General features: G+C 48.1%; 48 protein-coding genes across 48 annotated transcripts; 20 read left to right on the top strand and 28 right to left on the bottom strand.

Moving 5' to 3' along the window:
* Positions 1-9,490: 9,490 nt before the first annotated feature.
* On the bottom strand, positions 9,491-10,014 carry BT62DRAFT_1060589 (uncharacterized protein). The gene has a single exon (XM_043178605.1). It carries the CDS (start codon positions 10,005-10,007, stop codon positions 9,735-9,737), a length of 273 nt encoding a protein of 90 aa, XP_043040985.1. The 5' UTR covers positions 10,008-10,014; the 3' UTR covers positions 9,491-9,734.
* A 664-nt stretch (positions 10,015-10,678) lies between these two features.
* On the bottom strand, positions 10,679-12,528 carry BT62DRAFT_777365 (uncharacterized protein). Its single transcript, XM_043182249.1, has 6 exons — positions 12,054-12,528; positions 11,872-12,002; positions 11,664-11,813; positions 11,537-11,609; positions 11,080-11,489; positions 10,679-11,020 (listed from the first exon to the last, which is right to left on the bottom strand). Exons 1-6 carry the CDS (start codon positions 12,502-12,504, stop codon positions 10,820-10,822), a joined length of 1,416 nt encoding a protein of 471 aa, XP_043040984.1. The 5' UTR covers positions 12,505-12,528; the 3' UTR covers positions 10,679-10,819.
* Positions 12,529-12,573: 45 nt separating this feature from the next.
* On the top strand, positions 12,574-16,724 carry BT62DRAFT_777143 (ARM repeat-containing protein). The gene is made up of 14 exons (XM_043182247.1): positions 12,574-12,693; positions 12,743-12,815; positions 12,874-13,195; positions 13,245-13,600; positions 13,651-13,961; positions 14,015-14,092; positions 14,145-14,827; positions 14,881-14,946; positions 15,000-15,212; positions 15,260-15,364; positions 15,415-15,536; positions 15,598-15,677; positions 15,728-15,887; positions 15,937-16,724. Exons 1-14 carry the CDS (start codon positions 12,690-12,692, stop codon positions 16,406-16,408), a joined length of 3,045 nt encoding a protein of 1,014 aa, XP_043040983.1. The 5' UTR covers positions 12,574-12,689; the 3' UTR covers positions 16,409-16,724.
* BT62DRAFT_891534 (uncharacterized protein) lies at positions 16,634-17,758 on the top strand (the record flags this gene model as incomplete). Its single annotated transcript, XM_043183074.1, has 6 exons — positions 16,634-16,832; positions 16,887-17,049; positions 17,107-17,140; positions 17,198-17,353; positions 17,401-17,552; positions 17,611-17,758. The coding sequence occupies 6 exons, from the start codon at positions 16,634-16,636 to the stop codon at positions 17,756-17,758; spliced, it is 852 nt and encodes a 283-aa protein (XP_043040982.1).
* Positions 17,759-19,326: 1,568 nt separating this feature from the next.
* On the bottom strand, positions 19,327-20,848 carry BT62DRAFT_777315 (uncharacterized protein). The gene is made up of 2 exons (XM_043182248.1): positions 19,770-20,848; positions 19,327-19,721 (listed from the first exon to the last, which is right to left on the bottom strand). Exon 1 carries the CDS (start codon positions 20,827-20,829, stop codon positions 19,789-19,791), a length of 1,041 nt encoding a protein of 346 aa, XP_043040981.1. The 5' UTR covers positions 20,830-20,848; the 3' UTR covers positions 19,327-19,721; positions 19,770-19,788.
* A 342-nt stretch (positions 20,849-21,190) lies between these two features.
* Positions 21,191-25,313, bottom strand: BT62DRAFT_1074874 (uncharacterized protein). The gene is made up of 11 exons (XM_043179059.1): positions 25,125-25,313; positions 24,843-25,065; positions 24,587-24,791; positions 24,196-24,536; positions 24,012-24,137; positions 23,890-23,965; positions 23,586-23,836; positions 23,351-23,531; positions 21,644-23,297; positions 21,444-21,590; positions 21,191-21,388 (listed from the first exon to the last, which is right to left on the bottom strand). Exons 1-11 carry the CDS (start codon positions 25,248-25,250, stop codon positions 21,287-21,289), a joined length of 3,432 nt encoding a protein of 1,143 aa, XP_043040980.1. The 5' UTR covers positions 25,251-25,313; the 3' UTR covers positions 21,191-21,286.
* A 378-nt stretch (positions 25,314-25,691) lies between these two features.
* BT62DRAFT_930491 (Clavaminate synthase-like protein) lies at positions 25,692-27,349 on the top strand. Its single transcript, XM_043185940.1, is given in 12 exon segments — positions 25,692-25,828; positions 25,889-25,935; positions 25,984-26,059; positions 26,111-26,307; positions 26,365-26,489; positions 26,545-26,683; positions 26,738-26,795; positions 26,850-26,950; positions 27,014-27,025; positions 27,045-27,047; positions 27,085-27,154; positions 27,200-27,349. The coding sequence occupies 11 exon segments, from the start codon at positions 25,915-25,917 to the stop codon at positions 27,226-27,228; spliced, it is 831 nt and encodes a 276-aa protein (XP_043040979.1). The 5' UTR covers positions 25,692-25,828; positions 25,889-25,914; the 3' UTR covers positions 27,229-27,349.
* A 1,433-nt stretch (positions 27,350-28,782) lies between these two features.
* On the bottom strand, positions 28,783-32,852 carry BT62DRAFT_776682 (uncharacterized protein). The gene is made up of 18 exons (XM_043182246.1): positions 32,426-32,852; positions 32,308-32,361; positions 32,172-32,257; positions 32,034-32,123; positions 31,824-31,982; positions 31,712-31,765; positions 31,380-31,457; positions 31,310-31,325; positions 31,172-31,254; positions 31,076-31,112; positions 30,908-31,026; positions 30,623-30,850; positions 30,326-30,568; positions 29,626-30,276; positions 29,386-29,569; positions 29,232-29,331; positions 28,923-29,178; positions 28,783-28,865 (listed from the first exon to the last, which is right to left on the bottom strand). Exons 1-17 carry the CDS (start codon positions 32,658-32,660, stop codon positions 29,073-29,075), a joined length of 2,523 nt encoding a protein of 840 aa, XP_043040978.1. The 5' UTR covers positions 32,661-32,852; the 3' UTR covers positions 28,783-28,865; positions 28,923-29,072.
* An 18-nt stretch (positions 32,853-32,870) lies between these two features.
* Positions 32,871-34,479, bottom strand: BT62DRAFT_930487 (uncharacterized protein). Its single transcript, XM_043185939.1, has 6 exons — positions 34,258-34,479; positions 34,145-34,208; positions 34,017-34,093; positions 33,246-33,970; positions 33,136-33,188; positions 32,871-33,080 (listed from the first exon to the last, which is right to left on the bottom strand). Exons 1-6 carry the CDS (start codon positions 34,317-34,319, stop codon positions 33,015-33,017), a joined length of 1,047 nt encoding a protein of 348 aa, XP_043040977.1. The 5' UTR covers positions 34,320-34,479; the 3' UTR covers positions 32,871-33,014.
* Positions 34,480-35,430: 951 nt separating this feature from the next.
* BT62DRAFT_776434 (uncharacterized protein) lies at positions 35,431-37,074 on the bottom strand. The gene is made up of 5 exons (XM_043182245.1): positions 36,765-37,074; positions 36,637-36,713; positions 35,755-36,587; positions 35,654-35,706; positions 35,431-35,605 (listed from the first exon to the last, which is right to left on the bottom strand). Exons 1-5 carry the CDS (start codon positions 36,957-36,959, stop codon positions 35,534-35,536), a joined length of 1,230 nt encoding a protein of 409 aa, XP_043040976.1. The 5' UTR covers positions 36,960-37,074; the 3' UTR covers positions 35,431-35,533.
* A 1,150-nt stretch (positions 37,075-38,224) lies between these two features.
* Positions 38,225-40,307, bottom strand: BT62DRAFT_918778 (carboxyl transferase; the record flags this gene model as incomplete). Its single annotated transcript, XM_043184106.1, has 11 exons — positions 38,225-38,414; positions 38,465-38,526; positions 38,583-38,612; positions 38,662-38,678; positions 38,728-38,814; positions 38,866-38,913; positions 38,962-39,106; positions 39,150-39,623; positions 39,667-39,755; positions 39,796-40,049; positions 40,093-40,307. The coding sequence occupies 11 exons, from the start codon at positions 40,305-40,307 to the stop codon at positions 38,225-38,227; spliced, it is 1,611 nt and encodes a 536-aa protein (XP_043040975.1).
* An 81-nt stretch (positions 40,308-40,388) lies between these two features.
* BT62DRAFT_980042 (ArfGap-domain-containing protein) lies at positions 40,389-41,627 on the bottom strand (the record flags this gene model as incomplete). The annotated part of the gene is made up of 5 exons (XM_043189484.1): positions 40,389-41,072; positions 41,128-41,256; positions 41,303-41,360; positions 41,406-41,468; positions 41,515-41,627. The coding sequence occupies 5 exons, from the start codon at positions 41,625-41,627 to the stop codon at positions 40,389-40,391; spliced, it is 1,047 nt and encodes a 348-aa protein (XP_043040974.1).
* A 2,995-nt stretch (positions 41,628-44,622) lies between these two features.
* Positions 44,623-48,735, bottom strand: BT62DRAFT_966404 (uncharacterized protein). The gene is made up of 3 exons (XM_043188818.1): positions 48,679-48,735; positions 48,317-48,622; positions 44,623-48,263 (listed from the first exon to the last, which is right to left on the bottom strand). Exons 2-3 carry the CDS (start codon positions 48,588-48,590, stop codon positions 44,917-44,919), a joined length of 3,621 nt encoding a protein of 1,206 aa, XP_043040973.1. The 5' UTR covers positions 48,591-48,622; positions 48,679-48,735; the 3' UTR covers positions 44,623-44,916.
* Positions 48,736-48,796: 61 nt separating this feature from the next.
* BT62DRAFT_966400 (acyl-CoA N-acyltransferase) lies at positions 48,797-50,020 on the top strand. Its single transcript, XM_043188817.1, has 5 exons — positions 48,797-48,994; positions 49,052-49,309; positions 49,367-49,654; positions 49,709-49,727; positions 49,788-50,020. Exons 2-5 carry the CDS (start codon positions 49,179-49,181, stop codon positions 49,869-49,871), a joined length of 522 nt encoding a protein of 173 aa, XP_043040972.1. The 5' UTR covers positions 48,797-48,994; positions 49,052-49,178; the 3' UTR covers positions 49,872-50,020.
* BT62DRAFT_993175 (uncharacterized protein) lies at positions 49,851-52,497 on the bottom strand. The gene is made up of 5 exons (XM_043190386.1): positions 52,463-52,497; positions 51,019-52,405; positions 50,789-50,961; positions 50,398-50,718; positions 49,851-50,334 (listed from the first exon to the last, which is right to left on the bottom strand). Exons 2-5 carry the CDS (start codon positions 52,127-52,129, stop codon positions 50,131-50,133), a joined length of 1,809 nt encoding a protein of 602 aa, XP_043040971.1. The 5' UTR covers positions 52,130-52,405; positions 52,463-52,497; the 3' UTR covers positions 49,851-50,130.
* Positions 52,498-52,657: 160 nt separating this feature from the next.
* BT62DRAFT_947477 (uncharacterized protein) lies at positions 52,658-53,648 on the bottom strand. Its single transcript, XM_043188028.1, has 4 exons — positions 53,622-53,648; positions 53,350-53,568; positions 52,995-53,136; positions 52,658-52,884 (listed from the first exon to the last, which is right to left on the bottom strand). The coding sequence occupies exons 2-4, from the start codon at positions 53,493-53,495 to the stop codon at positions 52,825-52,827; spliced, it is 348 nt and encodes a 115-aa protein (XP_043040970.1). The 5' UTR covers positions 53,496-53,568; positions 53,622-53,648; the 3' UTR covers positions 52,658-52,824.
* A 446-nt stretch (positions 53,649-54,094) lies between these two features.
* On the top strand, positions 54,095-56,201 carry BT62DRAFT_1074863 (uncharacterized protein). Its single transcript, XM_043179058.1, has 3 exons — positions 54,095-54,291; positions 54,344-54,414; positions 54,488-56,201. The coding sequence occupies exons 1-3, from the start codon at positions 54,112-54,114 to the stop codon at positions 55,932-55,934; spliced, it is 1,698 nt and encodes a 565-aa protein (XP_043040969.1). The 5' UTR covers positions 54,095-54,111; the 3' UTR covers positions 55,935-56,201.
* A 303-nt stretch (positions 56,202-56,504) lies between these two features.
* BT62DRAFT_775847 (uncharacterized protein) lies at positions 56,505-57,499 on the bottom strand. Its single transcript, XM_043182243.1, has 2 exons — positions 57,212-57,499; positions 56,505-57,147 (listed from the first exon to the last, which is right to left on the bottom strand). The coding sequence occupies exons 1-2, from the start codon at positions 57,298-57,300 to the stop codon at positions 56,604-56,606; spliced, it is 633 nt and encodes a 210-aa protein (XP_043040968.1). The 5' UTR covers positions 57,301-57,499; the 3' UTR covers positions 56,505-56,603.
* Positions 57,500-57,966: 467 nt separating this feature from the next.
* On the bottom strand, positions 57,967-59,174 carry BT62DRAFT_930477 (NADH-quinone oxidoreductase). The gene is made up of 6 exons (XM_043185938.1): positions 58,812-59,174; positions 58,624-58,761; positions 58,474-58,566; positions 58,347-58,418; positions 58,182-58,292; positions 57,967-58,129 (listed from the first exon to the last, which is right to left on the bottom strand). Exons 1-6 carry the CDS (start codon positions 59,125-59,127, stop codon positions 58,110-58,112), a joined length of 750 nt encoding a protein of 249 aa, XP_043040967.1. The 5' UTR covers positions 59,128-59,174; the 3' UTR covers positions 57,967-58,109.
* On the top strand, positions 59,089-59,795 carry BT62DRAFT_966387 (Prefoldin beta-like protein; the record flags this gene model as incomplete). Its single annotated transcript, XM_043188816.1, has 4 exons — positions 59,089-59,302; positions 59,356-59,446; positions 59,502-59,634; positions 59,691-59,795. The coding sequence occupies exons 1-4, from the start codon at positions 59,254-59,256 to the stop codon at positions 59,793-59,795; spliced, it is 378 nt and encodes a 125-aa protein (XP_043040966.1). The 5' UTR covers positions 59,089-59,253.
* Positions 59,796-60,204: 409 nt separating this feature from the next.
* Positions 60,205-60,915, top strand: BT62DRAFT_775693 (uncharacterized protein). The gene has a single exon (XM_043182242.1). It carries the CDS (start codon positions 60,310-60,312, stop codon positions 60,697-60,699), a length of 390 nt encoding a protein of 129 aa, XP_043040965.1. The 5' UTR covers positions 60,205-60,309; the 3' UTR covers positions 60,700-60,915.
* On the top strand, positions 60,733-61,012 carry BT62DRAFT_947466 (uncharacterized protein; the record flags this gene model as incomplete). The annotated part of the gene is made up of 2 exons (XM_043188027.1): positions 60,733-60,910; positions 60,966-61,012. Coding segments are annotated over 2 exons (197 nt in total), but the record flags the coding sequence as incomplete, so codon positions are not given.
* Positions 61,013-64,131: 3,119 nt separating this feature from the next.
* BT62DRAFT_930474 (uncharacterized protein) lies at positions 64,132-69,043 on the bottom strand. Its single transcript, XM_043185937.1, has 8 exons — positions 68,529-69,043; positions 68,443-68,475; positions 68,307-68,390; positions 68,059-68,256; positions 67,813-68,004; positions 66,351-67,761; positions 66,103-66,297; positions 64,132-66,043 (listed from the first exon to the last, which is right to left on the bottom strand). Exons 1-8 carry the CDS (start codon positions 68,577-68,579, stop codon positions 64,344-64,346), a joined length of 3,864 nt encoding a protein of 1,287 aa, XP_043040963.1. The 5' UTR covers positions 68,580-69,043; the 3' UTR covers positions 64,132-64,343.
* Positions 69,044-69,121: 78 nt separating this feature from the next.
* Positions 69,122-70,803, top strand: BT62DRAFT_966382 (retinal short-chain dehydrogenase/reductase; the record flags this gene model as incomplete). The annotated part of the gene is made up of 11 exons (XM_043188815.1): positions 69,122-69,282; positions 69,336-69,446; positions 69,493-69,594; positions 69,648-69,743; positions 69,799-69,875; positions 69,924-70,009; positions 70,059-70,143; positions 70,201-70,246; positions 70,297-70,366; positions 70,414-70,669; positions 70,720-70,803. Exons 1-11 carry the CDS (start codon positions 69,195-69,197, stop codon positions 70,801-70,803), a joined length of 1,101 nt encoding a protein of 366 aa, XP_043040962.1. The 5' UTR covers positions 69,122-69,194.
* Positions 70,804-74,126: 3,323 nt separating this feature from the next.
* On the bottom strand, positions 74,127-75,782 carry BT62DRAFT_986316 (uncharacterized protein; the record flags this gene model as incomplete). The annotated part of the gene is made up of 3 exons (XM_043189996.1): positions 74,127-75,242; positions 75,296-75,393; positions 75,446-75,782. 3 exons carry the CDS (start codon positions 75,780-75,782, stop codon positions 74,319-74,321), a joined length of 1,359 nt encoding a protein of 452 aa, XP_043040961.1. The 3' UTR covers positions 74,127-74,318.
* A 1,104-nt stretch (positions 75,783-76,886) lies between these two features.
* On the bottom strand, positions 76,887-78,476 carry BT62DRAFT_930472 (uncharacterized protein). Its single transcript, XM_043185936.1, has 3 exons — positions 77,936-78,476; positions 77,635-77,883; positions 76,887-77,584 (listed from the first exon to the last, which is right to left on the bottom strand). The coding sequence occupies exons 1-3, from the start codon at positions 78,458-78,460 to the stop codon at positions 77,192-77,194; spliced, it is 1,167 nt and encodes a 388-aa protein (XP_043040960.1). The 5' UTR covers positions 78,461-78,476; the 3' UTR covers positions 76,887-77,191.
* A 93-nt stretch (positions 78,477-78,569) lies between these two features.
* BT62DRAFT_930471 (uncharacterized protein) lies at positions 78,570-79,613 on the top strand. The gene has a single exon (XM_043185935.1). It carries the CDS (start codon positions 78,971-78,973, stop codon positions 79,436-79,438), a length of 468 nt encoding a protein of 155 aa, XP_043040959.1. The 5' UTR covers positions 78,570-78,970; the 3' UTR covers positions 79,439-79,613.
* Positions 79,614-79,759: 146 nt separating this feature from the next.
* On the bottom strand, positions 79,760-82,335 carry BT62DRAFT_1004194 (NAD(P)-binding protein; the record flags this gene model as incomplete). Its single annotated transcript, XM_043177014.1, has 6 exons — positions 79,760-79,934; positions 79,993-80,261; positions 80,318-80,563; positions 80,618-81,093; positions 81,310-81,401; positions 81,452-82,335. The coding sequence occupies 6 exons, from the start codon at positions 82,333-82,335 to the stop codon at positions 79,760-79,762; spliced, it is 2,142 nt and encodes a 713-aa protein (XP_043040958.1).
* A 442-nt stretch (positions 82,336-82,777) lies between these two features.
* BT62DRAFT_930469 (glycoside hydrolase) lies at positions 82,778-85,558 on the top strand. Its single transcript, XM_043185934.1, has 10 exons — positions 82,778-83,116; positions 83,166-83,281; positions 83,335-83,656; positions 83,709-84,151; positions 84,199-84,511; positions 84,566-84,638; positions 84,695-84,764; positions 84,815-84,976; positions 85,030-85,278; positions 85,331-85,558. The coding sequence occupies exons 1-10, from the start codon at positions 82,864-82,866 to the stop codon at positions 85,373-85,375; spliced, it is 2,046 nt and encodes a 681-aa protein (XP_043040957.1). The 5' UTR covers positions 82,778-82,863; the 3' UTR covers positions 85,376-85,558.
* A 163-nt stretch (positions 85,559-85,721) lies between these two features.
* Positions 85,722-88,192, top strand: BT62DRAFT_930467 (uncharacterized protein). Its single transcript, XM_043185933.1, has 18 exons — positions 85,722-85,932; positions 85,987-85,998; positions 86,049-86,168; positions 86,226-86,237; positions 86,298-86,604; positions 86,658-86,739; positions 86,793-86,939; positions 86,992-87,054; positions 87,108-87,154; positions 87,206-87,256; positions 87,312-87,323; positions 87,379-87,403; positions 87,455-87,468; positions 87,520-87,600; positions 87,655-87,735; positions 87,789-87,853; positions 87,925-87,982; positions 88,036-88,192. The coding sequence occupies exons 1-18, from the start codon at positions 85,835-85,837 to the stop codon at positions 88,060-88,062; spliced, it is 1,302 nt and encodes a 433-aa protein (XP_043040956.1). The 5' UTR covers positions 85,722-85,834; the 3' UTR covers positions 88,063-88,192.
* Positions 88,193-89,147: 955 nt separating this feature from the next.
* BT62DRAFT_966372 (glycoside hydrolase family 79 protein) lies at positions 89,148-91,814 on the top strand. Its single transcript, XM_043188814.1, has 8 exons — positions 89,148-89,614; positions 89,666-89,844; positions 89,897-90,121; positions 90,173-90,366; positions 90,415-90,730; positions 90,785-90,794; positions 90,850-91,150; positions 91,203-91,814. Exons 1-8 carry the CDS (start codon positions 89,311-89,313, stop codon positions 91,648-91,650), a joined length of 1,977 nt encoding a protein of 658 aa, XP_043040955.1. The 5' UTR covers positions 89,148-89,310; the 3' UTR covers positions 91,651-91,814.
* Position 91,815: 1 nt separating this feature from the next.
* BT62DRAFT_1004189 (uncharacterized protein) lies at positions 91,816-92,178 on the bottom strand (the record flags this gene model as incomplete). The annotated part of the gene is made up of 1 exon (XM_043177013.1): positions 91,816-92,178. The coding sequence occupies one exon, from the start codon at positions 92,176-92,178 to the stop codon at positions 91,816-91,818; it is 363 nt and encodes a 120-aa protein (XP_043040954.1).
* Positions 92,179-92,512: 334 nt separating this feature from the next.
* On the bottom strand, positions 92,513-94,499 carry BT62DRAFT_1004188 (uncharacterized protein; the record flags this gene model as incomplete). Its single annotated transcript, XM_043177012.1, has 5 exons — positions 92,513-92,648; positions 92,698-93,530; positions 93,674-93,690; positions 93,750-94,291; positions 94,348-94,499. The coding sequence occupies 5 exons, from the start codon at positions 94,497-94,499 to the stop codon at positions 92,513-92,515; spliced, it is 1,680 nt and encodes a 559-aa protein (XP_043040953.1).
* A 205-nt stretch (positions 94,500-94,704) lies between these two features.
* BT62DRAFT_1074847 (uncharacterized protein) lies at positions 94,705-95,579 on the bottom strand. Its single transcript, XM_043179057.1, has 2 exons — positions 95,455-95,579; positions 94,705-95,395 (listed from the first exon to the last, which is right to left on the bottom strand). Exons 1-2 carry the CDS (start codon positions 95,502-95,504, stop codon positions 94,828-94,830), a joined length of 618 nt encoding a protein of 205 aa, XP_043040952.1. The 5' UTR covers positions 95,505-95,579; the 3' UTR covers positions 94,705-94,827.
* A 185-nt stretch (positions 95,580-95,764) lies between these two features.
* Positions 95,765-97,536, top strand: BT62DRAFT_930462 (uncharacterized protein). The gene has a single exon (XM_043185932.1). The coding sequence runs from the start codon at positions 95,879-95,881 to the stop codon at positions 97,343-97,345; it is 1,467 nt and encodes a 488-aa protein (XP_043040951.1). The 5' UTR covers positions 95,765-95,878; the 3' UTR covers positions 97,346-97,536.
* Positions 97,537-97,803: 267 nt separating this feature from the next.
* On the top strand, positions 97,804-99,426 carry BT62DRAFT_1004185 (glycoside hydrolase family 17 protein; the record flags this gene model as incomplete). Its single annotated transcript, XM_043177011.1, has 10 exons — positions 97,804-97,860; positions 97,915-98,190; positions 98,239-98,304; positions 98,361-98,533; positions 98,584-98,636; positions 98,686-98,825; positions 98,876-99,025; positions 99,085-99,210; positions 99,261-99,331; positions 99,381-99,426. 10 exons carry the CDS (start codon positions 97,804-97,806, stop codon positions 99,424-99,426), a joined length of 1,158 nt encoding a protein of 385 aa, XP_043040950.1.
* A 136-nt stretch (positions 99,427-99,562) lies between these two features.
* Positions 99,563-102,154, top strand: BT62DRAFT_775120 (uncharacterized protein). The gene is made up of 4 exons (XM_043182241.1): positions 99,563-100,027; positions 100,080-100,521; positions 100,573-100,928; positions 100,978-102,154. Exons 1-4 carry the CDS (start codon positions 99,698-99,700, stop codon positions 101,944-101,946), a joined length of 2,097 nt encoding a protein of 698 aa, XP_043040949.1. The 5' UTR covers positions 99,563-99,697; the 3' UTR covers positions 101,947-102,154.
* BT62DRAFT_947443 (uncharacterized protein) lies at positions 101,822-103,686 on the bottom strand (the record flags this gene model as incomplete). The annotated part of the gene is made up of 5 exons (XM_043188026.1): positions 101,822-102,192; positions 102,250-102,432; positions 102,490-102,916; positions 102,966-103,427; positions 103,481-103,686. Coding segments are annotated over 5 exons (1,349 nt in total), but the record flags the coding sequence as incomplete, so codon positions are not given.
* Positions 103,687-103,936: 250 nt separating this feature from the next.
* Positions 103,937-107,839, bottom strand: BT62DRAFT_993159 (Zn-dependent exopeptidase). The gene is made up of 14 exons (XM_043190385.1): positions 107,545-107,839; positions 107,064-107,493; positions 106,981-107,010; positions 106,732-106,818; positions 106,323-106,683; positions 106,177-106,269; positions 106,021-106,128; positions 105,941-105,969; positions 105,504-105,878; positions 105,334-105,453; positions 105,167-105,276; positions 104,992-105,115; positions 104,599-104,932; positions 103,937-104,550 (listed from the first exon to the last, which is right to left on the bottom strand). The coding sequence occupies exons 1-14, from the start codon at positions 107,814-107,816 to the stop codon at positions 104,333-104,335; spliced, it is 2,691 nt and encodes an 896-aa protein (XP_043040947.1). The 5' UTR covers positions 107,817-107,839; the 3' UTR covers positions 103,937-104,332.
* A 309-nt stretch (positions 107,840-108,148) lies between these two features.
* On the bottom strand, positions 108,149-109,740 carry BT62DRAFT_930457 (3-isopropylmalate dehydrogenase). The gene is made up of 5 exons (XM_043185931.1): positions 109,643-109,740; positions 109,556-109,590; positions 109,323-109,499; positions 108,729-109,269; positions 108,149-108,676 (listed from the first exon to the last, which is right to left on the bottom strand). Exons 1-5 carry the CDS (start codon positions 109,654-109,656, stop codon positions 108,301-108,303), a joined length of 1,143 nt encoding a protein of 380 aa, XP_043040946.1. The 5' UTR covers positions 109,657-109,740; the 3' UTR covers positions 108,149-108,300.
* A 93-nt stretch (positions 109,741-109,833) lies between these two features.
* BT62DRAFT_1004181 (actin-related protein ARPC3) lies at positions 109,834-110,534 on the top strand (the record flags this gene model as incomplete). Its single annotated transcript, XM_043177010.1, has 4 exons — positions 109,834-109,839; positions 109,891-109,990; positions 110,050-110,337; positions 110,386-110,534. The coding sequence occupies 4 exons, from the start codon at positions 109,834-109,836 to the stop codon at positions 110,532-110,534; spliced, it is 543 nt and encodes a 180-aa protein (XP_043040945.1).
* BT62DRAFT_993157 (uncharacterized protein) lies at positions 110,495-112,152 on the bottom strand. Its single transcript, XM_043190384.1, has 4 exons — positions 111,909-112,152; positions 111,715-111,860; positions 111,146-111,663; positions 110,495-111,095 (listed from the first exon to the last, which is right to left on the bottom strand). The coding sequence occupies exons 1-4, from the start codon at positions 112,126-112,128 to the stop codon at positions 110,594-110,596; spliced, it is 1,386 nt and encodes a 461-aa protein (XP_043040944.1). The 5' UTR covers positions 112,129-112,152; the 3' UTR covers positions 110,495-110,593.
* Positions 112,153-112,211: 59 nt separating this feature from the next.
* On the top strand, positions 112,212-115,373 carry BT62DRAFT_930453 (uncharacterized protein). The gene is made up of 20 exons (XM_043185930.1): positions 112,212-112,329; positions 112,392-112,537; positions 112,591-112,678; positions 112,731-112,884; positions 112,935-112,969; positions 113,019-113,081; positions 113,128-113,262; positions 113,317-113,415; positions 113,471-113,481; positions 113,536-113,734; positions 113,785-113,812; positions 113,867-113,930; positions 113,985-114,100; positions 114,149-114,175; positions 114,229-114,252; positions 114,309-114,378; positions 114,433-114,566; positions 114,616-114,658; positions 114,722-114,952; positions 115,004-115,373. The coding sequence occupies exons 1-20, from the start codon at positions 112,260-112,262 to the stop codon at positions 115,106-115,108; spliced, it is 1,842 nt and encodes a 613-aa protein (XP_043040943.1). The 5' UTR covers positions 112,212-112,259; the 3' UTR covers positions 115,109-115,373.
* A 490-nt stretch (positions 115,374-115,863) lies between these two features.
* Positions 115,864-116,028, top strand: BT62DRAFT_842516 (uncharacterized protein; the record flags this gene model as incomplete). The annotated part of the gene is made up of 1 exon (XM_043182446.1): positions 115,864-116,028. A coding segment is annotated over one exon (165 nt), but the record flags the coding sequence as incomplete, so codon positions are not given.
* A 390-nt stretch (positions 116,029-116,418) lies between these two features.
* BT62DRAFT_891790 (Psf2-domain-containing protein) lies at positions 116,419-117,184 on the bottom strand (the record flags this gene model as incomplete). Its single annotated transcript, XM_043183082.1, has 5 exons — positions 116,419-116,523; positions 116,582-116,699; positions 116,745-116,841; positions 116,895-117,009; positions 117,065-117,184. 5 exons carry the CDS (start codon positions 117,182-117,184, stop codon positions 116,419-116,421), a joined length of 555 nt encoding a protein of 184 aa, XP_043040941.1.
* A 273-nt stretch (positions 117,185-117,457) lies between these two features.
* Positions 117,458-120,000, top strand: BT62DRAFT_833456 (uncharacterized protein; the record flags this gene model as incomplete). Its single annotated transcript, XM_043182416.1, has 5 exons — positions 117,458-119,003; positions 119,057-119,229; positions 119,278-119,524; positions 119,575-119,660; positions 119,713-120,000. Coding segments are annotated over 5 exons (2,340 nt in total), but the record flags the coding sequence as incomplete, so codon positions are not given.
* Positions 120,001-120,290: 290 nt separating this feature from the next.
* BT62DRAFT_980019 (glycoside hydrolase family 16 protein) lies at positions 120,291-122,853 on the bottom strand (the record flags this gene model as incomplete). The annotated part of the gene is made up of 13 exons (XM_043189483.1): positions 120,291-120,384; positions 120,442-120,506; positions 120,565-120,669; positions 120,726-120,836; positions 120,895-120,906; positions 121,025-121,207; positions 121,260-121,541; positions 121,594-121,748; positions 121,870-121,978; positions 122,026-122,208; positions 122,258-122,339; positions 122,390-122,586; positions 122,761-122,853. 13 exons carry the CDS (start codon positions 122,851-122,853, stop codon positions 120,291-120,293), a joined length of 1,671 nt encoding a protein of 556 aa, XP_043040939.1.
* A 1,214-nt stretch (positions 122,854-124,067) lies between these two features.
* BT62DRAFT_774457 (uncharacterized protein) lies at positions 124,068-124,660 on the bottom strand. The gene is made up of 3 exons (XM_043182240.1): positions 124,431-124,660; positions 124,320-124,378; positions 124,068-124,262 (listed from the first exon to the last, which is right to left on the bottom strand). The coding sequence occupies exons 1-3, from the start codon at positions 124,575-124,577 to the stop codon at positions 124,166-124,168; spliced, it is 303 nt and encodes a 100-aa protein (XP_043040938.1). The 5' UTR covers positions 124,578-124,660; the 3' UTR covers positions 124,068-124,165.
* Between the last annotated feature and the right edge of the window lie 219 nt (positions 124,661-124,879).

The following is a 124,879-nucleotide window of genomic DNA, read 5'->3' as shown; positions in this document are numbered from 1 at the left end:
TCTGTAGTCTCTGAATGACTTCCGTGGTGACCTCCCCCATCCTGGTCTGGTGTATCCATCCATTTAGTGCGGCTTTAGCCGTTCCTTCGTCTACGGCTTCCTTGACAGCCCGCCAGATCCATTTGGTCTCGAATGGTTTGAGCTAGGCCTTGGGGCTCTCTGCCCTTGTTCGGCCCGTAGGCATTTGAGTTTCTTTTTTCGACTCTTTTGGGTATGTGTTACTAATCATGGGTATATTCGAATGCGTATTTGGTACTACAGAAATATTATGAGTCTGTACAACGGTCGAGTCCCGCACACCGTGAAGTCCTTTAGCCGATCCAGTGGAGTCGCTCACTGGTCGGCTCCCCCTTTTACCTCTTCGATCTTCGTCTCTTTTCTGAGCTCCTCGTCTTCCTTCTGTAGTTTGGCGATCTGCGCTCTAATGTCTTCACGGGTTCGTTTCTTCTTTGGGCAGTCCTTAGCCATGTGGCCCTTCAGCCCGCAGTTAAAACACTTCCCTTCCTTCTTCATTCGGTCAATGTCCATAGGTTTGCCGGTTCCAGTGTAAGTCGTTCCTGTTCCCGTCTTCTGGCTTCCATAGCTAGGCGTTTGAGTTGATCCCGATGATTTCCTGGCAGTTTGCCCTGGTTTGTTCGGAGTTGGTGGAGCTGGTTTCTTGGAGTATTCCTGCAGTACTGATGCCTCTGCTTTCTGCCTTTGTCGCTCCTTGTACATCTCGATGATCCTCTCTTTCCATTCGTCGTAGCCGACGGGCATTAGTATTTTAACACCCATGGCTGAGATCATTGTGAGGTACGAGGAGGGGACCCCTCGTTTGAGCACCTCTACTATTCTTCCATCGTTTGCTGTGTCTTCCCATATTCCCGCAAGCTTGGCGAGCCTTTCTAGCTCGTCAAAGTAGTCCATTGCCACCTTATCTCCCATCTTGTATTCTTTGATCTTTTGTTTGTGTACCTCCTGTACCGCGGGATCAATGAATTTTTTGTTTAGCATCCGTTTGAATACCAGCCACGAGGGATATCGGTAGTGTTCCCTGGTAGTGGACCGGAAATTCGGAGAGATTAAAATCCACCAGATCTTGGCTTTGTCCTCTAGGTAGGACGTGGCGAACGCGACCTTGTTCATATCGGTCCTGATATACCCGATGTATACTTCGAAGTATTGCTCGCAATCGACTAGGAAGCAGTCAATGTCGTCCGAAACCCCCTTGAAGGGGCGGGGTTTTCGGAGGAGATCAGGGTGACACTGTAGGACGTTGGCGTTATGGGGCAACGCACCCATCAGGTTGGGCCATCCGTCGAATGGCGGTTGTCTCCACTCTGCTGGTGGTCCCAGGAATGAGTGTAATGATTGGTCATCAGTGACTGGGCTCCCTTTTGGGTTTTCGATGCGGACGATGACCCCATCTCGCACCGTAAACCCAAGGCGGACAGCCTCGGGATCATCTTGAATGGGTTCCTTTCCACTTGATTCTGCTTGATCTGGGGGTGGTTGCCCCCCGAGAAGTTGGCTTCCTTTGCCGGTCCAGGGATTTTGCATCTTGGTAGTTGGGAATGCCGGACGACTCCTTGTCTGGAGAAGCCAAGAAGCTGTGCTTCGGATTGAAGGGCTCTCGTCAGCCTGTCTTCGGATTGAAGGGGCGACGTAGACGGCCCGCCTTGGTGGGACGGGGGGGGTACGTGGCATTGGGGTCGATAGCTTCAGCTTGTTTCGATATGGGGGTATCGGCATGAGCGGATCTTCTGGATGCCGCTGGCCATATTCTCTCCATGCGTATTCGGTCATGGCATACTGTAAGATTTTTTCTTTTTCAGTTTTTTCTGCATACCGATACTCCAGTCCCATGGACGTCGCTTGCCAGCACTTGTCCTGCCATAAAAAGTCCCTTCCCTGCTCATATAGCTCCTGGTACTCCCTGTTTCTTGCTCTTTCCAGTTCCTCTCTCAAGGCTTCTTTGTCTGTTTCTTCCCCTGCCCGCTCAAAGTGCTATTCCCCCATGTATGGTCCCTCACTGTCCCCGTCGCTGTCCTCATCGCCCTCTTCTCTGCTGTCCCCTTCCTCGAGGAGGGAACTGACGGGCGGGTCGTAAATGGACGGCACGGCTGGTCGAAGGGTCATTGGGGACCCTTGCGCCGTTCTGGGTGCTGGGTCCTGCCTCCCCGTGGCTTCCGGCTGGGCTGGTCTGACGTATGGAGGGATTTCTAAGCCGGCTGTAGCGCGTTCCTCCTCGTGCTCTCGTCTCCTCCAGTTTTCAGCTATAGAGGCTGAAGTGTCATTGGAACTCGGGGTTGAGGAACTGTCGAGCGACCTGGCTACCCAGGAATCGCTGGAGAGCCCTGTCAGAGACATGGGCATTGTCGGGTACTCAGAGCCCATAGGCTCCAAGGATGGAGTCGGCGTCTGAGGAGATAGTGTCGGTTCGTGCTAGATAGTCGGGGGTTGGGGGCCGAGGGCCTCCTGTCCGCCCTCGCTTGATGGCCTCGTCCCAGCTGACGATGCTGGTGGGGCTGGTTCAGGGGTCTTCTTCTGAATCAGACTCCCTGAAAGGGGACTCGGAGTCGGTTCGTAGCCTGTAGCGGCTAGGTGAGGCTGACCCCAGCTGCTTGGCTTCTTCTCTCCTTCTCTGCGCCCTTCCTTGTCGGTCATACTCTGCGGCCTCATACCGCTCTCGGGCCTCTTCTCATACGTAATCAGCGAGCTCTTCTTAGGTTCGCCTAATCTCTTCCTGTCAGGCTTGGTTCTGCTGCTGCTGCTGTACTGCCTCATTGTAGTCAAAGAGGACCGTGAGGTCCCAATCTGGGAATACACGGTGAATAATTCTGTCTTGGGCTGCCCTCTCTCGCTCGCTGGCCATCCCAACCTCGGGCTCGCTGCCCATATGGAGATGTCGATAGGGGTCCCCGGCTGTGGAGATGGCAATCTCGACATTCACGTAGTCGGGGTGGATGGTCCTTCCATATGGGTCCTTGACCCCCATCCTACTGACGGACTGGCTAGAACCAGAGTTGGGCTCGGTGGGGGTCGCAAGGGGGTTCTGGGGGGAGTTGGGACTTTGGCGGGATCTTGTAGCCATCCGAGTGGCATCAAGGGAGTCCCGAGCACGGTCTCTAATCCCTGGGGAAATTGGGGAGGGGGAATGTTCGGGGGGGGCTGCTGCAGCGATACTGTTGGAGATCTCTGTGGGCTCCAGAGCGATGTTCATCATCCACGGGTTCCTGAATCCTGTGAGAGCAGAGTGGCAGTCTCTGCTGTTTCATCGAGGGGGGTACTGGGGTCCTTCTTCTTCATGAAGGCTCCTCATATCCAAGTCGTTATTCCGGGTTTCTGATAGGGGTCGCCCTTGCGGGAAGAAGAACGTTCTGGCAGAAGGGGGGATGTCATAGAATGGGAGGTTGGGGGTTACATTTCGTAGAATTTGTTGTACCTGCTGGAAGGCTTGGTAGTGTCTGACTATCCAAGCTGTTACTGATTGTCGTCCGCGGCAAAGGGTGATGATGGCTAGAAGACCGAGTAATGTTCCGATGATAGAAGCTATTAACTCGAAAAAGTCGTGGTTCAGGTCTGCAGTTGTTGCTGGTGGCATTTGGTTTCTCAGCACAATTGGGCTTGAGAAAGGGAAGGTAGAAGCTTCGAGCTAATTATTAAGCCCAAGCATCATGTGAGCGGATACACGTGATAAACAGGCGTTCCTTCACACTTCGAGGAATCACCGGAGTTCACTAATATGTATACCTGGACGATGTGACTCAAGGTCAGATGTAGACTCGAGGTAGAATGGTGTGTATAAACTTTAGCTCGAAGCTGGGGTTCTCCAGCAAGAGCACTACCCTTTAAATACTGTGCTACCATTCCTAATTATATCACTACCTATTATGTGTGTCTGTATCCATGGTGCCCGTTGTCCTTGAGCATCATTACTGTACATAAAAGGGCGATTGTGTGTCTCTGATGAGTGGGCGGGTCATTGTAACTAGGCCTTTCCATGGTCTTGTGCCTTCTGACTAAGCATAAATAGGAGAAACAAAAGAAGAAAAAAGGAAAAATCATAACATGTGGCTTGATATGGTTTTCAATCACCTTACAGATTGGCATTTTCTATCTTCTGCCACTGCTATTCCTTGTTTATTTCTATAATGCATTTCTTCCATGCATTATATTTCTTCAGCATGTTGACTCCAATATCTGAGATCATCTTGATGTAAAAAGGGGATGCTTTTCATTTAAGCATCTTAACCATTCTTTCATTGTCAGTGATATCATCTTGAATCCTAGCAAGTTTGCTGAGTTGTTCCAGCTCATCAAAGTACTTGCTGATGATCTTGTCCTCCATTCACAGCTTTTTCATCTTGTTCTTGTGTACTTCTTAGATAGCTGAGTCAATGGATTTATCATAAAGCATTTGTTTGAACACTGACTAGGATGGCAGTTAATGATGCTGTCTGGTGGTTGAGTAGAAGTTGAGGGAGATCAGGGTTCACCAGACCTTGGCCTTGTCCTTGAGGTACAATGTAGCAAAGACAATCCAATAAATGTTGAAGGTGAGGTAGACAGAGTATATTTCAAAGTATTGCTCATAATCAATATTATCTGATGCACCTTTAAAGAGGCAGGGTTTCTGGAGTAGATCAGGTCAGCAATTAATGATGGCAGTATCCTGAGATAATACTCCTATCAGGTTTGAGTACTGATCAAACAGTGGTCATTTTCATTCAGCTGATAGACTAGAAAATGAATGAAGTGAATTATTATTGGCAATTGGGCTCTCTGTTGGTCCAGCTTCCTTTTGTATGATAATTTCATTTTGCATAGTGAATCTGAGCTTGATAGCTTCCAGATCATCTCTTTCTAGAGTCTTTCTGCTGATATCAGCTTCATCTGGTAGCAGTTGACCACTAAGGAGTTGGCTTCCCTTACCAGTCTAGAGGTTTTAGAATTCAGTAGGCTGGCTGGTTGGCTGTGGTTGTGACTGGGCAAGCTAATTAGCAGAGCTTTGAATAGATGACATTGAGTATATATATCAGATACTGGTGGTTTGGATAAATGGTGCTATATATATGGCTCATCTTGGAGTGACTGATAGAGTCCATAGTATTAGTTGAATCTTGTACTTAGACTCATATGCTGAGAGTTTCTCCAATAAGTCTTTGAGATATGTCTCATTATAGATGAAAATTGCTTGTTCAGTTGCAGCATACCATAAAATGTCAATTTTTTCAATGTCAGATGTGACTTTATACAGTTGACTATCTCACAATGCATATGATCAAGAGACACCAAAACCATATGCATTTATAGATTTATGCAGAACCAAAATAGCATATGATGTGACATATAACTTATATGACAATATTGTCATTGCCCCAAAATGCTGTCAGTGGCTTTTGGGTCAGCTTTTCATGCATCTCCTTGAATAATGCTCCTCTCAACTTTTTCAGCTGTGATACTAATCCACCCTAGTCACCTTGTGAAACACAAAATGCCTCCAGCTTTCAAATAAGCTCAAATCCTTCTCTTGTAGTTATTAAGGTCTATTCTTCCTCATCCTCCTCTTTCTTCTCTTTCTTCTCATCATCATCAATGACAGTTATTTCTCCATTTTTTACTGCAATATTATACTTGACAGCAGCAACAATCTTCTCATCTGTTGGCATTGCCTCAAGATCTTCAATATACTCTTCTGCAATAGGGCTAATCATCTCTTCAATAGTTGAAATAAGACCAAACATGCAATTTCATTGTTTTAATTTGACAAGGTGGTCTTTTAACATTATTTCTGCTGTCTGGAGCTGTTGAATGAGAGCAATTTGGGTGGAAGGTGTGTTTATTTTTAACTATGACAAAGGAGCCAACTGATTGACTGTCTTCAGTGCTTTACCAACATCATTCTCTGCATTCATAACAGCTATAAGAGCAGGACACCAGTCAGCATCAGCATATTGGTTTCCAAGCAGATCCTGCAATGTCTGTTCAATCCCTGAAAGCATGTATTTGTCTGTTGAGGCAAAGTCATAAACAAGGTTTCATGCAGACTTGAGAAGTAAGGCATCTTGGAAATCATTAGATAGTGTGATGGACTGTGACTCAAGTGCATTGTCAGACATTATACCAGTGTGTTTCCAGCAGTTTGCTATTGTTTCACTGCTAACATTTGCCCAAGCATCACAAGCAATAGTCATAGCTTCAAGGAGATCAAGCTTAAAGATCTCAGACTCTCCAAGATCATTGAGATCAAGTGCACAGATACATATAGCATTCTGATAATATGTCTTGAAGCAGCAGATAATACCAGCATCTAGTGGCTGGATATATGGAGTCATGTTGGGCTCAAAGAACTCCAGCTTTGTGTTATGGAGTATATAAGTGATGGAATGCTCTCAAAAGTTGTCTAAAGTCAGCAGAACCTATCATATCTCTCTTTTTATCTTTAAATCAAACATCTTCACTCACTCTGTAAATATTTTGCTTGTCATCCAGGCCTTCTTGTTATTCCAATAATAGAATCTCATTGCTGTTGGACTTTTTTTTTTGAAACACTGCAGTTGCTTCAACTTTCCAATGAAAACAACTGGCACCTGCTCACTTCTATCTGCATTCACAGTAAAACATATGGTGATGCAGACTTGTTCTGTTTCTGTCCACTCATAGGACCAGATGCCAAGGTATGATCTGGGATAGCAAAGATGACAAGATCAGATCCATTAATATTCCATCTATTCTGCATTATATATTTCACTATAATGCTGTGAAGGCACACACATTCTTTTTCCACTGCCATCATATCCACTGAGCCTGCTTCTTCATGCTGCTGAACCTCCTGAATCTTTTATGCCTTGCAGAATGACCTCAACCATCTCTCTCCTTTCAAACACTGATTCTTTAGAATATTCATCAGATTTTCAATCCAATTTCACTTTTCTATCAGCATTGCACTGGTCACAGTTTCATCTTGAAGCTGTATATTCTAATACCAGGATGCAACAGCACACTCCACATCAGATTGAGTGACAATATGAGACTTTTTAGATGATAGTGCATTAGAGTTCTTATTTGCATGCTGTTTGATTTTTGTACAAGATGCCAGTTTCTATAAAAGAGTTGGTTGGATAAAGAGAAGTACACCTTCCTTTCAGTTTGCAAAATGTGCCACAATGTCAGCATGTCAATGGGAAGGATGGTTATCAACATATTTGAATACTATAAGCCAATCTCCTGTTGTGAGGTGTGAGTGAGAGATTTGCTTTGGAGGCTGAGCTGATGATGTGTATATTAGAACTTTTTCCTCCTGTTTTGTATGCTCATATAGATTTCCAGGTTTAGCATGTGGTTTTCATATTGGTTCAGGAGGCATGTTTATAGAGATATAGGCTGTGTTGCTTTACAATAATTTTTTTTGTATTTGTCATAGTCTATACAAACAAATTATGTTCTTTATTGTTCTAATATATGCATAATATTATATTGGCTTACTACAATTTTGGATCTGGCAATGCATATTTCTAACTAAAAATATATGCATTATGTGATATGCATTTCTAGCCTATTTTTCTGCTCTCCAACTGTGTTCCAGTCCAATCTGTATGCAAAGTCAGAATTATGCATTTTGACATCATGCATTGTGAGATAGTGAACTGTACTCTCATTCTAAGAGCATCATCAATCAGCTGATGTCTCTCCATAAAGTGGCTACCTCCTTCTGATATAGCCTTAGATATTCTTTCTTCTGTTTGTACTGTATTTCTTCTTTAAGTATCTCTCTGTCTATTGACTCTGTGCATTGTTTTCAGTCTCTTCATTTAAGTGGTATTTCCACCTCCTTGTCCTTATTTTCCTCATCTGTCTTGCCTCCTTCATCCTCCTTATTATTCTTAACAAGATAGCTGTTGGGCTGGTTGTAGATTGACAGATTGTAAGGTTTGATCATTGTGGATGAACTGCTCTTCATTTCAGATACTGGGTTTGGTGATGTTGAGACTGATCCTAAGAGAAGACTGTGACTGAGATCAATTAGATCTGACTCCAGTGTCTCTGCATATCTCTTGTTCCTCCAGTTCATGGTGACACTGGCAGAAGTTTTGATAAAAGTATAGATTGAGAAAGAGTCCTGTGACCCTTCCACCAAGAAATTGTCAAAGGCTGTGGTCACTAATGTAGACATTGGGAGGAACCTAAAGTCTGTAGGTGTCAAGAATGGATTTGGCTTCTGAGAGAATGATATCTCACTCAGAGGTATTAGTATTTCTGAGAAGAGAGGGGTAGCCATTTCACTATGCTGCTTTGCTGGTGGTGATAACTTCAGCAGATTTTGTCTATAAGTCTGATGCTGCTGTGCTGGGCTCCTGGAATAAGAAATCTGAGGTTTCTATTCTGAGCTCATATCACTCTGAAGAAGCAGATCCTCAGGTGGCAGCCTTGAGCTCACACTGGTGTTTTTAGTATTCTGCATTATACTGGTTAGCTTTATGTTCTTCTTGCTGGCAGGTGTGTTCTGCTTCTACATCTTCAGACTATGGAGTCTGTTCAAAACTTCTGTTCTCTGGACACCTGTAGAGTCCTTTCGGCCAGACATTCTTGTTGCTGGACCTAAAGCCTGAGAGCTCTTCACTTCCATAATCAGTGTGAATAGAGGAGGTGGAGCTCTCTTCCAGGGTCATATAGAGAGAGCTGTATTCAGAGTCTAGAGCCATTCAAGAGGCATCAAAAGAGTCTCAGACACAGTTGCCAATTCTGTGCTCAGGTGAGACAGTGAAAGGGTCAGAGGATGGCTTGGTATCAAAGAAGTCCTCAGGGAGATTCTTGTCCTCATAGTCTGAGACCAGAGAGAGGTTCATTGGCTGCATCTATGAGTTTCTAAACCCAGTGTGCTGAGTGTTGCCATTTCTGCTGTCTGATTAGTGAGATCCTAGAGGGTATCAGTGTCCTTCTTTCTCCACATAAACTCACAAACCTGTGCCACCAGATTAGGCTTTAGGTATGGGTCTAAACATAGGCTGAAAGAAAGCTTGGACAGAGGCTGGAATGTCATGGAAAATGACATTTTATAGAATCTGTTGTATTTGTTTGAAAGTGTGGTAGTGCTGGACTATCCAGGCAGTTACTGATTGTTGTTCTCAACAAAGTTGAGTGATGGCTAGGAGCCCTAAGAGAGTTCTGATGATTGAGGCTAAAAGCCTAAATAAGTCATCTGTGAGATCAGAGGTTGATGTGTTTGATAGTGGCATTCAGTTTTCTTCATGTGTGTTGTGTGTAAGAAAAGAAAAGTTAGAAGCTTTGAGCTAATTGTTAAGCTCAAGTTGCATATGATCTAAACACATGACAAACTGATGCTGTATTGAGTTCATACAGTCATGTCAGAGTTCACTATATGTGTCTGTTGATCTAATGCTTCAAGGCCAAGGACAGTTGGCTCAAGATGAAGTGATAGAAGAATAAACTTTAGCTCAAAGCTAGGGATATACAGTGAGAGCTATACTACTTATATACTGTTTGAGTTCAAGTTAAATATATCTCTACTAATTGTGCATTTCTATGCTATAGTGCTCCTTGTCTTTGAGCATTGTTACTATCTACAAAAGAGTATTGTCTGTCATTGAGAGTGAGGGGGTCTGCATCAGAGGACAATGGCAGACTTGGCCTATTATGGTGACTAAGCCTGTCTCACTGTCCTAAGTGCCTGGTCTAAGTGCCCTGACTAAGCATAAATAGGGGTCAGAATAGAAAAGAAAAGGGAAAAATCATAACAATTGCTTCACCCTGGGTTCAGACATGATTTTATGGAATGCCAAAAAGCAGCAAACAGTTGCTACATCATCATGTGAAGCAGAGTATGTCACAGCATGTGAATGAATGAAGGTGGCTATTTGGATCAGAGCACTATTGTCAGGACTCAGTTTTGAACAAAAGGACTCAACTCCTCTATTATATGACAACAATAGTGCCATCAATCTCTCAGAGGACCCATCCTTGCATACCCAGGTGAAGCACATCAACATAAAGTACCATTTCATTCAAGAATGAGTCAAAAGCAAAGAAGTCACCCTATCCTATATTAACACAAAGAACAATGTTGCTGATTGCTTTACAAAAGCTTTAGAACTGATGGCATTCATCCATCTTCAAAGTTTCATGGGGCTTCAATGAAGGAGGAGTGTTGGCACCTGGTTATTGTTCTCGGCAAGCACCAAGGACTCTCCTTTGTTCTCTCACTATTTAAGTAGCACAGCCTCTTATCCCAACTCTTTCCTCAGTCCGTTAACGCACCGACGTGTCGAGACTGAGTTATCTGTTCTTTAGATCCGGATTCTAACACGCACTCTTTTTCTTGTGACAAGAACGCTCATTATAACCGTTAAGAGGTATGACCGACATGCTGGACGTGTCGGAGGATATACGTATCTGGCTGTTTCCGCGGTCGGATTTGACTAGGATGTCCTGATTCTTGATTCTGAATCGGTATAGATTTAGTTGCAGTGACTACCTCTGAGGAGGCTGACCGTCTTTGGATAGAGGAAAGTGGAATGGAATGGAATGGTGGCATCTTTACGATTGCAATCGAAGTGAAAAAGAGATCCAGGTGAAGAATATAAAAAATGGAGAGGATGTCACATCTTCCCAGATAACACTTCTTTACTCTCGAACGCCACGAATATTGCTGATGCTGATCTCAAGTGATCTGAGCCCGTCACGAGAAGTCGTCAAAGAACTCTAGGAAAGCCATTACGAGTAAACACTCAGGGAAAAGAGGATCTATCGAGATCGAAGAAAGAGTATAAGCAGTACACAAAAATAATAGGAATGCAACAAGTACTCGGGCAGAATGTCAGTCAATTTCCATTGGACCTTCCCCGCCTCGATCCATATCGCCATCATCATTTCTGTCTCCGTCGGAGTCAGACTCGCGGTTATCATCGAGAGTAATACCCTCCTTCTTCAACCGCTGCATTTCCTGTAGTTCATCCCGTTGAACAATCTTAGTTTCTAGGTCATAAGTCAATTTCTTCAGGGCATCTTCGAACCGTTTCTATCATTGGCAGCATGTCAGAAACAAGAGCGCAAAAAAAAAATCCAGCAAATACAGACCCTAATGAGCGGATTGGAAGAGCTTGCAATCTCGTTACCCTTTTTCGCCACCGCCGCTTCCAAATCACGAATTTCTTCGTTCAACAACTTCCTTGCTTGGGCCTCCTCATCATCTTCATCATCTTCATCTTCCTCGCTTTCATCGTCCTCGTCGTCCTCATCCTCATCACCATCACCTTGCTGTTCGTCACCGAGGGCCAAGTCGAGCTCCGCCGCCAACTCTTCATCAATGTCCCCGTCAGGTTCTTCCTCTTCCTCCTCATCGCCTTCGGCCTCGTATTCTCCGATATCTCCTCCGGGTGTGGCGGCGTCACCAATATCAGATATAGCGGGTGTCGCAGCGTCGATTGCTTCTTCTCGTTCAATGAATTCTGAGTCCGACAAGTCAGGATTGACATTTTCAAGTACCTCTAATGAAAAAATTAGTATAAAAATTTATCACGCAAGTGTCACCCACCGTATTTGACTTCTGTTGCCAGCGTGTCTTCCTCAAGAAGCCTTTCGACTGCTTGCTCCACGCTCTCAATGGTCTATCATGACATTAGTTCGAAGACATTCGACAGGTCGGGCACAAAATAAATCACCCTTCTATTTATCCTTTTGCGAAATCTTCGTTTCCGGACATGATGCAGTGGTGGGGTGATACCATGCGGCCAAATGAACTCTTCAATATTGAAGCTCTTCTGGTTCATGGCGGCATCATCGTTCTCGACGCGATTTTCAACAACAAGCATCTGCCAGAGGCTTATCAATCATCTATGGACCTCCGGAAAACGAAAAATTAGGACCGACTTGACATATGTCCGCAACTTTGAACATTTGTTTGTTATCCAGCGTTTTCTGGGACTCAATAATACAGGGCAGATCCACGAGTTTCGAGGAATACGTTGAATTACCAATACGAAATACGGCACGGCGAGAGTCTTCGTGTACGAGTCAAGGCAAAAATACAACGGCAGGTATAATTCGCGCACCTTTGAACTTGAACCAGACATCATTAGGTATCTCCCGAGCAGCGACCATCTTCCTTAACTTCTCACAATCCTCTCCCGCTGGCATACGCAGAATGAACTGCTCTTCGAATGCGAGTTCTTCGTCATCCGAATCCAGTTCTCGGTCGTACTGGCCCAGAAATGACATTCCTGGAGCTTGTGCTGCCGCTTTCTCACTCAGTTTAAGTTTTAGTTTCGGAGGTGGCTTGTTCTTTATTCCTGTAGATCGTGTCGTCCGCTCGTTAGCAGCGTCCATTGCAGCCCGGGCAGCAGCACTTGTTGTTCGAAGACGAGAAGAATGTCTTTCTCCAGCACCGGTCGGTGAAGGTTTTGCAGATAAATCTGATACACCACTAAATCCATTGACTTTGGATGGTCCGGCTTGAGATGGTGGAGCCTCAGCGTCGTCGACGACAATGATGTCTTCGTCCATGATGAGCAAGGAGTTGTGGTGGTCTCAAAATAGCTGTGTTTGGCCCGAGCCTCTTGCCAAGCAGCACTCCTTACACAGCCACTGTCGGGGAACCGTTCGACGCGTCTCAAATCACGCAGCTCCCTCTCCTTTATTCCACATTTCCCCATGAACCCTACCCTGTCAGCGTAAGCGTCTGACTACCTATGGGTACGCTTTGCCTTGCTACAGTAGAAATGTCTTCTGATTCGTCATGCAGAATCGGCTATTGCCAAACAACTCATTGACAAAATCTACGAGAAGCGGAAGGCGGCTGCCCTTGACCTTGAGAAGTGAGGGTCCCCTTTGGCATTGGCGAGGAATTTCATTGACTGTGGTGATGATGTGAAGACAGATTCGAGAATGTCACCAGCAAGGGGACGAACGGCGTATTACCCAGATAATCGACCAACTCGTCGAAATGTTCAACAATCCGGCCAACCCTTTACATATGCGTAACGGCGGCTTAATAGGGCTGGCCGGCACTGCTATTGCATTAAGTGTTGATGTCGCACCGTACATGGATAAGTTCGTGCACCCCTTATTGGATTGTTTCGTCGACCCCGAAAACAGGATACGCTACTTTTCAGCAGAGTGTCTATACAACATAGCGAAGGTGTCGAAGGGAGAGGTTCTGGTGTATTTCAATGAGATATTCGATGCCTTGAGCAAGGTGTGTATTCTTCCTCCTTGCTTTGCGCTATGACTAACCTTGTGTATAGCTCGCAGCTGATTCGGAGTTGTCGGTAAAGAACGGCGCTGAGCTTTTGGATCGTCTTCTGAAAGACATTGTTGCCGAATCAGCCTCTGTCTATATTCCTCAGTATCCTGAAACCGAAAAGGTCCGCGATCAAGTTCAAGGCGTTTTGGTAACACATCCTGACGGCACTCTTGGAAATGATGGTGAAGGACCCAGGAAGGCCTTCTCTCTTGCACACTTCATTCCGCTACTTCGCGAGCGTATTTATGTCGTCAGTCCTTTCACAAGAAGTTACCTAGTGTCCTGGATCACCGTTTTAGACTCGGTCCCGGAACTCGAGCTGATTTCATATCTTCCAGAATTTCTAGACGGGCTTCTGTACGTGCTTCCGATTCAAATGCCAAATGAACCTCATCAACTTTGCATAGCAAGTACCTCTCCGACCCCATCGAAGACGTACGCGTAGCGACCGAAACCCTACTTGCGGAATTTCTTCGCGAGATACGCGATATAAGTGTGGTTCGGAAGCAAATAACAGAGTCTCCCCTTCAACAGTCGAAATACAGCGAGAAATCTGATTCTAGGCGATCAGATAACGCAAGTGAAAAAATTCTTGATACTCCGATTGAGGATGCAGAGCGTGCAGCATTTATTATTGATCAAGATGAACGTTCTTCCTATGATCCCGACCATCTCAGAGATGATCTCACATCTGATATTGACTTTCGGGATGCCGGTGGTCAGTGATCCGCACCATGTCTCACCGCCTTGGTATATTAACTCCCGTGGCAGTCTGGATTCCTGGACAAGGAGTCAGAATAGACTATTTGGCGATTGTAGAAATACTGATCCAGCAGTTGGATGGAGAACGTAAGTTTTATAATAATGTCATTTTTGTTACGTCTTCATGAAATCGGCGCAGATGACGAAATCCAACAGTCCACCGCTCTGCGATGGTTGGCAGAATTTTTGACCTTCGCTTCGGATGTCATGCTTCCTTTTACTCCTCGTCTCATTCCCGCAATACTACCCAACCTCGCTCACCACGTCAGCATGATTCAATCAGTGGCCATCCGCGCCAATAAGCTTCTCTTGAACGTCATCCAGAACCTCCCTTCCCCATCTGAAGCATCGCCGCGTGACAAAGTCGCACCCGCCAGAAATCGTGCTTCTCCTACACCAGCTACGTCGGCCTCAAATTCGCGGCAGTCCACGACGGGAAAAGATTCCACCAGAGAAGCCTCATCACCCGAATCTGCAGCAGAAACGACTACAGCACCTGCTAATGCCGGCACGGGACTTAGTGGACTTTCCCGAAGTCGGGGGAGTGGCGTGGACACGACTTTGACGCCGCGACCCGCCCCCGTTGTTGATATACAGACGAATACAGGATCTAGTCGATCACATTCACCTATATCTCTTAAAAGTCAAACGACTGGACCAAACACTAGCGTTCCTCCGGAGACAATCCAGGAAGAGCCAGACCCTTTCGATTACCAAGCTAACGTGAACGAATTAACGATTCAGTTCCTAAGCGAGTTTGAAGAGACACGAGTGGCAGCTCTTAAGTGGCTCATCATGCTGCATCAGAAAGCTCCCAAAAAGGCAAGCTCACAGCTTCTGTTATCCAAGTTGTATAATAACCATCTTCTGTCTAGATTCTAGCTATGGACGATGGCACGTTTCCGGCATTACTTAAGACACTGTCGGATAGTTCGGAAGAGGTTGGTTCCATCTGTGGATGCACTTTGTTGTCGACTAATCCGTAGTGGGCTAGGTTATCAAGCATGACTTGCAACTTCTGGCTCAAATCTCGTCAAGCTCAGAAGAGACTTATTTCAAGGCTTTCATGATGAATTTGCTAGAGCTTTTCAGCACCGACCGCAGACTACTAGAAACGCGAGGCAGTCTCATCATCAGACAGTTGTGTCTGAACCTCAACACTGAAAGAATATATCGAACGTTCGCCGAGATCCTCGAAAAAGAAGATGTACGTGGACCCGAAAGCTTGCTTCTCATTTTCTAAACCCCTCACAGGATCTTGAGTTCGCCAGTGGGATGGTTCAGAAGTTGAATATCATCCTTATTACATCACCAGAGCTAGCTGACTTCAGAAAACGTCTCAAGAGTCTTGAAACACGTGTAAGCCATTGATTTAATTCACCTTCAGACGTCATTGACAAACCCATCAGCAAGATGGGCAGGCGCTATTCACTACCCTATATCGGTCTTGGTGTCATAACGCAGTCGCTGTCTTTTCCCTATGTTTGCTAGCACAAGCATATGAACATGCGTCAAATCTTCTCTACATCTTGTACGTCAATTGACTTCCACATGAAGATGTCAGTTTGAGTGACGCCTGGCCTCTCCACAAGTGCCGACCTAGAAATCACTGTGCCAATGCTAGTACAGATTGACAAGCTAGTGCAGCTCATCGAGTCACCTGTTTTTACGTGTGAGCAACCCATTTTCATGTCGCAGTTACGTCCTGAGCAGATCTTTTAGATATTCGCCTCCAACTGCTAGAACCTGAGCGATATCCCCATCTTTTCAAGTGCCTCTACGGCCTCCTCATGCTGTTACCGCAGAGCTCCGCCTTTGTGTCCTTGAGAAACCGATTGAATGCTGTTAACTCGGCTGGATTCCTTCATATTGCTCCGAAATCGTGAGTCGTTCAATCGATTCGCAGGCTTCACTAAATCTTCATAATTTAGGACTGTTGGGACAATATCTACCCGGTCCAAGATTGGTCGCGATGAGATAAAATGGCAGGAACTCGTGCAGCACTTCCGTTTGGTGCAGGCCAAACATGAGAAGGCGCGACGCCAGGCATTGGGCACAGATACCACGTCATTCTCTGAATATGCTGACCTTGAAAGACCGCTTGATTCAGGAGAACGAACCGTTCGTAACGCAGGGGTAAGGCCACCCATACGGAGAAAAGTGACTGGTGATATGTCGATTCACGCCAATGCACCTTCGGTACCTGTACCGGGTTCAAATACGCCATTCTCACCTCGAAACGGTGCATTGTCCCCTTTGAATCCACGGGCAAGGGGGAACAGTGGGATGTTGGCTAGTGCGCTTTCACCAACCGGTGGTCTCCCAACTGCGGCGGCGGCGTTGGCGCAGCAAGCCCAGAAACAGAGGCGGACGAGCAGCTTGAATCGGAACGCCAGGTCGTAGTCTCAATCACCGAGGGCTGTTTAATTCTTACCGTCATTGTTTTGACTTGGCTATCCGTTTCTTTGCTATCATATACACCGGATTAGTATACACATATTCCCTTTAATGCACCTGTACACGGCAAGTTATGTATGACGCAATATTGGCCAAGATTGCTTTCCGTGCAAGCAAGGACAAAGCGATTCTCGTCTTGATCTGTTACTTTTCACTGCTACTTTTCCCCTAATGGCCGTTACGAACGAATTGACGCCTCTTGATCCTGCCTACGTATCTGGATTGCTTTCTCGACATCCGTTCGTGAAGATATCCGGCGTAATAAATGTTAGGGATTTGGGCTTGTATCCCTCAGTGACACTTCCAACCCACATCACAAGACCAGGCTTCATCTTTCGCTCAGCCGAGCTCTCTGGTATCACTGAAGAAGGTTTGCTGGATTCGATGATGCCCTGTATCCCTGATCTTGACCGAGAATATCTAGGCAAAGAACAAGTCAAGAAATTGGGTATCACAAAGGTATACGACCTACGATCAGATACCGAGATGGCGAAATACAACACACCGTTGCCAGAGATAGAGGGTGTCGATGTAATTAGAACCCCGGTATTTAAGCTGGAAGACTACAGCCCTGAGGTGATGGCCAAGTACGTACGTGTTGGGGATATCGCCAATCGTGATGCAATGGCTTATCTTGCGTTTAGGCGCTATCAGCTATACGCTAGGGGAGATATAGCGGTACGCAATGACTTCAACTGTCGCATGGTCCAAGGAGCTGACTGGGACATCCTACAGGCATTTATGGAGCTTTATTCCCAGATACTGGACAATGGCGGTCCCGCGTTTAGCACCATCCTTCGCCATGTTCGTGACAGACCAAACGAAGGACTAGTATTTAACTGTACTGCTGGGAAAGACAGGACTGGTGTTGTTGCGGCGATACTTTTGAAGGTTGGTCTAGCTTTGCTGGTACTGATGAGAACTGACCCGGATTCTAGCTTGCGGGGGTCGACGATGATAGTATAGCAGACGACTATGCTTTATCTCGTGTCGGGCGGGAACCTGCCCGTGCGATGATATTACAACGCCTTTCCAAGGAACCTCTCTTTGCTTCCAATAACCAGGCTGCGTTAAACATGCTGACTTGTCGGTATGTCTCTGGCAGACACATTACGATCATCGGGTGAATAACATGGATTTTTTTTCAGCCGGGAGACGATGCTCGCCTTTCTTGCACACCTTGCAGACGCATATAACGGAGTAGAAGAATACGTGAAAACCTATCTAGGCCTTACCAGTGAAGACATCGTTATAATACGCAACAACCTTCTTACACCTAATTCTTCCCGTACGTAGATGTGGATATAACACTAGAAGTGGTAATCTTTGTATTACTTCCGGGTCGGCGGCATTTCATAATCGATAATGAACGGAACATAGAATCTACTATCTGAGCAGAACCTGAAAATTCAGCTACTTTTTCCCATGTCATCGAATTCGAAGCACAACTAAACAGACACCGCAACCAGTAACCACCATAACGCCTGTAGGGCCCAGTCCTTCCCTGCGTTCTCGAGCAAAACTGTACGACCTTCATCCAGTGCTTGCGCCCTCTTCAAGATAATTTCAAGATCTCTCAAAGGCGTCACGGTTTCTCATATATGCGCTGTCTTCGGCGATGGCGTTGTGGACAAGTGCGGTTTGCCTGTCGCTGCCTCTTTTTCTACGGATTGAATGGATATGTCGACCTTACCTTTATCTCCATCCTCTACCAATCGCTCGAGCGCCTTGGGTGGTAGTGGAAGCCCATAATGCGAACGAGGAGATGGCTGCAAACGATGCACAGCGAGAAAGGATCATCCTACCTAATACACGGTCTGCTTCTCAATCTGTCGCATATCTACCTTCGCGATGGAAAATCTCTGTCATCGACCGTACATTTCTTGATCAACTTTCTGCACCCACAAGCGATTCTCGCTCCCTTAAGTGGCCGCCTCTCATCACTCAAATTCCAGAACCTTTTGATGACCCAACCCGGTTTCTGTTTCCCGCTCGAATATCTGAACAGGAGTACAAAGCACGTTCATAGTACAGATTATCCAGCTATCCAAAGAGCTTAACAGGACCGTCGTACTTCCAGAAGTGGGAAAAGGTCGCATAGGCGTTTGTGACCCACTGGAATTTGACACATACTACGACATCGAGAAGCTCAAACTTGCTGATGCTGATGTGATTAGTTTGGAAGACTTCCAGCGAGGGAGCTCCCGTCAAAGTACACATATTTTCACTCTGGCATGGAAAGTCAACCCCAACATGACATCGACTCCGATAGTCATCGATAAAATCAATGTATATCTTACTCAAAACGACATCTCATCTCTCCCCGAATGTTTTGCAACACATTTCAGCACTCGGACTTCCGGGGGGTTCGACGCTGTATACCTTAATCCTTCGAAACTCAGACAGCCTATCTTCAAGGAGCTCCTTTGCATTATTCAAGCTTACCAGTGAGACCCCGACGTTCTTGTCGTAAACTACGGTCTTCGCTACCCCATATTCCCCTCTTCAAGCACTCTGCAGCTCGCTTACTCGCCGCTTCTGCCCTCGCTCGCATCAAGGCTTGCCTCGCCAGAAAAATACGTCATGGTCCATTGGCGTATGGAGTCTGTCCCACACGATGCACTCCACTCAGTTGATATTCGTAAAGTCTGGTTTGCCAGTGATTACCCTATTCCCTACGAGGACCTCGTTTAGCAGCCATCCGCAAGTCAAGCACTTTTAAGGACTTCGACAATCGGCATAGTGAGGCTGTTGACATTTTACTCGGGGCATTTAACGTCGCTAGCGACTTGCAAGGGTTTGAAATCGTGGAGTTGGCGGAGACATTAGAGGGTAATGACTCAGACTATCTGATATCAGATAGCGACGTCTTGAGGATCCTGGACAAATTGGTGGGAATCAAAGCGACTTTTCTTTTTGAGTGCGGCTCAGGGATGTGGTCGGAGGTGGGTGGAAATATCTTGACAGGTGGATTGCACTTCTGACTTAGTTCATTTACGCTGCAGATTACTGAGGGAAGGATCGGCGAATTCGATGAGTTAGAGATCACCATAGGCTTAGGAATATTGTTGATTATTTCGGGTAATCTAGGCTCTTGTCGATTCATTGTTTTGAGATGAATAGCAGAGCTTACATGGATATCTTCTGCAGTGTCAGGAAGATAGACTTTCACATGATAACACACTCAAGTCCTGGCTTGCACAAACGGACTTCTAATCGCGCGCGCAGAACTTCATCATCGGCTATGTAAGACGTTCCACTAGATGTTAATCAACAAAAGGTGAAGAGTAAGAATGTGACTGCTTACCAAAACTGCAGGGTTTGACCTATAGTACTATCCTCCAGTGAGGCGACTGCCTGCTTCGTCTGCTGGCATGAGCGAAAGTATTGGTTGAGATCAGCTCCGCTGGGGACTTTATCCTCAAAGATATCATTTTTTTCGGCGGTGATTCTTCATCTACTACGTCCTGGGCAGGCTGATCTTGGATGATTAACCTCGAATCCACCCATGTTGGCGGACTGCTCTCCATCAAAGATAGCCCGACGCACCATGAGCCCCGTCGAGGACTACCGGGCTTATATTGGGGCATCACAAAAAATGATAGCAGCCATAAATGCGCTTGGGCAATGAATTCCACTTCCACTTCCTTTCCTACACGCATGCGTTTCTGAAACCGGCTTATCTCAATCTCTGCGGCAAATGCACCCTCCGTGGCATTGGTATCCACAACGCGTACATTGTCACTACCCGTCGTGCCGAGGAGCATTTCGTCCATTCCTGAGATGGGTTTGAGCTCGCATCGAAGCTGCCGGAAAAGATTCTGGTCTGAACTGACGAGACACGCTAGACGGATCTCGGATATCGTCGAGAGTGTCGGTGGCACTGAGTAGCGTAGAAGAGCTGAAAGGATCTCTTCACTCTTCTCTTCCGTCTGCCGTGGCTTGTTTATGATCGCCCAATATAAGGGCGTGTGGTCTTCACAGAACCTTTCCTGCAGGATGGAAGACAGGGACATGGAATAAGAAGCACAAGTTTGGGCACAACTGGAGAGGATTTCGTTGCATACTCCAGATAAACTTGTTGGCCGAACAAGGTCTTGTACGAGAGATATTATAGTGGACTTGATTTCTCTAGAGGAGCGAGCAGAGAACCAACCGAACGGAAAACTGTATGACTGGGCAGCCAGGCCCCCATGGAAGACCCGTTGGGTGGTAGGAGACCGACCTGAAGATGGGCCGGAAATTGTATTTACAGCTTGGTTCTTCGAATCGACGTTTGTCTGGGCATTCCCACTCGTACTAGCATCGTACGAAGGAGGCGCATCTTCCGGGGTGAGGTCGCACGGGAGGGAACATTTGTCAATCATGGCAAGTAGCAAGCTAAAGGAAGGAAACCACAAGAAACTACCAACTGTTACTCAGCGTTTTATCTTTCTTCAAAGTTGCGCAAGTAGATCATAGGCTATGTTGACACAGCGTCAGGCTATCTTTCAGTTTCAGCCTCTACTTTAGTTCGAGATACCAGTAGAAATTTACGTATGCGATAGCTCTGCTAGAGTATCAGTGTATTAATCATATTCTGTGAGTTTCTTGGGGGACTTTGTCACGTAATAATACCAACCCTTCGCTGCTTGCGGGCCTACTGCCTGGACTACCTGCTTAAGATTGCCACATCTTAATCATCGGCTAGATAACTCGTACCTTTTCAACATGCAAAACAAGCATTGGGGAAGGATTAACATAAAGCACTACGTACAACGAAACTAAACCCAGCCTGACCTTCCAACAACAATGTCTACAGAGACCACCAGACTTAAACAGAGCCTAAGAATGATTCATATACACACCATCAGCCAAGTCCGAATCATCCAGATCGGAGGATTCGATGACACGACTTCGAGCCTCTACAAAAGCGTTCACAGATACCTAATCATATCATTCATCAGCTTCACATATCTTACATTAATGCCAAATCCGTTACCATTCGCTCGTAACCAACATAGATCCCGAACCTGTCAATTCTCTCCTGCGGCGACAAGTCCAAGAACTGCTCTACCGTGATTTGGCACAGAATGACATATGCAGCAAACCGGTTCATGCCAGAAACAGCTGCCAAACTTTCCTCTTCCTGTGGCCTAATCAGCTGCACGCCAAGAAATAAGAAGCGATATCTGTACGAACTTCTGGTACTTCGCCATCGAGCCAGCTCCGATCCCCCCATACCATCCCCTGTGATACATCTTCGGTCTCGGCAACATCACCGAAATATCTCACAAGCATAGCGGCATCTTCTACGGTATCGGCGAATGCCATTCGAACTCGACAAGCGGGGCTCTTCTTGTCACAAGCTTCGGCAAGGTCAACGTCACGCCTAAAGCGTCCTATTGCCTTGAGATTCGGAGGTGTGTACGCATTCAACGGCACAGGTGCAGATGCTTTGTACGAAGCAGACATTGGGTACGCTTCGAAGATGACGAGTAAGTTCGTATACCGCCAGGACTGCTCAGAAACTGTCGACAGAACGGCTTCACGTTGAGAACTTAGAGAGATTAGACTTGCGAAGACGATTGCAGTGTTAGGGTCGAGGATGAGGTCGACGTTGGAAAGGTGGTCGCGTTCCACAAGTCCAACGGCACACAAGTTCGAGCGAAGAGTTCGGATCAAAACTTGCTTTTGCAGGGTTCCCATGGATGCCATATAGAGATGTGCACTGGATGGAGCACCGCGGGTCGGTAGACGTAGAGTGTTTTTGTCAAAGATTTCAGGAGGTGCTGTTCGAGGTGCTTCGGGAATGGCACTTTCGACTTGAACATCAGGGGCACAAGGGTGAGCAGTTGCAGATGGAAACTCGGTAGAATTGGTGCATTTGGCGCGTAGCTTAAGGAAGTCGGTTATACCAAGAGGATGAGTTGCAATCTCGGGGATGAATATGGCATCGTTTGTAATGGGAGTAGAGTCAGCAAGAGAACGAGGAAGAAGGTCAGGGGCAGGCTGGGTAGATAAAGCAGGCGCAATACTATTAGTGACAGTATATTCGTTAGCGTCCGTGCCTATAATATCAGGTTCATAAAGACAAATCATCCGAGGTGGCGCGCTATGAGGCTCCATAGAGGTTTCTCTCCGGGTAATGTGTTGCGACAAGGCCTCGTTTGATTCAAAGGATAAGGGCTGGAAAGGCCCTTGTTGAGACTGAGAGTCCTCCCTGATACCGGTAGAGAATTGCGACATCGGATAGGCGTCTTCATCAAATAGCTGCTGCTGAAAGAAATGGTCTCCTTGTTCGAGCTGATACGAGGAAGTGCTAGTCATAGCGACATCAAACATGTCGTGGGGTTGAGAAAAGCGAAATGGATTTGAGATGTCATCGTTAGGAAGGATAATTGGAGGAGGATTTGCTGGAGAAGAATTTTCGACAGATAAGTGTTTGTGAGAAAAGGCGGCGATGCCTGAATCATCAATGTTGTGGTGGTTGTCGATTCTTGCCCTCTTCGCAGGCCTTTGAGATAAAGGTTGATTCTCCTTGTCACTGTTACTATCGTCTTCGTCGTTGTCTTCGACAGATTTGAGCCCAGAAAGCCGAATTCGCTCGACTCGAGACAACATGATTTCTGAGTCATCCTCGGAAAGCGGTCCATTATCTTCATCGAGCAAGAAGTGCTTTGTATCCGATACCACAGGAGAAGAGTCCAACATAAGCGCCGCGTCCAGAAGAGACTGCACCTGAGTTTTGATATGATCTTTAGGAAGGGCGTTCCTCAAGTCGTCACCATCGATGAGCGTTGTCGACCCGGTAATATCCATATGTGTAGGAAGGCTTCCTTTGATCGTAAATGGCCTGATGGGATATCAGGTCAGTGGTTGAGGTGGGTAGCAGCTTGGAACACTCACGTCCAAGGGAGAGCTAAGCCCAGAGATTGTATTCCTTTGGCCTTTTTCAAAAACTGGTGTGTAGATATCGCCTGATCGTTGTGTGCCCTGGCCATCTTCGGTGGACAGACATATTCAAGTAGTTTCTTTGGTAGGAAAAGTGCACCCGGTAGATGCTCATTAGGCGGCAGTAGATCAGGAACTATGCAGACCGATCGTTGGAAAGTCGAAGGGACAACGAAACCCATCAACATACCCTTCATGAGTAAGCTAGCCTCTTCGGTGAGCGTTTCATTGAGTATGACGTCTTTAGGATTTTCCACATTCACGCTCTCATATATCCGGTCGATCTCGTCATCCAACATGTCCATGCTTTGAACAGCACTATCCAGGAGAGAGGCTGGTTGACCCGACATTGACGATGCAGGCTCCGGCGACAAGTGTTGCTCTTCGGGCTCCCTTCCTGCTGCCGTCAACGAGATAAACGGCAGAAGAAACGACGCTAATCTGTCGTCACAAATTATGCTTACGTGAAAATCATGTACGGTGAAAGATCGTACGATTTGCCTTTTCCAATGGGCGAGACTTGTTCTCTAGAGCCATAGATCCTTCTGTTGCGCGGTATGGGTGGCACATCTTTTGAGATGGTCAAATGATTCCAGTTACACGAAAAGAGTCTTACCCATACGAATCAGCCTGAGGGGTGACATTTCAGTATCGGGGGACGACACGTTGAAGAGTTGATCAATTTTATCTTCTTGGCTCGATGACGGCGTTGAAGCCGATGGAGACGAAGTGATATACGTTTCTGCCACGAAAACGTCTCATGAGTACTGAGTGGACCTAGAGGTGATAATGCAATTTACGCCATCCATCTACAACGACCATGTTGGCTTTGAACAGTTCCACGTCATCGTCTTCTGCTTCGACTACGGGTGGCAGCTTTGCAGGAAGATCACACATCTTCTGGAGGTCAGACGGAAAGAAATTAGTATTGGCTGAACGACCGGCACCCATTCTAGCTGATCTAGGAAACATAGGGACAGGGACCTCTTCACGAACGCGAAGGGGAGGGGAATCTTCCCGGATGGAAGGATCAAGATACTTGTTCTTGTACTCCGGCCCTGGACGAGATAAAGCAGCAGTAGATTTGAGAAAGGCGGATACTGCCCGATGTTCTTCGGTTTGGAGGCGACAATTGAGATCCCTGGATGCTTTCATGTTAAATTACAGGAAAATTGAAGGAGAAGGACATACAGGACTTCTGCTGGTGATATATTCGGGTCGTTGAAAGCTTCAAGCGGGACAACTTTGATAGACTGCGACTTCAAATACGTTCTGTGACTTTGGGGCACCGATTTGAAAGATTCACTCGAACCAGAATACGGGGTGGCTCGTCTCGACCTGCGACTGAGCTTTGGAGATAAGGGTTCGTGAACTACGGAGTCCTCCTTATCATAGGCTAAAAATGTCAGTTGGTAAAAACAAGGACGCGACGGGTGAGGTAACGTACCGCCGAACTCGTATGAGACACTCTCAGTCTTCGATAGTCCGGGGTTGATCTTCATCACGCTCTTCAGATACTGCAGCACCTCAGGAAGAACTTGAATTTTCTCTTGATAAGGTTCGAGGTCGTCTAACCGATACCGCAGCCTCAAGCTCAAGAAGGGATCTGTGGGCAATCGTATCGCGTCTTTATCATGCAGTGGCACCTCCGCGAGAGCTTGGGAAAGTAACTGGAAAGTCGAAGGTCAGTTCTATGTCATTGAAACAACACAATAACACCGTCTTGTACCTCGGAGACAGCGTCCTCAGTAAATTGAATATAGTCGGTCGTTAGATGAGTGACAGCATATTCATAAAGAATATTCCTGATATGTTCTCGAAGAGCCCACCCCTCTTCGTCACCATTGACATCCATGGTGACGGTACAGAGCTCACTTGGGTAGATGTGCGTCGGCGTGTCGGCGTGCGAGACGGGAAGAAGCCGACCCGAGCCGACGGCAATCCCGGCTGTGTGGACACCACAGTAGTAACTTTACCGTCGCCAACGATCAAACAAGTCTATCCAAAAGAAAAAGATCGCTTTCTCGCAGATTTGTCTAATGTTCTGTGGTTCTCTGGCCGACTGCTGACTGAAGATCCTCCACTCTGTCCTTGTCTTGGATTGGTCTCAGAATTTCAACTTAGTTCCAGTCGAGACTTAAGCTTGAGATGTTAGCCTTTACACTGACCCTGCCCGAGGACCTACTATCAAATTATATACATCATACCCAGAAGATACCGGTAATGTTCTCCCAGGCTTCAGCACGTGGTCTGTTTTAGTTATCTGTTACGGCCTATCTGGTATCTCTCTGTCTAACTTGGACCAGAATGTCCTCCGTTGTTAACTACGACCACGAAAGTGGCATTCCTGTCGTGGACTTTGGTCCGTTCCGAGATGGGACTCGGAAACAAGAGGTCGCTGATGCCATCCTAAGGTCCTTCAAGGAGCTGGGGGTACGTGTTGCCACGCTGCTATGTTTATCACCAACTATGATGAAAAGTTTGTATATTTAGTCAATCATGGTATACCCCAAGAGAAGATGGACGGTATCATTGGTTGGGTATGCCGGTATCATATCTTACCATCCAACTTCTAAGACTTCGAGTAGGCCAAAACGTTTTTTGCGCTTCCCATGGAAACAAAGATGTTGGCTCCACATCCTCCTATTGGTACTCATCATCGTGGTATGCTTTCACACATTCATTTCATAGCATAGATGAGCTAATAACGCTCAGGGTACTCGCCACCCGGCCTCGAGAAGGTCATCCAACAGGAGTTTGATCCAGACAAGATTGTTCAAAGCCGAAAGAAGGCTCCGGATGCAAAAGAAAGTTTCGAATCTGGCAAAGAGAACGACAAAGTCATGCCGAACATCTGGTTGCCTGATGGGATTCTACCAGGTTTCAAGGAGGCATGCTTGGATTATTTCTGGGTACGGTATTACTGTCATATCTCTTCGATGTTTGAACTTGATGAATGTTATTCATAGACTTGTTACAAAGTGGAGTTGAATATCTTCAGGGCTCTCGCTCTCGGCTTTCGCATCGACGAGGAATATTTTACAGAGTATCACTCTGCTGCTGACAATCAACTTCGTCTGTTGCATTATTTCAGGTATGATTTACGTACTTCGTTGCTCCTTCTTGTCATCTTGGAGACCGCATTCCAGCGTCCCTGTCAAGGATGTCGAAGAAGGGTTGGCTCCCCGTATCGGAGCGCATTCAGATTTCTGTAGCATGACTATGTTACTTCAAGATCATGCCGGGGGTCTCGAAGTTGAAGATCCTCATAATCCGGGCGAGTTTAAAGTATCTTCGTACTGGTCTTCATTTTGGCGTCGTTGGATGATTGTATTGACATAGACCGCGACACCTATTCCCGGTTCTCTCGTGATTAACGCGGGAGACTTTTTGATGCGGTGTATGTCACGGATACTTTTTTTTTTACCTCCTACAGCCCTTATTCATTGAATAGGGTCCAACGACACCATTAGAAGCACCATTCACCGCGTTCGTGCGCCGAAGCACATGTATGGCACTGACTGCATGACCACGGAGCGATACTCTGTTCCCTACGTGAGTCGTCGCTTCCGAGCCAATTTGGCCGCTTGACATCTTACCTCTTTATACAATATTTAGTTCTGCAGTGCAGTACGTTCCTTTTCTCAAGCATCAATAGAATTGATTTACTTGAATTCTGCTGTCATCAGAATCTCTCCGCAGTCGTCGACAGCGTTCCCGGAACATGGTCTGAGACCGTACCCAAGAAATACGAACCTATTGATGTAGGTCTTTTGGCGACTGCGCGATCCATCAACTGACCTGTTTTCCTGAGGTCATCGGATATCAGATGAAACGGCTCGCCATGTCGTATAAGTGATTGTGTAGGTTCATTTATTTGCAGAGGCGGAAAGACTGAAACTGGCTGTTTCTGCTTCTATGAGAATGCTTGTACCGGTATTTGATCAATATGGCTTTGAAAAATTGTGTCGGCCCTGCAGTATAGCACGGAACTCTGGAAAGGGTTTCAAAGTTTAGATTAATGGTGAACAGATATCAGGAAACTTAATGTGTCCCCGCTTTATTTCCTTCCAGAGTGGGCTGTCCTATAGCGATATATGCGCAGTTACCATAGAAGCTGTATGATTTCCCTTGTCACGGTGCTGAAAGCTACCTCTGGTATGCCGTCTATTTGTTAGCTTTCCAGCGGTCATCTGAGGCCCAAGCATCAATGTTCTCGTTTTAATGGCCGTCCATTCTCGAAACTCTTGCACAGACTGTGTATTTTACAAAGCTTCATTGGGAAAGGGACAACCTTGTGAGCTCCTATTCGATGATGTAGATCTTCTGCGAATGAATCTGTCTTATGGAACTGAGAGAGAAGATTTCTAAGTGGCGCTACAATGTCGAGTCTAGACAACGGCTTGATTCGGATACACTTTGCTTGTGTGAATCCCGCCCGTGGAAATGAATGAGATTGCCGGGCAAGGAACTTTCGCACAGTGTCTGCACCCACTAACGATCAACCCTCGGGATTGCGTCTGCTGACTTATCGGTGTGCCTTCGGCAGAATTCCTAAGGCATATCAGAATACATCAATCAATATTTCCCCGGCAGACAAACAATGTTCGCCCTTCTACCGCCCTAGCCGACAAATACGACATATTTGGTCAAGGCCTATCTTCCAGGACGAAGACATCAAGCTTCTAATCAGGTTCCAAGTCCTTGGGAACTATCTCACTACGAGATATATTCACGGCCAATCGATAGCAAATTAGATATCGCTTCGGACCGGTTAGCGGCCCCGATAGTCAATAAACGAACGGTGATGCGCTTGGAATCCATCTTCCTCTTCCTCTTCCTCTTGATGACCATTGCGCCAAGCCACCACCAGGCCCCTTCCCAATCCCTTCCTTAATTTCATTCAAGCCATCTGTCAGCAGCTCTGGTTCTGCGCAGCACATCGCTATAAAAAGTTAAAAACTCATCTCCGTCCCACTGTTCCGTAATTCGAAGCCGCCCTTGTAAATCACCTATAGCAAGATCAGACTGAAGCGTTACAATGCTCATTTTCATTATTGACCGTACGTACATACAGATCATGATCAAGGTTACCATTGTAATCCGTCTAAAACTTTAGATCCATCAACACAAATTCACAGGAGACTGGGTTTAGTAACAACTTCGATTCTCGATCACTCGATCATTTGAGTCGGGAATCGGACGGAGTACATGCCGCGTACGAAAGGCTGTATCCACATGCACAAGGTCGCTTGCTCATAGGGCAGGGTGGGTACGGGTACTGGGTATTTTGCTTCTGCCGCTCCAGAAATCCATTCAGTTCGATCTAGTTCCACGGAAACAGCTCGAGTTTAAAGATAGCAATAGCACAACATGACAAATACCTCGTCTGAGTCGCGCCTTTATCTTACTTGTCCCCGACAAGTGGCAAAAGTCGTCATAAGCTGTGCCTCGGTCATTGTGGCGTCACCTAAGCACATATGGGATTTTTATGTACAAATCCGTCGAGATAGCACGGTGCACTCACCGAAGGCACTGTTTCCCCCCTCGATCCAATGATCTTGCCTAACCCTAGATAGGGTTCTTTAAAAATTACGATTTCGTCCAGTATAGAAGGTACAAACCAGGACAATAGGGCAAGACTGTATACCATACCCGGTATCTATAATGCTGGTTCCTAATGGAGGTTACTCTCCGTATGTTCAAGCTGTGACCAACTTATGCGACCCCCCTTCGATCCAGTCGCGTCCCTCGATATATCAGTCAATGGTACCAAAGACGGTCTGTAGTAAACCCTTCGTCACCTAAAACAGCATGTGAGAACAGCCCGACCGACCTTCCATGTGCGCACTGAAATGGAAACGCAGTACTAGCCAATTGCAGCACCAGCCGTTCACACTGTGCCATACTAAGCGCGTCATTAAACATAATGGCACCTGTAAAGAAAAAGTCGAGTCAACCACCTTAAAACCAAACGTAAACAAGATCACCTCTACAGGCCTTTGAATTAACTAAATCCAAGAGTTCTCGGGGGCACCATCTCAGAGCTTTTAACCAAACAAAACTATTTTCATCCGACTCTGGTGTACTATCTTCAACGGCAGGATCACCGGACAGGTCTGGATTGGACAGAGATCCCTTGACCAAATCACGCAGTTCGTCCCCGACTAGGAGCTGGTTGTACCTGTGTTAGCGCACGGAAGAAGTCGAATTGATAATACTCCCCCGACCTTATTCCCAACGACCTCCGGTATAGTCTCCACCATGATTTGTATATATCCACTTTCATCGGAACCTGGCTCTGACTCAGACTCGACTTCATCCAGCCCACAGAATCCGAAGCCCCAATAGCGCAGTGCACGCTGGACTTGCGGTCCGCGGGCGAATTGAATCGCTTCGTGTCTCGTTAGAAGTATAGGTACTGTCGGAGAAAGTACCCTAGTCTCTACCATCCTAGTCTTATCTTGACCTCCCTTCTGACTATACAAAAAGCCCGAGCAAAGTATTTTCAGAAATCTTTCGACCCGTATGCGTTCGTCAGCAGCATGCTGGTCGATAAGAACAAGTGCCCGTCCATGTCGAGCGCCACCTTCGATTTGGCCGGTGTCACTGATAAGGCAGGCTATGAACTTCCGGTCCACCTGATTTATGACATGGGCATTTCTTAGGTCCTCCTTTCGATATCGATGACATGAAGATCCACCGGTGGTCATGGCATAAGTCATCGGATTGTGCTGTCCGGAAGGGAAATAGCGAGAGGATTGGGAACCGTGAGAGGGATTCTTGCGCCCTGAAGCGTCTTGTGAATTCAGCCACAGTGTGGAGTCGATAATACTAATAGAGGGTATTTTGCGTTCAGTCTGGGTATAAACATTGTTGGCCTGTCAAAAAAATGAGCACCGAACAAATGAATGCGGAAGCCAAACTGACTTCAAGGGCCTCTTGAATCCACTCTGGCATCTCAAGTGTCTTAACTCCAGAAGCATGTTTTGAGGGACAAAAAGTGGTCCTAGAGTTAGATATTCGGGACTTAGCATCCCTCACATCATCACTTCCTCCTGAAATAGCATTCTCGCAAGCCCGCGAGTTGCCCGTACGGTTGTTCACAACAAAGCCTTGCCCTGTTGTTGGGTCAGTCCAAACAAACTCGCCCGGCACGGTATTACGTTCCTCCTGATAATTGAAATATCTCAATGTATATATGGTACGCCTGATCGAAAAACATACCCGTCTGATGAACAACGGTGTGGCGGTGCGCTGTAATTCTAGGCCGCCTCCATGTACCGCGTCATCAGAAACATATCCCGAGTCGTCAATATCAGTTTTTCTCCGTTTACGAGGGGACGAGGACGCGTCGTCTGTTGCGCTTCCCTCTCTCACATTAGAGGAAAACCCATGACGGGACAGGAATGACTGAATAGCATTAGATAGAAGAGCGAACACGGTGTCTTTGTTCTGCAAAGAAACAAGGGGTAGGAAGATGGTATCACGAAACCGGATAATAGAGAATACCTGAAAATGGATGTCTCCTTTTGCTGGTTCAAGGCAGTTGTCTACTTCACGCGGCGGCAGAGTCAAATTCAAGACGTAAACGGGTTTTTTCTCCGCCTTTCTGGGAGATCTCCGGAAGGCTATGGACTGTGCTGAGATGATTATCCCCCGATACAGGAGGTTGCTTACTTGGGCGCAGACTCGTCTCCCCGGTTTCGCTATAAGCCTGTGCAAAGGGGACAAGTGAGTCATCCCAAGGGAAATCTGCGGAAAATTGCTACATACATGCTTCGCGAATGTACTCGCGGCAAATTTTGTATCAATAAACCGGTGTAAATCCCCTACATCTATGGGATGCTTGTTGACGTCTTCCAAAACATATCAGTTAACAGATCACAACACTAACGGCGCAAAAATAAATACATAAATATTGATATGCCTGTGAGAACAGATATTGATTGACAAGGCAAATGCAAATATATTTATGACGCACTTTGGATGGCGCACCGTCCAAGCTGATAAAGCCTTCGAGCGTCAGGCTATCTGCGGTGAGATTGATTTCGTCGACATGCTGGGAACTGATGTTAAAATCTTAACAAACGCAAATTTATGTACGGGTCCCGAGTAATTGAGCGGCGGCAAAACGAGATATGACCAAGTCTTATTTCCTAGACTCGTTCTCAGAGAGGCAAACAAAGTCCGGCATCCAAAAAGACTGAATTTCAGGCGCCGGAAACTCCAGTCTTTGAGACAGAACGGCCAAGATGCGGCTGTCCTTCCGCCGAAAGCATATAGGCCATCGTCGCGACAAGAGAGAGCACATACCTGCACCAAAGCCTTGCCAAATAAATGCCGGAATGTACAAAGGGTCGACGGCGTCTGCAGCGACGCCTTGATCAACAAGAAAGACACCCAGCTAGAGCGAAAGACAACAAACTTTGGGAACCTTTAGCACAAGCCCATCGTTCCTAACCGCATTCGTATTCTCCAGCGAGAAAGCAACAGCAGGAAAGAGCAACGCGTAGGTCTCGATTTCCTGCTTGATTAGTTCCAGTGTCCGGGCTGGGGAAGGGTGGGAGCGCCGTCGGACGGGAAGCTGAAGATTGTCAGTCACAGGCTATATGCGCATACGGGAAGGACAAAACACGTTGTAAAAGGCATCACGAGCACAAAGGACCGTCCCTGGTGTCTCTCTCCTCCATCGCACGGCGGCGCCAGAATACAATGTCTTGCCACCCTGAAAAAGTGAGAAACATGGAAGACCCAAGTCCCGCGTGCCATTTACCTTGAGTATGACAGACCACGTCTCCCTCGACACGGCCGTCCGCGAGGATATCTCCAGACAGCATAAATCGGCAGCCGATGCGAGAGCTACTCGTACTGGTTGGTACTAAGCTAACCAAGTCACCATAATGACGCACCTTCGCCGCGAAACCCAAATGTTGACAAGACATTTAACGATTCCGGATCGTACGCTTTCGATGTGGCTGGTAAGCACTTAGCGATACTCGTGTTCTACTACCGATTCCCATTACGCACCGTACCGCCCCTCGATACTAGCCAGTGCATCCTTGCTCATCCCAGGCCCATCATCCCTCACCCAGCATGTCCACCCCTCACAGTCTACACCGATATCGACATGCCTCGCCCCTGCGTCAAGTGAATTCTGCATGAGCTCGGACACGATTTGAGGGAGGGAGGTGAGGATCTGAGTGGACCGGATTTTGCTCCGTGTAGAATCTGGGAGGGGTTCGATGCTCTTTTCCGGTTTCATTGTTATTATGGTGTGAATGAGTGCAGAGAGAGCGACATGGAGGTACGGGTTCAAGTTGAGCTGAGAGTCGTGCAGTGAAAACAAGGTTAGGAACTGGTTAGGAATCTCACGATGATGTCATACTTGGACACAAATAGAGATGGCCCCTATTTCTACGAAAATAACATCCACTTTGCAGCCATTGGAGGGAGGCTCCTCGTACGTAGGAAAGTTAAATCATGTTATAAGATAAATAGCTAACAAACCTCCATCCAACCTTTGCACCAATTAGTATAAAAGGACCATATTACATTCTTCCGATACAAAAAAAGTGCAGTAAACACGAATAAAAAGGATCCGTAACTCCACCCAGTCCTACTCCACATCTGAATCCTCTGAAGCAGAATTACGCCGACGCGTACTCGACCGATGGCGATTTCGCTTCAAATCCGACTTTTATTAGCCACGTACTAACACACCAGATACTAGCTCTCACCAGCGGGAGCTTTTGTCCCTGATTCGCAAGGGCAACAGACAGCACTGTCGTATCTACAGAAAAGCATCATTGCCACTAATCCAAACAAACGCAAGAAAAAACACACGTACCCGGAACACCAGGGAACCTCTTTGCCGAAAACACCGTAAAGGGCTCCGTGAACGTCTGCGCCAGCACAGGCGACATGCCCATATGCACCGTTGAGGCCCCCGCTTCAGGCGCGGGGGGAGCACCTACGTTCATCAGCCTGAGGCGCAGGCGAAAGGTACCCTCAGTGCGAACGGACAGGTCCTGGAAGAGGAAGAATATCCCTGGCTTGCGGTGCCCATCAATGAGACGGGTTGCATTGGCAGAGAGCGGACCGATAAGAGTACGAGTATAGGTATGTCGGGGGAGGGGCGGGATGGAGAGATCAGTGGATCGGGACAGTTTTTCTTTGGACATAGACGGGGAAGGGGAAACGGGGGTGGGAAGTTCATAGTATACATTTTCCGATGGACTAGAACTTGGATTTGGTAGCGAATTGAGATTGTCCGCAGTCCATTCAGGCCCTTCGGAGTTGTCGGGTTTCACTTGCCATTCTTGGCCAAAAGACTGGGGAGGTTGCTGGGGAGGTGGTGGGGCAGGCTCCAGATATACGAGGTCGGTGGTCATAGTAGGCGGCGGCGTGGGTGTTCGAGTCGGGTTGGGCGGCTGTCCGCTTCTAGATGTGCGCCGCTTGGTCTGCTGGACGTATCGTTCGGCCAAGGAGGGGTGTAGGACCAAGTTCGTCTCTTGTTTCCCGTCCCCAGACCAGAGGTCGACTGTCACGAGGAAGAAGGAACAATCTATATCGCTGAAGGGAGATGAACTATGCTAATCGATAAAAAACAGACACATACTCGACGTCAACAGTACTATCGTCATCTCGCTTGACCACCATCTTCACCACTGCTGCTGGTGCTAACGGTCGTCGATCCTGCATATATACATTGATTTCCAATTGATATCTCCAAATGAATCAGCCAACCTTGTCACCAAAACCACACATTCGAGCTCTTAGCGGATTCTGAATGACCTCGAGGGCGTATAACCTAAGAAAATCAGAGACAAGCTGGAAGACTAATAGAGATAAATGCTCACTTGCTCCCAGACCACCGACCCCACGTAAATTCTGAACTATCAGTGGAGGCCAGTGCTGGCATCCGTTTGCTTTATCATTAGGACGAGATGGAGGATAAGAAAGGTGACCCATAACGACACGAAATAAATATATAATCACGCTGCCCTTGTGCGATATCCCGACAATCAATTCAATATACTCTCGTCGCTAGCGGGGCCTCGGCGCAGTGGGTTGTAGATCGGCAGAGCGCGCTCCGGGGCACAGCCACTCAGACGCGTCGAACACGGCTCCATGGCCAAGTACCATTACTCTGGCGTGGTACATACTCAGCCGGTCCTCGACCACTTACAATCACCCGGTAGCTTCGTCTGCAGCGCCCTCCCATCTAAAATGGGGTCGAATACTCATTGATTGCCTTGTATTGACTAGGCTGAGAAATTCATCAGAGCCAAACATCGCCGCTGCACTAAAAAGCAATTGCAAGGACCAAACACCCATTCCTAATCAATTGAAAGTCGTATCCTGTGGCGCCTTTGTATACAATACGCCCTTTCTCATTACCAAATGGATGGCAGTTGTTTTGTACTGGCAAAATCTACGGAAAACAAACGGAAAATACATGCAGAGTAGAGAAAACTCTGGCCTTGATGTTGGGATCGAGGCAACGAAGAACAAAATACATACCATGATCATAGCATTGGCAGGGATAAACCCAACAATCTGAGTCCGGCTCGAGGATATAGGATCGATCCACTCATCTTTTCCCTCACTATCAACTGCAAGAGCCGTATAACTCTCACCCTGTCAAGACAGCACCGTCCTTGATCATCATCTCGTGCCTCTCTGGATCCCCGCTGGCAGGCTGTTAGGCAACTCGAGTCATCATACTTGGACACGGATGTCAAGACCTGCGAGTGCCGTCTGGAACCCATCACGGATACTTTCGCGGGGTCTGAGAGCCACCGGATCGCCGTACGGGATCGTAAACAAAAAACACGAATACAAGGAATATTTTGAGTCGGGGTTAACGGCGATGTCATATTTTCAGAGAGCTCGACCAACTATACCTAAACCAAAAGAAATGAGATAAGAAAGGGGAAGTAGCGTATGGACGAACCACAGGATCACCGTAGACTAGAAAGACACAGTACAAATCGAAGATGGAAGACACTGATAAACCTCCACCATAAAGATACCATAAATTCTTCCGATATACAAAAAAAAATACATCAATAAATCTTACAGATGCAGGAAACACCAACGAATAAACCAAATCTATATGTCCATCCCATCCTACTACTCCCCATCCGAGTCGTCCTCCGAACCAGAATCGTGTCGTCGTCGTTTATTCGACCCATGTCGGTTCCGCTACAAATCTCATTAACCACACACACCCCCGCTTATCCAAACACTCACCAAAGGAAGTTTCTGCCCCTGATTCCCAAGGGCAATAGACAACGCCGTCGTATCTACAAAACCATCAGTCACCACACCACACCATAAAAACCCACACATACCCGGAACACCAGGGAACCTCTTTGCCGAAAACACCGTAAAGGGCTCTGTGAACGTCTGCGCCAGCACAGGCGACACGTCTGTATGCACCGCCGATGCCCCCGCTTCAGGCGCAGGGGGAGCACCTACGTTCATCAGCCTCAGACGCAGGCGAAATGTACCCTCAGTGCGAACGGACAGGTCCTGGAAGAGGAAGAATATCCCTGGCTTGCGGTGTTCGTCCAGAAGGCGAGTGGCATTTGCAGATAGCGGACCGACGAGAGTGCGCGTATATGTGTGTCGGGGCAGAGGCGGTATAGGCGGGGGTCGCTTCTCCTTGGCTACAGACGGAGACGTAGGGGCGGGAGCAGCCGGTTCCCAATACGAACCTGGACTTGGATTAGGATTTGGGTTGGGTGGCGGTGGTGGTGGAGGATTGGAGTACGCCTCTGCAGTCCATGGACGGTATTCAGGCCCTTCGGAGTTGTCGGGGTCGACTTGCCATGGTTCTCGGCCGAAAGACTGGGAAGGTTGCTGAGGCGGTTGTGGGAAGGACGTACTGGGGTAGCCCCATGTCGGGGTAGTCTCCTGATATGCGAGGTCGTTCGTAGTAGGTGTCGGGTATGGTGGGTACGGCTGCTCGGGGGACGTTGGTGTCGGTGTCGGTGTCGGCGTTCGAGTAGGGTTAGGCGGTTGTCCACTTTTGGATGTACGCCGCCTGCTGCTGCTACTTGACTTTGGCGTCTGCTGGACGTATCGTTCGGACGAAGAAGGATGTAAGACTAGGTTCATCTCTTGTTTCCCGTCCCCAGACCAGAGATCGACTGTTACAAGGAAAAAGGAGCAATCCACGTCGCTGGAGGGAGGTGAACTATGCTAATCGATAAAAAAACAGAGACACATACTCGACGTCAACAGTACTATCGTCATCTCGCTTGACCACCATCTTCACCACTGCTGCTGGTGCTAACGGTCGTCGATCCTGCATATATACATTGATTTCCAATTGATATCTCCAAATGAATCAGCCAACCTTGTCACCAAAACCACACATTCGAGCTCTTAGCGGATTCTGAATGACCTCGAGGGCGTATAACCTACGAAAATCAGAGGCAAAGCAGACTATGGCAAGGAATAAACGCTCACTTTCGCCCAGACCACTGACCCCATGTAAGTTCTGAAGTATCCACGGCCCCTCCACGAAGACCTGTCCCAACCTGACGAGCATTCGTTTGTTGGATCATCCGAGGAGAGAGAAGAGAAGGAAGGAGGAGGGAAGGAGAGCCAGTGATAGGAACGACGATCAATTTGAATAATCTAGTCACGCTGCACTTGCGCGATATGCCGACAGCAACCTGCTCCAGGGAACAACGTTGTCGCTGGGCTCGATGTCGGTCGTGGTTCAATCCCAAGCGCGTTTTAAAGCACAGCCACGTCGGGGTCGCCTTCATTGTACCGTTATTCTGGTGTGGTATTCCGGTTCTTGAACAACAATTGAACCGGGCTTCGAGTACCCGGCCGTCTTCCTGCCTTCTGCTGAACGGTCTTTTTTTTTTCGAGTTGTATTAACCGACTACGAACGGAGAAGCGGGGATGCAGAGCCTGAGCTTGGAATGTCTGCATCGATCCCGACTCTAGCTCGAATTTTTGTTGCAATCTGACATCCTTCTGTTATCCCACGACTTGGTCAGATCCTCTGTGCTGGTCCTTGTATCCACTTTATCGGTCCCTCAAGGCTTTCTGCTATCTGTGACCCTAAGCTTAAACCAGCACGTTTTCGATGCTCCAAGCTCTCCTGTTCCATTGCTGTTCTTATCGTCCCAACTCGCCCAACTACACTAAATATTTGCCCCCCCCTGGACCGACATTCGCAGCAGCAGGCCTGATGGTCATTTTGCCATCAACTCTCACGATAATGACACTCCATTCCTGATGATGTTCTCCGTTGCATCCACGCGATCGCCCTGCACAGAATCGGCCTCCGTCACAATCTGCGCTGAGGCAAAGCCTCCGAAGAACAACACATTCAGGAGGAAGTGAAGCCTCGGTCACATTAATATTAACTGTTGATTCGGGATGTCCGCAGGCACTCAAAAAAAGGTTAGATGCGGAACCGTATTCATCAGGCGGCAAATTGTTTGCCCACTAGGAGTGTATAGAAAGGATGAGTTTAGTACAAAAGTAGATACTATTCTGTGAGAGGGAAGCACAGTAAAATTACACGAAAATGCTTTCCAACTTCCCCTACTGGTCGTTTCACTGAGGGTGTCCGTCGTCCGAGACATTTTGTAAGATTCAAAATAAGCACAGAATATCCAAATGACAACAGTAGGAGTAGAACCCATACCCGTGCGGACTAGAAAACACATTTAGACAAAGTACAATGTCTAGACCTAACGCCTTAACCACTCCGTCATATTACCATGCACGCTGTTGGGTGCATTTTATATTATTTGCTGTCATTCCTATGGCTCATCACAATCTAAAAAATTTCTACATCCTGAACACTCCAAACCCACCCAAATCCCTGCACCTCCCACCCGCAACACCCAACGCCAAGCCTAAAACGTCTCTCGTATCCCTAGGAGCCACAATCCCATCGTCCCACAGCCTCGCCGTCGAATACAACGCCGTGCTCTGCTCCTCGATCTCAGTCTTGAGTGTTGCGTGCTGTGTCGGGTCCCTGGGACAACGAGGTCACAGAGGAGGAATAAAGGGCAAAAAAAGACTCACTTGGACACGGATGTCATGACCTGTGATAGCTGCGCGGAGCCCATCACGGATACTTTGGCGTTCTGTGGGATATTTGTGTTATTTAAATCAGACTAGGATTGGAGTGTAGATAACGTACAGGCCACATCCACAGGAACCTCGGGGAGTACTGCCGAGTGGGGGTTAACGTTAGTGCAGAGTGTGGAGGTAGGGCTTACCGCTCGACCGGCCATGCCTGAATTAATGAATGAATAAGTGAACTACAGAGCGTACTATGTACACACCGTAATTGCCCGCTCCAAAGCTCCCGCCGACGATGACAGTAAACTTGGGGACAGTAGCACAGGCAACGGCTCTGACCATCTTTGCACCTACACCAAGTTTATGGAACGACACGCTCAATGCAGCTGGGGAGTACGTACCATCTTTGGCTATCCCCCCTCGCTCCGCTTTGGAACCTACCATGTAACCTACAACCCAAATAAAATCAAATGTCTTAAGAACGCAAGCGCGCCTACCTGTGACATTGACCAAAAACACCAACGGCACCCCTCTCTGTTCGCAGATCTGTATGAAATGTGTTGCTTTCAACGCAGAGGGGGAGAAGAGGATGCCGTTGTTGGCGATGATGCCTACTTGGTAGCCGTGTATATGCGCAAAACCCTGCAAGAATGAGTACTGGTTGATATAGGATTAATAATCTCACAGTAATGATAGTCGGCCCATACTCTTTCTTAAACTCCCTCAAGCGACTGCCATCAACCAAGCGTGCAATGACATCGCGCATATCAAAAGCCTGGCGGATGTCGCTACCCACGATACCATGAAGCTCGGTGGTGGGATACAGCGGATCCTCCGGGACGGCATCCGGGATCCTCTCGTTGCCTTGGCCCAGATCCCCAACGACACCACGAACAATGTCGATTGCATGCTCGTCATCCCTCGCCAAATGATCCGTCACGCCGCTCTCTGTAGAATGCATGCGGCCGCCGCCCAAGTCCTCCTCGCCGACTTGTTCGCCGGTCGCAGCCCTCACGAGCGGGGGACCAGCGAGGAAGATGCGCCCTTGGTTCTGGACGATGACGTTCTCGTCGGCCATTGCTGGGACGTAGGCGCCCCCCGCGACGCTTATACCGTGAACAGAGGCGATTTGGGGGATACCGAGGGCGGACATTTGGGCCTATAAAATGAATAAGGGTAGATAGATGAGAAGAGGCGCGTACCATGTTGTAGAAGATCCTCCCGAAATGGTCTTTATCCGGAAAGACATTGGCTTGGTGTGGGAGTGCTGCGCCGCCCGACTCGACTGGGACTGATTCGATAGACGTTGAGGACAAGGCAAAAAGGCGCACCGAGGTAAATACACGGCAGGCCGTTCTCCCTGGCGATCTCTTGGGCACGGAGATGCTTCTTTACGGTAAGCGGGTAGTACGCGCCGCCTTTGACGGTCGGATCGTTGATGACGACCATGCATTCTCTTCCCTTTATTCTGCCTATACCAGTGATAATGCCTGCTCCCGGGACGTAATCGCCTGGGTAGACGTCGTGTGCAGCGAGTGGCGAGAGCTCGAGAAAGGGCGTGTGTGGGTCGAGGAGGAAGTTCAGCCTGTTGGTGGTGAGGTAAGAAGTGCAATATAGACGCAGCTTACCTGTCCCTGGGAACGCGCTTTCCTTTGCTCGTCATCCGCTGTGCAGCCTTGTCGCCTCCTCCGAGCCGGGCACTTGCGAGCTTGGCGTCGAGATCGGCGACGAGGTCGTCCATTGCCTGTGCTTTGGCGAGAAACTCGGGAGATGCAGGTGATATACGGGAGGGCAGAACGGAGGCATGGTAACTTCGTCGTGCGAGTCGGATAATACGATTCATGGATGTGGGGAGGGATGAATGCGGGGTAAGCCGTAGAAAATCAAATTAATAAATTTGAATAAATAACTGAATCTATAAAATCTAAAATTCCTTCCAGTCGTCGTCCCAGCCATCGCCCGGCTTCTTTGGCGGAGGAGCCGGGGCTTCGTCATCTGCCTCAGCATACAAGCCCCGGCCCTCACCTTCCCACCCGGTTGGTACAGCACCATAGCCTTCCCTTGCTGGTCCACCACCTAGCTTGCCTACGACCTCGCCGACACTGCCTGCGACATCGACCCCAAACTGAGTCTTGCCCCACGCGTTTGCAGAGCTGCCGACACTGACAGCACCCTTCTTTGCCCCCTCCAAGTAGCCCTTGACGTTCCTCTGGAGCTCTGGATCCGACACCTTTTCCATACCCGGCTGGATGACGTTCTCGTTGACGACTTTGGACGCGCCGATGACTGCAGAAGAGAGAAACGACCATCCTTTACTGAGGGCAGCCATTGGGTTATCTTGGACGGTGGTGGAGGGTGTATTCTGTGGGGGGGTGCTCCCGAAACCCTGGTATCGTCCGCCTTGGGATGGAGGGAGGTGGTCGGGACGGTTGGCATTGGCCTGGCCTAAAGAAGAAAAGTAGATTTCGTTTGCCTGTTTCTGGTCGAGGACGGGCGGGGTAGGCGCTGGGGAAGACGAGGCGGCCCTGCGTGACTTGCGTAGGGCGGGCGAGGCGGGCTCTGGTGGGGGGGACGGCGACCATTCCTTATCCATTAACTCGTAATCAAGCTGCAGAATAATTAGCAGCAGTAGCAGTAGCAGATACAATAGACATGAGACAGACTTTTTGTCGATACTGAGTGGCTGCCCAGCAGTGATAGGTATCATGTATACTCTGCGATTCGCTGTAGCCACCCTGTTCCACCGGTCTGTAGCCCCGCATGAATTCGCGAAACGGACCGTTTCCGCCGAGCTACCATCGTCAACCAGCCAATTCAGACAGATACAGATCGACTGACTTGCATGCGCCTGAGCTGGTCGTCCTGCCACGTATCCATCGACAGCGACCGCACGAACCTGTCCCATATCAGTTTAGCGATACCAAAAAGATGAGTTACGCACGTTATATGAACCCCAAAACCGCGATGCATGCCTGCACACTGCAGACACATGAACACTGCAAAGCTGCAACCATGCTGAGTATTAGGTCCACAGCAAGGATGAGGCGCACCTCAACGAGGCCCACTGCGGATTGGGGCTCCCACAGTCGACACATACACGGTTACCAAGGTCGTCCCGCTTCACCAGCTCTTGCAGCTTCTTTTTGGCAGCTGTCTGGTCCATGATGGTACAACGGAACCCACACTTTCCTTTTTTGGGCTGCGAGAAATTATTGCCATTCGCATTCGAAGCGCGCTACATCGTCGACGAGAGCTCGTGTCATGCATCGACAAATTCGCATCTCAAGGATCACGGCATTTCATTCTCCCCCCCAGCTCTTCATCGAACCCTTCCCTAAATATCTACCAGTGCAGAGCCGTTTGACCATTAAGATGTCGGGTCTTCATTGTCAGTTTCGTCGGGTGCAAATTTTGCCTTCCACACGCGGAATCGCCTCACGCATCTCTTCTCGTCGGCCATAGTTTATTGGAAAGACGAACCCCTGCCACTTTTTTTTTCCTTCTCAACAACCAATTATGTAAATCGACCCACTAGCAATACCACCGATCTAATAGCCCCGCGAGTTCTTCTTACGACTATACCGATTTGGGCAACTTGCTCGCTATTCTCCGTTTTTCTGCTATCGAATTCCAGGTTTCCCGCGTATCCTTAAGGAAGATCCGGGCGCAATCATGCTTTTCCCGTGCGGGCCGACCTGCTATTCAGCGTTCCTCTCTTTACCGGCCATCATCTACTGTTCGCTCCTCATCTCACAAAGAATGGAAGATTTATCTTTCCACTACACGGCAGTCCAGATCTCCTCACGATTTGATGATTTTCAAAGTCATTTATTATAATTACCGCCTGCAATTGAATCTTATTTCCCTTATTTCCTCCGTCGATCGGCCCGCATCGTCATCTGGTCCTTACTGGAACACCGTCTGCTGAATAGGATTACAGCGACCGCGAGTGGGTTCTGTTTTCGACTCGTAACCAGGGGTTGACCTCAAAATCAAGAGAAGCCTACTTTATGCGAATCCTAATGGATTAAACACCTCGCTTTAAACTGCAATGTTGCATTCATTTGGAATTTGAAGCTTTAATTTTCAGATAACGTACGAGGTCTATGTGTCAGCTTGTGACAATGTCGCGCTCATGCTTCTCAATAAAGACGACTGTTTCCAACTTGACGCGTCTCTCTTGGGGTGTTCTCAACCACGGCTGCTGTCTCTCTCTGATACCTCACGGCCTACGTTCATATGTCCATTTGCTTGCTGTTCTCCGCCGTCCAGTGGATTACGGATCCGTCCTTCGTCTCTTTTCACGCCTCAGACTGCGGAAGAACTAGCACTTGGCACAACTGTTCTCTGGATTCAAAAAAAAAGTACAAAAAGGGCCCTCTTCGCCAATGGGCTGAAATGTATTCAGTGATTCCACGACCATATGCAACGATCCATCGGAGGAATACAGTACCACAAGTTGTTGCTGCGGCAGAGGTATTCCATTCTCCCTGAATTTATGGAAAGGATTTGCACGCTCTCTTTTTCATATAATTCGACTTGACCGTCTGTCAAAGGGAACGGGCCACATTTGGGGCTTTCAGTTCTGTTAGTACCAGAAGCGATCCAAAGCGTGCTTTAAATCATATGGTATGATCCTTCTCCCAAATTGCATGGCGGTGGGCATAAGATGTTAGCTATTGTTCTTGTTCGTGACTACAGCTCACATTCAGTCCGACTCCGAATCCGAGGTCATGGTCAGATTTCTCCGCTCTTCGGTCTCGTACTGCTATACCAACGCTGAGGGTTTAGTTCCCTTCCCCTTGGTCTCTGAAATTGCAAGCGGTATACGCACAACTCACTCTAAAAGACCTCCTTCGCTGCGAGAACGCACCGCCCCATCATTGCTGCGGAGGAAAGCTCACTCCCTTCCTCGACCAAAGTTTTGTTACAGGCCCGTCTGTCCAAACCTTTTCAAAGCGCAGTCCTTCAATCATTCTCGCACAACCGTCAGTCGGACTCACTAATAGTTGATGCAATCCTCGCACGAAGACCCGAATGCGAGGAACAAATATCGGATTGACTTCCCAAACTAGCCATTCCATCTATATGTAACAGAGGAACTCAACGCATCCCGGAGCGCTTGTTGACGGAAACCAAATCGGTCTGTCCAGCCTTTTGACAAGGGGGACATTCCAAAGTCCTTCGGTAATCACAAAGCTCCAGCCTAAGCCTAAGGTCTGTTCTGTCACAAAAGAAACATTGCGGATCCGGACAAAGACTAGCTAACCGGTAGAAGGAGCTGGCCAAGTTGCGCGGTCCCGTCTGGGCCGGTGATAAAAGCCCCCGATATCCTCGGTCACTTCTCTATGCGGATGGATGTGTACTTGGGACTTGGAGTTCAGCGAAGACCGTCCTCCTATCATCACAGTCGGGGGAAACCCTGATGCGGTACGTTTCACCCCCACGCACAGCACAGTCGCCGCTTTTTTCATTCATTCTTTTGTTCGGGCGCTTTAGGTATGGGTTGGTCGGAAATCCCACCCACCTCCTCCAATTGAATTTGTTTTTGACACACACTTACGCGACGTCGACGTCCCTGGTCTGTAACGTAACTCGTTTTGATGCCCGTACCCGGCGGCTCCTGGCCGTTTCATATATCACACTGCTGTTTACCACCACCACCACCAGTGCTATATATTCGTTAACGGGTTTATGGCATTCCAGTCTACAGCTTGTCTTCGGCTGATCCCGTCACCACAAGGACCCCAACACAACTGAGGGCGCCTATCGCTGCCCTATTATCAGGAACAAGTTGTAAAGCCGAAATGCAGATCTGCGTATACTTATCACGTACGCATGTATAATTCTACTTATCCCAGCCCGAGAAACTCGAAAAGGTATAAATTTAGATTGGACATAGTATATACAAGTTTCATGTACAGCATCGTCCCGGTTCGGCTGCTACTAGTCAAGGTCCCAGGTCCACTGATTGTCATATGGATGATTCGAATTCCGCGAAACGACTCACGAAAGCATTGTGCTCGATAGCATGTATTTATTAATCAAGCAATCCAAATATACCATCTTAGCAATATCAACCCGGCTTTAGAAAAAAGATAGTAACTGATGATGTCAGTCAGCATGATGTTTACAGTAAAAACTATCTAAATATACACGTACTATTTTCACACCACTGAATCCAACTTTCCTTTACCTTCCCGTAATTAGTATCTTTAACGTGAAATTATCTTCCACCTGCATCCTGACTAGTAGTGTATTCGTATTGCTACTTTTCCTTTCTACAAGTAGATATTAAACCTTCCCTTTTTCGCCTCAGGTCCTCAGCCTGACCTCCTCTCGACTGACGACTGAGTCGTAATCGCCTGGCAAGCATTGTCGCCAGGATGATCAGCTGGGATATCGTTAATCGATTCTGAGCTCGTAACCCAACCAACCCAATCAAATCCAAATCATCTTGGCACAAATTGCCTGTACCTCTTATCGAACCCACTCACTAATCGATTCCTCTCCTTAATCTCAAACACCCTCAGCTCTTCCACTGAGTCGGGGAACTGCCCGAACAAACTTCCCAACAGCGCCTCGCTCTCCTCGCGTTCTGCCACAAGTTCCTCACGCCCTTGTGCCGGAAACTCATCGGGGTCCTGCTTATGCAAGGCCATTGCTTCCAACAGCAGCCCCGCCTTCAGTCTCAGCAAGACCATCAACAACGCGCTCATCGTCGCCCGGTGCGGCCGCCATGTATTCCACCCTGGGGAGATCTGTTGCAGGATGTACAGCGGATGCGCGTAGTCATCCTCCCGTTCATCCTCTACCATCATCTGCTCCGTCCATGGTTCTCGCTTGAACATATCGACATGCATCTTCCCTGACTCCCTCCTCTCCCTGCCCCAGTCACCCCTTCGCTCCTCCTGCAGTATCCTATCATACTCCTCAAACAGCAGTGGCGTCTCCGGCTGCTGATCTCGGTCGCTCACCACCGCCTTGTACTTGCGCTGATAAGGTAAAATCACCTTCTCCACAATCTCAAACGCCCGCTCGATCTCCCCGGCCCGGAGGAGTACGATTACGAGATGGTTGTAGTTATTCGACGTGAATACGAACTGGTGATCCTGGAAACGCTTCCAGATCGCTGCAACCTCCGTGAAGAGGGCGGCACGGGAGAGAGCATCTATGTATATCGACAGTGGGATACTCAGCATGTCTCCCCGGACTCTCACTTGGCCCCGTCCATCTTTATCCAGTCCAAACACACGAGTCTGCTGAGTGAGCTGCAACCCCATCTGGAACACTTGTGGCCACACCTGGAGCACCGCGTCGACATTCCTCGACCTCCTATAGGCGTCCATCAGCGCAGTGAGCATCCCTAGTGTCGGCGCTCCACCGTGGTCTAGCATGTGCTGGTACACCCGCTCTACGTCCTCCGGTTGCACCTTGCGTGAGTAGCCCCACAGCACCGCCGCGTAGATGTGGTCCATGGACGTCTTGCCTACTCGCGGGGGAACTAACCATGTACGGTGCTCCGGCGGAGCACTCATCAGCGTTTCAATGAATTCTTCCGCGAGCTTGAGCCCCGCATCCGAGCGTTCGAGACCATACGCGTTCTGGATCTCCCCAAACGAGATCGAGTTAGGCTGGATCCCCCGGTCGACCATCATGTCATACACGATTTTTCCTTTCTTCTTTTTATTCAACCGGAGCCAACCTCCCATGAGCATCGTCATGACATGAACGGTGACTTTGATGTCGGAGATAAATGTTGCAGAGCGGTCCATCTCATAAAACAGGTTCGTGGCTGTAGGCATGAGGCCAGCGTCGCACGCAGCGAGGATGACTAGCGCATAAGTGTACTTGTCAGGTTTAACAGAAGAATACTTGAGTTTCATGAATAAACGCGCTACGATACGGAATGGTGCTCCAATCCGAACGTAGGCTTTGAGTAAGATATTGCAGATGTCGATGGTCAATGGCGTATTGGGCATCGAACGGACGTAGTCGAATATCCTGATAACTCCTCTCCATGACCCCGCTTCAGCATGAGCAGTCATTAGAGTATTGATCATACGAGAATTCGGTTTGATCCCATCTTCCAGCGCTTTCTTGTAAAGCTTCTCAGCAGTAAGCGGATCCTGCATCTTCGCCATGGTTGAAATGAGAGTAGTATACGTGGCGACGGTAGGCTTCATGCCAGAGCTTTGCATCCGCTCCATAGTGAGACCTAGTGCTTCCAGATCTCCCTTAATGGCCATCGCCTGGAGGATCATAGTATACATGACCACGTTGACCTTGATACCCGCCTCACGCATGACTCCCAACCACTGGTCAATACCACCGAGGTCGGCACTGCGTGCATAAGCATACAACACGGTAGCATAGTGGATATTCCGAGGATCGTTCGCCCGCCTTCGCTGCCCTTTCGCATTCACAAACTCGGGAAAGAATTCCTTAAACAAGTGTAGCACCTGCTTGACCTTGCCGTGCACCGCGTACGAATGCATCAACATCGCAGTATCTTCCCTCGACACCAGGTCGTCATGTGAGAGCTGGTCGAAAAAAAATTCGCTCCTTTCAAAGTCGCCGTCGTGGGCATACAGATAAAGTGCAGTCGACAGGTAGGACTTGGCATGTGTTTGGGCGAGGTAAGAAAAAGCCTCTTTCGCAGGACCCATCGCTTCCTCCTTCGTTAGCGCGCGAACAAGGGCTAGGTGGACCTGTAGTTGCGGGACGAGGCCTTGGGCGTGCATCGCCCGAAAAACATCCCAAGCATGCATAGGTCGCGAACGAGTGCAGTGTGCTTGGATGAACAAGCTACCTATACGCTCCTTTTGGATAACCTCTAGACGCGCTTCCGGGGCAAAAAAAACATTGGCATCTGGAACGTGGCACAGCAGGTCTGTCACGGTAAAGAAAAACAGTGTCCATGCACGCTGGACAGGGTCGGAGGGAAATGGTTGTCGGCAGGGTACGGTAAGATAGGCGCTTACGTCGTTCCATTCAGCAAGAAGGTATGCCACCATTTGACGCACATCATAATAGCGAACTTTTGATAGCAATATGCTCAGGTGCATCGTGATGACGTCCACCGGTGTACATTCCCTGTACACGCGCGCTGCTTGGAGGTACTGCGCCGCGAGCTCGTATTCGCCGGTTAATGCGTGTGCACGTGCGGTGAGACAGCAATGTGCATGGTGAAACCGGGAAGGAGACAATATCCGTGATTCTAGGGTTTGCAAGAGATGTTTTATCCGGTCCCCCCATTGATGAAGCGCCTCTAGGCCGGTTTTTGAGTCGTACCATTTTTCCGCTGTGTACAGCATACGCTCTACGAGTTGGTGGAGAAGGTAAACACTTGTTAGATGCTCTGCATGCTCCTCAGTGACAGACTCGTAAACCGTCCAGGCTTCTTCAATATCAAAATCGTCTGGAGGTTTGAGTGCAACACGGTGAAGGGAATGTATTGCTTGTGCGCTCTTATCCGGTGGAAGGAGATGCGATGGTAGAACCCACCGAGAGTCGGAAGAGTCGTATGGAATCTCAGACGCCACTTCCGGATGTATGAGGGATGCATCAACAGCTTCAGAACCTGCCTCGGCGACAGAAGAAACTCCGGAATCGTCAGACGGCGGTCCGGTTTTCGAAGTACGCGAAACATGTCTTCTCTGCCCACCGTGAGCACGAACAGCGACACGACGAGAAGAATATGGATGCAGGGTGGCGGGAATTCGCGTGGAGATACGACTTCTGGATGGAATGTCTTCAACCAAAGGGAACTCTTTCATCAGAAGCCGTCGATGGCGATCTAACACGGTGTAGATGAGAATTCAGCAGGCGAGAAGAATCCGTCGGACTCACTTGAACACCATATCGAGTGCCGGGCGATACACGACCATTCTCGACATTGCAACAGACGATCCGGGGTGCACTCGTGCAGTTCAAGTCGGACCCCCGTTGCCCTTGCTTTCCCCTTATCCTTGACGCGTCTTGGTTGGGGAATAAAGAAATCAGACGTCAAAATATTTGCCGAAGAGCGTCGCATTGATCGAGCAGTAGCCTGGAACGCAGCCGGTTGTCCTATATGGCTACCAAGGACAGAAGTGAAAAGTGCGGTTGCAACGGGTTCCAGCATGTACCCACCCACTCGTCCAGGTAGACAAGTATCTGCAGAACCATTATTAGAAGTGTGGCAAATATAATAGAAACAGTGGCTAGAATACCTGCAGGCGAATAATGAGAGGTGATTGAACAAATGACCAGTATATTCGGAAATTGATTGCGAAAGAAAAACTTTACTCGAGGGCGATCGTGTCACGGTCACTCTTTCACGTCACGTCACGTGACGCTGCTTCCCCCTCCACCCACTTGCTTCGATCCGCTTGAAGCAAGTAATGCACCCGTATTTTCATTTCTGTTCATGAACTTCATATAGTTCATATTTACCGCAGCTTCTACACACTCCCTTCGCTTGTCCGACTGTCTTCTTTCTCTCCCCCGTACTTGCCCCGTACCCCCCAATTTATCTTCTAATTTTAGGTATTTGCGGTCACCAATGTAACGGACTCGGAAACGGATTGAAACTCAGAATGCTAGATTGAAACTCAGAAGGCTATAGCTACCCATATATCTTCTTCACGAGAGGTCGAACAGTGTCGGCGGCGCACGTACTTCCCCTGCGTCTTGTTACCGTACTAGATCACCATCACTCCACCGTCCGACTATGACTGTCGACGTTCTAGACCACGAAATCATCATCGCCACCACAAAGGAACACATCCAGCAATGCCTTGATGTTCGAATCCAGGTCTTCCATCACGAGCAAAAATTCCCCCTTGAAACCGAAATAGACGAGTTACACTGGCACCTCTTCGTATCCTTCTTCTCCTGACTATGATGATGTTCCAACAGGTTCGACGACCCTCAGGCTGCAACAACCCATTTCCTTCTGCGGCTCCTGCCTTCGCTCCAGCCAATTGGAACGATCCGTGGAGTCAGGTTATCGTCAAGTTATTACAAGATCGGTAGACTCGCTGTACTGGACCAGTATCGAAAGTTCAAGTTGGGGAAAGAACTCTTACTGGGCTTGCGTGAATGGGTGAAAATTGACGCGAGTCCCATGGCCACTATGCCCGAGCATGACGTATCCGCGAGCGTCGTGTGCCATTCTCAGATACCTGTCAAGGGATTTTATGCCAAGTGGGTATTCTCCGCCGAACATCGGAGCATACTCTAATATATTTCCTCTTCCAGGTTTGGATATATATCAGAGGTATGTCAAGAAGCCGTCGTCTTTCTCCGGTGTCGCCTCATGGCTATCTTATCATTTTAGGGTGCCGAGTTTGATGAGGATGGTGAACCTCATCAGAAGATGGTCCTTCAGCTCCCTTTGATGGCTCCAAAGTCTTCTGATTGAACGAAATCGTATTCGTCAGATGTACGGAGATGCAATATGTGCTAACAATACATAAGTGGGGTGCATAGGTATTCCCATTATACAGTGCTGTCCGAAGATTGTTCAAAGCAATAATATACTCGAAACACACTAATAAGCAAAAAGATCGTTTCGAAGCACGTACGTAGAATAGAAAGGGGCATGAAGGGTCGTCAGCACGTCAGCAAGCCAAAGGGGCTCGCACAAGGAATATGTCATCAAGAAGAAAACGAGAAAACGGTCATCGAGTGAATCGTTCGTAGCCACTGTCATCGGTGTATCCCTCGCTCTCACTCTCTGATTCCACCTTGACTGTTCGGAATGCCGGACTGCCAGGTAAGATACTAAAATTGATAGTCGTTCCGAAGGCTGGTGCCCCTTCTTCGTATAGCCTCCGTGCGGCTTCGTATTCCATCTTCTCCTGCTCGGCCTGAGCGAGGAACGGCTGCCAAGTCACCATAATGAGAACACGCCCGTAATAATCAGTAAACAATCGAGTTCAACATACCTTACGTTCATCATCGGTCATGGATCGCCATTTGGCTGCAGCGAGAACACTCTGCTTCGTCGTCTCGGTCTCATCACCAAAGATCTCCTGGACCAAGTGCGGGTTCGCCCGGATGCGCTGAAGGAACATGAAGTATGCGGACAGAGGCTTCTTTGGCGCATTAGGATCCTTGATGTTGCTCTTTCGCGATTTCCCGGCTTTCCGCTGAGCAGCGCGATAAGCGTTCTCGCGCTTGATGTCGTCGGGGGTCAGAGTTCGCATGTAAGCGGCGAGCTCACGCTCTCTGGCTTCTTTCATAGCCTGAGACCTTCGCTTATAGGGCTAATGGGAGCGAGAGAGAGAGAGAGAGATATTAGATTGGGTGGACGTCAGATAATAGATCGTCACACACCTCTTTCTCTTCTGCACTAAGCCCTGCATACTCTTGCCCGGCTTCTTTAGCAGCTTGTGCAACATTAAGCTTACGTGTGTTGGATGCCTGCTGCCTTTGGATCCAGTCCGTGAAATACAGCTGCCAAGCCGAAGGAGCTAACTTTGGGGGACGCAGCACGGACTTTAACGGAGCTAAATACAAATGTCAATCATTTGCCAAAACAGCTACTGCGGGTGTAGATGACATACGAGAGTCGCTATCCTTGGCTCTATTTTCTATTTCTTCGGGATCTGACGTCTTTCTTTTCCGCCGGATGGTCGCGTCACGGTCGGTGACTCCGCCTGACTCGGCTTTGCCACTGCTGTACGCCCGAGCCATGCCCGGAGCAAGGGTCAAGGCAGGGGCGCTCGCCGACTGGAAGAGGTTGACGGGAGAAACTGTGTCGCGTCTGGGTATACGTAATCGCTGGGTATTGGTGGGAGAGAGGGGTGAGTGTCGAACGGGAGAACGAGAGGAGGAAGAGCGAATGTGACCTGGCCGCGGTGCATCCCAGAGTTGGGAAGCCCAGGCGGGGGTCACTGCCGACACTTCTTTGGGAGAAATGGAATCAACACGGGAACGTTCAAAGGAGTGGATGTCCTCGAAGGACGAGGCGGGGGAAGCAGAAGGAGGAAGGTGATGAAGAACAGCAAAGTTTGCAGGTGAGTAGGCTTTGTCTGGGACGGCATAAGGTGATCGCTCAGCGAAAGGAATGTACGGCGGAGACGGTGTAGAAGCGGGAATAGATATGGGGGACGATGGAGAGGGCAAGTCGGTGTCATGTACCCAGTTGGATAAATAGAGATTATTGTCGAACGAGGGGGAACTGTCAAGGGCTTCAGAAGGAAAAAAACCCGCCGAGTCAAAGATATTGTCAGTGGGGGGGTGCTGGAAAGCGAAACGCGGGGAAGTGTGCATATCGAACACGGGCTTGGAGTCCATATCGATATCATGGAGGTCCCAAGGAAACTGGACGGTAGATTGCTCATGAAATGACACGTCGTCAAAGTCAAAAAGCATCTGGTCAGAATCCGGGTTGACAAAGTGGTTGTCGTCGAAGGCGAGTGGTTTCGCGTCCATCATGGGGACGTCAGCAGGATAGAGGGTACTCCTGGGAAGGGGGGAGAACTGTCTGCGAGGTAGAGTGGGAGCAGGCATGGCTAGGGATGGAGGAGAAGGGGGAGATGATAACCGCAGGCTGTTGCGCTTAAAAATACGTGGCGCAGTCACGCAAGAGGAAGTTCGGGCACAAGAAAACGCCCTGAGGAGTCGGAAGCTGAGCTTAAGAGGAATCCGGAGCGGCCTTCGAAATGTTTCCATTCCTGTGTATGTTACTGACTCGACATGAATCAGTCACGACAAAAGCCAAGATTGCCCCCCGAGCCGCGTAAGGAAGGGGGAGACAGGAGGTCTTTGTTGTTCTATTGCTTCTCACCGTTATCCTGATCAGGTTATCGAAGAAAAACGCCCAATTATAGCACAGCTGATGCGAGGTGACAGAGCATATGTCGGTGTCCGGAGGGTTTGATAGATCCAAGATAAGTACCGATATGTGCTATATAAGTTTTGTGCAAACAGCAGTCAATTGCCGCACACCTGTATCGAATTAGTATCTCTTTCCGTCCCGCGAAAACAAATCAAAAGACAAATCACCAGACTTTTCGAGAATTCACTAACACGGAGACTAGTGCAAGTGTGGCTGAAACGGGAAAAAAAAAAAAAATAGCAAAACCCGTACTTTCCCTTCCCACGCATTTTCCAAATTTGGTATATATGACCCTGTTGATCGGGCATTTCCGGCCTTGTGGCCACTGTCTGTTTTTGGACATCGACGCCTCGGCCTTCTCTCCCTCACAAAGGTCTACATATCTCCTTCCGACAGTATGCATCAAATGTATCGAATCTGTCCAATAAATCCAGCCATCACTCAAGATCAATAATACTGCCATGAGTCTCTTTTCTTAATTTCAGGCTCTAATGGAAGACGTCGGTGTTCGGAAGTCCGAAATACATCACTACGATATGTTAATCCGTGGCGATTCGTATTTCGAGTTGTTGTAGACGCTTTTACCAGCCTGGCCGAATTGCGCAACAGGTAAAGATGAATAGCGATTAGAAGTGCCGTTCGGAAATGACGGATCGCAAATCAATCACGGCTACATCGGTTCAAGCCAGACACACTTACCTCCCAACCGGCCACATCCTTCATAATAGCCTTTTCTAAAGCAATGTCCGCTTGGTGGCGAGCATACGCGGCGCGATCACCCTCGGCCAGCAGAAGGGGGACCAGGTGGATACGCGACCAGACCTTTTCTCTCTCCAGCTCCCTGCAATAAAGAAACAATAGAAAAAAAGAAGGATCAGATTCCATACTGCCCCTTCATAACGGACCGCGCGATCCAGTGCAGATAAACGCTCCATTGGGCGGACGGATCCAGCAAAGAGCCACGTTTATCGACGAGCGGGACCCAAATGAACACGTTCCACGTTCAGCTGACGTCTGCACTTCGGTGGAAGTAGCGCAAACAGAGGTCACATACCGTTTCTCTAGATTTCCTTTACCCAATCGATAGAAGCCATACGCGGAGACAAGCGTGACACCACCCAGAATGGCGAAAGCTCCGGGTCCACGAAAAGGCAAGTTCCGTTTGTACTTGACGGACTCGAAGCCTCCCGGTGGGGGCATATCCCTAGTGCTACACTTAGAGCTGATCAAAATGGTGCCGGTCCATGCACATACTGTCTATATGGGATCGACACTAGAAACATTCTTAGCATACTGGTGATGCAGAAGTGTAAAAGGCTAACTCACTGGTTGATAGGCAACTAGAATGACTACAGCGACGACGACGACGACGACGACAACGGTGGTGGTGGTGTCTGGCCAAGTTTGTGGTCACGTGAGCAGCCACAAATGATGTGACGAGATACCGATTCCGAAATTGGCCGCATCTGATTTGCTGATCTGCCGCATAATGCATCGTACGTAGTAGATATGAGATATGTATCATGGCGCTGGCATCTTGGTCAGCCAAGAGCTGTTACGTGGAGAGGCCACATTATTTATTTAATTCATCGACTGAATTCGTAATTTCAGCCATCCGGGGGTGCGAATGATTGGCTACATATGATGGCAGACATAATAATTCATACAGCCGAAAGAAATGGTCGGATGGAGACTCGTCACTTTGGCCCTAAGCTCTTCCTAAAAAAGGCAACAACACCTTCGTAGCGAGAATTTGGCGCCGAAAATATCCATCACCTGCCAGCAATCTGGCCCTGGTTCTTTTTTTCGAACCATCATGTCCAGACAACCCTCGCCAGGAAATGCACATCTCTCCAACACAACTCAAGCCCAAATCCAGTCTGCAAAGCAGCAAAAATCAAAAGCATACTCTGGAGGTATTACGGCCGGTGCTGAAGATGCAAAGTACCACAACAAATACAAGGAGTTGAAGAGAAAAGTCAAAGAAATTGAGTCGGTGTGTGCCAAAACGTATTTCATATGTTTTCCGTCGCTGACCTGCCGGAAAGGACAATGATAAACTCCAGCTCAAGGTTATGCAGGCCAAGCGAAATATCCAACGGATGAAACTCGAGAGGGCGTGAGTCACAATATTCATTTTCTGTTTTCCTTCCTCCGTATGTCTAATAATTTCTCCAAAAATCTTTTATCAGCATTCTTTATGAACGCCTTTCGGTCGCGCCTCACCCTCACTCGCCAGAATTGCAGGATCGCCAGCCGCTCCCTCCTATCGCCCCTCAGGGACAGCCCTTGCCCACCTCCCACCTTCACCGCGAGGGACCACCTATGGACCACGATCCTGCTCTTGTCGAGTATCTTCGCATCCATGGCAATGTTAGGGTCGTCACTGGCCCCGACGGACGACCCCTGCCTGTTGCTGATCCATCCTTAGGCCCAGCAGTCGCGCCGGCAACATCGTCGATACGCTTGACACGGCGCAGCTCAGCAGGCGTTCCACCAGCCCACGACGCGCGTCTCGGTGCAATACCCCCTTTACCTCCCATGCAGCCACCCATGGAACCAGGACGAAGTCATTCAACTCGGTCTCATTCTCATACCACAAGTCCAACCACCCACCATTCTCACGTCAGTCCATCTCATGAACGGTCCCATTCTGGTTCCCGGAGGGGTCCTCCGGCACCTTATGTGCCGCATCCGTATCCAGGGGATAGCCTGCCACCCGTTGGCCACGTCCTGCTCAGTTCGCCACCTCCGTCAGATCGTGAACGTTCCCGACGTCAAGATATGCACGAACTAGCTATTCCGCATGGCGATATGCACAATCATGCCATGGGCCCGCTATCTCCTCGCTCGCATTCGTCTGATGCCCGGTCGTCTTCTAGTAGAGTGCACAACCACCAGCGTCTCGGTCCCGGCACGTACATCAACAGAGAGGATCATCGGGACCGCCAACGCGAGATTGACTACGATGCGGAACGTCAATGGGAGCTAAGAGAACGTGACCGTCGCGACATGATGCGCGGTGGCCGGGAGGCTGAGTTAGGCCCTGCTCACATGCACTCGCCTCCGGTGGTACATCGGTCTTCCAGACACTCCATGGAATACACAGACCATCACACGTCGCGTATGCGCGAAGAACCAGGGTATTACCATGAAATGTCAGCTGGCAGCGCGAGCGCGGGTCCTGGCTACCCTATGCAGCATTCGCGGTCCGAAACGCCTGGCTCAGGATCAGGTGCTTCAGGATCTGGCATTGGCGGGGCTGACGGTCCTTCTCGTCCGGACTCCCGTGGCCAATACTATGACCACGATCGACCGCGATCGTTTAGGTTGCGTCCTGTCAGTCAGGCTCAACCGCCGTCAGCCCCACCTCAGGAAGAATTGGACTTTGTACACGAAGACGGACGATCACAGTCGAGAGATCGTGGTGGAGGTGGCGGTGGCGTTTATACACCTTCGGAGCAAGGAAGGTCCTCTGCTAGGATTGACGCCAGAAAACGAAGAAGTGTAGATATGATGGAGGTTGATGATCCTGCCATGGCAGCGCTCTATCCCGGGCAGGACAGGAATTCCAAACGATATCACAGGGAGCGCGTACGGGGTGGTGAGGACCAGGATGACGACCGCATGGGGCCTTGAAAGTCTCTAACGGTTCTGTTTGGACATTAAGGTACGATAATCAAGGCATTTCTTCCTATTTCTGTTGTCGTGCAATCCTTCTGTAGTTATGTACAACTTCTCTTCCTATCCTCTATACAAGGGTTAAATAAAACATCATAGATATACCATCCACACACACACAAACGTCATTCTCACTTCAAAAACCTTGTGCCCATGACGTTGTAGGTACTATGTGGCGTAATGTGTACGAGGCTCATTTATCATAATGTTCATTGGAGACACGCTACGCCCGAGCAGTGTGATGACGAGCGCACTACGAAACGGAGCAACTGGTGTCAGCGCGGGATCTCACTCCGAGCCTAGACTCCACGATAATTTAGCAAGGTACACTCGCTTTGAGTAAGTAACCGGATGGAACAACAGTACGAAGACTAGTGACATGACCCCAGGACACCCTTTTCGTAGCTCAAGAAGACGTGCATATGACATTTCGTGGTGGCTCTCCTCAATACCGGCGAAGCTACGGCCGTACTATTCGCATATCTAGCTAGGACCCGTCCCGTATAGTTCGTGCCTCAGTTGTAATATTTACCCATTGGTGACATGAACAGAAACAGTGGAGCGCTCGCAGGAATCCGGAAACCGATTCCCCCCTAAGAGGGGCTGGCTGTGATCTTGAACGCCGGCCTAGATCATCGCCTCCTCGTCCCAGTATGCCTTGAAGCTGTGCTCATCCCCGAACCCGTACTCGCGACGACGTGAAGGAGAATACAGATGGCTTCGGATCGCAATCTCTAGGATCATCTCCACCGAGAAATCTACCCAGGGAGATCTCGAATCTAGTACGAAATCCATAATGGAGAGATTTCGACCGAGGCGAGCTGTTTCTCGCTCTAGCTGTTGACGGACCCGGGACAGACCATTAGAGGCGGCGGTAAACAATGGAGGAGAAGCCGATGACGACGTTCGATCGTGTGTTACGGAACGGGTGCTCGCAGCATTACTACCTGACTGCATACCAGAGGCTTTCCCAAGACTTGACATATGGAGTCTATTAGTAGTGCGCGTGGGATGCTCACTGTCAAATGGACTGTGATTCTGCTGTGCTGATAGGGGACTGCACATCGTAGCACACGTACGACGAGCTGATATCTTGATAGATGACTTGGTGTATTCGGGAATGGCTTCGTGGGCACGCAGACTCCGGCGGGGAGTCCCTTTCACGGAAGGTCTGTCCGGGTTGCAGGTTAGCAAGGAGATAGATAACACACTGTATTGAAGAGAACGGATCGTACTTGTGATACTTGACACCTCGGAGCTTCTTTGGACGCGGATTCTCTGCATTCCCAATAGAGTCGGAATCAAGACTGAGGTGCAAGTCCATTTGTGGTAGGCAGTGGGCAAGAAGGCGGTAGGTGGATCGAATACGAATGACCCCAAGTCTGTAAAGGAGTCATAGTCTCAGAGTAGGTTTGGTGAGACTGAAAACTTAGATGAAAACTACTCCTGGCGAGCTGGTGGACGAATTGACATAGTGGTTCCCACTCCCGGCGGTGGCGCATACCACGTATCATTGATCGGTGTTCTTCCGAGGAGTATTGGGAAGTCGCCGTATTTGGTTTTCCACAGCTATGCGTCTATTTAGGGCGAGTATACACGCGGTTGGGTTGATCATAGGTTGGTTTAGGGAGGCCAGAGTACGGCAGGCTATGTATGAGAATTTCCAGCTCAGCGAGTCACACTGACAATGCATTCGAGTAACGAATGCATCAGGATCATTTCTTTATAGCGCAGATAAAATGAATAAGTACCTAGAGTAGTGCCCGTCGGTTCTAGCCGGTGGAAATGATTGAATGGTTCCAATAGAATTGAACCAATTACTGTCTGGACAGCCATCTATGAATATTAGGATATCATGTGGAAGCGAGGTTGTAGATGTGGTGTCTGGTGAGCAAGTGTGGAAAAAAAAATTTTTTGACGACGGCAATTTTCTAACAGCCCTGCATTATCTTGAATATAATTGGCCGGGAAAGAAGGGAAGAAATCTTGCCCGAACTCCTGAGCATAGAACTCGTCTCACGAGTATAGAAAGGTTTGTTCATCGGTCAATAGTTGTCCAGTATCCTTATGGATTGATATATTAGATTACACCACCTTAGCTACCCCGCTACTCTGTCAGACTAGGCCTGCTTTTCACCGGTAGACATGTTCGGCTGAATAAATGGTATAAGAGGATGCATAATCAAGAAAGGCAGATGAACGCACCGTAAAGGTTGGCAGCGATTTCAGCCTCAGCCCTGTCCCCGTTCATAAGAAGCTTCTCTTTGTTGTACAGCAGCTCTTCGCGCGTCTCCGTAGCAAATTCTTGGTTTTGAGCTTTACAGACAATAAGCTCAGATGACGGGTATCCAAAGCAACCAATCAACTTACTTTCAACGATGGCATCCACTGGACAAGCTTCCTGGCAGAAGCCGCAGTAGATACATTTCGTCATGTCGATATCTTTTGAGCGGAGCATGAGTGTAACCTAGGTTCATGATTCATAGAGACTACGGACCATATTTCGTTGTTCGCCTTGACCCATCCATTCGAGTCTCGCTTTCAATGGTAATAGCCTGGGCGGGGCAAATGGCCTCGCAAAGCTTACAAGCTTTGGTTCGGACATGAAGTCAGTAACGTGGGAATGGAAGACGAAGCATCCCCTCACCAATACATCTCTCCTCACCACTGGGATAGCGGCGCAAAGCATGTTCTCCTCTGAACCTCGGCGACAAGGGGCCTTTTTCAAAAGGATACTTGATCGTGTACGGTTGGCGGAAGAAGTTCTCTAAGACAATCCACATTCCTGAGAAAGCGTTATAGGGACATCCCATTTTCCAAGTTTATCCAACGTACCTCTCACGATCTCGGTAAGGAAGAACAAATGCACGGCCTTGTCAACAGCACTGGGACCCTCTCTGTACGGATTGAGGTCACGGCCAGCCTCGTCGAACAGTCTGGGGTCATGGCTCCGATGATGGTGCAAAAGCTTCATGTCACTCTCGAGGTCGGTATTGTTGGATTTCAAGCCTTGTAGCTGGCGAATAGATGCCGATGTCGACAAAAGCCGGCGAGTTAAAGGCAGAGAACGGGAAGACATCGAAGACGACAGCTGCAGCAATTTGAGAGAAGACTGGAAGGCCGCAAAGGCGCGTCCACGAGCAAAAGACATGGTCGACGTTGCAATTCCGAGCCTTGGCGTGACACGGAAATCTGTGGGTCACGGTGCGTGACGTGACTCTGGCCAATCGTGTCACTAGAATTCATCAACAGTCTGTCTCTGACCGGGACCATCACCATGTCGGCCACCAAGGCAAAAACAAAGCCTCCTCAGCTATCGGAGCAGGGTATGTCCTATATGGACTTGTGCTTCTGCTGATAACTAAAGTGGATTAGCCAGAGATTCTGCAGACGTTTAATCGGTACCAGAGCGATCTTCGAAACCTCGCAGGAAAGATTGGTGAACTGGAATCAGAGGCTGATGAGCATGGGTGTGTGAGAGAGATCCTTTTTCAAGGCCTTTGATTTCTGATGGTGGTCTGCCAGGCTTGTCCTCACGACTCTCAATGAAGCACTGACGGAGGAGCCGGATCGCAAATGCTTCCGCCTTATCGGGGGAGTTCTGGTTGAACGGACCGTGAAGGATGTCGTACCTGCTCTTACTATGAATAGGGATGGGGTATGTCGCGTCTTTATAGCTTCTGCGACAGTTTACAGATGATCATGACTTGACAGATACTTCAGGCCGTGGGTAATCTCGCTGAGCAGTACAAAACAAAAGAGAAGGAGCTTGACGCGTTCAAAGAATTGTACAAAATCAGACCTGTTGCTGGACCGTAATCATGACATCGGTCCATTGAACCCCAAAAGCCGAGAGTACTCCCATCCCATGCGAGGTATCAGTGCGCATGTTACGAAATGACACATTTTTGACTCCATACAAATCACCGACATACTGCCAAAATTTTACCCAGCCACTCCTCATTCTGTTCCTCAAAGCTGTGAAAAGGAAGTGTCCGTTATGTCGTGTGAACGTCGTTCTCTCATGATGGTGAACCTTGTCCGGCGGAGATCTGGACAGATTCTCCTCAAAATAACCTCTTATTTTCTTTGCGTTCAGCTTCCTGCATAGCCTCGGTCTCATTATCCGCCGGATCCGGGCCAATACGAGGTGGACATACGATCACCCATCATCACCACGGTAACTGGATGAGTCTTTTTCGATTGTTCCCACATGTCACATTGATCAACACGCCTTCAGGCCAAGGCGAAGAGAACAATTCTTCCACGTCTTTCCCTCCCACCACCTTCACAGCGGCCTTGGAGCCAGCGCTTTACGTTCATTACACCCGACATGATCTTCATCGCCCGACGTTCCTTCCTTATCGTAGCTATTGCTACTATTCTGTCTTTTCTTTATGTGCCGGCTGCATCTGCCCACCTTCAGAAGCGTCACGCGTCGAGACGGGACACGTCTTTGTCCGATGTGTATACCTTTCTATCCGCCCATAACGCCATCCGCATCCAGCACGGTGCTGATTCGCTGACATGGTCATACACCCTTGCCGATGCAGCCCAATTATGGGTGAATCAGTGCGAATTCAGAGCCACCAATGGCCAGCTGCTCGACACTTCGTACGGCGAAATCATAGTTGCGGGTTCAGGGGAGGTTTCCATTGAAACTGCCGTCAATGCGTTCGTGGCTGATGAAGGCACGTTTCGACGTTCTTCTTACCTCTGGTGATCCGGGCGCTCATGACATTTGTTGAATATACAGCGGATTACACCGATGGTTCTGATGTCCTGAATCATTTTACCCAGGTAGTGTGGAAGTCAACTACGGAGCTAGGATGTGCACGAAACACAGCCTGTAATGATGTCTTCGACACTGGGGGTTCACAGACGCTCATAGCCTGTTTGTACAACCCGCCTGGTAATGTTATCGGCGAGGCTACGTACGTTTTTGGGTTTTTTCCTTGACACCTTGGACTGATTTTTATTTTCATCTAGGGACAATGTCCAAGTTTGATGCTCCATATGATCAGCGCCCGGCCGTGAAACACCACACAACTCTCCATAGCCATGTCTAGTTCTTCTCATCAGACTGCGCTAGATGCCAGCCTCTTCTTGCGGACCTGGTTGTCTGTGACTTCCGATTCATGTATACTTTTCTTACCACCCTTTCTTTGTATGCTTTGTCTAGTTATCGCTGCTAAGCCTGCCCCCGTATTCAATACCTTGTACTCCTTGACCTTTTGCCAAGTTTCAAATCGAGACTAGGTATGTCCGTTGCTTCCCTCAGGTCTTGTTGAAACCCGTTTGCCAAGGATCTCGAACGTGCTTTCGAACTTGGAGCTTGAAGATCTAGGCACTTGACTTCACCCTGAGCCTCAGCTATACCGAGATCTAACAGATGTTTATCAAAGTTCCATCCTGCCTCCACAAAATAACTAACTAGTCTGAGGCGTTAGAGTCCCGGCGTTGAACTTGTCTTAATGAAGATAAACCCCGAATGACCCCCGACATCCTTTACTTTTCACTGGTCACGAAACAATTCGAATTCCCTATGGTCAGTTCTATCCGGAGATGTCCCCATGTCGGGCGCACAGACTCGATACCCCGCTCTTTATGGTCGAATTTTCAGAACCACGTATAATGAAACCAGCTTCCTTGTTGGCACCTTTCCAGCCCATCCTTTATAATTTTTAACATCCTCATGAAGAATACCTTTGATCACGTTGCTGGTGAGAGATCCGTCGTACTCGGAGAGAAATCCTGCTTCAGGATGTCGCAATTTGAAACAGGCACTTACTATCCGATGTTGATGTATAGGTCCATATAGGACCACAATCGTGGATCGTTCCAGTGGCTGAGCTCTATCTTACTGTAATCCCATTGAAATGTTTCATTTATAACCCCATAATGAAATCCACGAGCCTAAAATCTATGACATAAAATGAAATGAATCTGATAATGCGTATAACATAAAATAGTGCTATATACGATGTACTATGTCTCGAATATGGTGAACTTATGTAAATGCAACCACAAAGTTCACACCCCAGTTGAGGGTCAACGCCCAAAGACAGTCACACAAATACACAGCGTTTGTGACGAGGATACCCAGATGTGCTTGAGAATTGCCCAGGACATGATGTATGTGATGAAATAAATATATATGATCTTGGTGATCATAGCATATTGACCAAGGAAGAGTAAATAAAGCATTCCAATGGTGGCCAACATAAAAGATGCCTCCAGTCATAATAGACTCTGGAACCTGCCCCTGGTCAGACACAGAGAAGCAGTCATAAAAAGATGGATGATCAGATATGATCTGACTGATGATAGTAAAGACAATGTTCATGATATCAGCTATACCACTCATGAGGTTTGTATTCTCAGAGCTCAGTACTGCTTGCTTGAAGAGAATAGGAGTCTGGACTGACTGTCCCAGCCAATCACTGGACTTCAAGCATGAACAACATAAACATCATATCAATATTCAGGAGAATTTCATCTAGGAGTTCATTAAGACTGGCAACTTGAAGGTCAAGTTCATTCACAGTAACACTAATCCTGCCAACATGTTCACCAAACCTTTGGCTCATGATGCTCACCATGGCTACCTGAAATCACTCAACATGATGGGAGATTGACTAGCATGAATACGGGAGAGTGTTGATAAATATCTATACCTTATACTAGTATACTTTCCTTTCCTTTGTCACTCTTTATTCCCTACTTTATATATACTTACCTCTTATCCTTCTCTGATCATCTATATATTCACAGTTGTAATTATCAGGTGTCTCAGTCATTTTACCTTTCCTGTGCCCAACTGACCTCTGCTGCTTACTTGACAAGAGAGGATAGATAGCTACAGAAGAGAGGCCAAGCTCTTCAATCTATTGTAACACATGAATGGCTACTATTATTATACATGAAGTAAGAGAGACATTGGGAGGGTGACAAAAAGCTGGTAATTTGATAGAACTTTGTAAATAATAGGTTCAAAGAAGGAACTAGATTAGACATAGCAATACCACAGGCTGAAACTGCTGGAGTAAGTTACTGAGGGATGAAGAGGGAGGCAACAAATAATAATGCTAACAGCAAGTGTGGAGGCAAAGCCTTGAAGCCTGGGAGTGATGAATGAGCCTGGGTGAGCAGTGACAGAGTGGAGCTTGTCTCACCTAAAAGTGCAGAATGGAGAGTGAGGATTAGAATGAGACAACTGCACCAATGTCTCTCATGAATCAGCCTCAACTGAGACTCAGCACTAAATCAGAGATGATACAAATGCCCCATCCTGTGGATAAGGCAAGTGTCTTGTAGTGGCAGAAACTGCAAGCATCTCAATTATGAAAATGCTCTCTACCTCTGGAATCCACCTTTACAACAAGGTATGTATATCATATCACATTCATTACTATCTTACTCACATGCATTCATGGCTCAATACTGATATCCTTATCTCATTAATTGCAAAATTCCTGAAGAGTCTATCTGCATCCATTGAGTATCAGAAGCTCCTAACATATCTGCAGTTGATAAGTGGAATTCATAAAGGTAGACATTGAGGTTGGGCATTGAGGTCCAAAGAGAGAGGACATTTGCTAGATAGAGGTAGATCACATGCATCAGAGGTGATTCAGCTCCATTGTCTGCTCAAACAACAGCTCCTGATAATATTTTCAATGACTCTGACCTACATGTACTCTAGGTGGTGCAAAAAGAGGATTAAAACTTTCAATTACAAGTTTCTTCCAAGCCTGGAATTTATGTCTGCCACCGAGTACATGTGTCATTAAAATTGAATAATGAAAACAGTCGTATGTGAATGTCGTTTGATAGCTAAGATGTACGGGTGAGAAATCCGAGACAAAGAGTAAGCAGGAAAATAGTAACCTGAACCTAAAAGTCTTGACTAGAGTATCTTTGTCCATTTTGGCGTACTTGAAGCTAGGCCATTCTCTCTGGTTTCCGTGTGAGATAATACTATACTGGGTACGGGCAGATGGCGCGCGTCTATTCTCGCTATGGACTGGTTCGGAAAAGAAGCCCCAGCAAACACGCCGTTTACCAATATGACTATCGATGGCTCTGCAGTCACTGCGATTCAGAACGTCGGGAATTTCTCCTTCGCGTAAGTGTCTAAATACTAGTAATCTCATTCCAGTTGGCTTACGTTACATTTGTAAAGACGTGTTTATGAAGCCATGAAGTTGTATGACACCTTTCGTTCTTCGCGACGCGCTTCTGATTCCCACTTTGCTTTAGCCCGCTCTTCAACCTGTGGTAGCTTTGGAAATATTTCGTCAGGTAATCAACAAGGAGCCTTTACATTCGGTTTGAAATCGGATACTGCAGACTAACGAGTTATCTTCAACCAGAAAGAAAAGAGGCATTTGATCCAGCGGGATATTGAGTACGGAATGCAAGACCCGAAGGCGCAATTGGCCGGGAGGAGATTCCCGACATGAAACCAGAACGCTGTGACAGCGAAGAGTTGACAAGTGGAGACTCTCCTTGGGGAAGATGTCCAGCCTCACGATGGCTCTGTGGAGACGGGGTGGTGATGTCAAAGACTCTTCTTTGGTTAATCAGGTACTGAGCGTCACCATCCAAGTTCGGACATGCGATCCATCTAGATGAACCAACCAAATCCTGCGTTAGTCCAGGATGACAATAAGGGGGATGGCGGTGCAACTTTGAATGAACGCTAGGTATTTCGTGGAGATAACCCTGGATAGGCGTGCATGCTGAGTCATGTACAAAGGCTATCGGAGATTGGTTCTGAGCGGAAAAAATGTCAGGGTTAGAGCTGCTGGAAGGAGGCTGCGACAGGTGATGCGAATGATCTGTAACATCGATTGAATCTTGACGTGTTAAAATATGTTCATGAATGGATGAGGCTATTCTCGCACTAGGAGGAGACCACCGTGGCTTAGCCACCACTTCCGGTGAAAGATGAGGAGAAGACAGTACTCGATTACTAAGCCAAAGTGTAGGAGGAGGAGGAGGAATACAGTCCAACATGTTTTCCTGGTCCATTAATCGGGAAGCCATCAGAACCGAGGAGCTGTTTTGTGAAGCAGGAAGCAGGTCAGGCGTTTCAACCTTGTCATTCGATGGAGCACCGGATGGTGTCTTCTGTTCAAGTACACAATTTGAGTCGGAAAGTGACAGGGGCGGGGACTTCGACGGTTCGAAGCAATTGCCTTCAGACAAATCCGTATTGGCATTGTCGATGTTGCACAGTGGTGAACTTCCGTGAAAAAACAAGGATGCGTGTACATCCGGTGATGACTGGCCTACTGCCGTAAGCTTGGTTATTTCTGGTGCAGATACATCTGCAGCGAAAGTGTTGTTGTTTCTGACATCCGTGGCGTCAGTATTCTGCGTCACCTCCCACTCCACTTCTGATACGGACTGTTTCACCTGCGCTTCTGGAGCCGCGTTGACGTCTTGGGAGGTCGATCCAGGAACCGGTGCAATAGGCGGAAGCTTGAATGTATAGATCTTGCTTTGTTCCGAAATCTTGAGACTAGGCCCCTCCCCAAGTGTAGAAGGCGAGAAACGCCTAGCCGGCGGAGCAACATACTTTTGGGATGAGGACTGATCTAGAAGTCCACACCTCCAGTCAGACACAGATCTGCCCGACCTCCAAGCGTAACCATCCGGATGCTGCTTAGGACGCTTACACCCATCTTGTTCCGTTTCCGAACGGCGTTCAGGAGTAGGAGTTGTTGCGTCTGAGATGCAACGTACTTTCGGATCTTCTGAGAAGCCTTTGACCTGTGACGAAACACGGGCATGGACCTCGCCCTTTCCTTCACCAGACGTTTCTGCAGCAGACGGATATGCCGGGGATTCACATATAGCAAAGAGCTTCTCGGGGCCGTGTGATGCGTTTGGAGGTATTTGAGATTGATCGTTGCTATCTAGGGAGCATTGCTGTTTCTTTTCCTTGCTAGGCGTCAAATCAGATCGCGACGCAACAGGTCGTGACTGAATGGTTTGCTCTTTGGGTTTAAGGATGTGGAGACGCCTTGTCTCATCAACACGGGGCTCCACTTCTGGTTCTATGAACGTAAAAGATGTTCAATTCCTCCTGTCGCCCCCAAAGTATATGTCTACACACCTGGTACGCGCCTTAAAGTTCTAGTGGCGGGGGTTGTTGCACTAACATGAGACTCCCTTGATTGGTATACCGAATCGCCGAGCGTGGGTGAGGGGCATGCGGCAAGAGGGACAACGTCGTCAAGTGGCGTCGAATTCCCTTCCGATTTCACAGGAAATTTGTTATTAATCGTGACTGGGGTGACCTTTGGCATCTCTGAAGCAAACATTTTACTTTCTATGAATCGATGTGTATCACCAACGGCTTACCAGTCTGCGCAGTGTACCATACGGAAGGCTCCTTCCGAGCCGCCCCTCTCTCTCCTCTACTGGTTCCAAGCACTTCATATGGTGCCGCCGAATTCCACGAATCAGCTCCGAACAAAACCATTCGTGGAGTGAGCGGGACGGACTGGGTGAACAATCTAGTCTTGACAACGTCTACAGGAGACTCCGACCGCTGCTCTGCTTTGATGATTGTCTCTCTGACAAAAGACTTCCTGGCAGATGGTGTAGTTAGAGGGGAAGTAAGGATTGAAATATCGTTGAGATGATTGTCCATAACCGTAGAAGCATGTCCAACGTCACCAGGCAATATCCGTCTCAACGGTAGAGATGTATGACATTCATTGGCACAATCAGACTGCGGACAAGACTGGAGACTTATGGAATGTTCGGCATGGTGACACGATGAAATCCCGCCTTTGATGTCGCTGGGAGGCATCCATCCAACAAGTGGGTGTGTCTGCGGCTGTTTTGAACCACTACTCTGCACCGACTCTATTGGAGGTTGTTGGGAAGGCTCAAATGGACGGTACGAGGAGTTTTGTGGTCTTAGTGCCACCTCTGGACGCACCAATGAGGGGTAGTCCCAAGAAGCCTGCACTACCGGGCGGCTCCACCTATCGATTTGTGGCGTCTGCTGTGAGTTAGGGAATTCCACTATTTTTCTTGTACTATCCAAGGAAGCCTCCACCGACGAATTGTCCCATTCGTTGTCAAATTTGGGCCTTGGAGACCTATCATCAATGATGTCCCACGTGCGACAAGAAGGCCATACTTCTTCGCAGCCAAGATGTTTCGGTGCATTCGAAGCCTCTGGTAACGTGTCAGGAGAAATATTTGATGTCCAATCAACAGGTAAGGATGCAGTGTGCGAAGGATGGTCTGTAGAGTTTCCTTGCTTATCACCAAAACCACGCATGCCACCAAAACGGATGTGAGAATTCGCAGCCTTTATCATTGGTGCCTGGCGACGAGAAACGGTATCCTTCGTCTGAGGCCCTCGACGGAGAGAGTTTCGCCTACCAGAAACTCCCGGCTTATTTCTCGACTGCTCGAGAGATTCCAGATTGGAGGAGCTGGATCCTATGTCACCAGGCACTGACGCCCGAACGGAAACCTTTGTCCGTCTGGACCTTGGGAGGCAGATATCGGCAGTTGCTTCAACGTCCATCGCGTCAGGTCCTATACTGGAATTTCCTGGTCTAGCGCTATCGTTCGACTCAGGCATCTCTTCTGGTGCTAGAGCCCAGTTGGGACGATCGGCAGTGTGCTCGGGCATCTTCGGCTGCCTAGTCTCTTTGGCGGATACTTCTACGTTTGCAAAGCCTGAGGTCACAGCTGTTTTCAGGGGACGCGACAAGACTTCGGATGCTAGGTCCGGAAAGCGAGCGGCAAACTGACACAATATCAGTTCTTAATTGAATCATGAGGGAGGAAATAAAGATACATTGGTCGCGTCGGCATAGGACGACAAGATAGGCAGCTGAACGTAATGTTTAGCGGGAGATTTTTCAGCCCTACAGGAGACACTGGATTGGCATGTAGCAGATGAAGCATGTATCGCAGCAGACTGGGTATAAATGCTGGAGAGAGTCGTGTCGGCGATCTTGATTTCTGCTATCGATGATGCCAGTTTAAGCTGCAGTGAAATAAATCAAAGAATAGAAGGTAGAAAGGTAGGGTATATGCGCACAGTTTCGGGGCTAGTGCATTCTGGGAGTGCCTTGAGATGTTCATTGGATCCATCTGGGGCAACGAGATGCGGTAGGCTCCCAGCTTTAAGCTCGGCGGAAAGGTGAAGTGGTGTGAAGGCATTGGGAAAACGCCCGGAGTCATTGTCAGCCGAGTCGGTCAACGTGTCAGTAGATATTTCGCTTGCGTTATTTTGTAACTAAGAACCATTAGTATGCAAAGGGCGCTTCACGAAACGAAGATACCCACTGATGCAGGCATCCATGCATCTGATGCAGACATTCTCACGAAAACTCGACTACTTCCACTCATTATGTCTTGGTCCAGATATACCTATGTATTTCTATCAGATAAAGCAGAAGATGGTAAGATCTAAAGGACGCACCTGCGGCGAAGAACGCCTTGGCGTATCGTTTTTCTGGCTTATCGGATAGGTAAAGAAAGCAACCGCAGTGATGGAAGTTTACCAACCGTAGCATTCAGAGCGTGTACCTCGCTGCTTTCCTTCGCTCCTAGCTGCATTGTGTCTCCTAGCGTTTGTCGGTCGCGAACAGTGCTGGGAGACGTCCAAGAGAGCGGGACTGTCGTCGTCAGAGGAAAAGACTGTGACTGTCTGTGAGGGGGTGCTGTTCGTGAAGTACTGGAAGGGAGACGGGACAGGCGTGTACTGAAGCAGGTTCGAAGCTCAAGACGCGCCGGAACGTGGCAATGTCATAAATCCCAATTCGGCCCTTCCACTACCAACTGTATGTCTTCTGTATGTCTTCCTTATGTCTGAGGCTCAAGCTGAAGGCCTTTGTTTGGGCATACCTAGCGTGTTTCCTTTGTCTTTGCTGTTCCTGATTCTTCACCGTAACCTTGCCCGCCGGAAGGCTCGAAAGATGAAGGAGAGCCAAGAAGTATATTATCGCCCAAGCAAGACCATAAATACTGCGTCGTCGATATAACGAGATCCATATCCTCAAGTCCAATACCGACGAGGATCATCAAGGCAGAAAGACAAGAAGAGTCCGCGCCGTCGCTAAAAGCAGTAATAGACGCCGGCATCACTGATCACACCGGCTGCAACTTTTCGTTGTCATCCCTCTTTTGGTTTTCGTCTTACGCCACCAGGCTGCGCCTGCTTTTTCTTCTCAAATGTCTTCCAGGGCTCCGGACGGTTCCCCCATCTACGATAGTTTTGACGTCGACCTTGTTGTCAAGGTTTTGTCTCATACAGCTTTCAGTGCGTATCCGTCCCATCTTCCGACTACAGCTTCAGATAGACTTGTAATCTAGGTCCTTTCTTTATTTTCTTCATTCCTATTTTCTATTTCTTCCAAGGTGTCCAGATATCGGACCCAATCATTGTCGGCTGGGGGGTTTACTATGTCATCATTTCGCTCTTCTGTAGGTTTCCCATCATTATCTGTGAATTCCATCTAAAAGAGTACAGGGTTCGTCAAGTGGTGCTCGTTGCTCTACCGGAACCAAGGAAATCTCTTGTTTGCTCCTCCGCGACTTGACTGGGGTGAACAAATCGTGGTCATAACTGGAGGTAACTAAAGGCGCTCGCTCACACCTTACGGTTGGATCTTCATGATATGGTAGGTTCGTCTGGTGTTGGAGAACTTTTGGCAAATACTCTTGCTGTTCGAAATGTGAACGTCGTAGTCCTGGATGTTAATCCCATTGTAACGGAGAACTGTTAGCCCTTGCTATATCCCTTCTTGGCTGATGAATTGAAATGGAACTTTTCCAGATAACATAACATACTACCAGTGTGATGTCTCGAAATGGGAGGAGGTGGATGCTGTTTCGAAGAAGGTCATTGATGAGGTGGGGCTGTCACCATGTCTGTAGAGTGCCTCCTTACATTAACCTCAGATAGGGCAACCGACCGTCCTGGTTAACAACGCAGGTGTAGTGCAAGGGAAGCCAATCTTGGACTTGAAGCCTGAAGACGTTCAACAGTGAGTGTCTTTTCTTCTTCCCTTGGAAACGCTTAATTGTATTCTGTAGAACGTTCGGGGTGAATACACTGGCTCACTTCTATACGCTCAAGGCATTCCTTCCTGGTATGATTCAGAACAGAACGGGCCATATTGTAACAATATCTTTGCCTTCCTACATGGCATTCTTTGACGACCATAACTACCCGTAGGTCACCATGTCGTCTGTCTTGGGATATGGTGGGGTAGTTCGCATGTGTACGTTCAACACTTCTGTCACTGCTTTTCTGGAAGCTGACCCCCTTTAGCTGACTATGCTGCCTCTAAAGCGGCCCTTATCTCTCTCAACGAAACCCTCCGGTATGAACTGGACAAGTTGTACGTTTCAGTCTGTTTCCTACGATTTTTGCTGAACCATGGGACAGGTACAAATGTCCCGGCATCAGGACGACTCTAATCGTTTCAGGACGCATATCCACCCCTCTATTCCAAAGCATCAACACGTCGCCATCTCTGATCTTCAAATTCCTCATGCCAACCATTCCGCCAGTTACTGTTGTCAAAAAAATCATTGGTGTGCTGGATGATCAACATTCTCAGACGATTTTGCTGCCATTCTATGCGAATTTCATGCCGCTTCTCCAGCACTTGCCTAGTTTCTTAAGGGATTTTTGTCAGTGGGTGAGTCTTGAACCTATCTCAAAGTAGCCGAAAGCTTATAGCCTGTACAGATTGCAGGGGCCGACGATTCTACTGCCAATTTCATGAAGACGACCGGTCGTCGGGCGGATGAGGATGTTGCCGAGAAGAGTTAATTTTGGGATGACGTTTGTCATGTAGATCAATATTAATGTGTTGTATCTGATAAGATAATTGATGCCGTTGTGCCCGAGCTGTCATCAGCCATTTTCCCATTGATCACTACAGCAACACTCACCATTGCTCAGTGCCACATTTGTCGACGAACCGCAAAATAATTACAGTCTTCAAAAACTTCACTCGGACTCACTTCCTCACGTCGATTCCTTCTGGACGAGCCCACCTTTGTCTTTTGGACACCGCCACATCTTCAACGAGCCTTTGTTCGACGCGTCCGGAATCCCTACGAACAAAGAAACCGTGTCAAAGACCTAGTGCCACCGATACCAGGCACTGTCGGGCGAAACAAAGGCTGTCAGACTTGGTCGCCACATCCAGTTTTCAGACAGCCACACTACACAAACAAACTACACTCTCCTACCACCACCACATTCATCTCGCCTTGCCTCTCTCACTATCCTTCTTCATTTCTACCACATATCTCACCCCTCCACCCCGTCCGAACGAGCTATCGAGACCGACACGTCGCTACATTCAAAACAACTATCGCCCAACATCTACAAACGTTTTTCTTTCGGAGATTATGCTCACATACGCCGCCCGCCGGATGGACATCGGCCGTTGTGACACCTCTATGCCCAGATATACCTTGGGAACCTCCTTGTCGCGATCCTCTGTGGTGAAGGCGTCACGGGCCGCATCGTGGGAAACGTCGAGCACGGGCTTCAAAACTGCTGTCACGCGACCAACCGACGAAAGTGTAGTGTTCACGTCCGTCACCGCAGCGATATTCGACCTCGACGATAGCAACGGAAATGTGCATGTCCAGGTCTGTTCCTTTATCACCGTCTTTCGTTTCTCGTCATAATCAACCATGATCAGATTGAACCTGTTCTACCTGTATCCACCTCAACCGACGCCACTGCAGAATTCAGTATCAATGTCTTAGACACCCCAAAGCCGGACCTTGACCATGATGCCACCGCATGTCAGCTATTCTCAGACCTTCAGCCATTCTCAGACCTTCAGTCTCTGCTCTCAGGAGTCGAGGATGACCTCGAACTCTCACACTATTCTTCCGAAGAAGAGTTTGTTTGTGTTCCCACTATGGTGTGTGGATTTTCTTCTACTTCGCTGACGCATTCATAATTGTCGGATCAGACTTCTTATGCCTTTGAAAACCCTGAAGTAATTGAAATATTCGACAAATCCATTGATGATGTACAGTTTACCCTTAACTCCTCTTTCACCGCCAGTCTTTTTGAAGCTCTTTCTTCTAACAGAAACTTCTTCAAAAGGCATTTAAAGCGCCAGGGAACATAGTAATAGATTGCGTTAATCCCGAAAAGGCCCCGCACATCGTCATCACACCGGCAGAATGGACGCTATACGATGACTCCATTGCTTGGGGAAACCGGGTCGACTTTCAGTGGCCTGGGTGGTTATGCGTACCACCAACATATATTTCCCGAACAAAAATGCCTCCTATAGCACAAGATGCCCAGGTTGACTCACCTGGACCAGTACTCAGCGTTGATCAACTGGTAGCGCATAAAGTGAAGAAGGTTTTCAGTTCAGCCAAGTTTACTCAGGTGGTGAGTATTCGGTGAGTATTGGCCCGTCAGGTTCTAATAGTTCAATTTTGCTAGGTCAAGGCCGCTGCCCCCGAGCGTTTCTTAATGTTACACGTCGTAACTGCTTTGCAGCGGCACCTTGTTAAAGCCGTGGTATGGCCCCTCATATCTTCCCTGCCTTTGTGATCCAACTGACACCGTGCCAGGCGTACGTTGCGGCTGCGCAAGCCCTGCTCCTTTCCCATTCGCATTCTGGTCCTACAAATGACCCTTACGAGTACCAATGGACAGACCCTGCTGCTCCGCTTCTTCAGTCCCACTCTCACACCCTCGACACTCTGGTCCTTGACTCCATCAATCCCTTCAGGGTGCCGCATATTGTCATCACCTTTGCCCCACCGGAAGACCCATGGGTCGTATGGGATAACCAGATGGTCGCACAGTATCCCGGATGGTTGATCGTCCCAGAAAGACCTCTTATGGGTTGTGATGAGGAATATTTGTTGGACGACAATTCCGTAATGAAATGCGAAGATGACATTGAATTTTTACAGGCTGCCTTTGATCAGGAAGCTGATAGGGACGAAGAATCGGAGCCGGAGACGACACCACCTGGAACGCCTGAGGAAGAGGCTCCTGTTCACTTGGAAACCATCAAAGAGGAAGATGAGGATGCATGGGGAGACGAGGACGAGGATGAGGACGCGCTACCGCCGTTCGATGACTGGTATCAACAAATTGCGCAAAGAAATGGAGTGCATGTACATTGATCTTTATGTGCGGTTCCTTTGCTTTCTTGCCGTCATGCTTATTGCGGACCTCTGTTCGATACCCTCCCATTTGTACAACTACTCATGCATAACAACATCATCTGTATTTCTATATCATTCACATCCGATTTCCATCTACTCTCAATCATACTTTACATACTTAATCGTACGACCTAGCATTACCATATCGGCGTTCAAATGTTCATCGTCCAGAAATGAAAGTCCGCAATCTGAAGGTCCGCGCCGTTGAGTTCCTGGATCGAACCAATTGTCAAATCGGCAGCACAAGGAAAGTTCGAGGGAGAAAAAGGAGGAAGTGAGCTCGACTTTTGGACGGACAAAAGAATAAGAAGCCGTCAGAAGCTTGCTTTGATTGGAAAAAAAAATCCTTGTACGCCTTGATTTCACCAACAGCCCCTCAGTACTACTTGAAAAAGTACAGAGCTCGAGTCATTGGATATTCGAATGGCCCAGGGGAGGGGGGGGGGAGATCAAGATCCGTCGGCGCGCCGTATACGATCGCGATTCTCCTGTCGGTCATGCTACGAAAGCATTTCATTGGAATCCCTGAAAAACAAAGCGTGATGTGGTAGCAGTAGAACTCGCCGGGAAGACATGGCCGCCATTAAACTCCTGAGAGATACTCATCCATGGTCCGAACTTGCTCTAAAGCTTGCTTGCACAGGGGTCTCCTTAATGACTCGACAGCCTTTCCTGGGAAGGCAATAATAAGAGATATCCCGACTCGATATCACTGGTGGAAGGAACTTGAAGCATTTTTTTGAAATTTTTTAGTGTAGCAGCAGCGATCGCGTGTATAAGCCCATATCTGGCGCGTCAGAGCCTCATGATAACCAACAGAGTGCAACATGGAAGAGAAAGAACGTAAACATCACTCGACGTATGGTTGACGGAAGAAGGGGGATGAAGACGTGATCGCGTTTTCGGAGCCTCAGCTGATTCCGCTTCAGAAGACAGGCTTTATGTAGCTTTACGTTTCTCTCTGGATCGGAATGGAGTATGGAGTACTACATATGAGTGGGACGGTTACTTTCGATAAATAGACAGTGGCTACATTGCTAGTACAACAGTTTTATGCAGTATGTACGAAAGTGCGGTGGTGCGTCATGAGTATAAGGATAATCCAAAAAGAAGGTCATGCGGTCATTAACATGCCCTCAGAAGTGCCTGTGCCCTCAATGCACACTTCTTTTCCACTAGTAGGTTAGCTGTCTTGATGGTCGAGCTGTACATATGGTTTATACCCGCGTCCTCGAGCACGCGTGAGAAGCGATTCACAAGCCCATGCTTGTCGAGCCCAAAGCGGCGGAGGTCGATCTGAAGGCATTTGAATAGACGCTCAGAGTCTTCCTCTTCACCCTCTTCTGCTTCGTCGTCGAACCCAGAGATGAGATATCGTTCGTGGGTCGGGAAGAGTGCGGTAAGAAGTCGTATGTCTGTAGTTAGGGATGAACCTTCCGATGTGCGGGTAAAACTGAAGAACGGAACCGGGGGTGGAGGTGCTGGTGCGGGTTGCGATAAAGGGGTGGTATCAATTCGGAGGGGGGTCAATGGTGAAATTAGGTGCTTGGAGGGCGGCTTGAAGGACATTGTGGGCGTGGTAGATAGGAGGTCAGATGTCGAACGTGAGGCATTGCTGGTGCTGGTCACCGGAGATGAGTTTGATGGGGAATGCGAAAAGTACCCGTCTTCATCAGTAACAGAGTCACCGTCAGATGACGAGGACGACGGGGTAATGGGGGTGGGGTAACACGTCGAATCTTTGTTCTTGGGTGAAGGTTTTATGAGATCTGGAAATGCGATAAGCTTGATGACTTTGAGTGACCATTGCTCAACGCCATCGTCCGCAAGGCCTACGCATGTTAGGTCTGAGGCCAAGACGTTGACCTGACCGGCGTGAGGCGAGTGGGATTTTTGTCGGGGAAACGGAGAAGACAGTGGGCGATTTGGTGAATTTGCACGAGTGAGAACCTTAGCGGTAGGCGACGCAGGGGGAGAGTTGGGGGAGTACAGGTCGAATCCCGCCTCTGAGAAGATTGACAAGGCTTCAGGAAGTCGAGATTCTTTTACCTGAAGAAAATGGATAAGAGACATGTATATGCAGGACAACAATGAGGGCGTACAAATATGAAGTCGCACATGTACGAGGATTGGTACAGGATGGATATTCCGGCGTCTGCTAATAGCGCGGAGAGTTCGTTGATACGGGCACCGGATTTATCTGAAAAAAGATGAGGATATAATACAGTAGAGGAAGAAGAATGAATGCTCACCCAGCTGGTCACTATGCGAGTCGATCTGCAAAACAGACCATTTTTCGTACGAGATTTCGATAGGCTCAAGTGCATCCACACTTTTTCGGCTGGAATTGGAGCCAGAGCGCGACCGTTGCCGTCGCTGTCTGTCCTTTCGTGCTATAGGCTCGAAAGACGGAAGAATATCCTGGTCTGCAAACAGACTGAGCTCGATTTCATTGAAGGTGATATTCAAAAAGGTATGGCTCGGCTGCAAAACATGGTGCAGTACTGGATGGGATAGTTGGGAGAGACGAGAGCGGGGTATCTGGACAAGAGAAAGGGAAACAGGAAGCAAGGAAATAGTAACTTGCATGGACGAAGGAAAGGAAGAGGTGAGAGACGGAAGGCAACCTGGCGTGGGCCTGGCTGGCGTATGGAAAGGAAAGGAATGCCGGATGGAATGCCCGAGGCTGGAGCCCCTTTCTTTCGGCCCGGACGCCGATCCTTCCGCTTGAGGCAAGTGAAATCAAATTGCCGTGACCCTGACTTTCCTTTCTCAGCTTCTGGTCTTGACTCACCGCCTGGCCTTTTCTGATTTTTTCTTCCGAGTGTTGATACTGGATAATTGTTAGAACGGAATGGAATATGACCCAGTCAACACCCTCCAAAGGTGGTTCCTCGGCCCTGAGGTCCAAGCACCCGACCATCTGCGGTTTTGCCATGTCTGATTATTTATTCCTCTCAGGCCATCATCAGGTGTCCAGAGTCGTTCTCAGGGGATGTTTGATATTTGCCACCACCTGTATCAATCAACAAAATGAAAATCATCCTTAAAGGTTACAGCCGTGATATCTGGAAAAAAAGTATATGTGTGCACCATGCGTTCATTGACCAACACACCGTTAAAACCTCGCCCTTCTAGGCCTAATTCCACTGTCTCTCCAGACTGCGGCCCCGCCCTCGGTACTACACTACCAATGCAAATTTGCGGGTACTTTAAGAAGCATCCGAGGCCTGATGATGCGATCCACGCTAGTGGTTCTAGCTTCTAGTCTTCAGCTTTCATCCAAGTACGGCACTACCCTGCCCACTTCAATCCTTCGAACGTTCATCTTGTTCTTCGTGCTTAGACTCATGAGAAGCCTTTAAGTTGGAGAACACCATTCCCTCTTCGAGTCTGTTTCGCCAGTACGGCGCGATCACCAGGGACATTGCTCACTTACAGTGTCCCTGGATAGGTAATCTTGGTCCAAAATCTCGAACCACACACCATCATGTCATAGTCCCGCTTTATATTTCTCGCCGTTCATTTCCTTGTGTCCCTTAGCTCGGTACCGACTCACGTTTACCGATATGGCAATCGTCCCAGGCCCTTCTCCCCCTGGATTGTTGTAGTAAACGGTCGCCATTACTTACAGCACTAGGATCATTGAATTTTTATCTCCGGAGGTGGCTATCAAACCATCTAGGGTCATGCGTGCGGAAGCATTGTTCAAATATATTAGACAACGCTAGTCCAGAATTGGGGCCAATCTGGGGTAATGAAGACGTCAGCGAGCCCTTGCCCTCAAAATAGCCTTGAATCGCTCCTTGTCAGAAAAAATATCTCATCTCCATTGCAGCTCTAAGCACGTCAAATTTATAACGACGGTCGTCTATGAGACGACGACCTTCATGTTACATTCCTAGAATGTACTTCCATGCGCTTCAAATGCTGCGCATTATAGAAACCAAAGTCAGCGCCTTGTAAAGCCTGTACCGAGGGAGCACCGTGGCAAAGGGCTAGGACTGCACGCATGGCGCCCTGTATACTTTGATACTCGATCCAAAGTGTCCCTTCTGAAGCACCATCTCTGCATGACAAATAAACATATACTCAGTTGCGGCAGGCATCATGAATTGTACGTACTGAAATCTATCCGCAACAGATGATAAACCCCCATAACGATGGAACATGTGGATATAATCTTTGTCGCTTCTCCTGTGCCCTTGACCAATATGTATGTGAACTTTCCGGTTCGCACCCAAGTCTCTTGCGGTGAGGATACAACGATCGATGTACCGAGACCTATCTTGCGCCAACGACATTGACATGCCTCGAGTTTTAGCCCGTGGCTTGTATCTCTGAAGGAAATTTTGGGCAGATTCAGTTGTGCCAAAGCTGACAACCAATGTCTGTTTATAATGAATAAGTTGAGTGTGGCGAGACTGCGACAATTTCTTACTTTAAGTCTAGTAAAACGGGCGCATGACAGCGTCGTTGGCGTAATCAAATCAAAGGCATTTGTCCACCTCCGACATTCCACCACGGCAGCACCGTCGGGTATATTGTCGATAACGACTTTTCGTTTAGCGTCTGGTGCATCATCCACTGATGGAGTGAACCAAGAGGGAAACATGTAGCTCGCTGGGTGCTCCTTGTAGATAATTTTCGCGTCTTTGAATGACTCGAGGCGCACAAGGGTCGCCTTTGCCTGAAAATAGTTGTTAGCGGTTCACTTGAAGATCTGAGAATACTATTCTTACTTTGATAGCATCATGTATGTCCAGAAACTCGAGTCGAGCTCGAGCCCGAGCTTCTGACTCTGACCTCTGAACAGATGCAGAGTAGCAACGGACTTGGTCTTTGAAGGTGTCTTCGGTTATGTCCAGCGGTATATTGTCAACTTCCAGAACGCGCGACAACGAAAGATAGCCGAGGGCAGCAACGAGAAAGCAGGATAACGGTGGATTAGGATGAGGGTGTATTGTCAACGACAGAAGGCCTTGGTAATCTCGGACACAGCGCTGAGCCATTTCATTGCTGAAGAACTGGACCAAGACATGATCGTGCCGGGTCAATATTCTCTCCACTGGGTTGGCTTGGATGGCATTGAGAACACTGTTGAGATCGTAATCCTGGGGGAGATTGTCGATGCGTACGGTTCGATGGCTGTACCCAGGAAGTAAGATGGAACCTTCATATATTGGACCTGTACTAATGGTGCGAGGTAAAAAGAATCGAGGAGTTCTGTGGTAGCGAGAAAGCGCAGAGAGAAAAAGTCGCTGCATTCGTAGAAGCAAAGCGCGACTTTTTTGCGGTTCTCGGACCGGAATGGATGCAAACGTACTACAAATAAACGTAAAAAGGCAACAATAAGTTTTTTTTTGCAAACAATGCGTCGGTTCGTCTCTTGTTCTTTGCACAATGGTTACTGTCGACAATGGTTACTATTCGTCCGTCGATGTGTATAAAAGGACTACAGCGTCAAGGAGGGACCCCATTCTGCCATGCAGGCCATTGACATGAACGCTATTTCCTCTGTTGTTTCTTTTCTTACCGGCGCGCTTGTTCCCTTCTGTTCTTCCACAATGGTCCAGAAAATTCGTTTCCAGCTCATGATATCTCTCCGTTCAGTGCAGTCTCTGTCACTCATCCCATACGCCCATCCTCCACGTCCCATATATAATGCCTGCCTCATTACTGGCTTGCCGTGGGCCCGGTGGATGAATCTACTTGGGAACCAGCCGATACACATAGCTATCACACCCCTTCATGCCCATGCATGCATTTCTTCCCGCATGATTACCCTCTGGCAGGCAGATGATGACTTATGTCTGACGAATATGCCTTCCATCGCTCGTCAGCGGCCTCTGGCGAAACCCAGACCAAATGTTCGCGCTCATCTGCCTATTCGTGTACCCACTCTTCCCGACCTTAACCTCTCCGAGACAGACGCAGATATGAGCTGTGACTCAGATGCCGAATCTACTGCGTCATCATCGTGTTTCTCCTCTGCATCGAGCGAGTCCATGACCTCTGTATCATCCAGGGGTTCCTCCAAGTTGCGCTCTAAGCCTTATCTTCCCCGCCAGGCCCAAGCGCCGGTGATCGAGATCAAGCGAGTCGTTACGACTTATCTCTATAACGGGGGATCCACCAGTGTTGCTACGGGTGGTGTTATGCTTGGCCCGCAAGCTACCACCAAAAAGTCTTCTCCACGTGTGTTACTTGGCCCAGACGATGACAACTGGAGGCGCCGTGTTTGAGTGGGCGCAATATCTACTATTTCAGGACTGTACTTTCTACTCTCGTGACACTTATACTATTCGTAGACCCTTGTGTATCCATAGCTTATTCTACTTACCTCCATAACCTTGTATAAACAATGTAGACGTCATACCATCCCAGTGATATCATTTTTCGTTTTCCCTAGTCAGCATTTTGACTGAACGGCTGAAAAAATAAAGATCGATGATCCATCGCCGCCAGTCATTTGAAGTCTGGTTGTAGTGCCAAAACTTAGATGAATCTGAGTTATGATCTCGACGTACCACCGATTTGAGAGGACAGAGACGCAACAGCCGCTCTTAGTCAATGACGACGGGTTGCAGGTGCAGGGCCCCCAAAAATGACACAGTAGAACCTTGGAGGGAAACCCGCACACCATTTTGGTTCCCAGGCGAAGACAATAGGTACACGGCCTTCAAAGCTGAGCGTATATCTTCAAATTGAACTCGTATAGATGCCATGGGAAGGTCTTCCCTAACGATCGGGGATTATTAAACATTGCTTTGGAAGAGATAAGAGAGCGAAGACACACCTGACACGTTTGGAAACGTAGGAGATGTTTCCGAATTCTCTAAACAAAAGATGATATTGGCTCTGTTCCAGCAATCGCTCGACGGGGATAGTAAGAATTATAGTGCGTCGGGCGCCCAAGGCGACGGCAGTAATTACGTTGTCAGATACAACTTCTGGGCGATTATCATATTTGAAGGGGATCTTGAGGCCAAGTTCATCCGACCGGGACTGAAGCATCCCCCTGAAGAATTGGGCGGAGTCATTGGTAGCAAAGCCAAATATCACTGTCTGCGAACAGGAATCCAAGTTATATGCCTAATCATGCGCCATAGTCGTTTACTCACGTTTTCTTGCCGGATCGTGCTTGCCTTTAATAAAGTTGGGTAAGTTCTCTCGAATTCCATCATAGAACTTCGAAGAGGCCTGTATGTATCGGTAGTCACAGAAACGGTTATTGTCCGAGGATGAACCTTGTCGTTCTCTTTGTACCATACAGGGTAGATGGGTTCGATATCGCCGCTTGTGTAAAACACCCCGGTTCCCCTGAAAGACGCTTCCGTAGCTGCCAGGCCCTTGAAATCTGCAACCATCTAATGGTACGTAGTCAGGTTAATACAAAAATTGTTGGATCCTGTTTCGCTTACGTTGATGGCCGTCTCAGTATCGATCATACAGAATTCAGCGCTGGTTCTGGTATGAGAGCAATGGATTCGGGAATATTCTACGCTTTTGGGTTCGGAAATGTGTTTCCAGATCTCGTGTTCAACAAGGTTAAAATCCAATGGAAGATTGTCGATCTTGAAAGAGCGCGACAGGTTGAGGTATCCGATGGCCGCGACTGTCGCAGCATGTAGAGGCGGCGAAGGAGCTTCATTTAGCTTTAGCGACAAATGTGGAGGGCCGTTATAGTTCTGTATACATCGTTCGGCCATGTAATTTCCGAAGAATTGGACCAGTAAATGGTTCCTCTCTGCAACGATCTTCTCCACCGGGTTAGCACGGATCGTTTGAATGATACTGGTCACGTCATAGCCATCAGGAAGGTTGTCGACGCGTACTGTACGCCAGGGCTTCGGTCTGGCGTATGTGAAAAATGAGCGATGAGGAGGAACGGCGTGGCCTACGAGGCAGCGAGTTGGATTATGAAGGCACCGTTGAAGCATGTGCATGACACGTGGTACAGTAAACGAAATTATTCTCACGATGATGCCATCTAGCTACGATGCGAAGCAAGGTTCATTCCCTACGGCTGATGAAGATTATTATTTAAATGGAATACTAGTTCGTGATACACGTATTACGATCATAGTCCTCTAGTTTGACAAAGTGGAGGTACAACCCGGTATAACATTCTCTGCAACTTTAAGAGTTTCCTTCCACATCTTCGCTTCGACCTGAAGACCATCCTCAGTTTCCATGAGCGGAACCCTGTATGTGTTGTTAGCCAATTATCCCTATGATATCGTGGCGAAACTTACTGTTTCAATCTATCGTTCACCATAAACTTTCCGTGGCTCTGGGGGCTAGCTGCCAACGCCTTGACGATCAGCCTGGCTCCAACTTCTGGTGTCCTGGCACTCTTCACAGCATAAAATACACCCAAGAAAATTCTCAGGTACCATGGCGAGTCCCTCGCAAGGCTTGTCGCAACCAGCCCTGGACACATGCAGTTTACAATCACCTGGGCATGGTTCACGCGTTTGGCTAGCTGTCGAACGAACATGGCCACAAAGAGCTTGGTTTCTCCGTATCGATTATTGACTGCGTAATTGTCGTGATCGGCTATGAAGTCGAATACGGCGGACTGGACAGGGATATGCATAGGCTTGAGGATGACTGCCATCTCTGATCCGACGATGGACAGGTGGGAATGCGTGTTTGATTGGATGGATGAAGATTGGAGGAGGGGGAGGAGAAGGATGGCGAGGAGTGCATTGGAAACATAGTTGACTTGGAAAGTCAGCTCACGGCGCGTCTCGTGTGATACCTTCCATTCGAAGGCGTATATGCCTGCGTTGAGAAGGACAAGGTCCAATTTGGGTATGTCATTCCGAATGGCCTCCCCGAAGCTGATTACGGACTTTTGCGACGAGAGGTCTAGCTCGTAGATAAGGATATCCGGCCGACGTCCTAAGGCGGCAACTACTGGGTCAGCAAGAAGCTGAGCCTTGGTGGCCTCGCCTTTGTCTCTGTTCCTGACACCAATTATCAGCTTCGGGAGATGACGCTGCAGGAGATGGAGGCATGTGGCAAGACCCAGTCCGCTATTAGCCCCGGTAACGAGTGCGGTCTTTCCGTCGAATGTAAGAGAGCTAGGGAGGGCAGCAACAGTAGGTTGTCCGGGTCTGAGACGCGTTGCCATGAGGCAGGTGTTAGGATTGACAGATACATTCATGAACAACGTCTGGTTTTTATCATTTGGAGGCAGCGAACAGTAAGCATGAGGCCCCTGTCCAGAAATCCCGACGGCATACACTTTTCCCCCGCAGGCCCAATATTACCATTGCTCTTTTATTCCAGCAGCTTGAAAATGCGCTATTATTGTAAACAGATACTGACTTTGCGCTTCTACCCAAGTTCGCTATATAATATGATGATAATGCCTTGATCCTTAGAAGTCACCTCACATACTGTACCTGCGAAATACTGTAATCGGCGACAGGGATCCCACATATATCACCCTGCCACTAATAGCAACATTAACCAAAGAACGCGACGGCAGCTTGCCTAATTCTTCCCGGGGATAACCAACTCGTTGACCGCATCTTGGTGGCGGTGCAGGTTACGATCATCAATACGTCATAGGAGAATTGAAGACGTCTTTTCGACAATTTACATCTCTTCTCTTTACCACCATTCCCACCACCATCTCCGACCATTTCCTCTTCTCATGCCTCAAGACCGTCTTTCTCCCGAGACTGTTGTCGCTATTGATGACTATCTAAAACCAAATGTCGACCACATCGTGAAAAGACATGATCTGTTCAGAAAGTTCAAGGACGATATTGAGCAGCACGAAGGCGGATACGACAGTTTCACCAAGGGATATCTGAAGTTTGGGCTAAACGTTGGATCCAATGGAGAAGTTGTCTACAGAGAATGGGCTCCAAATGCACGAGAAGCATTTTTGATCGGTGACTTCAGTGAGTACACGGTTTGTCATAGAAAACTATTTTTCCGATATTCTTCTAGATGGCTGGAACAGGACATCCCACCCCATGAAGAAAAACCAGTTCGGTATTTGGGAGATTGCAGTCCCTCCGTCGTCGCCAGGTGTCTGTGCCATTCCACACGATTCCAAGATCAAGGCAAGCATCACGTTTTATCCTTAAATCCCGTATATATGCTGATAGTGCATCAGATCTCGATGATTCTCCCATCAGGAGAGCGTATCGAACGCATTCCAGCGTGGATCAAACGCGTCACTCAGGAGCTCAGCGTTTCACCTGTTTATGATGCGCGCTTTTGGAATCCGCCTGAATCTGAGAAGCACAAGTTCAAAAATCCCCGCCCATCCTACCCTAAAGATGCCAGAATCTATGAAGCGCATGTCGGTATCTCGACTTCAGAACCAAGAGTAGGGTCGTATAAAGAATTTACGGCGAATGTCTTGCGACGCATCAAGAATCTTGGCTACAATGTCATCCAATTGATGGCCATCATGGAGCATGCTTACTATGCCTGTACGCCCTTCCTCTACCGCATACATTCACGGCCCCCAACTGACCTCTTCAGCTTTCGGGTACCAGGTGACTAGTTTCTTCGCCGCAAGCTCACGATATGGAACTCCGGAAGAGCTGAAAGAGCTTATCGACACGGCACACGGCATGGGGCTGACTGTTCTTCTCGATATTGTCCATTCCCATGCTTGCAAGAATGTTCTTGACGGGATAAATGAGTTCGATGGAACTGATCATTTGTACTTCCATGAGGGACCCAAGGGTCGACATGACCTTTGGGATAGCCGTCTCTTCAACTACGGCAATCATGAGGTGTTGCGATTCCTCTTGAGCAATCTTCGATTCTACATAGAGGAATATCGGTTCGACGGATTCCGGTTTGACGGTGTGACCAGCATGATGTATACGCACCACGGGGTCGGAGCCGGCTTTTCGGGTGGATACCACGAATATTTTGGTGACTCTGCTGATCTTGAAGGAATTGTCTATCTTATGTTGGTATGTGGACTTAGATTGATCTCGAGATGAGATTTACCGTTCTGTAGGCAAACGACGCCATGCACTCGTTATACCCGAAAGTCATCACTATAGCCGAGGATGTCTCCGGGATGCCTTTGCTCTGCATCCCTGTAAATAAAGGTGGTGTCGGATTCGATTATCGCCTGTCCATGGCTATCCCGGACATGTGGATCAAGTTATTGAAACACAAAAAGGACGACGAGTGGGATATGGGCGATATTGTGCATATTCTAACAAACCGGCGATATGGTGAAAAAAGCGTGGCATATTGTGAGAGCCATGATCAGGCGCTCGTGGGAGACAAAACGCTTGCGTTTTGGTTGATGGACAAAGAAATGTGTACGTCCCAAAAATGTTTTATTTAACGCTAAGAGGAGCTAATGCATAATCCAGATACTCACATGTCCGACTTGACACCGCTGACGCCTGTCATATCTCGGGGCATCGCGCTGCACAAGATGATTCGGTATGTCTGGCGGTATTCATATTATATTATCATTGTGAAAATGAAACGCTTCACAGACTTCTGACGCACTCTTTGGGCGGCGAAGGATACTTGAATTTTGAGGGGAACGAGTTTGGACATCCCGAAGTACATCCATAGATTCACGGATTGAGCGTGGCTGAGCTGATGTGATATAGTGGCTCGACTTTCCCCGAGAAGGTAACGGCAACTCCTTCCACTATGCGCGCCGCCAGTGGAACGTTGTCGATGACCCTTTACTTCGGTACAAGTACCTCAGCAATTTTGATAGCGCGATGAACTGCGCAGATGAGAAGTATGGCTGGCTCTCTGATCACCCGGTAAGGGCTGCCAGTCTGACGGACTGAGATGTTTCTGACAAGGCATGTGCTAGGCGTACGTGTCCCTGAAACACGAGGTCGACAAAGTGATTGTATACGAACGTGCCGGTCTGCTATTTGTATTCAACTTCCATCCAACGCAGAGTTTCACGGATTATCGAGTTGGGGTAGATGAAGCGGGGGAGTACAGCGTGGTTTTGACAAGCGATGAACCGAGGTTCGGCGGTTTCGATAATGTCAGGTTAGGTGGACAATACTTTACCACCTCTATGGAATGGAACAATAGGAAGAACTGGCTTCAGGTTTGTTTCTGGCATGTTCTGTGGGGCTGCTGGGCTAATTGAACGGCATCAGGTGTACATTCCGACTAGAACCTGCTTGGTTCTGTCGAAGCAATGAAGCGACTAAATTTGTACCACGATGAAATTGAAGGCGTTCGAGGCGTTCCTGCATGTAAACAGTAGATTTCGTTTCTTTATCGGTTTGTACAGCAGAGCAAATATATGGATAGCAATGGGGACGAGGAAAAGGAAAATATAATCAGTCGATCATGATCGGACATGATCTCGGACTCGAGGCCGTGTTCCGTGTTATTGTCGGTCATTTTCACGGGCAGCGTGGTAGATGTCTGCAAGGGGATTCAAAAATGGCACGCTCAGGAAAACTGCCAGACAGCGCTGGGCGCAAGGATCCGAGTGAAAAGAGGCGCTAGGCGGCCAAGTTGCTCCGATTGATCTGGCTTTGATCTCAGCCAGCTCCAGCTCACAGCTCTTCCTTCTACCACCATCATCGTACTGATACCCGTTTTTGGGACAGCATCTTCGTTTCCTGTGGTACTCGCGTTAAAAATCTGACAAGATGATGTGGGATTTTTCTGGTGCAAATGCCAACCCCCCTCCGCCGCCTAATGGATACCAGCAGCCCCCACCATTGGCATATGACATGCCGTCTTCTGAGTGAGTGCAGAGTATCCGTTCAATTGACCTGCGTTGACCTAAAGTACCATGCAGGTGTCCGACCGCGTGAGTAGTCGTTTTGCAATGTGGAACGCAGACCAATAACGCGTAAGTAGTGCATATGGTCAGCCCGGCTATGGCGAACCTATGGCATTTCCAGGCTCTTCTCACCATGTCCCATGCTCTGGCGCCTCACCTTACGGCTCGGTTCCGGCCCCTGTCGGCTCCTATTTCCTGTGAGTCTAAACACTTGACACTGTCGTCCTGTGACACACTCAGCACGAGTCATACAGACCTGTCCCAGAGTACGTGCACCACAGTCTCACTGAACAGCTTGAAGAAAGGAATCATTCTTTTTGTTCCAGTATGAATATGCCTTCCGACGTACCCAAGGCTCTCAGCAGTCGTGAACATCATCATCATCATCACTACCACCGTAGCAGCAGTCATCATCGGCATCATTCTAACCCCGAGCACCCTTCTGTCGTGCACCATTCCGGGAGTCAGCATATCATTGTTAGCACTCCGCATCACCATCATAGCAGTCACAGCAGCAGCCGGCCACGTCCTGCATCCACCGTTCCTGTCCCTCAACCTATACAACCCTCGCAATCTTCCCAGCATCAGTGTTTCACATATTCCAAGTGTACCGGACGTAAAAAGGCACTTTGTGTATGTTTTGCCCCTTACGATAGAGTTTTTAAGCGCTGATGCTGAGCGACTAGATCGGAATCAACTATCGCGGACAGCCCCATGAGCTCAAAGGTTGTATTAATGACGCCAGACATATACGTGACTTCTTAATGCGTCGGTTGAATTTTACACCCTTCTTTTCTGGTGCTGACCCCGCGACAACACAGATCACTGGGGATACAAGTCTGAGGATATCGTGATGCTTACTGATGATAGCACCAATCCCCGCTCCCAACCCACAAGGAAGAACATGATTGACGGAATGCACTGGCTTGTCAAGAACGCCCAACCGCACGACTCGCTTTTCTTTCATTGTAATATAACTAAAGCCTAGTTACATTCATCTCTCTCATTCTTCACCGTTAGATTCCGGACACGGTGGACAAACGAAAGACTTGGATGGAGATGAAGTTGATGGTTATGATGAAGGTTCGCTCAATTCTAAATAGATTTTTGTGTACTCTAACCCTTGTTTCCTGCAGTCATTTTTCCGGTTGACTTCAAGCATCGGGGACAGATCATCGACGACGTGAGAGCAGAATCCTCTCGCTTTTCGTTTTGTTAAGTTCTATCTGCACAGGAAATGCACTTGATCATGGTCAAATCTCTTCCTGCCGGGTGCCGTTTGACGGTACGTACATCTACTTGGGAAAAGTATATGAAAACGCCACTTAACTGGACTCCAGGCTCTGTTCGATGTAAGAGAGCACATTCTCAAGATTTTTATGCAATTGGCTCATTGTAACGGTGTAGTGTTGTCACTCTGGAACTGCTTTAGGTGCGTGTGTACGCCGATATTGAGGAATGCTCTTATTTCCTTTTCACTCAGATTTACCTTATGTCGTAAGTGCATGGCACATTACCTGCTCCCAGAGCTAATTAATGAGCCCGAAGTACGGTCATGACGGTCGACTAATAAAAAAGGAGCAAATATCCAAGAAATGGAGAAAGATTAAATCTACACCTGCTGATGTGGTAGGTCCTATTCTATGTATTTGGTTGAACACGATGGCGTATACTTTTCCGCAGATATCGTGGTCGGGAAGTCAAGATAGTCAGACAAGTGCAGACACTTTCCAGGGTGGTGTCCCGGTCGGCGCTATGAGCTATGTGAGTGATTTTCTTTATGTTTAGCAATTTTTTGGCCTGACCGGAAGCTCTAGGCCTTCGTTACATCACTCAGGAAGACCCCCGAGCAATCTTACCAACAACTACTTCGATCAATTAGGTTAGCAAGTCGAACACGTTTGACGAACTTTCCTCAGGTGATGCGTCCCCCCTTTTAATTTCTCTTCACAGGAAGATCCTGCATCCAAAGTACAGTCAGAAACCTCAACTCGGCAGTTCTCATCACATAGTGAGTTCTCTGGTTTGTCATCCACTTCCAGGGGGTCAACAAATTTCTCCAAGGATACGAGTTTGCGCTTTATCTTGTAAGGGAATGCAAAGCCCGATAACGACTGCAACGACACGGACGTCCTTGTATTGTATCAAGTATTATATACTTTAAGTACCCGTAATAATTATGTGATTTTATGCTACGTAATGTGCAATCTCTAGTCGTTCCACATGAGTAGTGGTGTCTGTGCGATAACAGCGTACGTTACTCTACAGTAAATGATGATCTGAGCCACTGAAAACACCATCAAAGTCATACGACCCAAAAGATAATCTTGAGGCTTTCAGTAAATGAGACATGAAATGTCAATGCGACTACTATCATCTTTGTTTGGTAGTAATGCGGATGCCATTGATGGAGTCGACGACCCAGATTCTCTTCTCCGCAACACCAGTCTCCAGAGAAAAAAGATTGAAGCACACCTACGTAACTTAGGTGGGGGATGAGTAAATCGAGAGTTGGGGGCCCCTCATAACGTCATCTCATATAAGCAAGCATCATTTCGAGTACCGCGTTTCGTTGAACACGTACAAGACTTTGTCGCAGAGAATAAGGTCACCCTCATTGGATCGGCAGCCGCTATTGTTGGGGGCGGGGCTGTCTACTCCTCCAGGCCTTCAGATGGTGCGAAAGGCAGACAAAAAGGACCGGAAGAAGTTGTCGAAGGGAGCAAAGAAGAAGAAGTTTGTCAAGGACAAGGATGGACCTATTCTTAAGGAGTGGAGGCCAAAAGTCTAGAGGAAGCCGGCGGTGGACAGTATGAGGGTTGTAGTAACGGACAGCAGCACTCGCAACTTCCGACAGAGGCAGTTCACCACGGCCGTCGAACTACATACTCCCTCCATCAAAGGCTCACCAAACGAGCGTTGAAAGGAGGAATGCGATATCGCGAAACGTCCGCGGCGCTGTCTCTATGTCCTTGCCAATTTATCCTCTAGATGTCGCTTTATAGGCGGTTTAACAATACGCTAGAACGTCTGGAATGAATATGCAGGAAGAAGATGAAGTCACGCTAACGGTGGATGGATACCAACGTGTTGAGTTACGAAAGCGCGGAATCCAGCTAGTGACACAACGACGAAAAGTTGAAATGACTTCCAGATATAGATATGGCATGGACTTTGCAAGGAATACCTTTTTCACCTTCCACCACAGGATTCCATTCGTCGTCTTCTTGTTGAGAACCGCTTTCGTATTCTACGCGTCGAAATCATTCAAAGACGGGCGCATCACCGCCTGATTGACGGGTCTGCTGCGCACTGTCCCCGTGGCCGCGAATTTCCAACATGGGAGCTATCCGAACCTTCCTTTCTCTTTTCTTCTTCGCTAGTGCCGTTTGTGCCCAAGTTACCGTATATTTCCAACAGCCCTTGAACGCCCAGACGTCCGCATCTTCTGCTGATGCCGCTTCATACACTGGTGCCGCGGCCTACAACCCCACCGTGCTCAACCCACCGCCAATCCCGGACCCGTTACCGCCTATGCAGTTCGGGATACAGCTTCAGAATGGCGGCACAACGGGCGTGTCCATCGTTCAGTCGGGCTCATTTGTTGGTTTCTCGATAGAAATGTCCGTAACGGACCAAACTCGTGAGCACTGACTGCATCACAAAGTAATACCGCTCAAGGCCTCTTTGACAGTCGGGAAAAACTCCAGTTATATCCAGGTTCCTTTCCTTAATCTTATGGCGAATCTTCAGCAACGTGCGGGCGGGGTGTATGTTCGAGTAGGAGGAAACACGCAGGAAACAGCTGTGCATGTAGACAGCCTACCAGATGGGAAAATGATTCAAAAGGATAACCAGAACACCACTAATCCCGTAAGACCACGCTTCTTTTACTCTTCTATCTTCACTTACAAGATTTTGCTAGACTCAAACCCCGCCTTTAGACTACACAGATGACCTCTTTTATCTGATGAGAGGTATATCTGAGCTCGTCAATATCCGATGGTTCTTGGGCATCCCGTTTTTCAATATCGATCCCTTTCAACTCGCTATCGCCGAACAAAGTCAGGCCATCCTCGGTGATCTATTAGCTGGCTTTCAGGCTGGCAACGAGCCCGATCTTTATGTTCGCCACGGCCACAGGACTGACGTGAGCGCCAACAAAGATATCATTGTCTTAATATACTAACAAAATTCTTAGCCTTATGGACCTTCTGATTATGGAAATGAATTCGGTGCTCTCGTTCAGGCTATGGGCAACGATGCCAATGCTGTTAACAAGAGACTTCTCATTGGACCCAGCATTGCCACCGGGGACTGGTTTCCGGAGGATGTTTGGAACACAGATTTCGTCGACACATACAGTGAGAACTTGGCATTTCTGGCAGTAGAACAGTGCGCTTTTGCTCCCTCTTGATACTTGTTACTTATATATTTTGATAGCTACCCATCAGACAATTGTTACGCCGTTTACGGTACTGGAACGCCTCGCGACGCCCAAACCATGTTCCCCACTTACTTGAATCACTCATCTGGGCAATCCATTATTCAGCCATACGTTAATTCCGGCAACTACGCCCAGCAGAAGAACAAGAAGTTGCTTATGTTTGAGACTAACACTGCTTCATGTGGAGGTTTCCCCGGTATCAGTGATTCTTTTGGTGCTGCTTTATGGGGACTTGATTATTCCATGCAAATGGCGTACTCCAACTTTTCCGGTGCTTTGATGCACATTGGTGGACAGAACGTTTTCTATAACGTAAGTTCCTTTCGGTGATATCACTCATAGCTCACTCGTCGCTTTTTTGATTAGCCTTTCACTCGTAAGAAGACCTTTCCGTCTGTCTCTTCAAGCGGTCCTCTCACTCTCCTTCGCAGCACCGCCGACTAATCAATCAACCTTCCACCAATGGACGATCGGCCCGATATACTACTCTGCATTGATTATGGCGGAGGCGATGGGCGCGTCAAATGCCTCCCAGATCCTAGATTTGAACGCCAACGATGGGAATATCTTTACCCCCGCCTATGCTATTTACGAGAATGGGAATCCTGTCCGAGTTGCACTTTTCAATTACATAACGGACTCTTCGGGTGCTAGCACTTATATCGCCTCCATTTCTATTGGAGATGGCGAGAGTGGTCAAGCAAATGGCACTCCTGCCCAAGTCAAAGTGAAGTAGGTTGTATGTTTTTCCCGCCGAGAACAGGCTAAAATGTCCTATGTGCAGGTATTTTACCGCCGATTCCGTATCACAAAAAGGCAATTTCCGATGGGCCGGACAGACCTTTGGAGGCATCTTCGAATCAGATGGCCGTCTCATGGGCCAGGAAGATATCCAGACTGTGACCTGCGACCAGAATGCCAACAACACTTGCCTTATCCCTGTTCCAGCACCTGGTTTCGCGCTTGTCTTCCTCAACGATGAAGCGTTTACGGAGACGGCCGGAGCGAGCTCGATGACGTTCGCCACGACTGCTCTGACGAAGACGGTGAATACAGCAACAGTCGACCAGGCGGTATTATCGACGAGTAATGGACATAGTGGCATGAAGGACGTTCTAGGAAGCACGAGCAAGGGATCACAAAATGGAGTTGTTGGACTCCGTACGAGTGGATTGTTGCCAACTGCCTTTGCGATCGGCGCCATAATGTTCGTCAGGACTTGGGTTAGATGACGATGGACGCTTTACGAACCGGATACATACAGACTTCTCGATTGCTTGGTCTCGTTTGGACATTTTGCATTTTCTTGAATTACACTCACCTTGATCTTATATCAGTTAGTATTGTGTGTTGGAGGAATATCATACCCGTCTTATTTAATACTATGAAGATCAGGCCTAGTGTGGTCTTGTTATAATCGTACTCATTCGTCCAGTAGAGGTGAGCACAGGAACGTTCTCACTAGTCAAACAGCTTCGCCTCGCCTGTCGCCAGTACTGCACCCAGTTCCTTACCTCACTCTCATCCAGTGGTGGAATGTTCGCTTCCTGAATCGAAGTCATGGAGAAATGAGGTAGTCCAAACGCCTCTCGATTTCTTAATCGTAAAGCCAGAACGTCGTGCTTATAGTGCGAAAGCATAGTACCGCTATCATTGTTGTCGCGTCCAAAGCAGAGTTCTCCAACGCCTCCGGCCAACGTGTATAAGAAACGGATTTTACGTTCACTTCGCGTGAAGAGAAACGAGGTAAAGTGGACCATGGAACAGGCTTCGGATGGACCAGATGTATGATAGAAGCTAAAGTGTCGATGCGGTCGACAAAAAATACGTGCTTTTGATTTATCCCCAGCTGGACCCAAGACATAAACACATTAGCGTCACGAACCTGCGGCTGTTATTCAGAACTATTAGGCTGCCGTTGCCTCAATCGTGCACCTGAGTGCTTGAGTCGACTTGGTTAATCTAGGCATCAAGAGCATCTATATTATAGAATGACGATTATATGACTGAAACAAATAATTTAATATGCAATGAAAACTGACAAGAGATAGATGGTGACCCTAGAACCCGACAGTGATACACAGCAGAACCAACCTATTCATCAAATATCTCTTTCCGTAGCGACTCCAGAGCGGTTGGATGGGCGTCAAGCATATGTTTCTCCATCTCCTGAGGGTTGTTGACAAATGGCTTTGGGGGTTCGCTCAAGGCACCTTTTTCGTACCGTGCTCTGCAACCATGAGAACGCATACATCAAAGAAAGAATAAAAGACTCTTACTGGCAAAAGAGACAATGCTTGATGTTTGGGTCTGCTTCGTCCGGGATCACCATATCCTCCGCCACAACAACTGAGATTGGTCTCAATCCAGTCGCATCAACCTCTACAATTTCATCATTATCACGGATCGACACCTCAATGGAAGTGCTCATGCGAGGATCTTCCGCTTGCTCCACTTTTGCCCTCTTGGGGGACGAAGGTGGTTCATCCCCACTTGTGCTAGCAGAGCGCTTCAACGAAGGATTATTAGATTCGAACCCAGGACCTGAAACTGAAGGCATGTCGCCTGCCGCGTGAATGACGGGTTTCGTCTCAGTGAAAGCTTCTGGTGACATCGATTTATGAGAAACAGGAGGAGTAGGTGGAACAATACCACTCTGAACCTGCGTCTGAGGCGGGGGTCGTTCTGGCGATATCGGAACTTGCGAGGATGGTGTTGTTTGTGGCTGAGGTAACGAAGGATGTGCCTGAATTGAAGGTGGTTGAGGATTTGGGGTTACCATTCGTGGGTATGGGTTTGCTTGAACGGAAGCAGGCGTGATTGGTGGCACTATTGGTGGGGATATCTGGACGGGAAACGCGCTCATAGGTGGGGTAGGAGGTATTTGAGTAGGGCTGACAGAGGGTGGCAAAGAATGGGTACTCATATGGAGGGGTGTATTCGGAGGCCTGGACGAAGGAACATATATGGCTTGGGGTGCTCGCTGCATTGGCTGAGCCTGTTGATCAGCGGTCTGTCCCAGTCCAACACCCTGGTCTTGTACAGGTTGTTTGGGATACGGAAGGACTTGAGCAAGTGGAGGATGGACGGGCTGTTGGGGCATTGGCTGGGACTGGGGGTGGGGCAGAGGTCCGCGTATAGATATGGACAGTTGAGCAGGTTAAGTGATCGGGGCAGAATTGCGCCTGATAACAGTCTGTAAGAGACGGTGCATCAATAAACAGACATTATAGACAATAGCGAACAAGATCGCACTGATGGTCCTGCCACGCCTATAGGTAATATGAGAAAAATGGAAAACTAGAGCTGATATTAAGGAGAGGAAACACACCCTGCTGATTCTTCGGTACGATATCCATCGATTTTAGCTGGTTGATTGTGTTCTCCAGCATCATCTTCTCATTATGTGTGGCACGCTGCTTTCCTAGTAGCGCTTGATGCTCGCGAAGGAGATTCTGATAGGCATCGGCCTCGCGCGTAGGAACTCCTCTGACCTGACGATTCAGCTCTTTGATGGTCATATCCTTTCCCATAATCTCCGCTTTGAGGGTATCAATCTCCACCATTTTTGCCTTGATCTCCGCATCGAGGGATATCAAACGACGATTGTCCTCCCACAACCCTCTATTCTCTTGCTGCCATTGCGACATAAGAACATCCCTTTCTTTAAGACAATTGTTCAAGAACTGATTTTGGACCTTCAAGTTCTGCATATCCTGGTGCAGAGTAGGGTAATACCCTAGTTCTGCGAGGCACCCATTAGCAGTACCAGCGAGGATCTCAATGATCTTGGTTCGAAAATCAACTTGTGAAGAGAAATCAGACGTCACCGGCGCTGAAGGGGGCCCAGAGGCGGGCGGTCGAGAATCCGCGCTAGCGGAGAACAAAAAATCTCGTCACGATCAAATCGCATAAGAGATTTTAAAGACTTGCCTAGGCAAAATCGGGAGTTGTGCTTGCTGCTGCTGTTGCATAGAAATCGAAAACGAAGCGCAAAGTGCATCGAGGGGTGGTCGTTTTTGTCAAGCTCTCGCCTCGTCAGCGGCAGCCGGAGTTGGGCAGCCGGCAGGGACACGTGCATCACTCTACTCATCTTCAGCGTCCTCGAGGCAGCACCGTGTTCAAGTCATAATGGCACTAGATACGTCTTCTGTTCGTGCATTTGGTGCCTACAGATTCACATTGATAGATGGACGCCATGCATGCCTCTATGCCAATCAAGACGCGTCATTCACCGCATTACGTTCTACTCTGTCGATTATCCTAAATCTCCGCCATATAACACTAAAATGTCCCCCCCCCCCCCTACAGACACGGCTATATATACTTGGCCTATAGCAAGAAAAAGCAGCGAAAAGGCGTCCGTCACGTGTGCTATACATTAGACTGTCTCCTTCTGTCTCCTACTCCTATATGTTACGGAGCATCGGCCGTGTTCCTCTCTGTGATGTTATTGTGCGGGAGGGAGGAGGGCATGCAATATCCACCTGAATGAATTCCGAGCGAACAGGACTAGGAGGTGGTGTCTCTTCTAGTATATCGTACGCGGGCGGCCGGGGAAAATAAGGTGGTGGTGGCTCTTGCAAGGACGAGCGCTTGCAATCGGACGACGGGCTCATCCGATACTCCAGTTCATCTATTTCGCGATGTGTTGGGTGTCTATCAATTACGGCCGCGATGTGGTCACGTTTGGGTATGCATCTATAGCTGGTGATACAGCGTATGACACTCAGGATGATGGCCATCGCTATGGTGCCTCCAATAATTTCGAGGAAAGTGGCAACAGATCCCTGGTGTTTGGAGTCCCCGCTAGCGCCTTTTGCAGGCGATGGGCTATGCTCTCGAAGTGGGGGTCGCCAATTGTGGAGCGGTAGCGGTGAGAGTGTGTTGACGGTTGAAGAGGAAGCCTGTATCATTGTCGCAGGGGCTAAGTGCACGCGGTGGTGATCTGTAACAAACGTTGGAGCCGATAGGACGCTACGACGCAAGAACGAACTTCAGACGGTGGATGCGCGGCCCAGGCAGAAGTAACGTACCATGGTAGAATATATAGAAGCATGCTCCACCGAAGCGCTAACATATTCATGACGACGAGGGCGGACTCAGGAAGACAAGTTGGGCGGGAAGAAATTAAATAAGAAACCTGGGAAGAACCGTCTTTATATATTGGGGAAAAAATTCCAGAAACTGGAACGAGTACGGTGCGGAGAGACAGGTCTTAACCAAATCTTAGTCGTGGGCACGTGCAAGATAAGATAAAACACTTGTTAATCTCATGCTAATTACCTCGTAATCATGCTTATTTGCTGACCTATCCTTGGCCCAAAAATTATTGCAATTGGATGACTTAGCCAGTAACCACATCGTAGCACGTCGTTCACCCAGGTCAGCCGCTGCAGTTCGCTTAAATACTCGTCTGTCATCACACTTCACCCAGGTTTTCCCCCTACATCAGCAGCAATGTCTAGAAGGCCTATTCACGACGCCCTCGGCGACTCTGACGCTGCGTTGCTGGACATGCTTACCGGGCCATCGGCGCCAACCGCAACTACCTTTGCACGGAGGGATGCAGCACTTGACCCTCTAATCATGGCGGCTGCATTCGCTTCGGGTCCTCAGGTTACCCGAAATCATTACCACCATGACTTCTTTCCGGGAGTCATGCTACCAAAAGCAGAAGGCGCATGGGATTGGACCAAATTTACTGGGCAGGATGCGTCTGCACCTGAACGGAAGAAGCTGGCCTATGTTAGTAGGCAAGCGCCTCGTAGGCAGCGCCTAGCGTTGGAAGGGAAGGAAAACGACCAACCATGGGAACAGACTGCCGCTTCGCTTTCGCCCATTGAGAACCTTTCTCTCTCTCACAAGAGACGCCGTACCTCGTTATCCACCTCTGTGTTTCCTCCGGCTCTTTCTGCCAGCCAGTCAACAGAGGCGGCTTCCGATGTGATCCCGAAAGACCCGGCCGCGGACCTCGACCTGAAATGTATGGCTCGAACGAGAATACCGACGCCCCATGGCCCAGTCTTCCTACATCTCTACCACAATAACCGGGACGACAAAGAGCATTTAGCTATCGTTGTCGACCCCGTCCAGCTCGCAGACAAACCCAGCGCGGTTTCCCCGCCCCCCATCCGGTCACACACCCTGGATGCTGTATGGAGCAATGATGAAACGGAAATGGATAGAATCACACGCGGTGCCTATGTAGGTAGGTTATCACCTACCTCTCAGCATGCGTCTATGCCGCCATCCGATGCTGCCGGAGTAACCATAGCCCTCCCCGCGCCTCTCATCAGAATACACTCGGAATGCTTTACCGGCGAGACCGTTGGCAGCATGCGGTGTGACTGTGGTGAGCAGTTAGACGAAGCTATTCGTCTAATATCGCAACCTATCGCGATTTCTTCGTCATGCCCAATGAACTCGTCCCCCTCTATCCCAGGTCGCGGTGTCGTTGTCTACCTGAGACAAGAAGGGAGGGGAATCGGGTTGCTCTCCAAAATACGCGCGTATAACTTACAGGATATCGGGCATGACACCGTTACTGCTAACCTGATGCTCGGTCACGGGGCCGATGAACGCGGGTACGACATTGCCGTTGCGATTTTGCGTGACCTCGGGTTAGATGGTGGTGTCCGAGTTTTGACGAATAACCCGGACAAAGTCCAGGCACTGGAGAAAGATGGGCTGAGGGTTGTTGAGCGTGTTCCGATGATACCTAGGAGCTGGAAATCTCGTCAAGCGGGTTCCAAGGTGACTTCGGATGTTGATCCGAGGCTCTCCAAGGTGGAAGATCATCTTGTTGGGGCCACACTTATTGGTGGGAAAGCTGTCTATGGGGAGGATCTGGACAAGTATCTGCGAACAAAGGTGTTGAAAATGGGCCACATTCTGCCACTATGGATGGAAGATGTGGAAGCCTAATATTGTCTTTTGAAACTACAGTTTTGTTATTCACTCATTATTCGTGAAGGAATGAGGATAAGGATCACATACTACTGTCTACTACTCTATAATAAATTGTAATTCTCATGGTGATACCATTTTTGCTGTGCACAAAGTAATAACAAGTAGGGCAGATCATCATGATATAAATTTAGTGTGGTTCGCCTGCCGCCAAGGTCGAATGAGTGAGATGTCTGAAATGCGCCGAAACGAATCAGGATCCACTAGCACGATTGACATGGTGTTATTGGTCAGCTGTCTGGCACCGTCTAGGATTTCTTGGTTCAGATCTTTGGCTTCTGTCTGCTCTGTTTCTTGCTCTCCCTGTGACGACCTTAGCACCGGCCTGGGCACTTAATCACACCGCCAGCGTCTCCTTGCACCTTTTTTTAAATTACATCTGCGGGCTGCTCCTTCTCTCCATTAACATCTCCAGCATGGCAGACATCAGTTCTAACTCTGGTCTGAAAAGGAGTAAGAGGTCAAAGTGGAGTGTACGTTCGTCAATTGTACAACGCTGTCCTTGAGTTGACGTTTTAACTCTTCAGATCTTTGGTTCTGTCGTCGCTCTTCTGGGAGTCATAGCTATTGCCGTGGGTGTTGGTGTAGGCGTGTCCAATAAGACGAGTGGCGTTAGTACTTCGTCGGGGTCAACAACCTCGTCGAATCCAGGTCCTCCAAAGCTGAGAGATCCTAATGACCCCAGTACCTTTGTCAAGAACCCAAATTTGAAGCAGTCGTTCTACGGCATGTCGTACACGCCTGAGGGGTCATTACTTCCTAATTGCGGCAACTCGCTGAGTGCTATCATCCAGGATATTCAGGTTGGTTCGCTTTTTCATGCTTTCCGGCAGTAGCTCATGATTCCTCAGCTTATGTCTCAACTCACAAAGCGCGTACGTCTATATGGTGCAGATTGCAACCAGTCCGCCCTTGTCGTACGTATCGCTTTATTCGTTAGTGTGACAATGATCTCAAATATACATCATTCCAGCTTGAGGCCATCAAGCAGACAAAGGTCGACATGCAGGTGTTCCTGGGCAACTATCCCACCCCCGATGATACCACCACATACACCCGTCAACGTGATACTATCAAGGCAGCAATACAGACCTATGGCATTGATCACATTGCGGGAATTACTGTCGGCAATGAGTATATTCTCAAGTACGTGCCCGATATAGGTTCGGAGGGACAAGGCTCACAATCCAATATAGTTACCTTAAAAACTATGGATCGGAGGATCCCAACGGTGACGTTGGCAACAAAGGTCAGTTCTATTTTTACATTCCACACAACACATTATCGTTTCCTCGCAGGTGGTCAACAGTTGGTGGCCGACATTAACGATACCCGTGGTATGCTTGATGGCCTCAAATTGAGCAAGAAGATACCTGTCGGTAATTCAGATGCTGGCAGCTACTTCAATAATCTCGTGCTGGAAGCTATTGACTATGGGGTAAGAGATTTTTAACTTTATCGAAACTTGATAATCAAACGCCCTGGAAGATGGCAAATGTGCATCCGTGGTTTGCAAAAACCTCAATCCGAGATGCCGCGTCTTGGACAGCAACGTTCTTTGATGAAACCAATGTTCAGCCTGCCGCGACATTACCGAATAAACCCAAAATGTACATAGCTGAGACAGGATGGCCATCGGTAGGTCTTTTGCGCTATGCCTTTCTTGGGAGGATATGTTCTGACGTGACTATTTTCAGCAATCATCAGATGCTGCTAATGCCAACGACGGTGTTTCGGATGCGTCTGAAGCTAACCTTCAAATCTTCCTGAATGACTTCGTCTGCCAAGCAAATACCAATGGCACTGGATATTTCTTCTTTGAGGTGCTTATTCGTGCTCTACCCCTCAGTCTCAAGTAATCTGACGTTTATAGTTCACTGATGAACCTTGGAAAGACGAAGTGTATGGAGGTGTTGAGGGACACTGGGGTTTATTCCATGCCAAGTCAGTTCAATTTTATCAGCCTTTTATCAGAAACTGACTTTCTGCTTAGTCGCACAATGAAGCGACTAGCCATCCCCGACTGCCCAGTGCCATAAAGGCGGCTGATCCATTACCATTCTTACTTTCAGTATAACGAACTATTGTTCGGTATTTTTGACTACTGGTAGGACAATAAACAATATTCGTGGCTTATAGATTTTCTAACTTTATGGCTCCCGTTTACATCTACATTTGCTTTATATCACGCCGCATGTATTGTTAACAGTTTTTTGCTTGAGGTTCAATTCGTTGTTACGTAAAACCGCAAAAAGGCATCTCTGTCTTGGGCGACGTCGTGGAGTGTTCTATCCTTTTTTCTTCATACCTATGTTCGATCCTCTCAATTCGGCCAGCGCCTTTGGAGGTAGCAGCGTCGAAGCTCCCCCATGGCCCACTACTCCTCACCCGAACTCTCCTATACCCAATTTACGACGGGCATCGACGCCTGTACCACCGACGCCTGATAAAGGGCCTAGTCCTGGGCTGTACGGGAAGGAACCTCAGATATACGGACAGCCAGAAGCTGGACTTATCTCTCCTCGGGATACAGTAGGCTCCAATGGTACCAAGTACGAGAAACCGGAACCATACCTTCGAGTGCGGATTACCGGGTTGGACAGAAACCGAAGGGATATTCTGATACGATTAGATGCACAGGTAACACCTTCCGTTGTATTCTCCTTATCCCACTAAACGCCCATGCTCTCAGGCGAACCTGTCGAATTTCACTGGGACGACCTATCGCAACGTGTCGCGCTCGTACCTCGAATTCCAACAGTTCTATGAATCTATTGTGCATAGCAACCCTCAGACCATCGTTCCTGCTCTTCCATTGGCGCAAACATCTGCCCCGACGGACGAAGAGGATGATAGACTGGTGAGGATCATGCTGCAGAGGTGGATAACCCGGGTGTGTGAGGATCCTATTCTTTTGCACGACGAAGACCTTCGCTCTTTCATTGAGAGTGACTTTGGTTATCAGCCAACTCCACGGCCACGCCGGAAGACGTCTAGCGGGTTTGGGCTGATAAGGCGTGGTGTGCCAGATGAGGATGAAGAGCTGCAGAGGGCCCGTTTCGAGTTGACGAAACTGGAGGGGCAGTTTTTCGATACTGCGAAGGCTGTGGACAAGTTAGCTATGGCTCGGAAATGTGTGTATTCAATTTCAGTGTTCTGTGGTGGGTGGCCTGACCTAAACGCAGCTCTTGCTAATGCACATTCGGAAATGGGCCACAAACTTATTAATGTTGCTACTACGGAAGCTCATCCGCCGTTGGGAAATGCCCTGCGAAAGCTTGGGAGAACGTGGCACAGTCTTTCCGATCTTGACCAGGCTCAAGCACTTAGTGAATGCGTTATTCTGGGTGACTCGTTAGGCTATCAAGGAATGAATGCCCGTTCGGCAAAGGAGACGTTGCAAATGCGAACAGGTGTGCTCGAGGAATATCAAGCTGCTGTTAAGACTACTATTTCGAAGAGGCGACAAATTGAACGGCTCAAAGCTAGCTCTAATATCCGTCCTGATCGTGTTGACGAAGCTCTGGAAGAGATTGAAGAGGTCAGTCCAGATTAACCATGCTAGTCTACCAAGCTGATAGCCACGCCAGGCAAACAAATACGAGCAAGTGTTGGCTAAGAGAGCCGAGGGTATCTCACAGAACCTACATCGAGCACTCCAGACACACAACCGCTACGCTAACGACGATATCACGACTGCCTTAATCGAGCATGCTCGGTCATCAATCATGTACGAAAGGCAGCTTCTGAAGGAACTGCAAGCTTTGTGTGGGGATGTCAATAACGCTGCGAAGAAGGTGGCTCCGAGCGCCGCACCCGCACCCAGACCAACGGTAATACCACCACTGGAAGACTTCTCGAGGCCGCCTATGCCGCGCGCTCTTGCTCCCGACCCTGCTCCTGGCATCAACGGAGTTCATCAACATCCCACTGTTCGTACTCCTCCACCGTCGAACCAACCTGTCGCGTCACGTAATGGAGATCCCTTGCTTGCGCAGGGTCCATCACCACAGTCGTCGCCATCCTTGCAGAGTCCAGTGCCTTCTTCGTCTCAATTCTACACACATCGTCCCTTGTCCCCTTCATCAACTCAGGCCAGCATCATATCCCGCCTCGCTTCATCTTCAGCTGGACCGTCGTCCCCCAGGCCGCCGCAATCCCCCGGTGCCGGGCCGTCCTCGCCGTCGCTTTCTTCTGAAGCAGCCGCGTCTCCAAAACAACCTATCGATGATAGTCCGCCTCTTGGTGGGCGTTTTGTCGATGGAACCAAATCGATGTTTGTCAAGTCTACGTCGTCGTCGATATCTCCTCTTGCATCACCGCCAATCGCCTCGTCATTTTCGAACGTTAGTTCGAATCCACCAAGGATGTCTGTAGATCCGCTGTTAAGCCACGGTGGTTCCCTGAACCGACCCACGGAGCGACATGTCAACAGTAATGGTCTTGACCCTCTCGGTCAAGCCAGGCCCGGGTACATGTCCGCTTCAGTCCGCGTGCAGCCGACGCGCCCGCGATTGGATGCACGAGAAGCCGCTAGCAAGCTTGCCAACATGTTCTAATGTCGAACTATTTTTTGCCATGTACGGAAGAACAGTCACATAATCGATATCCTATTTCTATGCCTCTACTTTATGCCATGTTGTTTTTCACCTTTTTCGGTTTACTCATTAATGGATTCTCGTAGATTGTACAAATGATCATCATCAAGTTCCCTTAGTGGTCACTTTCAGTACATTATTGAACATTGAAGACCATCGTCGATTCTCGTTTCCTTTGGTCGATGAGATGGAATCTTTCTTGACGACCTATCACGCAACCCTCAATCGATATGCTTTCTAAAAAATTTTCAATGTAAAACGTACCTCGAACGAACTCCCATGTCTCAGTCTCCGCTTTCCAATAGGCATTCTCTTCAAGAAGGAATCTCAACGTCTCGTTCCGTTCTGGAACGAAATGGATGGCGAAGAGTTCAATACTATAATATGTGTTTGGAAGGAGAGGCAGCTCCCCCAGGACAGGTACGTGTTCTGGGAGATTGGTAAAACCTATAATGGAATTGATTGTATCCTGCTTAGCATAGGCCGTACGATAGCAATGCTCACCTATGACCGCCCCTGCGTCGTGGCCCCAGTCGCCGATAGGATGAGAATATATCTGTCCTTCGATAGCCTCAAGCTTCATTTGCTCAAGACACTTTCGGAGAACCTCATTGCCTGTTAAATCCGCTTTCATATTTTCAAGGACGATGTCTTGCATTCGGTTTCCTTTCTTCAGGCCGGCTTTTAGACCCTCGGGAGCATCGGTCTCACCTTTGTCGGTGCGGAGGACATAGGCAAGGTGCTGGGTATCGGTGTTCATTCTCAAAGCAGTTATACCCATGTCGATATGCAGTAGGTCCCCTTCTTGAATGATGTCATCGGACCCTTCCCATCCTGGCATTGAAGCGGGCGTTGTGATGAATATTCGAGGATGGTTCCAAGTTGTTACATTCAAGGTTAGCATCTTTTCTCTGAACCACCATTCGAGGTCCTGTTGAAGATTGATCAAAAACGTCTTGTTGCCAGTCCTTATTACATACAGTTGTCGTCGTGACTCCTGGATCAACTATCTTATGGGAAAAACCCTCTTCAAGCATAGCCCATACAACCTCTTGCATATCTCGGTAATATTGAATTTGGCCCGATACCTTATCGGAGACGTACTCGATCGCAAGCATTGGAACGTTTACTGTTCGTGACATCCATTTCGGCCCTAATTCTTCTTCGAGGGCGCGCATTTCTCCTACATGCATACCACCGCTAAACGCGATATTCTGATCCACGTTTAATGCAATACTTTTGGGGTCATAGGACGTTAGTTGTTTACGCAAGTCCGTCCAGACCTGACCAGTATTGTCGACCCACACGAGAGGGTTTGGCTGGCCTTGTAAGGATGAAGTATTGGTATGGAACAGGACAACCGTCCTCCTGTGAACGTCATAAGCAGTTGCATTCTTAATCGACCACCAAATAGTATCTTCTGCGTGTTCTCGTTGACACATCTACCATCAACAGATGAAGCTGCTGCTTGCGAAATTTGGGCGGGAATACTGACCAGCCAAGCATCGATGCCATATTTTTGCAAGAGTAAAGGAATGCGAGTTATACGCTCGGATGTCCAACGGTTGAGAATTCCAGCTTGCTCGCGTAACGAAGGAAGTCGCTTGTATTCTGCTGGAGCTTGGGGATGAAGCTGTCCACGAACGATCACGAGGAAGGAGAAGACTATTAACAATCTCACAGTGGCTCTGAGAAACATAGAGTGCGGAAAGGAAGACCACGACGATAAGGACCCGGCCTCTTTATTCTACAGAGGTCCCATGCTTAGGATGACGAGATCTTGAATTCCCGACGGAACTCACATCGAGTCTACAGTATCCGAAGAATAGGTTAGGGTTAGGGGTCAATGAATATTTCTGAGGAGATGGAATCTGACTGCCTCCTCTTTCCGACATGTACTAAATGGTGCGGATCAACCAAGCGACTACATGGCCCGTTCCTCAATGTCTCGATATGGTTGATACACTGTATTATCACTTGCACTTGCTTGGCAGACCGTGGCTGGAATGAAAAATCTGGTACACTGCTAGGGCAATTTGGCCGAGTAGGAGTTTACCCATCATCTAGATCTGTGACCTTCTCTACAAGAGCAAGGAAGCTTATATCGACACTCAAAAATTGTAAGGGACCAGTCACAGGTCTAAGTATCTTCGTAAACCTGCCCATATGTGATCTAACATGTTGCCTTGAGTTCATTTCGTCGTCCTGGGAAGAGCAATCAGTCTTCTTATCAGTTACATGATGCATTAAAAAAAATGCGTCGGTTGCAGGCTTGGGTTTATTTTGGCCACATGGATGTAATGATTACAACTAAATGCACATGTGTCGTTCCGGGGATTGTAGCATTCTAGGTTGAAAATGTGATGGAGTCAAGAGATGCCTTTGTTGCACTCATGGCAGGCTTGTTGTTCATGATAGTGGTCCTGGAATGGCGGGAAGGCATAATATTATCTGCCAATTTGTCCAGAAGCGATGCTAGTCGGTATGTCTCCTCTTGTGCTAAAGTGACATTCTTGTCAAGAGAGAGGGCTTCAGTCAAGGCCGGTAATGTCGTTGCACCATAGCCTGATGATTATTTTAGAATGATTTCTTCTAGCAAAAAAAAAGACGTGCCGAGGTATCTGCCAGGAGCAACGCCTAGATGCTTGAACCACTCTCGACCTTTGATTCCGCCTTCTGAGATGAAACCTCGTTCGAAGGAGATGAGCTTCTTATTAGCTTTGCTGATGCGTCTCTGGGCTTTCAAGAACTCGATAATGGGAGGAATCTTAGGAATGCCGGCTGTGATGGTAGATTGCTGTACCGCTGATTCAAGGGGAAACGGAGAAACACCAAATACGCCTTTGACCCAATTGGTAATCCGTATGTACGATGGACTTCGGCGACGGCAGATGGCATGCCCAGGCGGTGGCAATGAAGGGAACTGTCCAAGGAGGTCTTTAAATGTCTAGTTGCGAGACATGATGAGTATAAAATTAGCATCGAGATCATATCCTTTTTACTTGCCTTCTCTGCATCTTCCTTTTCTTCGTCCAATGCCTTGCTTGCTTCTTGCAATTTACTGATAGCAAGTCGGAGGATTCCAAAGTCGATTGTCGAAGAAGCCTCTTGCACAGCCAGCCTTTCAACGCTATAAAAATATCAGTTTCGAACAGGTCGTTCGGAAAATGAAGCAGCTTACTTGTCCAGGTACTGGTCCAACTCGAGAGCATACTGAGTAGTATTCAAGGGGATTATGATTGAATCAATGAGACGAAGAGCCATCAGACCAAGATGCTTGGCCACTGCAATCTATAACCAATAGCTGAATTAGTCGCAAGCCTTGAGTGTCAGCAAGCAAAAACATGCATGTCGATGAAATCCAGGGTCCGCATACACTTGCTGCCATTGAATACTGTCATAGATGGAGTGATAGTGGTATGGTGCATCGTAAGGCGTGCCGCCAAATCCTTGATCGGTGCTTGAGACCTGCAATAATATCAGCGTATGGAACGAAGTTCCGTCTAAGGATTACTCACGCCTAATCTCTGTAAGAAAACAGTGTAGTCACTGCCGCTTCCCAAAGGTAGAACTCCTGTCGTCAGCTCATCCTTGGCCTTTTTATTTGCCTCATAGTCCATAAGAACATTAACGTCAGCAGTCATGTTGACAGACAACTTGTCTTCGCGGAAGGGTCCTTCGTCATTTCGAGCGTCCCACAATGTCTTTCCAGGTATAGTAGGGTGGGGGATGTCCAAAGCCGTTCGCTTGATCAAAGGAGCTAGAGCAGGTGACCCTGCTACATTCCAGCTGGATCCAGACGAGGAGACGTCAACATTGATATAAGCAACAACGTGCTTGGCAATCCAAGATGAGAAGTCCTCGCCATATTCAACACTTCCAATAAGACCGTACTGTAAAAAAAAAGGAAATGAGTGATTTGGAAGACAAAGTGAGTACGCCGAGGTCAACGGACCTCTTCTGCGTCCCAACTGGCAAATACGACTGACCAACAATGTTAGAACGAAGCCACAGAGCAAAGGGCTCGTATCATACCTGTGCGCAGTGGTTTCCATCCGTTACGAAGCAACTCGCCGTACCCACGAATTACCTCAGTGAGAGCAACGGTCCCACTGACAGGATCAGCAGCTCCGAGCACCCATGCTGGGTCAAATCGTCAGACATATTCTTTTGAGACTTAAATGACTTTACCATCGCGATGGCAAGCAACTAAAACAACTTCATCCCTTATGTGACCAGGAATTGCAGCCATGGCGTTCCATATCGGGGTAACCTTCGTATCAACTATTGACCCGCGCATCAGAGAAAAATAAAGGAACTGGATACATCCGACTCACCGTGGTTAACCAACTTGATCGTAGAGGAACTGAGCTTTCCAGTGAGTCTCGGGTTCACGCCGTCGTCAATTTCTTCGAGTAATCTCTGCGCATTGTGCCAAGAGATAGGCAAGCTAGGGATCTTCGGGATATTCGTTGCATTTGTTCGCTCCACTCCTTCATAAGCTGGATATCCAAGGGTGGTGGGGTCTCCGGGATACAGTGGAAGGTACATGACGCTGCCGCGCTGAACTGAAGACGGGTTTCTGGCCGGGCCGCTGGGGTATGGAGCGTACCCATTCTCGACGGTCACAAAGCCGTCATCGCGAGGGTCTGAGTAGATGAGAGCGCCGACCGCACCAAGCGCTTCCCCTAGTTCAATCTAGCCGAAAATGAACTTATTTTGAACCGTCGCGTCGTAACTACGTACCTTCAGACCTCGATACACCTTACCATAACGAGCTATAATGATTTTCCCCGTGAAGTCGACACCAGCCGCCACCAGTTCATCATAATCCTGAAAAAGTTAATCTTAGTAAGAGAAAACCACTATGCATCTGGAAATGATAGATGCTATTGGATTGCTGCACGGTGATCGCGGTAGCATCGTGTTCGGCAATCCTGAGAATCGCTCTGCGGATCCGGCGCTACCTTGTGAGATCATAAGAAACGGACTAACCTCTTTTGTTCCATAGTTGACGTAAACAAGCTGGAATCATGAATTATGAGACACAACAGCCCGAGTTTGTAACGTTTTCTTACTTGTCCTGCAGCTTCTCCGTCGGCGCTTAATCCGTGCCATGCTGGGACAGAGTCCCTGTACTTGGCTGCATCCTTGTCCAAAGGGTCACCGTCCTCCGTGAGATCGGCACTCCATACTGAACGAGCGTCCTCTCCAAGAATATCCAAACTTCGGTCTAACGGGGTGTTCAGAACAGGATAGTACACGTCAATCCACGCTGATGGTTTGCTGCTGCCCAAGTGCGAAGTTAGACTAAGGGTAGACCATCGGGACGCCTTTGAACCGGCAGGAAAGATGGGTTCCTTGCGTGTTTCAGGGATGCCAAATTCTGACTGGAAGAGCTTGAGAATAGATTTGGCATCTTCAAAATCGTCAATCGATCCAGCAAGATGAGGATGCTTGGAATACAACTTTGACGTCTCTTCTGCGCGCTTCCCATCTGGAAATGACCTGATGAAGGATTGGTGGACATTGCAATGATTACAGTGTAGTGACACATACAGAAACAGGGATTCGCACTCCTCAATGGAAGAGCTACTCTCTGTGATGGGAAAGCTACTCTGTTTGATGCTGGAGCGACCTAGGTCCTCGAGCCTTATCTCTGCCTCGAACACTGGTTGCGAATTGCGGCACAGATAGATGAACGCGGCGAAAAAAAGTGTCAGAAAGAGAACCAGTCGAAGACGATAAGTGCGATGTTGTCTGTCCTCCTGCTGTAGTTCTCCCAGGTCAGCAAACGGGACATGAAAAGGGGCCCGTTTTTCGGAATCCATGGTCGTAAGCAAGATAAAGATGATCACACCTGCCGGTTACTGTAGTTGGATGCCGGTATGATAGCCGATATGTCATTCGAGTACTAGTTGATCTGCTTTGCCAATCCAAGGCAGATACAGGCTTCCTACTTTATCTCGTTACTCCCCTTGACATTCGCCACATTCAGATGAATCGCACATGAAATTTCATTGGATTAGCAGCCGATTTACATTTTTTCCTGCATTGGCAGCGTGTTCACCAGGGCCTGCAAACCGTCAGGAATGTTTCGCATAACCGTGGATTCTTGCAAGGAGCGAAGTACCGAATCCCGCCACAGCTTACTTAGACTGGCCTCTAACAGTGTAACCAAAGGTCAACTGATTCTGGAACATTCAGCTTTGCAAAGTTCAGGTATCACCTTTGAAGAACGGTCGCTGTGTCAAGGACCCAGCTACCTCTCCAAAGTCGTCTAATGCATACAGAGTTTCTCTCTTAACACTTACTTTACAATATGCTCTTCAATACTTCTATGATATGATCTCCAAGCTCAGTGGTTCCAATGCTGCCTCCGAGATCCGCCGTCCTTAAGCCATGCCCGCCTAGCTCAGGAGTGTCCAAGACCTTCCTTACTGCGGTTTCGATAGCCTTCGCTGGCGCCTCCAGACCCAGGGAGTACCGTAGAAGCATGGCAGCACTCAGGATGGTGCCGATCGGGTTTGCAATACCCTTGCCGGCAATATCTGGCGCTGAACCGTGAATAGGTTCGTACAAACCTGGTGTCGGTTTGAAATCTGCAGATGGCGCAGACGGCGCACCGGCTAATGAGGCAGACGGGAGGAGACCTAAAGACCCAGGAATGACACTTGACTGGTCAGAAAGACTGGAAATGGAATGGTCAGTTGATAATTCAAACACGCAGCTTTCTATCTCACATGTCTCCAAACAAATTCTCGGTGAGAATAACACCATTCAATCGTTTGGGACTGGCGACAATTAGCATTGCCGCTGAATCGACAAGATGATGATCTAGTTTGAGCTGGGGATACTCTTTTGACAATGTTTCTGTGACGACTTTTCTCCACAGACGTGAAGCCGCGAGGACATTGGCCTTGTCGATCGAGTGGATTTCCAACGGCGGGTCAGCTGCCAACGCGATCTGGGCAGCGACCCTTGTAATTCGTTGAACTTCAGAAACACTGTAGATCATACTGTCCCATGCGGTGTCTACGTCTGGCTCAACACCCTGTTCTTTGCGAGTACCAAAATAGAGTCCTCCGATCAGCTCACGGACGACAATCATGTCTACGCCCTGAGCGACGGACGGTTTTAAGGGTGTGTACTCAAGAAGAGATTCCGAGGCGAGATTGGCCGGGCGGATATTCGCGTACAGACCTAGTGTCTTCCGGAGGGCAAGAAGGCCAGGTTCTGGGCGAATTTTGGCGTCGACACCCCACTTGGGACCTCCAATGGAACCTGGATGAGAATGAGACGTGTGTGGGAAGGCTGCGGGTACCAATTTGACGCACCCATGAGAATCGCATCAGCCTCCTGGCACGCCTTGAGGGTGGTCGGGGGCAAAGGCTCGCCCGTTTTGTCTATCGCGCAGCCGCCAAAGTCGTGTGTCTCTAACTTGAGATCGAAATCTGACGATGAAGAAGAGACTAGTTCCAACACTCTAACGGCCTGGCTGACGACTTCTGGGCCTGCAATAGCATTCAGTATGGATAATAATCGTCGGGATCCCGGAATGCATTCATACCAATACCATCCCCGGGAAGGACGACGATTCGAAACCTGGAAAAAGAGGGAAGATGAGTTGTTAGGCGGGGAAGGTAATGCTACTGACGATCTTGGAGACATTGCGAGGATGTAGTTTGTGAGAAAGCAGCAAATTCTTCCTGTCCCAAGACTCAATGTCCGAAATGCTCCGATGGTGTCGGCCGAAGGAAAAGTACTAGATAAGATTAGTGATAAGATGAGCAAGGGTGGTGGCAAGCGGAGCCAAGCAACAGCTTGGACCAGAACATTCAATCATCGATGCCGGTACGAAGTCAGCTGTCCTGCTCCCTTTTCGCCATTCTGACGAGACTCTAGGCTTACCACTCGTCGTTCAATGAAGACCCAGATATCCGTCAGGTCGGTAACATGGCGGTCTTGCCAATCAAAACCAAGGTTCGTGGGCCTGCACAAATAGGTGCGCGATACGACATCTGCTACGCCCGCTCATTTCACTGATGACTTCGTTGTTCTCAGCCGACCTAGAGCAACCAGATATTGTTGATGAAACCCTCGACCTATTCCGCGCCAACTCTCTTTTCCGTAACTTTGAGATCAAAGGCCCCGCGGACCGCACCCTGATTGTTCTCATTCTTTATGTCTCTGACTGTCTGGCCAAAATCGGGAGTGCACGGACACCACCGACACAGATTGAGGCCTCGAAGCAGCTTAATACCCTTTCAGTGGATAATTTTCCGATCCCTGGAGATGCCAACTTTGCTTTGAATGCTCATTATGCTGCGCCAGCGAGTAGGGTGGATGCAGGTGAGTCATATGTTTTGTTAACAGGACTTGACTGGATTCTTTCGTTAGATTATCTACGACAGTATCTGACACAAGTCCGCCAAGAATTGGCAGCTCGTCTGGTCGCAATACTATACGCAGACGGCACGGGCAAGCCAAGCAAGTGGTGGATGTCCTTCCAGAAGAGGCGTTTCATGAACAGAAGTTTAGGTGCATAGACTGTAATGTAATGCGGCTGTAATTACAATCCCCATGACTTGAACGACGCGGGTGATATCTACTTCCGCCTCTTACGCTCGTTGGGATTTTTTTTACCATACCCAATGATGGGCATGTCTCCGTCCATGCCTGCGCTTCGCATGATCCTTCCCTTACCTCCAGTTCCAGCACTCATGATCTCGGGAATCCAATCCGGATCCATCCAGCTGCCCACAGCTACCCCCGTGTCCCCGCGGGCACCTCTCGCAAGCAAGCCTTTCATCATCTTCGCCTCCTCACGCTCGCGTTTCCCATCAGCCCGCTTCTTAGCTCTCATGTACTCTGCTTGATCTTCTCGAAGAATCAGACCTTCACCAGGACCAGTCTTGGCGGATCCAGCCTTGGGCGCAGGTATCGAGTACTTTGTTCCTCGAATCCTATATTGGAAGTTGGGTTTGAGGTGTACTTGCATTGCTGGTGTATCAGGAGATGCGCCAGGATCAGATATCGTAACAGACGCGCGTAGCAAGGAGGGATTGCCACATGTGGGGCAGAATTTCTTTGATGAATCCTTGCATATTCTGTACACTTCTTCAGTTTCAATGACATACGAACAAAATATCTGACCTACTTGAAGCATGCATGACATCGCAATACCCAGCTCTTCACCTTCTGTATCCTCCTTCCCTCGGTGCCTACAAGATTCAAGCCCATTTGCAGCAGAACATTTTGCATTGCAAAATCAGCCGTCATGCAACCAACAGGAATCACTTCGTTGGCCTTGCCTTTGCCCTTCCGACGAGAGGAATCAGAACTTGGGAGAAGATCAAGAGCCCGAGACTTGTGAATAGCGACATTTGCGGGAGTAATCCATTCGCCTTCGCCGTCGCCTTCATCGGATGGATCGTCGTACAAAGGTGTACTTCGGACGCCTTTGGATTCTTCTGATGGTGAATGCTGCCGTGCGGGATTAGATGTCGATATCGGTTGTAACTCAACGTCGAGCGGTCCCAGGTTCTGTACGTCGTTGCTCTCTGATTGTTCGTCAGCTTGTGATTCGGACTCTGTGTCAGAGGGAGGTGGTTCGAAAGCATCAGAAGGATCTCTGGAGCCATTATCGTCGGCAGGAGCATCCGTAGGTTCATTATTCTATTATCAGTAAATTAGTATGGTAAACGCCATATTAAGAGACGCACTCGCCTCGACGGTGCCCTTCACAACTTCTGTTGCCTGGTTGACATTCTCCAACTCTCCTTGTTCATGCAGTGTGTGGGTAAGGGCCAAGACGCAAAGATCAGGACGGGACAAAACTGAGTAATCTCCTGTCTTTTTGGCCCACTGTATCACTGCAAAGGTTCACGTCACGCTCAGATAAAATTTCACATACCACACACCTGTAGCAAGGCTTGTCGCACTGGGATTTTTCACCTCTATTTTCACCCCATAATTCAATCCCAGTCGTTCCAAATGTTCACGGGCGTTTTTGTCCCTCAACTCTTCTATTATCTGAGGTACTGTGACATAGGTTTCAGCCAAACCCCGCAGAGGTGACAGAGATAGTAAGGGGCCGGCGTCGAGGACTAGATTTTTGCACTTGGGCTTGTTGTTTGCCATTTGAAGGGAGCGCGAATGAAAGATAGAAAAAAAAAACATTTTATCTTTATCAGGCCATCTTATCATGGTCACGGTAACATCTGATGTTATCTAAGTCTCATTGTAGCCGTCCCGAAATTCCTTCCTTGACCATGAGCGACGATAGCGAGGACACGTCTCTTCTCTCTGTCAAATATGTCCCTTCTCCGGATACATTGACCAGTCAGCATCACCGTGTTTTCGTTTCAACCATCTTTGACCCCGTTTCTCAATCCTTGTGACAGAATTAGTGAAACGTCTACGTGCGCTGACGCTGACGCTATTACCGGTCGAAGTTTCTCCGAACAGTCTTAGTGAACCTACTAGCCGGATTATCACACCCCAAGTTATTGCTGCGTACCGTGAATCGGCGGGGGACTTCGTTGAAGCTGTGTGTGAAATATTTCCTATAGACGCGTTTCGTTGCTAAAAACGTGTGACCAGCTCCCATACTGCTTACTTAGAGCTCGAGCAGAATTTATGTATGATGCGGACCATAACCCAGCTGATTATGGGGAGGACTACGGAAGAGGTGCGTCGTTGTCAGTATAAAAGAAATCGGAAACTAGAGCCATATGTGACAGCTATCGCATGTGAAGTGCTTGCTAGGAAAATTGTGCATCAGTCTCCACCAGATCAGATCAATGCATTTATGTCGACACGCTTCAAACATCGACAGCTGGATGGAGACGAGAGTGACATGGCGAGTGCCCTTGAGATGGCCATTGATTCGCATTGGTTTGTCCTCCTTGCATTGGACTATATTTCAACTGAATCGGAATGTGCAGCACGATATTTTTGTCCTCAACGGAAGCACAGGATGGTGAGTGAATACGTTTCTGTTCCCAACAAGGTGAAGCTGATCTCCACAGTCGTTGACGCGCTTTGGCAAGGAGACCTAATTCAGAAAAATAACGAAAATCTTGAGATTGAATGTATGTCCATACTTATGGGATTGACATGATGCTGAAGCTGACACAGATGTTCCATACGCCGGAACCCATCCTCGAACTTTCTGGGGACATCTAGAACCATCGCGTCTTTCAGTACCGCGATATCAAAATGTCCTCCGTATCGTTGTCTGGTTCGTGCTTCTGTTCGTTTACTGCCAGACAGGTGAGGACAGCAAAGGGCCGTCGAGTATCACCTGATATATACCCTTTCATGCAGTTCGACAGCCAGCAGAACGACTGGACCCTCTCAATAATGCCTACTTGGATGGATGGGAAGTTGTCTTTTACTTGTTAGCCCTAACTATAGCTGTAGAAGGTCAGTCATGGCGCTTTCCTGAATTCTGATGGTGGTTGAAGTGTTATTATTGTAGATATTTACAAGGTATGCGTTTTTCTACTCACATAGCCCTGTGGCAGCGGTTTAATGGGGCTTTAGTTCACGAAGCTCTTGACCTTTGTCACCTGGCGTGCATTTTCGTTCTGGAATATGGTTTCTCTTATTACCGATTCGCTCATACTTGCCGCATTCATTCTGCGGGTCGTTGCAATGCGTGTAACAGGCGCTGAGCAGCAAATCAACCTAAGGACTGCGAGCTTTCAAGTTCTTAGTTTTGTGTCGCCGTTCATTTGGATGAGTAAGTACTACTTCGTACCTGAGTACAGCTGACGTTACCGGCGACGTTAGAGCTTTTGACTGTCTTTGATGGTTATAAGTACTACTTAATTGTATCTGAGTTCCTGACACGCGTCATTGATTTTCGGATCAGGTACATAGGCACAATGCAAATATGTATCGCTCGAATGCTACAGGAATCAAGCATATTTTTTGCTGTAAATCGTTTTTCTGTGCTCATATACATGCCCTATTTTCTAACAATGATCTAGTTGTTGTCCATCATGGCTTTAGGTTTTACACAGGCTTTGTGGGCTTTGGACGCGGCCGATGGTCAAGCCAGCCCACCATCTTCGGTGGTGAATGTGTTGGTGCAAGCTCTTCTAGGGTATGCTTTTCGTTACCCAGGTATCCTGGTCTTTACAAATTAATGCAGGTCTCCGAATTTCGAAATTTTCTCGAGGTACCAAATCATATCAGTCATATTCCGTTTCCTGGCTGAATATATTGTCATAGTCTCGGCCTTGTGATGTACTATTTGTAAGTTCGACGCTTAGATCGTTTATTGATCTATCCTCATCACTGTTTTCGTCTAGCTGGAATGTCGTGACAGCAATAATTCTCCTCAACGTGTTGATTTCCTTGTTTTCATCGGCATATCAGAATGTGAGTATGACTGGATGGATGATGCTTTTATTGTGCTGAGCATCAATGGTATAGGTCGTGGATGATGCAGAAGCGCAATATTTGGCTTTCTTCGCGGGTAAAACGGTGGGAATGATCAGGGCACCTGATGTCTATGTCTATCCTGCACCTTTCAATCTCATTGAAATCGTTTTCGTCACGCCTTTCGAGTCAGTTTCGTTTTGTTTATGACATCCTTTTTTATTGAACAAATTTCAGGTACATTCCAGGGTTTCGTTTGAGCCACAAAAACTACGCCAAGGTATGTGCTGGCGTTCACCTGTCACTCTACCGGCAGGGATTTTTTTAAACCTCCAGCTTTTAGCTAAATAGATTTGTGATGCGGGTAGTTTTTGTTCTTCCTTTGACACTTATTGCTCTGTACGAGTCGACTCGCGGACGCCACTGGGTGACGGATTGGCTACGCAGTGATAATGAAGGTGACGAGAACTATTCTCAAAGCAGGGATCCAGAAGCAGATGCTGAGGAGAATGGCCGCAAGATAAGCAAGGTCTCCTTCGAAGAACTGATCAAGGCCTTTCCCAATACCGCTCAGGTAGGCCTTTTCTTGAAGCCAGTATTCGACCTAACCCTACGCGCCATGCAGTCGAGCGAGGAGTTGCTTCTGAACGAGATTGCTGGATTAAAGAAGCAGCTGAGTACTGTTCTACAAAAACTGGATGCTGGCGGTGCCAGTGTGAAAGGAGAATAATGGTTGTGTTCTAAAGGGGACGAACAGCACATGGATTTTCCGCAACTTATTTAACGGGTATGCATTGGGTCATAAACCCGATTCTCACGATTGTCAGGACAGGAACTTACGGGTCTAGTTAACTGTGCCGAGCTGATGCTGGATCCTATTATTCTACGAATGTAGCATCTTGAATTTCTTGATTCACTTCTTCCGAAAGTCCATGCGTATAGAACCAGGAGCACCCGCCTTGCCCTTTGGCGTTTCATTGGCACTCGGGCTGTATGGGGTTGTACAAATGTAAAACCTGACATAGGAAGATTACAACCAAAAGGTAAAATGCGCCATGATGGGCGATCCATATTCAATAATTCAATGCCGCTTCTTTACCTACCGCGATCAAACATCTTTTGGTCTGAAAAGTGAGGACGAGAAGCGACAGTTTTGGGCCGGATAAAAAATTGAGAAAATTGTTATGGCATCATAATATTCTCTCACGTATCCCGTATTCCTTCCCACATCACGACTTATCACGACCGTGTCCATTTACTCATTATGATTCCTTCTTCTTACTATAATTACTTTTAATAAATACTTCCGCCGTAGCAAAGCGACTCATATTGAGTCGCACAGTACATACTAGAAGGCTAAAGAACATTCTTAAGTAGTACATATATAAACGCGAAGAGTTCTTGTATTAACCTACCTACAATTTAACTTGCTTTACGCATCAAATACTCGAGCTGGCTCTTTCCAACTTTGCGGTCGCTATGGAACCCGCTGGTAGATGCACGGCTGGGCCCATCCGATGTGGCAATTCAGTCCAAACTGCTTCCAGCGCATCCGTTGCAGCTCTCCTCGCGCTTTTGGGCGTCATTATTCAGGACCTTAAGGTTCCTGTTGGGCTCACCTGTGACCCTACTTCCACCATTGGTGTTGGAGATACAGCTGATTAGTCAGCGGCATTACCATGATCATGATTCTCATGCCTTCGTAACAGATCCGGGAACGCATTGTTCTGCAAGAACAGCACTTGTAAGTAATCACAAAACGGGCCTTAGCTTTCGGGGTTATTGAAGTACTAATTTAATCCTTGCAGTCAATGGCATTGGCTGTGTCCTTGTTTACCTTAGCCTGTAAACATCGTCCTCGCGCCATAGCTGATCCGTTGTCCTGACATATCGAGCTGGCCCACAGTTTGGATTGTCAGGTGGTTTGGTTGACGCGTAGTATGAACGGGCACATCTGCTTTATGAAATATTTCGGTATATGATTCTTTTGGCTGCATGATATCCGGACGTAGAGGCAATCAACTGGGAGCTAGCAAGCCATCATGACTCCGATGTAGACTGGCGGGTAAGTTGTGTCAATACTCCCATTGACTGTATGAAGAAAGGCCGAATCTCGTTGATTTCCATGGAGCAAAGGCGTGTTAACTAAAATTATGTACAGGTCAGACCGTGCCATTGAATTTTCCGAAATGATAGGGCGTACCAACAAAGCGCTGTGATCAAGCTGGCGCAGACCTTCTCTACTCTTCGCCTGACGAGCCTCACGTATGTCCTTGAGTAATAAACGTAGACGATCAGGGTTTTGCAGGTCATCCGACGCACTGTCACGCCTGTCAGATAGTCCAACTGAAGCTAGTAATACGTACACATCGAGTAAGACTTTGGCGATTTCGGTAAACCGGAAAGGTAGGCTACTGAAGTCCTTCTTCGAAATTTCTTCGGTCAGTCGATCTTGCAAATATTCTAATGCAAATTTATCTGGACAGGAAATGTAGTGGCAGCGAACGCTCACGAACCTACACTCAGCCAATCTGGGGCAACAATGTGACATTTCTTCTTTGACTTTAGATTTAAAGCCATCCAAAGAGGAACTTGGGCTTTATGTGGGGGTCGCAGTGGTCCATACGCACCCTTGTAGTTCCTTGGTTACAACTAAAGAAGTACGCGTTGAAGAAGACAGAAGTACCGAGATAAAGGCAGTTTTTTCCATAGAAATAAGAGGTATAATTTCAACAAGCTGCTGACACGCAATGAGCTCGAGCTCAGGTGGTGTGACAGACGTTCGCAGTGACTGAGGCAACGACATGAGAGCAGAAGGAGGATTTATTTGTTTGTCATGAGCTTCCGATTACGGTCATGTGATTGGCGCGGCGCGTTTGTTGAGTCGTCGGAACTGGGACAGGCGTTCTACCGCCACGACATTTGCCTCGAATCCAAGGTAAGATCTACCGCCTCTTTCAATTTGTCTTACCATCTTACCCATTTTCCAGTCGTCACCCTCTATCCTATACTTTCACTCATTTTGCTATCATTCGCCTTCGCAGTCGCAGCAGTATTTCTGCTTGCTGCAATATCAATTATGCTTGGGTCTCGTACGAAAAAGGTCACCTCCTATGGAAAGCGTAGGCAGCGCGTCGTCAATATAACATCTGAGGAAAGAAGGCGTGGAGGGTACGACTTAGATCCGACACCACCCAAGCTGGAGTCAGTTGTTCCCAGCACCAGGAATAGGGAGAATGTGGTACCATTGGTTGTCAAGGGAAGAAAGGTATCGTCACCAAAGGTTGTTATACCGCGACTGAAGAAGCGCTCACCCAAAACACCTCCAAAACGGATAAACTTGATACTCAAAGACATCGTAGGTGATACTCCTGCCCGGACACCATTGGCTATATTTCATCCAAATGGACCTGGATCCCCAGCTATCCTGCCCAAGAACTGGAAGAAGCCATTGTCTCCAACTGGTCCATCGGGGCTACGCAAACCGTTCACTCCATTCGTCGAAATGGATATTACGGTTGTGGACGATCAAGGCCAGACGCTGAAGAAAGAAAGGAGAGTCTCGCGGACAGATACCAAACCAATGGATGAATCTGGTAGTGATTCTGATGTTGTCGCGGTGCGAAAGCCCCGTCAGCTAAAGAATCGCGTTATTGTCGTTTCGGATGATTCTGGTTCTCAATCAGGATCCGATAGTGATTATTCCTTCTCCTCTTCCTATAGTCCCGCTCGAAAACCAAAGCCCCTACCTCCCAGCCGACCCACAGTCAGAAATGCCCAGAAAGCCGTGGTCCATGACCGACGTGATGCCACTCGTGGAGTAGGACGCCAACTTTCCAGAGTATCTTCTCGTCCGGAGGCGGATGCTACCATAGTCGGCACGTCTAAGTCATCGAGTAACGTACCAAGCACTCGAGTCTACATCGATCTCACAGAAGACATTCCTCCAGCGATATTAGCGCCCGCCCGATATCAGCCTGGTGTCCTTCCCGTCCATAAACCCCGTCAACTGACACCCGTTCGACCGAGCAAAAACAGAATTTTTGCTCCTCCCTCTCCTCTGTCGCCAACGACAACCTCTGAACTTGATTTTGATTTCAACAACTTGTCCCTAGGTGAGCATGACCTTGGTGCCGTCGATGCCCCTGCGCCTGGTGTGCCTGACTACCTCCGTCCTCTTTTGAGGGAATGTAATCAAGAGGAATGCGGACTACATGAATTTTCTGCGTTCATATCTACGTTTCCATTTGATCCCATTTTGTCCTCTCCTAACGAGCTTTCTTCTAAACTCCATTTTCGCAAAGTGGGAGAAGCGAGTTACTCGGAAGTGTTTGGAATTGGCAACGTCGTGCTTAAGGTTATACCTATAAGAGACGAGTCAGCTTCCGCAGACCGAGGTGGAGCTATGGGGCCCATCTTGCCTCCTGTGGATGTCGATCAGCCTGCGCCTACAGACGTCCGAGATGTTCTTAAGGAGATTATCGTCACACGTGCAATGGGCGAGGTTTACGACGGCTTCGTGAAGCTGATGAAAGCGTACGTTGTTAAGGGACGGTATCCGGAAAAGCTTCTGCGCCTGTGGGACGAGTACAACCAGCAAAAGGGCTCGGAAAGTATACGTCCAGGTTCGTCGAACTTTCTAGTTAGTGATGCCTTTGCACCTAAAAGGTTCTCACAGATACGTTCACATTGTCCCAGGTTTATGCTATTGTAGTGCTGCCGAATGGCGGACCAGATCTTGAGTCCTACACTTTCAGAAATGCGACAAAGATAGGTTGGCGACAGGCTTGCAGTATATTCTGGCAAGTTGCGAAATCCTTGGCGCACGCAGAACAGCTGGTGTCTTTTGAGGTGAATCACAGATGTCCTTAACATCTTATTATGTTAATAAACCAATAGCATCGAGATCTTCATTGGGGTCAAATTCTTGTGAAGGATCTTCCAATGCCAACCGCATTACCTCTTCAAGCGCAATCTCAGAACCGGAAGCCCGCCAAGAGGGCTCGTGCACCCATGGATGACAAGTCTCATGGCGTGCAGGTTACTTTGATCGATCTTGGACTATCCCGAATGGACGCTGGAGACGGTTGTGGCGGTGAGATGATCCATTGGACGCCTTTCGATAAAGAGATATTCCAAGGCGAAGGTACGTGTTCCTAGAATAACTTGAAGTCTTTCCAACACGAATTATCGTAGGTGACTATCAATTCGATATATATCGAATGATGCGGGACCAAAACAATGGCAAGTGGGAATCTTTTCAGCCGTTGACGAATGTCATGGTGAGTTAGCACAGTCGATTTTGTAGCATGTCAGATTAATAATGCCGCTCAGTGGCTTCATTATCTATTGGTCAAGCTTCTTCGCTTCAAGGGAATCAGACTTCCAGGACGCCGAGGCCAGACAGTCTCTCCTGCATCAAACGCTCTTACAGAGCAGGAGTATTATGAGTGTCTCATAGATTTGGAGCAATGGTTAGGGCAGTGCCTCACTACTGCTGCAGCCAGGGTGAAGCCTGTCAAGGGCCGTAGGAAAACGGTGGTCCTAGACAAAAGCGAGACCAGTTTGAGTCCTATGTGTGCTGGTGAAGTCGTTGAATATGGCATCAAGAAAGCGTGGATCAAAGCCATTTCTAGATGAAACATTGGAATCTTACTATCTATTTTCGCGTGGATCCTTTTAGTGTTTTGTAGCTGTAAGATTGAATGAGTCATCTATGTGACCTAATAGTCCTATATATATATCGATACAGATTGTGGGGTTGCATGTAACCGACAAATGGTAAGGTAGTGGGGGTAGTAGAGGGTATACTCGCTGGTTAGCGAGTGATCCAGCGTGAATTCCAGCGATTATAATGCATTACTGCCGTTAATGTGTCGTCCATATGCATGACGAATACAAAAATAAATGATCTAGCATGCATCAAGCAGCGAATTTTTAGGGACGGTCTGACCGTAGTCATCTACCCATGTCGTCAAGTTGGGGTTTTCATATGCTTCATTGTAACTGAGAGAAGTAGGTTTGTCGTTAGTGTAGTAAGAATGAAATACCAATGGAACGTACCTTGCGATATACTTCGCCGTAGGGAAGCCGTCCGGATCACATCCAATGTTGATATTGTCTGGGTCCTGGGAAGACGGTGGCGTGTTAGACAAATCATGCACCCTTAAATATGCTGAATCCAACCTGATAAACCCGAATATAATCTATCATCATGATTGCAGGGAACGTGAGATGATCTAGATCGACAGTTCCGAAGTTGGTGGACATGCCCAAGTTAGCTATGATGTACTGAAACAGAATATTTTAACTCGTGGTGCACTAAATATTGGGAATCATTCACTGACCATGGGCTCTTCTGGTACGGGTCGAGCAGATATTTCAGTGGCGCTATCCGCCCCCATACCAGCAGCATTTAGTGTCCAAGCGACCTTGCCATCATTGATCCAGGAAATATACTGAACAAATGGCGTGAGTATTATACTGGCTTAATGGTGAAGGCCAAAGAAATCTCACAGCGTCGTCTGACTCATATCCTTCGAAAGAAATGAGTGCCACATCGTATCTAGAGTGGTAGATAGTTCACCTGGTTTATACTAGAACCCAATCAGCTTGCGAGGGAAAAATGAGCCTGAAAGAAGTTCACCTCGAATCCGTAGATCGCAAAGCACCCAGATGCCAATTGATAGCACTCCTGATTCGTTTCCGATACCACTGAAGTTGCCTGCTGTGTCGACCCACCGGTATATGTGTTGAGCGTGGATATACTAGTGTCTGCAATGATCAAGTTATCCGAACTGTTGTCCCAGACGTATCCGGCGTTAAATGGCTGGTAAACGATTAACTCATCATTTGTGTGTTGCTATCAGAGCTGCACGTACTGCCCATTGTCCAGATTGAGATACTTGACCACTGCCGTCACTGATTTGTGCCTCAAACACATCGATTTCGGGAGCGGATCTTCCCACATAGGTACCGTCACTGTGCTTTGGACCTGGATGACTTTCTCCAGAACAAGTGCATCGCGATAGTCTCTGTCCCGGCAAGTATGATAATTCATAGTTGGAGTATTCGTAGCCACTCGTTGTAGCTATTGCTGGTAGCCCATCGGTTGTCTGATTGGGTGCTGTGCCAACGTCGCAACTGTCGTACGTGTAAGGCCACTGCAACGAGTTTCCATATCGTTGTCAAAGGATAATGAAGTTGATGACGCACCATGCCGTCAAGCGTGGCACCATATCCCGCGCGTCCTAAATTTCCCATAGACCATACAGCCGGCCATAGCCCAACAACATTGTTGATTCCCGGAAGTTGGACAGACGAAACCAGGTATCCACCAGTAAAACAGAACTTATTCCTGTGTTCAATCGCTATGAGAAAATTTTTCGACACTCTGAGAATGGACAGGCAAATTTACCATGACTGTATAAGTCCTGCAACCCAGTGTCAGTTCTAGCATCAGGCCCAGGACCAACTTAAGACTTCTCTTACCCCCTTGATAATCAAGGCCATGTGTCTCCTTTGCGGATAGCGTGATAACGAGAGAACCATTCTTTGTAGTTATAGCGGCCGGATCGTACCATTCCATGTTGTTGGTTTCCTGCGAGACAATGAGGATCTTTCTCCACTAAAAGGACCCGGGCGCACCCAATAGTGAAGGTCGACGGCTTCCCAGTAAGGATCATCACCGGGATAAAATGTCCTCCCTTCCTCCTCAAATTCATCAGAAAAGACGAGACGCCACTCCTTCCCATCGCGCCATGAAGTGAAAGTTTGGGCATCGTCTGGAGTGTGCACGTCTATTAAGCCAAAGTTACCTATATCCGGAACCTAAAGGTAGTGTGAGCCGGCGGACATCAAACAATCCAAGATGACGCACCTGTCCCGACGCATTGACACCTAGAATCGATGCTACTGAGTCGTTCTGCTCCCGCACATATGTGAGGATAGGATACCCGACGCTATATGAGTTAGTCAAGGAGACCAGAAAAAAGAAGGATAATATACTTACAACATTGTCAACATTCCTGCGCAAAGAACAAACAAGCAACCAAAATTCGCCATTCCTCGACTTGAAAAAAAGGAGAATCCCTCGTCATCCAATGACTTCCCTCCTCGGGCTATAGGATTGTGTAGTTCATCGTCTGCTTCTGTTACGTTCGGCGACAAATTTGAGCCCCACGCCCGCGGGTCCGCAGAAAGTGAAAACTGCAAGCAGAGCAGTTAGCTGGCCATTCTGGTCCAAAATATACTAGGAAGAGCAAATACCTGGTTTGATATAGACAAGCCGGAGATGGTCGAAGAGGGGTATGGCGATGGCAGCTCTCCCTATCAAATAAAGTCAACCTGCGTAGGGCCGAGGAAGGTACAAAAAATACACACCCATTCCGATTCTCGTCGGAATGTCTGTGATGGACCAGCCGAGTGAAGGAGGCTTGTAGTGGACGTAGTATCAACCCTTCGTGGACGAGACATGGGTGAACAGAAAGGAATGAACGACGGTAAAATAGAGAGAAGGAGTATTCCTCGGAATCGGCGAAAGTGGCGTTAGCACGCGCAGCTACTTCGAAAGCCATACAGTTAACGTTACCCGACGAGTCAAAAATTGGTTCAGCGGCAACGACGCGTTTCAAAATAGTAGCAAACCTTCTCGATCGTCGCTCTTCTTGGTAACTGTCTGCCTAGATCATTAATATCCGGCATACAGGAGATATCGCTTCCCATTACTCCTCGAGGCCTCACCTTCTAAATTTCCAGATTGACGTTATTGGGTCACTGCGCTCCCAGGTAACTATTCTATTCTGCCGAAATCATCTTTCTGTTCGCCATCAGGAAAGAGCTGTAAGAACGGACTTAGTGGTGAGCACGGGAATGTAAGTATGCCATGGAACTCCCCTGTCGAATTTTTACAACGCAACTGGAATCCTGAGAGTCCATCATCGACCGGAATTACACCATGCCTTCCCACACAAGTCCTTGATGGATAGTTCATAACCTGAACTCAAATCGTCTGTGAGGGAAACCTCTACGGACATATCTTGACGTGTCGGAGACAACAAAACAACCATATCACCGTCGGAGGGACCGTTCCAAACCTGACGTACATCCTCTTGACTTGCTGCTTCGATGTAGGCCGCCGCTTTCCCAAGCGAATCCTGATCCACTGCAATCACGTCCTTTTTTTTTCCACAATATCCAGCCTATCACCGAAAAGGATGGATAAATCGTACCCAGGACCAAGGGTGACTTCAGTGCCCAAAATCCAAAATACGTCCGAGTTTTTTCCCGTCTCAGTTGTGATTTGTCCGATCATATATCAACCATCACAGGTGACGCCGTGTTATCGCCAAAGAATAGGACGCACTCGAGCATATCCGTGTCAGCCAAAGAAAAAGATTTCAGGAATTGTGCGATTTCACGCATCTTACGGATATATGCTAGAACGGGGGGCATCCAGCGTCTACGGAAGAAAATTAGGCAATTGAATCCATTTGTGCAAAATTCGACTCTTACAGTCTGTACTCAGACAGTAAGCTGTGTTGGCGCATTGGCAGTCTTGATGTCCCGCCTCGTCTCCGAAATATGCATTGATATCGCCCACCATGCAATATGTGTGTCCAATGGCCTCCGCCACAAACGAAGGGAACTGAGAGCTTAGAATCCACATGGACATTGTTGACATTTTGACCTTTGTTACCCGTTGGTGCATAGAATAAACCATTCCACGATTAAAACAAGAAATGGCGTTCCGCATCCCTAGAAACCGCAGGAATGAGTCGGGCCCAGCCTATTCCTTCTCGAATCTTACGTCCGAGACGAACTTGAGGTGGCTCAACGTTGGCGGAACTAGCAACTGGAACTTGCGAATATCGCGTCCCCGCAGTCTGTGCAAAGCATCATTGAAGATAAGAATTTTCTTATCGGTAGTCGAAGCTACGCACTTATCATATTTCAGGAAGTCTATGCCCCATTCAGCGAATGTAGCAATATCTTGATCTTCCTATAAACGATGATGAGCATCCGTACGTTGTAAGTGTTATGTTATAACTTACGTCAACATAGCAATAACTTCCTGGAGCAAAGCCGCAGTCTAATAGACTGTCTCGTCTTGACGACATGATAACGATTGAGGTACCCCGCATCAGAATATATGCCGACCTTAAGCCCTTGGGAGTAATCGACCACTGATTTGATACCATTGGGAAAGGACTCAAGATTTGGTGAGAGGGTGGCGAAAGTCACTTCTCTCACGAAAGGTTCGCACAGTCGCTGACAGGCTTATAGGCTTGGTCGATTGCGAAAACCCCTTCCTACAATACGTGTACTGGCATATATATATATATATGGTGGGAATAACAAATACGGGCTAAACCGGGGAGACGGGGGAAAGAGGGAAAACGTCAGGTAAAAGTATCGGGCCGTGGAACGACTCGTAACATACGCCCTCCTGGCCAACGAAGTTGGACAATACGGTAGCGTGGTATGTATCCCTTTTTTTTTT

This window comes from Guyanagaster necrorhizus, assembly GCF_019112545.1.
Source record: "Guyanagaster necrorhizus MCA 3950 unplaced genomic scaffold BT62scaffold_9, whole genome shotgun sequence".
NCBI classification, from domain to species: Eukaryota; Fungi; Basidiomycota; class Agaricomycetes; order Agaricales; family Physalacriaceae; genus Guyanagaster; species Guyanagaster necrorhizus.
The sequence above is the reverse complement of the archived record's forward strand: the minus strand, read 5'-3'. Positions and strand labels throughout refer to the sequence as shown.

Bases quoted from the DNA above. Each gene is read 5' to 3' on its own strand.
- BT62DRAFT_1060589 (XM_043178605.1), bottom strand. From the start codon at position 10,007: ATGAAATGGTACTTTATGTTGATGTGCTTCACCTGGGTATGCAAGGAT.
- BT62DRAFT_777365 (XM_043182249.1), bottom strand. From the start codon at position 12,504: ATGGACGAAGACATCATTGTCGTCGACGACGCTGAGGCTCCACCATCT. The intron at 12,003-12,053 runs GTGCGCGAATTA...TCGTACACGAAG, and splicing joins TGTCTGGTTCAAGTTCAAAG to ACTCTCGCCGTGCCGTATTT. The intron at 11,814-11,871 runs GTCGGTCCTAAT...AGCCTCTGGCAG, and splicing joins AAGTTGCGGACATATGTCAA to ATGCTTGTTGTTGAAAATCG.
- BT62DRAFT_777143 (XM_043182247.1), top strand. The intron at 13,962-14,014 runs GTCAGTGATCCG...CTCCCGTGGCAG, and splicing joins TGACTTTCGGGATGCCGGTG to TCTGGATTCCTGGACAAGGA. The intron at 15,365-15,414 runs GTAAGCCATTGA...CAAACCCATCAG, and splicing joins TCAAGAGTCTTGAAACACGT to CAAGATGGGCAGGCGCTATT.
- BT62DRAFT_777315 (XM_043182248.1), bottom strand. From the start codon at position 20,829: ATGATTGACAAATGTTCCCTCCCGTGCGACCTCACCCCGGAAGATGCG.
- BT62DRAFT_1074874 (XM_043179059.1), bottom strand. From the start codon at position 25,250: ATGGATGTCAATGGTGACGAAGAGGGGTGGGCTCTTCGAGAACATATC. The intron at 25,066-25,124 runs GTACAAGACGGT...TCGACTTTCCAG, and splicing joins CTGAGGACGCTGTCTCCGAG to TTACTTTCCCAAGCTCTCGC. The intron at 23,532-23,585 runs GTATGTTGATGG...CGGTCTGCATAG, and splicing joins GGCTAGCTTACTCATGAAGG to TTCCTGATCTACTGCCGCCT.
- BT62DRAFT_930491 (XM_043185940.1), top strand. From the start codon at position 25,915: ATGGACGGTATCATTGGTTGG. The intron at 26,060-26,110 runs GTATGCTTTCAC...AATAACGCTCAG, and splicing joins TATTGGTACTCATCATCGTG to GGTACTCGCCACCCGGCCTC. The intron at 27,155-27,199 runs TTGATGTAGGTC...TCAACTGACCTG, and splicing joins ACCCAAGAAATACGAACCTA to TTTTCCTGAGGTCATCGGAT.
- BT62DRAFT_776682 (XM_043182246.1), bottom strand. From the start codon at position 32,660: ATGAAACCGGAAAAGAGCATCGAACCCCTCCCAGATTCTACACGGAGC. The intron at 32,258-32,307 runs GTGCGTCATTAT...CAGTACGAGTAG, and splicing joins ATTTGGGTTTCGCGGCGAAG to CTCTCGCATCGGCTGCCGAT. The intron at 32,124-32,171 runs GTAAATGGCACG...TCACTTTTTCAG, and splicing joins CGTGGTCTGTCATACTCAAG to GGTGGCAAGACATTGTATTC.
- BT62DRAFT_930487 (XM_043185939.1), bottom strand. From the start codon at position 34,319: ATGCCAGCACTGGCCTCCACTGATAGTTCAGAATTTACGTGGGGTCGG. The intron at 34,209-34,257 runs GTGAGCATTTAT...TGATTTTCTTAG, and splicing joins GGTCGGTGGTCTGGGAGCAA to GTTATACGCCCTCGAGGTCA. The intron at 34,094-34,144 runs GTTGGCTGATTC...GTATATATGCAG, and splicing joins TGTGTGGTTTTGGTGACAAG to GATCGACGACCGTTAGCACC.
- BT62DRAFT_776434 (XM_043182245.1), bottom strand. From the start codon at position 36,959: ATGCTCGTCAGGTTGGGACAGGTCTTCGTGGAGGGGCCGTGGATACTT. The intron at 36,714-36,764 runs GTTGGCTGATTC...GTATATATGCAG, and splicing joins TGTGTGGTTTTGGTGACAAG to GATCGACGACCGTTAGCACC. The intron at 35,707-35,754 runs GTATGTGTGGGT...ATGGTTTTGTAG, and splicing joins GAGGTTCCCTGGTGTTCCGG to ATACGACGGCGTTGTCTATT.
- BT62DRAFT_966404 (XM_043188818.1), bottom strand. From the start codon at position 48,590: ATGCTGGAACCCGTTGCAACCGCACTTTTCACTTCTGTCCTTGGTAGC. The intron at 48,264-48,316 runs GTGAGTCCGACG...ACACCGTGTTAG, and splicing joins GCACTCGATATGGTGTTCAA to ATCGCCATCGACGGCTTCTG.
- BT62DRAFT_966400 (XM_043188817.1), top strand. From the start codon at position 49,179: ATGACTGTCGACGTTCTAGACCACGAAATCATCATCGCCACCACAAAG. The intron at 49,310-49,366 runs GTTACACTGGCA...ATGTTCCAACAG, and splicing joins CTTGAAACCGAAATAGACGA to GTTCGACGACCCTCAGGCTG.
- BT62DRAFT_993175 (XM_043190386.1), bottom strand. From the start codon at position 52,129: ATGGAAACATTTCGAAGGCCGCTCCGGATTCCTCTTAAGCTCAGCTTC. The intron at 50,962-51,018 runs GTATGTCATCTA...ATTTGTATTTAG, and splicing joins AGCCAAGGATAGCGACTCTC to CTCCGTTAAAGTCCGTGCTG. The intron at 50,719-50,788 runs GTGTGTGACGAT...CGCTCCCATTAG, and splicing joins TTAGTGCAGAAGAGAAAGAG to CCCTATAAGCGAAGGTCTCA.
- BT62DRAFT_947477 (XM_043188028.1), bottom strand. From the start codon at position 53,495: ATGCCCCCACCGGGAGGCTTCGAGTCCGTCAAGTACAAACGGAACTTG. The intron at 53,137-53,349 runs GTATGTGACCTC...TCTTTATTGCAG, and splicing joins AAAGGAAATCTAGAGAAACG to GGAGCTGGAGAGAGAAAAGG. The intron at 52,885-52,994 runs GTAAGTGTGTCT...CAATTCGGCCAG, and splicing joins AGGATGTGGCCGGTTGGGAG to GCTGGTAAAAGCGTCTACAA.
- BT62DRAFT_1074863 (XM_043179058.1), top strand. From the start codon at position 54,112: ATGTCCAGACAACCCTCGCCAGGAAATGCACATCTCTCCAACACAACT. The intron at 54,292-54,343 runs GTGTGTGCCAAA...CCTGCCGGAAAG, and splicing joins AAGTCAAAGAAATTGAGTCG to GACAATGATAAACTCCAGCT. The intron at 54,415-54,487 runs GTGAGTCACAAT...ATCTTTTATCAG, and splicing joins CGGATGAAACTCGAGAGGGC to CATTCTTTATGAACGCCTTT.
- BT62DRAFT_775847 (XM_043182243.1), bottom strand. From the start codon at position 57,300: ATGGACTTGCACCTCAGTCTTGATTCCGACTCTATTGGGAATGCAGAG. The intron at 57,148-57,211 runs GTACGATCCGTT...CAACCCGGACAG, and splicing joins CGAGGTGTCAAGTATCACAA to ACCTTCCGTGAAAGGGACTC.
- BT62DRAFT_930477 (XM_043185938.1), bottom strand. From the start codon at position 59,127: ATGTCTTTTGCTCGTGGACGCGCCTTTGCGGCCTTCCAGTCTTCTCTC. The intron at 58,419-58,473 runs GTCCGTAGTCTC...TCCGCTCAAAAG, and splicing joins AAGGCGAACAACGAAATATG to ATATCGACATGACGAAATGT. The intron at 58,130-58,181 runs GTGCGTTCATCT...CCATTTATTCAG, and splicing joins AATCGCTGCCAACCTTTACG to CCGAACATGTCTACCGGTGA.
- BT62DRAFT_775693 (XM_043182242.1), top strand. From the start codon at position 60,310: ATGATCTTCATCGCCCGACGTTCCTTCCTTATCGTAGCTATTGCTACT.
- BT62DRAFT_930474 (XM_043185937.1), bottom strand. From the start codon at position 68,579: ATGCAGCTAGGAGCGAAGGAAAGCAGCGAGGTACACGCTCTGAATGCT. The intron at 68,005-68,058 runs GTGCGCATATAC...ATTTCACTGCAG, and splicing joins AATGCACTAGCCCCGAAACT to CTTAAACTGGCATCATCGAT. The intron at 66,298-66,350 runs GTAAGCCGTTGG...TGTTTGCTTCAG, and splicing joins ATGGTACACTGCGCAGACTG to AGATGCCAAAGGTCACCCCA.
- BT62DRAFT_930472 (XM_043185936.1), bottom strand. From the start codon at position 78,460: ATGCAGCGACTTTTTCTCTCTGCGCTTTCTCGCTACCACAGAACTCCT. The intron at 77,884-77,935 runs GTAAGAATAGTA...AACTATTTTCAG, and splicing joins ACATACATGATGCTATCAAA to GCAAAGGCGACCCTTGTGCG. The intron at 77,585-77,634 runs GTAAGAAATTGT...CATTATAAACAG, and splicing joins CCCGTTTTACTAGACTTAAA to ACATTGGTTGTCAGCTTTGG.
- BT62DRAFT_930471 (XM_043185935.1), top strand. From the start codon at position 78,971: ATGATTACCCTCTGGCAGGCAGATGATGACTTATGTCTGACGAATATG.
- BT62DRAFT_930469 (XM_043185934.1), top strand. From the start codon at position 82,864: ATGCCTCAAGACCGTCTTTCTCCCGAGACTGTTGTCGCTATTGATGAC. The intron at 84,152-84,198 runs GTATGTGGACTT...ACCGTTCTGTAG, and splicing joins GAATTGTCTATCTTATGTTG to GCAAACGACGCCATGCACTC. The intron at 84,765-84,814 runs GTACATCCATAG...GATGTGATATAG, and splicing joins ACGAGTTTGGACATCCCGAA to TGGCTCGACTTTCCCCGAGA.
- BT62DRAFT_930467 (XM_043185933.1), top strand. From the start codon at position 85,835: ATGATGTGGGATTTTTCTGGTGCAAATGCCAACCCCCCTCCGCCGCCT. The intron at 87,601-87,654 runs GTAGGTCCTATT...ACTTTTCCGCAG, and splicing joins AATCTACACCTGCTGATGTG to ATATCGTGGTCGGGAAGTCA. The intron at 87,736-87,788 runs GTGAGTGATTTT...CGGAAGCTCTAG, and splicing joins CGGTCGGCGCTATGAGCTAT to GCCTTCGTTACATCACTCAG.
- BT62DRAFT_966372 (XM_043188814.1), top strand. From the start codon at position 89,311: ATGGGAGCTATCCGAACCTTCCTTTCTCTTTTCTTCTTCGCTAGTGCC. The intron at 90,367-90,414 runs GTGCGCTTTTGC...ATATTTTGATAG, and splicing joins GCATTTCTGGCAGTAGAACA to CTACCCATCAGACAATTGTT. The intron at 91,151-91,202 runs GTAGGTTGTATG...TCCTATGTGCAG, and splicing joins CCTGCCCAAGTCAAAGTGAA to GTATTTTACCGCCGATTCCG.
- BT62DRAFT_1074847 (XM_043179057.1), bottom strand. From the start codon at position 95,504: ATGAATATGTTAGCGCTTCGGTGGAGCATGCTTCTATATATTCTACCA. The intron at 95,396-95,454 runs GTACGTTACTTC...CTTGCGTCGTAG, and splicing joins CTTCTATATATTCTACCATG to CGTCCTATCGGCTCCAACGT.
- BT62DRAFT_930462 (XM_043185932.1), top strand. From the start codon at position 95,879: ATGTCTAGAAGGCCTATTCACGACGCCCTCGGCGACTCTGACGCTGCG.
- BT62DRAFT_775120 (XM_043182241.1), top strand. From the start codon at position 99,698: ATGTTCGATCCTCTCAATTCGGCCAGCGCCTTTGGAGGTAGCAGCGTC. The intron at 100,028-100,079 runs GTAACACCTTCC...CCATGCTCTCAG, and splicing joins TGATACGATTAGATGCACAG to GCGAACCTGTCGAATTTCAC. The intron at 100,522-100,572 runs GTGTGTATTCAA...ACCTAAACGCAG, and splicing joins GTTAGCTATGGCTCGGAAAT to CTCTTGCTAATGCACATTCG.
- BT62DRAFT_993159 (XM_043190385.1), bottom strand. From the start codon at position 107,816: ATGGATTCCGAAAAACGGGCCCCTTTTCATGTCCCGTTTGCTGACCTG. The intron at 107,494-107,544 runs GTATGTGTCACT...ATCCTTCATCAG, and splicing joins GAGTGCGAATCCCTGTTTCT to GTCATTTCCAGATGGGAAGC. The intron at 106,684-106,731 runs GTACGTAGTTAC...ATTTTCGGCTAG, and splicing joins AGGTGTATCGAGGTCTGAAG to ATTGAACTAGGGGAAGCGCT.
- BT62DRAFT_930457 (XM_043185931.1), bottom strand. The intron at 109,500-109,555 runs GTATGAATGCAT...ATGCTATTGCAG, and splicing joins CCTTCCCGGGGATGGTATTG to GCCCAGAAGTCGTCAGCCAG. The intron at 108,677-108,728 runs GTGAGATAGAAA...TTCCATTTCCAG, and splicing joins GAGAATTTGTTTGGAGACAT to TCTTTCTGACCAGTCAAGTG.
- BT62DRAFT_993157 (XM_043190384.1), bottom strand. From the start codon at position 112,128: ATGGCAAACAACAAGCCCAAGTGCAAAAATCTAGTCCTCGACGCCGGC. The intron at 111,861-111,908 runs GTGTGTGGTATG...GAACCTTTGCAG, and splicing joins TGCGACAAGCCTTGCTACAG to TGATACAGTGGGCCAAAAAG. The intron at 111,096-111,145 runs GTAGGTCAGATA...AGAAGTGTACAG, and splicing joins CGATGTCATGCATGCTTCAA to AATATGCAAGGATTCATCAA.
- BT62DRAFT_930453 (XM_043185930.1), top strand. From the start codon at position 112,260: ATGAGCGACGATAGCGAGGACACGTCTCTTCTCTCTGTCAAATATGTC. The intron at 113,813-113,866 runs GTACTACTTAAT...TTTTCGGATCAG, and splicing joins ACTGTCTTTGATGGTTATAA to GTACATAGGCACAATGCAAA. The intron at 114,567-114,615 runs GTCAGTTTCGTT...AACAAATTTCAG, and splicing joins GTTTTCGTCACGCCTTTCGA to GTACATTCCAGGGTTTCGTT.
- BT62DRAFT_774457 (XM_043182240.1), bottom strand. From the start codon at position 124,577: ATGGTATCAAATCAGTGGTCGATTACTCCCAAGGGCTTAAGGTCGGCA. The intron at 124,379-124,430 runs GTAAGTTATAAC...CATCGTTTATAG, and splicing joins GAAGTTATTGCTATGTTGAC to GAAGATCAAGATATTGCTAC. The intron at 124,263-124,319 runs GTGCGTAGCTTC...TGCTTTGCACAG, and splicing joins GACTTCCTGAAATATGATAA to ACTGCGGGGACGCGATATTC.